The sequence below is a fragment of the Choloepus didactylus genome, chromosome 2 (assembly GCF_015220235.1).
Source record: "Choloepus didactylus isolate mChoDid1 chromosome 2, mChoDid1.pri, whole genome shotgun sequence".
Taxonomy (NCBI): Eukaryota; Metazoa; Chordata; class Mammalia; order Pilosa; family Megalonychidae; genus Choloepus; species Choloepus didactylus.
Window position 1 is genome coordinate 141,838,682 of NC_051308.1, and position 144,179 is coordinate 141,982,860.

The following is a 144,179-nucleotide window of genomic DNA, read 5'->3' on the forward strand; positions in this document are numbered from 1 at the left end:
CTCCGGGAAGGAGAAGGGAGAAGTGCAGTGGCAGCCCTTATCGGAAACTCATTGTACTGATCCAAAATCCAACCATAGATAGACTGAGACCAGACACCGGAGAATCTAAGAGCAGCCAGCCCAGCAGAGAGGAGACAGGCATAGAAAAAAAACAACACGAAAAACTCCAAAATAAAAGCGGAGGATTTTTGGAGTTCTGGTGAACATAGAAAGGGGAAGGGCCCTGAGGCGCATATGCAAATCCCGAAGAAAAGCTGACCTCTCTGCCCTGTGGACCTTTCCTTAATGGCCCTGGTTGCTTTGTCTCTTAGCATTTCAATAACCCATTAGATCTCTGAGGAGGGCCCGTTTTTTTTTTTTTTTTTAATCCTTTTTTCTTTTTCTACAACAATTACTCTAAGAAGCCAATACAGAAAGCTTCAAAGACTTACTATTTGGGCAGGTCAAGTCAAGAGCAGAACTAGGAGAGCTCTGAGACAAAACGCAATAAGCCAGTGGCTGAGAAAATTCACTAAACACCACAACTTCCCAAGAAAAGGGGGGTGTCCACTCACAGCCATCATCCTGGTGGACAGGAAACACTCCTGCCCATCGCCAGCCCCATAGCCCAGAACTGCCCCAGACAACCCAGTGTGACGGAAGTGCTTCAAATAACAGGCACACACCACAAAACTGGGCATGGACATTAGCCTTCCCTGCAACCTCAGCTGATTGTCCCAGAGTTGGGAAGGTAGAGCAGTGTGAATTAACAAAGCCCCATTCAGCCATCATTTCAGCAGACTGGGAGACTCCCTACACAGCCCAGCAGCCCAGAACTGCCCTGGGGGGGACGGCACTCACCTGTGACATAGCACAGTCATCCCTCAACAGAGGACCCAGGGTGCACGGCCTGGAAGAGGGGCCCACTTGCAAGTCTCTGGAGCCATACGCCAATACCAAGGACTTGTGGGTCAGTGGCAGAGACAAACTGTGGCAGGACTGAACTGAAGGATTAGACTATTGCAGCAGCTTTAAAACTCTAGGATCACCAGGGAGATTTGATTGTTAGAGCCACCCCCCCCCTCCCTGACTGCCCAGAAACACGCCCCATATACAGGGCAGGCAACACCAACTACACACGCAAGCTTGGTACACCAATTGGACCCCACAAGACTCACTCCCCCACTCACCAAAAAGGCTAAGCACGGGAGAACTGGCTTGTGGAGAACAGGTGGCTTGTGGACGCCACCTGCTGGTTAGTTAGAGAAAGTGTACTCCACGAAGCTGTAGATCTAATAAATTAGAGATAAGGACTTCAATTGGTCTACAAATCCTAAAAGAACCCTATCAAGTTCAGCAAATGCCACGAGGCCAAAAACAACAGAAAATTATAAAGCATATGAAAAAACCAGACGATATGGATAACCCAAGCCCAAGCACCCAAATCAAAAGACCAGAAGAGACACAGCACCTAGAGCAGCTACTCAAAGAACTAAAGATGAACAATGAGACCATAGTATGGGATATGAAGGAAATCAAGAAGACTCTAGAAGAGCATAAAGAAGACATTGCAAGACTAAATAAAAAAATGGATGATCTTATGGAAATTAAAGAAACTGTTGACCAAATTAAAAAGATTCTGGACACTCATAGTACAAGACTAGAGGAAGTTGAACAACGAATCAGTGACCTGGAAGATGACAGAATGGAAAATGAAAGCATAAAAGAAAGAATGGGGAAAACAATTGAAAAAATCGAAATGGACCTCAGGGATATGATAGATAATATGAAACGTCCAAATATAAGACTCATTGGTGTCCCAGAAGGGGAAGAAAAGGGTAAAGGTCTAGGAAGAGTATTCAAAGAAATTGTTGGGGAAAACTTCCCAAATCTTCTAAACAACATAAATACACAAATCATAAATGCTCAGCGAACTCCAAATAGAATAAATCCAAATAAACCCACTCCGAGACATATACTGATCACACTGTCAAACACAGAAGAGAAGGAGCAAGTTCTGAAAGCAGCAAGAGAAAAGCAATTCACCACATACAAAGGAAACAACATAAGACTAAGTAGTGACTACTCAGCAGCCACCATGGAGGCGAGAAGGCAATGGCACGATATATTTAAAATTCTGAGTGAGAGGAATTTCCAGCCAAGAATACTTTATCCAGAAAAGCTCTCCTTCAAATTTGAGGGAGAGCTTAAATTTTTCACAGACAAACAAATGCTGAGAGAATTTGCTAACAAGAGACCTGCCCTACTGGAGATACTAAAGGGAGCCCTACAGACAGAGAAACAAAGACAGGACAGAGAGACTTGGAGAAAGGTTCAGTACTAAAGAGATTCGGTATGGGTACAATAAAGGATATTAATAGAGAGAGGGAAAAATATGGCAAACATAAACCAAAGGATAAGATGGCCGATTCAAGAAATGCCTTCACGGTTTTAACGTTGAATGTAAATGGATTAAACTCCCCAATTAAAAGATATAGATTCACAGAATGGATCAAAAAAAATGAACCATCAATATGTTGCATACAAGAGACTCATCTTAGACACAGGGACACAAAGAAACTGAAAGTGAAAGGATGGAAAAAAATATTTCATGCAAGCTACAGCCAAAAGAAAGCAGGTGTAGCAATATTAATCTCAGATAAAATAGACTTCAAATGCAGGGATGTTTTGAGAGACAAAGAAGGCCACTACATACTAATAAAAGGGGCAATTCAGCAAGAAGAAATAACAATCGTAAATGTCTATGCACCCAATCAAGGTGCCACAAAATACATGAGAGAAACACTGGCAAAACTAAAGGAAGCAATTGATGTTTCCACAATAATTGTGGGAGACTTCAACACATCACTCTCTCCTATAGATAGATCAACCAGATAGAAGACCAATAAGGAAATTGAAAACCTAAACAATCTGATAAATGAATTAGATTTAACAGACATATACAGGACATTACATCCCAAATCACCATGATACACATACTTTTCTAGTGCTCATGGAACTTTCTCCAGAATAGATCATATGCTGGGACATAAAACAAGCCTCAATAAATTTAAAAAGATTGAAATTATTCAAAGCACATTCTCTGAGCACAATGGAACACAATTAGAAGTCAATAACCATCAGAGACTTAGAAAATTCACAAATACCTGGAGGTTAAACAACACACTCCTAAACAATCAGTGGGTTAAAGAAGAAATAGCAAGAGAAATTGCTAAATATATAGAGACGAATGAAAATGAGAACACAACATACCAAAACCTATGGGATGCAGCAAAAGCAGTGCTAAGGGGGAAATTTATAGCACTAAACGCATATATTAAAAAGGAAGAAAGAGCCAAAATCAAAGAACTAATGGATCAACTGAAGAAGCTAGAAAATCAACAGCAAACCAATCCTAAACCAAGTACAAGAAAAGAAATAACAAGGATTAAAGCAGAAATAAATGACATAGAGAACAAAAAAAACAATAGAGAGGATAAATATCACCAAAAGTTGGTTCTTTGAGAAGATCAACAAGATTGACAAGCCCCTAGCTAGACTGACAAAATCAAAAAGAGAGAAGACCCATATAAACAAAATAATGAATGAAAAAGGTGACATAACTGCAGATCCTGAAGAAATTAAAAAAATTATAAGAGGATATTATGAACAACTGTATGGCAACAAACTGGATAATGTAGAAGAAATGGACAATTTTCTGGAAACATATGAACAACCTAGACTGACCAGAGAAGAAATAGAAGACCTCAACCAACCCATCACAAGCAAAGAGATCCAATCAGTCATCAAAAATCTTCCCACAAATAAATGCCCAGGGCCAGATGGCTTCACAGGGGAATTCTACCAAACTTTCCAGAAAGAACTGACACCAATCTTACTCAAACTCTTTCAAAACATTGAAAAAAATGGAACACTACCTAACTCATTTTATGAAGCTAACATCAATCTAATACCAAAACCAGGCAAAGATGCTACAAAAAAGGAAAACTACCGGCCAATCTCCCTAATGAATATAGATGCAAAAATCCTCAACAAAATACTTGCAAATCGAATCCAAAGACACATTAAAAAAATCATACACCATGACCAAGTGGGGTTCATTCCAGGCATGCAAGGATGGTTCAACATAAGAAAAACAATCAATGTATTACAACACATTAAAAACTCGAAAGGGAAAAATCAATTGATCATCTCAATAGATGCTGAAAAAGCATTTGACAAAATCCAACATCCCTTTTTGATAAAAACACTTCAAAAGGTAGGAATTGAAGGAAACTTCCTCAACATGATAAAGAGCATATATGAAAAACCCACAGCCAGCATAGTACTCAATGGTGAGAGACTGAAAGCCTTCCCTCTAAGATCAGGAACAAGACAAGGATGCCCGCTGTCACCACTGTTATTCAACATTGTGCTGGAAGTGCTAGCCAGGGCAATCCGGCGAGACAAAGAAATAAAAGGCATCCAAATTGGAAAAGAAGAAGTAAAACTGTCATTGTTTGCAGATGATATGATCTTATATCCAGAAAACCCTAAGAAATCGATGATACACCTACTAGAGCTAATAAACAAATTTAGCAAAGTAGCGGGATACAAGATTAATGCACATAAGTCAGTAATGTTTCTATATGCTAGAAATGAACAAACTGAAGAGACACTCAAGAAAAAGATACCATTTTCAATAGCAACTAAAAAAATCAAGTACCTAGGAATCAACTTAACCAAAGATGTAAAAGACCTATACAAAGAAAACTACATAACTCTACTAAAAGAAATAGAAGGGGACCTTAAAAGATGGAAAAATATTCCATGTTCATGGATAGGAAGGCTAAATGTCATTAAGATGTCAATTCTACCCAAACTCATCTACAGATTCAATGCAATCCCAATCAAAATTCCAACAACCTACTTTGCAGACTTGGAAAAGCTAGTTATAAAATTTATTTGGAAAGGGAAGATGCCTCGAATTGCCAAAGACACTCTAAAAAAGAAAAGCGAAGTGGGAGGACTTACACTCCTTGACTTTGAAGCTTATTATAAAGCCACAGTTGCCAAAACAGCATGGTACTGGCACAAAGATAGACATATAGATCAATGGAATCGAATTGAGAATTCAGAGATAGACCCTCAGATCTATGGCCGACTGATCTTTGATAAGGCCCCCAAAGTCACTGAACTGAGCCATAATGGTCTTTTCAACAAATGGGGCTGGGAGAGTTGGATATCCATATCCAAAAGAATGAAAGAGGACCCCTACCTCACCCCCTACACAAAAATTAACTCAAAATGGACCAAAGATCTCAATATAAAAGAAAGTACCATAAAACTCCTAGAAGATAATGTAGGAAAACATCTTCAAGACCTTGTATTAGGCAGCCACTTCCTAGACTTTACACCCAAAGCACAAGCAACAAAAGAGAAAATAGATAAATGGGAATTCCTCAAGCTTAGAAGTTTCTGCACCTCAAAGGAATTTCTCAAAAAGGTAAAGAGGCAGCCAACTCAATGGGAAAAAATTTTTGGAAACCATGTATCTGACAAAAGACTGATATCTTGCATATACAAAGAAATCCTACAACTCAATGACAATAGTACAGACAGCCCAATTATAAAATGGGCAAAAGATATGAAAAGACAGTTCTCTGAAGAGGAAATACAAATGGCCAAGAAACACATGAAAAAATGTTCAGCTTCACTAGCTATTAGAGAGATGCAAATTAAGACCACAATGAGATACCATCTAACACCGGTTAGAATGGCTGCCATTAAACAAACAGGAAACTACAAATGCTGGAGGGGATGTGGAGAAATTGGAACTCTTATTCATTGTTGGTGGGACTGTATAATGGTTCAGCCACTCTGGAAGTCAGTCTGGCAGTTCCTTAGAAAACTAGATATAGAGTTACCATTCGATCCAGCGATTGCACTTCTCGGTATATACCCGGAAGATCGGAAAGCAGTGACACGAACAGATATCTGCACGCCAATGTTCATAGCAGCATTATTCACAATTGCCAAGAGATGGAAACAACCCAAATGTCCTTCAACAGATGAGTGGATAAATAAAATGTGGTATATACACACGATGGAGTACTACGCAGCAGTAAGAAGGAACGATCTCGTGAAACATATGACAACATGGATGAACCTTGAAGACATAATGCTGAGCGAAATAAGTCAGGCACAAAAAGAGAAATATTATATGCTACCACTAATGTGAACTTTGAAAAATGTAAAACAAATGGTTTATAATGTAGAATGTAGGGGAACTAGCAGTAGAGAGCAATTAAGGAAGGGGGAACAATAATCCAAGAAGAACAGATAAGCTATTTAACGTTCTGGGGATAACCAGAAATGACTATGGTCTGTTAATTTCTGATGGATATAGTAGGAACAAGTTCACAGAAATGTTGCTATATTATGTAACTTTCTTGGGGTAAAGTAGGAACATGTTGGAAGTTAAGCAGTTATCTTAGGTTAGTTGTCTTTTTCTTACTCCCTTGTTATGGTCTCTTTGAAATGTTCTTTTATTGTATGTTTGTTTTCTTTTTAACTTTTTTTTTTCATACAGTTGATTTAAAAATGAAGGGAAAGTTAAAAAAAAAAAAAAGGAAAGAAAAACAAGGAAAAAAAAAAAAGACGTAGTGCCCCCTTGAGGAGCCTGTGGAGAATGCAGGGGTATTCGCCTACCCCACCTCCATGGTTGCTAACATGACAACAGACATAGGGGACTGGTGGTTTGATGGGTTGAGCCCTCTACCATAAGTTTTACCCTTGGGAAAACGGTTGCTGCAAAGGAGAGGCTAGGCCTCCCTATATTTGTGCCTAAGAGTCTCCTCCTGAATGCCTCTTTGTTGCTCAGATGTGGCCCTCTCTCTCTGGCTAAGCCAACTTGAAAGGTGAAATCACTGCCCTCCCCCCTACGTGGGATCAGACACCCAGGGGAGTGAATCTCCCTGGCAATGTGGAATATGACTCCCAGGGAGGAATGTAGACCAGGCATCGTGGGACGGAGAACATCTTCTTGACCAAAAGGGGGATGTGAAAGGAAATGAAATAAGCTTCAGTGGCAGAGAGATTCCAACACGAGCTGAGAGATCACTCTGGTGGGCACTCTTACGCACACTTTAGACAACCCTTTTTAGGTTCTAAAGAATTGGGGTAGCTGGTGGTGGATACCTGAAACTATCAAACTACAACCCAGAACCCATGAATCTCGAAGACAGTTGTATAAAAATGTAGCTTATGAGGGGTGACAATGGGATTGGGAAAGCCATAAGGACCAAACTCCACTTTGTCTAGTTTATGGATGGATGTGTAGAAAAGTAGGGGAAGGAAACAAACAGACAAAGGTACCCAGTGTTCTTTTTTACTTCAATTGTTCTTTTTCACTCTAATTATTATTCTTGTTATTTTTGTGTGTGTGCTAATGAAGGTGTCAGGGATTGATTTAGGTGATGAATGTACAACTATGTAATGGTACTGTAAACAATCGAAAGTACAATTTGTTTTGTATGACTGCGTGGTATGTGAATATATCTCAATAAAATGATGATAAAAAAAAATATAAATGAATTAAGTGTGCTGTGACTTAGACTATGGATTTATTCCAAAATTGCCTAGTCACCATACAGTGGCCATATATTTAAATATGTATTCATATATACATAATCATTGTAATATAAAATAATGAGATGTATTATATTATTCCTAATAATAGGGATATTACTTCTAAGTGATAATGAAAGAGTAATATTATTGCTCTCCTCAATTAATGGCCCTTTAATTTTGGGGACCAGACTTTTTTTTTCCTATCATTTCCATTTAATATTCTTTTCTCCTCTCTAGAAAAGACACATGTTCTTCCTTTATTATTCTTCATAGGAGACCAAATACTGCTTCCTTGGAATGCTGTAATCTGACATTCTGAATCACAGTTACATGATATTTATGATGTATTTATACCTATAATGAAACCAGACATCACTTAAAACTTCTGAACTTCTTATTTCTTCAACTGTATCTTCGTCCACATTTAGAGGTATTCAGTTATTAGAATCTTTAGTTCAGGGAACAGAAATGCTTCGGTGATTTTAATTTTCTGTAATCAACTGGAAGAATAATTAGATCATTCTTTAGTATGTTCTGAAATATTTAAGACTGTTTCTTAAAAATTGTAATTTCGAAGGGGATTTGGTCTAAGATGATTCTCCTTGTAGCACAGAGTTTAATTTTGCTTCTTTTGTACATGTTTGAAACCAACTACTGTGGAAAATTAGAATCCATCAGAAAATTTTGCTTTATTTTTATCTGCCAATGAGTGTCTTTGAAATTTTGACTTTAGTCAAATGATTTTTAAATTAGTTTTTGTGCAAACAAAAACAGCAATCTTTTGATTTTGTATAGTCAATATTTTTGGATTACTGGTAAAAATTATTTGAAAACAAATTTCTGGGTAACAAAGGTTAGTAAGAACTTGATATGTACGGTATAATTACCATCCAGTTTAATATTTAATTGGAGTGTATGCTTGGTGTTTTTGAACTGTTAATTTTTGGGCTGCATTCCAACTGATCAAAACAATGATGGGATTGCATCTGTATAAATGCGTGCTAATTGATAATTGAAATAATTTGGCAGTGTGCAATATAGAATGCTAATAATTAAGCTATGTTTATGTTTGGATTTAAAATTTTTAAACAATTATTTATAAATGCATTGTCTTTTACTTTGAAGAATATAAAGTTATATTCATATACAAATGAACATCTTGTTTATGTTAAAAGATTTTATTCCATTGAAAAGTTTTGCTTTCAAGTGAGAAAATGTAAATCTTTTTCATGATTTCTATCAATGTGAAATAAAATTTAATTCAGAACAAAAAAGCCTATTGACTCAATCCATGAATTGGACAAGGATCTGATATCCCATAGACAGTCATAGATTAGTTCCTGTTATCACCCCAAGACATTTTGGCCAATTGATGTTACTTCTAAATTCATCTAAGTAAAAATGAAACCTGGACCTTACTTAGATTTCAAAAATTATTCACTGAAAATAAATTTTGGGATGCTTTCTTTTGCCCCCAAGCTGCTTGTGCCAGTTTGGCTGTATTATGTGCCCCCAAATGCCATTATCTTTGATGCAATCTTGTGGGGGTAGATGTATTTGTTTTGATTAGGTTGGAACCTTTGGATTAGGTTGTTTCCATGGAAATGTGACCCACCCAACTGTGGGTAAGGTCTTTGATTGGATTATTTCCATGGAGGTGTGGCCCCACTCATTCAGCATAGGTCTTGATTGGTTACTGGAGTACTTTATTTATTTATTTGTTTGTTTTTTGTTTGGTTACTGGAGTACTTTTTTTTTTTTTTTTTTTTTTTTTTAATGGAGAAGCTGAATGTTTTATTGTTATTAAAGGGTGTCTTGTTTTGCTCTAAGGCTGTTGCTTCATTGTATGAAAATAGCACCAGCAAATGTGGTATACTGGGAAGTTACGATACTACTGTTTCTCACCTGACACTGTACAACTAACAAAAACTTAAGTCTATTCCCAGTTATTTCCAGTGAATATATCATTAAGCATTTTGACCCAAATCCAGGGACTCAAGTAAGCAAGTTACAATATTATGTAAGGCTTACGATAACAATCTTAACTGAATTACATAATTTTTACAAGTAGTTTTACTTCTGACAATTTCATGGATTCTGAAAATAACAACTAGATCCTGGTCTAAATCACTGGGTGATATGAAAAAGATGCAGATTGTGTTTACCTGCTATCATTAGAAAGTTAAGGGGTATTTTCTTTCAATAGCATAGTTGGAACAAGTAGTTTCTGTTTTCCTATGGTATTGCTAAAAGTTGCTATTATAAATTTTTATCCACCAGTAATTTAAAATATTGCTGGATTATACTGTTTTAGACTAGTTTATTTAGGGGTTCCATTTTCACTCTTCAATAGATTTTATATATTTCTCATATGCTTCTTCACTCATTAGTTCATCAAGTTCTGAAGGATTACTCAGTGTCATCTTGATCAGCCAACCATCTTCATAACAAGATTTGTTGACAAGTCCTGGATTCTCTGCAAGAGCTTCATTAATTTCTGTTACTTCTCCTGACAGAGGAGAATAAAGTTCACTAGCAGCTTTCACACTTTCCAAAGCACCAAACTCCTCTTGTTTGTTCAATTTTGTCCCAACCTCGGGTAGACTACAGTAAACAACATCTCCCAAAGCTTCCTGTGCAAAATTGCTGATGCCCACTGTTCCAATACCATTTTCTGTTGTTATCCATTCATGTTTGTCTGTGAATTTCCGCACCGAGAGCAGAGCGGGGCCGGTGCGCAGCGTCCGAACAGCGCCAGTCCGCAGCCCCCAGGGCCGCCGCGGGCAGGACGTGGCGGGCGCCGAGGCCGCGCGCAGGCTGCAGACGACGATCCGCACACTCCGTGCCGCGCGCAGCGCCATGTTCGCAGGGGTGCGGAGGGTCGCGGTGCCGCAAAGCGGACACCGGGCCGACGGGGCGTACTGGAGTACTTTAAAAAGAGTCACATAGGATCTAAGATGGCAGCATAGAGAGGAATGGAAGCTAGTTAATCCCCCTAGAACAACTAATAAACAACTAGGAACAACTAGTAAATAATCTGGAATAACTGGGGGGGGCATGACTGTCCACTCATCCTACACCAACCTGAATTGGAAGGAATGCCTGAGATCACAGCATAAAATCTGTAAGTAAAAATTGCAGATCCAAGCCGGGAGCCCCCTCCCCACACAGATAACCAAGGAAACCATTATAATTGTTGAGCACCCTAGGTTTCCCTGAGTTACACAGTCCCAGTCTTTATCCTTCATCTTTTGTTCTGGTGTCCCACATGGTCCCAACCTTCCTCTTTCAACCATATTCACAGTCATCTTTGTTCAATGTACTTACGTTGCTGTGCTACTATCTCCCAAAATTGTTTTCCAAATCTCTCACTGCAGTCTTTTCCTTTCTGTCTGTAGTGCTCCCTTTCATGTTTCCTGTAGAGCAGGTATCTTGTTCACAAAATCTGTCATTGTCTCTTTGTCAGAGAATATTTTAAGCTTTCCCTCATATTTGAAGGACAGTTTTGCTGGATATAGGATTCTTGGTTGGCGGTTTTTCTCTTTCAGTATCGTAAATATATCACACCACTTCCTTCTTGCCTCCATGGTTTCTATTGAGAAATCCACACATAGACTTATCAAGCTTCCTTTGTATGTGATGGATCACTTTTCTCTGCTTTCAGGATTCTCTCTTTGTCTTTGACGTTTGACAATCTGATTATTAAGTGTCTTGGCATAGGTCAATTCAGATCTATTCTGTTTGGAGTATGCTGTGCTTCTTGGATCTGCAATTTTATGTCTTTCCTGAGAGATGGGAAATTTTTATTGATTATTTCCTTTTTTATTCCTTCTGTCCCTTTCCCTTCTCTTTTCCTTCTAGGACACCCATGGCACATACATTTATGCGCTTCATGTTGTCATTCAATTCCCCAAGTCGTTGCTCATATTTTTCCGTTCTTTTTTCTATCTGTTCTTTTGTTTATAGGCTTTCAGTTGCCTTGTTCTCCAGTTCCTGAGTGTTTTCTTCTGCCTCTTGAACTCTGCTTTTGTATGTCTCCATTGTGTTTTTCATCTCTTGTGTCGTGCCTTTCATTTCCATGGATTCTGCCAGTAGATTTTTTAAACTTTCATTTTCTACCTTATGTTTGCCCAATATTTTCTTTATATCCTTCATCTCTTTTGCTATGTCTTTTCTGAACTCATTGATTTGTTTTTTTATTTGATTTAGCATATCTTTTTTTGGAAATCTTTAATTGTTTCATTAAAGTGAAACAATATTTCCACTGTATCATGACTGAGGTGTAATTTTGTTCATTTGACTGGGCCATATCTCTGCCATTTCCATTGTAGTTTGTAGTCCTCTGTTGTGTAGGCACCTGGCTTCCCCAGTTACCCCAATCAGATTTTCCCAGACCAGAATGGGTTCAGATTCAGAATGGGGTTATATTCAGTTTCAAGTCTTCCTGAGGGTGTGTCTTAGAGGTTAAGAGACTTTCCTGTGAGGTCTCTAGCCACTGTGTTTTTCCTAACCTGCTCAGCCCCACTTCCTCTCCACTGGGAGCAATCTCAGGGTACTTTTCTGCTTGTCTCTGTTTGTAGGTTGTATTCAGCAGTCCACATTTGTTAATTAAAACCCCAGTTGGAGCTCAGCTGGGCTATATTCGCTTGCTTGGAGAGTGCTGCTTTTTCCTACAGTGAGGTTTTGCAGCTCAGCCTGCAGTGAGGGGAGGGGGCTCCTGGCACAGTTTTGCAGTTTTTACTTACAGGTTTCATGCTGCAATCTCAGCCATTCTACCCAATCCAGGTTGCTGTACGATGTGTGAACAGTCACAGTTGTCCCTCAGCAGTTGCTCCAGATCATTTACGAGTTGTTTCTCATCGCTTATTGTTTCAAGGGACTAACTAACTTCCACACATCTCTATGCTGCCATGTTAACTCCTCCTTGACCTCTTCTTTATACAATAAATTCTTCTTTATATTTATCCATATTCCTACATTTTCTGATGCTCTTCATTCTTTCATGTAGTTCTATACTTCTGTTTGGAATCATGTTTTAATCAGATTGAAGAATTTTCTTCAGAATTTCTGTATTCTGTTTTTGCTTGTCTGAAACCCTCTTTTTCACTTTGAATTTTGAAAGCTATTTTGGTTATAGATTTTAGGTGGGGTAGGTTTTTTTTTTTTTTTTTTTTTAGCAGTTTAAAGATGTCATTAAGTGAAAAAAGAAAAAGGCAAACAATATATATGTAGTATGCTACCTTAGTGTAAGAAATAAGGGGAAATAAGCATATATATTTGTTTATCTTTACAAAAAAAAAACACAAAAGGGATAAACCAAAAACGATGCTGATTACATACTGTGTGTGTGTGTGTGTGTGTGTGTGTGTGTGTGTGTGTGTGTGTGTGTATAACAGAGTGGAAGGGGTATAGGAGGGAGTGACAATTCTGAGTTTTAATCATATGGACTTTGGAAGCCTGTTAATGTTTTACATATTAGTATTTTATATGTTAATGTTTTACAAAATAATTTAAATGACCAAGGCTCTGAAGAGGGAAAAAAACTAAAACTGAAAGCATTTAACTGAAACAAATGAATCCAATCATACTTCAAATGAACATCGTAACCACACATAAGGAGGAAAATAAATAATTGAAATAATTTGAGAACACGAATGTATTCAAGTGTATACCCTATAAACTCTGAGTCTTGGGTAGGGTTGTCTGGGGGAGTGGTGTTGGAACTGTGAGCTAATCCTGAACTCTATTTAGCAGGTTTTTTTCTTTTTTAATATTGAAGCAATTCTGAAACTATATTATAGGATTGAGCAAATAAGTAAATGAATTGACAATTTTTGGAATCTCTATTTTCACAATGTGAAAAGGGACGTATTATTCAATGGGAAATGGAAAGAAAGAACATTGTAGAGAGAGGTATTAAATTGGATGTATCAATATGAATTCATGATTTCTGAAATATAAATGTATATATAAACATGTATATGTGCACATGTATATATTGTGCATGTGTATTATATGTATGTTGGTAGGTGTTTATATATGTATATATACATGAATAAATTTCCTAGCTCTGTCCACTGAAAGTGCCAAAAAAGTAAAGACAATTTAGAAACAAACAGTTCATCAAGTGCCTCAATATTAGTCTCTAACACCATTCCCCACTTAAAGGAATCAAAGATCCTTGGAAAAATGGCTGATTACAGGGCAGGGAGAGGGTAGGTACAAGGCGAGCCTGGAAAAACCAGTTATGTCAAAAAACAAATAAGTGGATAGTGATGCAAGATGGCAGCCACCATGGGTTCTGGAGTAAAAGCCCCTCGCAATTTCCGACTGTTGGAAGAACTTGAAGAAGGCCAGAAAGAAGTAGGAGACGGCACAGTTAGCTGGGGGTCTAGATGAAGACAAGACACTTACAAGATGAACAGGGATGATAACTGGGCCTCTAAGAACAATTTATGAAAACTGAATATACAGCCTTAAAATAAAATGTGGATCTAAATACCCAGAAGCAACCCCCTTTGTAAAATTTGTAACAAAAATTAATATGATTGGAGTTAATAGTTCTAATGGAGAGGTGGACCCAAGAGCCATATCAGCACTAGCAAAATGGCAGAATTCATACAGCATCAATGTTGCCCTACAAGAGCTTTGGTGCCTAATGACGTCTAAAGAAAATATGAAACTCCCTCAGCTGCCTGAAGGACAGTGTACAGCAATTAATCAGAAACGCTTCACCCCCATTCAACTTAAGCAATCTTCATTTTTCACAGTAGTAAATTTTCTAGATACATCTTGTAGACCTCAAAGTATTGTAAGGGAAGATCCCATTCAAAGGCATTTTATATTAAGATACTGTAAATGATACTAAATTTTTGTCCATTTGAAATGTATAAGTTGTGCTATAACAAATCATACTGTCAAGTGTGAGCACTGTCCACATTTTGAACTTCTGGGACCAAGAAAGTATATTTAAATTGGTTTCCATCATAACCGGTGGGGCACATCTAACTGTGAAAAGGACACATCACACAATCACCTTGTTGATTACATGGCCTGTGTCTCTGCCTTCTCCCTTTTTCCTTCCCTCTGCACTAGCCCTCCAGATTGGGGTGGCTTATTAGAATAGATGTGAAGGTTTCATGTAGCAGTCTGTAGGACTTTTGCTGGGTGTGTGTAGGTGCTTCACCTGCACCCCAGTTTCTCCCCTCCTCTCCCTTCCCCTCCGCTTTGTTTTCTTTTGTTTTAAATGACTAATCCCCTTCAAACCATCATCCTTTCTCCACTCTCCACTACCATCCTTGGCCAAAGAAAAGATTGTAAACCTCTATGCTCCCTTCTGAAATTAGCGTCTGGCAAGGAATTCTTTCAGGGCTTTCCTCATATCCCCAGCCCTGCACCCCCCCCCCATATGCCCCTTTATTGTAGGTTCCCATATTTTCCTTCCTCCTCCTGAAATCCCTTCCTGCACCATCACCATTCAACACTTTCCATGACACTTCCTTGCTTTGGCCAGAAGCCATCAGATGAGTTTGGAAAGAGTCTCTGATTTCCCTCATTTAGTTTTGGAACCACATTTCTTTACTCTTCACCAGCCTGGGAAATGAAAACTGGGCCCTCAGCCCTCCCACTCTCTGCTGTCATCATCAGCAGATGCATTTTTTTTTTTTTTTTTTTTTTTTAGCTCGGGTTTTGATACGGTGAAAAGAACAGTCACTAGGGTTATTCAGACCTGCCAGTCGTTGGTGGTTAAACTTGGAGAAAGGCCACATGAAGACACTTGTAAGCACACACAATCCCTCTGAATTTTGTTTTCCTTCTTTCTTGTAATTGCTTTTGCTTTTAAAAGTTGAAGAAGTTTTAAACAAACAAGGCTCTCATTTGGTCATCCTTGTTTATTTGGGTCTAGTTTGGAAACTGACAACTGGGACAAAAAAGAACCTTGAATTCAATGCATAGTTGGGTTTTAGTGCTGCTGCCTCTCATGATCCTCAGCAAGGATTAAGAAAGAACTTAGTGTGCACAGCAGACCCTAAAATTAGTGGGCTTGACTTCCTGAAATATTGCTGCATTTTTCAACTTTTCTCTTCAGGACCACTACATGCTAAAATGTGGATCCATACTGAAATAAAAGCAATTTATTGTGTCCTAAAAATAATAAAAGTCTGGAGTTTGTTTCCATTCATGATGGATCACAATTACAAAAGAGACAAAATATTTAAAGCAGTGGTATCAGAGGACAACAGGCAGCTCAGGACAGAGATCCCTGAATGAAGAAGGGAAACACAGGTGTACCCGATGACTGCCTCAACTTCCTGCCTGAACCCACACCAATTAGAATGGCTGCTGTTAAGCAAACAGGAAACTACTAATGCTGGAGAGGATGTGGAGAAATTGGAACTCTTATTCATTGCTGGTGGGAATGTACAATGGTTCAGCCACTTTGGAAGACAGTCTGGCAGTTCATCAGAAAACTAGGTATTGAGTTACCCTACGATCCAGCAATTTCACTTCTCGGTATTTACCCAGAGGACCTGAAAGCAGTGACACGAACAGATATTTGTACACCAATGTTCATAGTGGCATTGTTCACAATTGCCGAGAGATGGAAGCAACCTAAATGTCTTACATCAGATGAGTGGATAAATAAACTGTGGCACATACATACTATGGAATACTATGCAGCAGTGAGAAAGAATGAGGTCGTAAAGCATGTGACAACATGGATGAAACTTGAGGACATAATGTTTAGTGAAATAAGTCAGATACAAAAGGAGAGCTATTGTTTGATACCACTGTGAACTCTGTAAGAAATATAAACCAAGTGTCTTATATTGTAGAATATCGGGGACCTCGAGATAGACAGCAATTAGTGAAGGGGAAATGATAATGTAATATGAACAGATAAGATATTGATGGTAATCTTAATGATATGGGAATGCTCAGGAATGACTATGGTTCATTGATTTTCTTGGGGTATGGTTGGAGCATATTGGAGGCAATGTAGTTATTTTAGGATATTTGGTTTTCTTATTCCTATGTTTTGTTTTGTTTGAAATGTTTTATTTTTATTTTTTTGGTAAATAAAGTTAAAAAATCAAAATAAAACAAAACAAAATGCAAAAAAATCTTCCTGCCTGAGAGGGTTTCCAGGCCACAGTTCAGAAACCACAAAGGACTCTCATGGTATCACTAAATAGAGGAGCCAGAGCCAGTCAAGTAGACCATGACAGATTCAATTTGTGAGACAACATGTTGAGAGGAAGGAGCTGCAGAAAGAATGAGAGACAGACACACACAGAGAGAGATATGGGGCAGTGGGGGGTGGGGGTGGGGGAAAGACAAAGGACAGAAAGTGGGAGGATAGGAGGGAGAGAGAAAAGAGAGAGAGTATTGTGTGAGATCCAGAGATCTGTAGTAAGGTCCCATAAAGTCACTGGCTGCTTATGGATCTGGGCATATGTGAGGAAACTAACCACCAGAAGGGAGTACAGGGTAAGAGGAAGAATCCCTGGGAACTCATACGGAATATTTGATTCCCACAGTGAGAGTGAAAAGACCTCTGAATATAAGGGCTTAAGGTACTGTCTTTTTTGTAACAGGTTTATGGAGATATAATTCATATACCGTACAATTCACCCACTTAAAGTGTATAACTTAATGGTTTTTAGTATATTTAGATACGTGCAACTATCACCAGTCAATTTTTGAACATTTTAATCACTTCAAAAAGAAACCCCATTATCCTTTAGCTACTACCTCCTTATTCCCTCACCCCCATCCCTACTAGTCCTAAGTAACCACTAATCTACTTTCTCTCTCTAAAGATTTGCCTATTCTGTACATTTCATATAAATGGAATCATATAATAGGTGGTCTTTTGTGACAGAGTATTTTCATATGGCATAATGTGTCCAAGGTTCATCCACGTTGTAGCATGTTTCAGTACTTCATTCTTTTTTATGGCCATATAATATTCCATTATATGGATATACTACATTTTGTTTATCCATTCATCTGTTGACATCTGGGTTGTTATAGCTATCTTTTGGTTACTATGAGTAAAGCTGCTATAAATATTTGCATACAAGTTTTTGTGTGGAAAGATGTTCTCATTTCTGTTGGGTATATACCTAAGAGTAGAATTGCTGGGTCATATCTAACTCTAGGTTTAACTATTTCGGAACTGCCAGACTGATTTCAAGACTTAACTACAAAACTACAACCATTAAGATGGTGTCATAGTATTGCAAGGATAATCAAAGAAATCAGCAGAAGAGAATAGAGTCAATAAAATAGATCTGTATATAAATGGTCAAATGATACTTGATAAATGTGACAAGGGGGGTAAGTATTCTTTCCAATAAATAGTGTTGGAACAATTGGAAATCCACATGTTAAAAACACTGAACCTCAGCAGTAACTCCACACCACATACAAAAATTAACTAAAAATGGATCATAGACACAAATGTAAGAGCTGAAACTTTAAAACTAGGAGAAAGCATAAGAGAAAATCTTTTTTCCTTTGGGTTAGGTAAAGATTTTTAAAAACAGGACACAAAAAACATGAAGTATACAAGAAAAATCTGGTAAAGTGCATCAAAATAAAAAACTTGTACTTTTCAAAAGACTCTAAGAAAATTAAAAAGTAAGACAGACTGAGAAAATATATGCAAAATATATATCTACAATATATAAAGAACTTTTAAATTCAATAAAAAGACAAACAGCCCAATAAAAATGGGCACAAGACCCAAATGTCCATCAACCAATGAATGGATAAACAACATGTGGTATATCCATATAATGGAATATTATTCAGCCATAAAAAGGAATCGAGTCTGGTACATGCTACAAAATGGATGAACTTTCAAAACATTATGCTGTGAAAAAAGCCAGAAACAAAAGGTCACATATTGTATGATTCCATTGATATGAAATATCCAAAATAGGCAAAACTATAAAAACAAAATAAATTGGTGGTTGCCAAGAAATGAGGGGATTGTGGGGTGATAGCTGTGGGCTGCAGGGTTTCTTTTTGGAGTATTGGAAATGTTCTAAAATTGTAGTAATGGCTCCATAACTACAAATATACTAAAACCTATTGAATTGTATACTTTAAAAGGGTGACTTTTATGGCTTATGAATAATATCTCAATAAAGCTGATATTTGGAAAAAAAAATGGGCACAAGAAAATATTCACAATAGACACATCTGACACGTTCTTGTATCTAGAACATATAAATAACTCTTAAATTCAATAGTAATAATCCATTAAAAATAGGCAAAAGATTTGAAACAGTTACTTCATCAAAGAAGATATACAGAAGATCCATAAGCACATGAAAAGAGGTTTAACATTGTTAATCACTGGGATAATACAAATTAAAACTACCATGACAAACCACCAGAAACAATAAAATTAAAAAGATTGACAATACAATTGTTGTCAAGGTTGTAGAGCAACTGGAAATTTCATACATTGCTGATGGCCATGCAAAATGGTACAGCCACTCTGGAAAATAAGTTGGCAGTTAAACAAAGAAGGTTAACATAAAGTTAAACATCTTTTCATATGAACTAGCAATTCTACTCCCAGGTTTTTACCTAAGAGAAATGTCCACACTAAGACTTGTGCTTTAATGTTCATCAGGGCTTTATTCACAACAGCCAAAACCTGGAAAGAACTCCAAAGACCCATTAACTACTGAATGAATAAACATTGTCCATTTGTTCTCAGTGACACAAGGAAAATAACTATTGAACACTTCTTAGCAATACTAATGAATGCCAAGTATAGATGAATCCCCAAAAGCATTAGGCTAAGAGAAAAAAGTCTGACATTAAAGACTGCAGGATTACATTCATATGACATTCTAGAGAAGCCAAACTATGATGACAGAAAGCAGATCAGAGGTTTCCAGAGGTGGGGAGGGGATTGAATGCAGAGATATGAGGGAGGTTACTTTATATCATGGGCATGTTTTACATCATGATTTTGGTCACTTCAACAGACATATCTGCCTTTTGTAAGTTGATGAGAGTGAAATAAAAAATTCACTGTAGTGCAAAAGTTGCAAGGAATACCAGGGGAGAGTATATGTGCTAACAGATCTATTTAACCATCTCAAGTTTCTTTTCTTCCTAATTTTGATATTGGCAAATTAAATAAATTACCAAGCAGCCTAAAATACTTCCTCCTCTATCTGCCCCACACATCTTGCTTACAACTATTGACAAAGTCAAAAGGCAAGCATCTCAAATAAGCAAGCACTGAATAAATGGCACTGATCGGCATTGACAAATTAGTTAAACTGGTAAATAATGGAATGAATGCGAAACATATTCCTTTAGAAAATATTTTTATTTTCTTGGCACACAGACATAAAAACGACATTTGCCTGCTAGACAGAGCAGTTGAAGACATATCAGAAATAGACTACAATTTGTTTATGTTACGATATTCATGGATATAACAGGTTTTGTGTTTCCTCAATTAACTCTGAAAACTTATTTTATCACAGCATACTGATTAAACTGGCATATTTAAATCTCAGGTTAAAGAGGAAGACTGATTCGAATTAGTGAAGAGCCATGGAACAGAACCATTTAATTGTTGAAATGTAATATAATAGTACTGTACCCAGCATCATTCATGAATAAAGCATTCTATCTAAATGTTTTTTAATCAAGTAACATTTATCCCTTTAAAGTCTGAAACTGTTATACCACCTGTGATGCAATGTGTAACATGCTTTCTTAAACTTTAAAATAGACCATGTAGAATAGTTTTCTTTCATTAATATTCCTCTTTAAGAATATGAAGCACATAATTTTCTACTGCAACACAACATCCTCATAAATAATCCCATATGACTATGTTTCTAAAATGGTCAACTTGTTCTTTATTTATTTTGTCTCATTTAACTGTCAGCTACTACTTCTTGCTTTGGTTAAATATACTTGTTTTCTCTTATTTTTCTTACCACTGTTTAATATAGAAGTTAGAGCAGAGCAAGGTAACTACATAAAACTCTGATGAACTAACGGTTCTTCTCTCTCAAGGAAGATCATTACTTTTAACAGCACAGTTTAGAGAAAATTTTACACTTAGCAATGAAGAAGGCAGGGAAATTTGGAAACCAACATGTTTATAGAGTGCAGTCAGATTACTATATCACAACTGTCCTGGTTTAGGTTGAGAAACAAGAAAACTAAGCTAGTTAAAACTACTTCTAAAGTAGGGTCAGCTTTGAGTAAGGGTCTGTAGGTAAACTTACAATAAATTGCTGTAGCTTTCGAGTATCGATATGTGACATCTGAGGCATTAATAGATTTTTAATACCCAGGAGTTTTCATTTGCTTGTTTTTCTTCTTTATTTTTATTTCTTAGTCATCATTAAAGTAGATGGTTATGTGGCCTCTGAGGAGAGTGTTATGGTTCCAATATTTTTATTAACTATAAATATACCACTGTATAATATTAAATAGTAATGAAAGAATTTTTGCAACTATTTCCTTCAAACACCAAGTATAATGATCTAACATAATTGCTTTCTTGAGATAAGAACAGTAAATTATAATGACAGAATAAACTTATTTGTTTTTTTTCCAAGAAAAGGTTTTTCTGTTGAAGTACAAAATAAAATTAGCCCATCTGGAAAATAAGTACTCTTCAGAAATGTCAACTCATAAAAATGATAAAAAACCTTTTTCCTTTTATGACTTTTTCAGAATTAAGATATCTTAAAATAACTTAAAATGAAAAGCTTTTCAAATGATTTTATTGAATTCAAGAGAACTACTGAATTCATCTAAAAATTTTTATATTAAAATTGTTCTCATTGCTAAACTTGGTTAATAGGAAACCACTTATCTTTGATCCACCAGTAGACGTGCACATAAATTATAGTTAAATTTTAGAAAATTAATATAGCATTCTCTTTTCTTTAAAGTTCTCATAAATATGCCCAACAATTTATGGTTTGAAAATATAAACCACTTCATGATAGGAAAGTGGAACTCAAGACTGATTCTACAAAACTGTTTTTAGGAAACAAATTTAATGCTTTGTGATTTTTTTCATATATTTTATATATCATCAGCATAAGTAAATTATGTTAATTGTACTGCTGGCACTCATTATATTAAAACATTAATATATCAGTGAAAATATAATAGCACATTAATAACAAATATGTCCAATTATGAATATGTATTTAAGGTGGATAGTTTCATCATTCAACCTTCTTTTAATATTCACTGAACACAGTGTATGAGGTGCTTGGAATACTATAGTAAACAGTGAAAACAGTGATGATCCACAGCCTATTCAGTCTGTACTGTTACTGAAGAAAATAGATTCCACAGTTTGAAGATACCTATTCCATTTCTTTCATTATTAGGTTATCATAATTCATTTTCACTATGTACAAATAAAAGGTTACATGATTTTTCTTTTTCAAACTCTGGATTTCTTGACATTTAAAGAACACTTCCTGAATCTGAAATAAAAACATTCCATTGGTCATGAAAATTTTTCTTTCTGATTCAAATCAAATGCTACCTCTGTACATTTAAAACAAGAGAAAAATCAGTGCTTTGACAATCTTACCTAACTGGTATCATCATATGAACGAAGTTCTTAAAATAATTTGAGTACTTGAGGCATTTACAATATAGTATGAACTTGCATTCCATCATACATGTGACTGCATGCTTAACGAATATTCTGGAGTCAGCTATAAGTCAAAAAGTGTCTCAAGAATAGCAGCAATTGACCAGGCTTGTGTTTCACAGCTGAAAGGACAGTACTGGCCATTTTCATTGGTAAGTTCTGGAAGCCCTTTCCAAAGGGATCTTAGAGAAAGAAAAGATATTTAATGAGACATAATCAAACACACAGCTTGTTTTAAACAATTTAGGCAAGACACTAGTGATTTTTGCCTTCTAATACAGAAAGTGATGATACAGTTTTTTGCTACAAAATAAAACTAAATATCCTGAAGTATGTAGGACATATAAAGAATATAGATTAAATTCATTCTTTTGATATTCAGTCTTTCTTTGGGACTTAGGACTTTCAAATAAATTTACAAAGGAATCCCTATAGTTTTTAAAAACACAGAAGAAACCCCCATCCCAGGCAAGATATAGAGAGACAAATACTCTCTCAGGACTAATTTTATTCCTTTCTGAGTATGATATAAAATTTAAAAGAAACTCAAATTGTAAATATGTAGCTGTATTATGTTTAATATTGTTTTTTGATAAAATTGTAAAGCTACAATAAAATAATGAACACAGAAACTATGATTAGGAAAAAAACACCAATTAAAAACAACCTCAAATTCTATACTAATTTCAAATTCTATTGAATAACAATAAACTTAATATTTATTGTGGACTTATTATGTTCCAATCATTTTACTAAACGCTTTATACATACTACCTCATTTAATGCTCACAGTAACCCTGTAAAGTGGGCATCATAATTATTCCTATTTATAGAGTAAGATAAACTTAGAGTTAAAAAAAACTTGTTCCAGATCTCACTGTTAGAACACAGCATTATTAAAACATTAAATTTATTCTTAATCTCAATGTAATGCCTTAAATATAAAACAAACTTTTTTTAAAAATAAAAATACAGAATTCTAGAATGCTCTATTATTAAAATTGGGTTCTGGGTACATGTTTGTTTCATTATTAAACTTTGTAACTCACAGCTATGTTACATATACTCTTCTGTGGGTATCAGATATTTCACAATAAAAATGAAAAAATAATTTCATCTGGTAAATATGAGGATATTTTGGAAAATAAGTAATAATATCAGCTTGTTAGCATATCTTAAAAAATTTTCATAGAGAAAAGAAAAATACAAAAAACTTGTTTCCAAGTGTTCAAGCTATTTCAGAGTAAAATGCAAATTATCAAAGTTGGGTACCAAGGTACCAAAATTTAGGAACAAAACAAGGGTACAGAACCACTAATAATGCTGTTCATAATTAGATTTAGACACTATAACATGGAACATACCCATACTGGTATAAGGAAATCTCTTTCCTTTCCTTTCCTGAAAAATTTATTCCTAAGGCCATTAGGTAGGACAGTACAAGATAAGTGACCACAATTGGGGTGGAAAGGAAGGAAGGGTAGCAGAAGCAGTACAGAATGGGATGACCAAGTCCAGCGGCATAAAGAGGAAGTTCCCAAGGATGAGGTGGCCCAGAGTGAGTAATCAGAGCCCTAGTGGCATGAGGAGACCATCCATGCATAGAGGTGGCCTGGCATGGGGTATCGGAGCCAAAGCAGGGTGAGCAGAGTTCACGTGGTGGTGGTAGCTGAGTGTGGGGGGTACATTACTCACTGTTGGAGAAGAGAATTACAAACATGGAAAGGGAGGAAAACAGAATACTGAATAATGGATTGGAACCGGCAATATTGGTATGAACTTAGGTTTTCAATATATAGTGGTAGATAAAGAAATACATAGGGATGTAAATGTGTGTGGATGTATAATGTGTATATACTGTATTTTATATATGACTATATATTCCCCAGCTCTATCTATTGGGGAGGCAGAGTAACAACTGCCCCAAAGCAATAAGCAACCCCTTTCAGTAGTGCACAGGAGAAGCACAAAACCTGTAGGGAACTTGAACATTATCAACCAACTTGGACTAACTGGCATTTTACTGAACCCTCTGCTCAACAACAGCAGAAGCCACATTCTTTTCAAGTGCAAAATTATTTCCCTACATAGAACACATTCTGGGCCATAAAGCAAGTCTCAAAAAACTTAAATGGATTAAAGTCATACAAAGTATATTCCCTGATGACCATGAAATTAATTTTGGAATGAATAGAAAAATCTCTGGAAAATTCCTAAATATTTGAAAACTAAATAATATGCTTCTAAATAATCCTTGGGTCAAAGAGGAAATTCTTCTTTGACCCAAAAGGGAAATTGGAGAATGTTTTGAACCGAATGAAACTGAAAACACAACACACTAGAATTTGTGGAATGCTTCTAAAGTAATGCTTACAGAAATTTATAACACTTAACACCCACCATAGAAAAGAAGGTTTTAAATAAATGACCTCAGCTTCAACCTTAAGAAACTAGAAAAAGAACAAACTAAACCCAGACTAAGCAGAGAAAAGAGGATAATAAAGAGCAGAGCAGAAATCAATGAAATTGAAAACAGATAACCAAGAGAAAAATCAATGAAACCAAAAGTTGGTTCTCTGAGAAGACTGATAAGGGAAAAAAGAGAGAAAACACAAAAGAATGAGAGTTGTGACATCACTACAAATTCTATAGATAATTAAAAGAGTAATTCACTTCAGAAGAAATCATTTCTTGAATTGTGATAAGTATATTTTATCTGCCTTCTCATTTAACCTTGACGGCAACTAATGAGAAAATATCATTATTCTCATTTTGCAGATGAAGAAATTGATTTTCAAAGAGGTTAAGTAACTTGCTCAAGTTCATATGTACAATAAGAATCAAGGACAGAATTTGAAATACAATTTGAATCTGAAGTTTATACTCAAAGCTACTGTGCTAATAAAAGCAGCTACAATAAACAGTAGAAATAAGAATGGAGGTAAGATTATGGAGGCTAAGGAATTTCGGAAATTATTCCATAAGCAGTGGGGAATTAATGAAAATTTGTAAATATAGTGTTAAAATTGTGAGAGTTATATTTCAACGTAAGTAATCTGGTTTGGCGTAATAAGACAAAATGGATAGAGCAGAGACTGGAAATGTGGAGACTACTGCCCGCTCCAGTGAAAAGGTTGTGAGTGACAAAGCGAATTCCAAGGAAGTGACAAGAGAAAAGAAGATGGGCTATTAGAAGACAGTATAGAGCTAGAATCAAAAAGCCTCAACAGTGGAGAAAGGAATGTACTTATTAACTGTTGGTGGGGAAGTAGAATGGTGCAGCCCATCTGGAGGGCAGTGTGTTGGTTCCACAAGAAGCTAACTAATGATTGCCATAAGGTTCTGCAACCTCATTATTGGGCATATACTGGGAAGGACTGAGAGCAGGGATACAAATGAACATTTGCACACTGGTGTTTACAGCAGTAGTATTCACGATTTGCAATGGAGGGAGGTGGCCTAAGGGTACATTGACTGATGAACAGAATGGTGAATGGTGGCGTATGCATACAACAGAATATTGAGTGGCTGCAAGAAGGAATTAAGTTCTAAGACATGAAACTATGTGAATGGATCTTGAGGATGGCATTTTGAGTGAAATAAGCCAGAAAGGAAAAGATAAAACATTATAAAGTCTCATTAATATGGACTAACTATAATGTGTAAACTCTGAGAATTGAATCTTAGAGCACAGGTTATTAGGGGAACCCTTATTGTAAAGGTCCCTAGATTGTAAGCTCTTACAGCAGTCACATCTATTCCTGAGTTGTAATGGTTATCTCTAAACTCTGAGATGCTGAGCTCTGTGTATAACGTGGTCGGCCCTTGGAACTCCAAATATCTGTGTGACACCTGAGACTCAGAGATAGCGTTAAGCAGCAATGAATGTCAGTATTACCCCATATAGCAACTGTTTAAAAAGCTGAAAAGGAGTTCAGACTTCAATTAGAGATATGAATGAAGTGGATCTAAGGCAAATCAGGCCAAAAGGAAAATAATATTGACTGTGTTTTAAAACTTAAAACTTCTGTGAGAGACCAAAGGAAGAGATGTTTATTTGGTGCAAAATCTATATTTTCTGTAGCAAACTAAATAATTTAATTTGTATGGTCAGTTTATTCAAACACCATAATTACATGGAACTTTGAATAGGGAATGAGATCTAGTTGGTTTGTACAGGTTAGTGTGAAACCTCGATACATCCCAAAGTAATTTGGGAAGAGAATAAAAATGTATTTGCAAAGTCCCCCTGAGGGACTGGGGGAAAAAAGTGGAAATATTAAATCTCTCCACCTGGAGAATTACTGATATTCTTACAAGTATTGGGGACTACCAATTCAGAAGGCTGAGCCCTCAATCTTGGGTCTTACCCTTATGAAGCTTGCTACTGCAAAGCAGAGGCTATGTCCACTTATAATTGTGCCTAAGAGTCACCCCCAATAGAACCTCTTTTGTTGCTCAGATGTGGCCTCTTTCTCTAAGCCAACATGGCAGGTAGACTTGCTGCCCTCTCCCCTACATAGGACATGACTCCCTGGGGTGTAAAGCTCCCTGGCAATGTGGGACATGACTCCTGGGGATGAGTCTGGATTGAGAAAGCCTTCTTGGACCAAAAGGGGGAAGAGAAATTAACAAAATAAAGTTTCAGTGGCTGAGAGATTTCAAATAGAGTCGAGAGGTCATTCTGGATGTTATTCTTATGCATTATACAGATAACCCTTTTTAGTTATCTATCTTTTTAGTGTATTGGAATAGCTAGAAGGAAATACCTGAAAGTGCTGAACTGCAACCCAGTAGCCTTGATTCTTGAAGATGAGTGTATAACTATGTAGCTTACACACTGTGACTCTGTAATTGTGAAAATCTTGTGGTTCATATTCCCTTTATCCAGTGTTGGACAGATGAGCAGAAAAATGGGAACAAAAATTAAATGGATAATGGGGCGGGGTGGTTTGGATGTTCTTTACTTGTATTTTTATTCTTATTTTTATTTTTATTTTTTTGAAGTAATGAAAATGGTCAAAAATTGATTTTGGTGATGAATGCACAACTATATGATGGTACTGTGGACAACTGATTATACACTGTATATAACTGTAGGGTATGTGAATATGTCTCAATAAAACTGAATTGGGGGGGAAAAGCCTCACCAACCTATCTGGATGTTCTGAAGAGGTAAGGAAGTAAAGTTGAAGATTCTTTGGGAGGTCTGAGCTTAGAAAGCATGAATAATGGTAATACTATATAACAGAAATGGGAATTTTATGAAGGAATAACCCATGTGGGGAGAAGATAAGTCTGCAGAAGGACATCTAAAGTAAGAAGTTTATCAGGTAGTTGAACAGTGGAACTCAAGTTTATGAAGAGTTCAAAATTATCAGAATAAATGAAGGCATTGGACTGGATGAAATATACAAGCAACAATGTAGATAGAAAAGACAGGAAGACGAAGGATAGATCTTAGGAGAATGAACCTGTTTAGGTGCTAGGAAGAAAAGCCAGAAACACAGTGTAAAGGCAAAACAGTATAGCAGTTAAGGGCACAGCTGGAGAGTCAGACTCCCTAGATTTTAGTAAAAGCTCTACCAAATTACTTGCTGTTTGTCTTTATACAAGTTACTTAACCTTCTTAGCTTTATTTTCAAAATGGAGATAACTAATAATAACTCACACCTGAGTTAAGTAACCTGCCCATGGTCACGCAGCCAGTAGAAGAGGTAGATAAGAACAGTAATAGGAAAATAATAATAGTAGTAGCTATTTTATAGAGTTGTTTGAATTAAATGAGTAATTTTATTTAAATGCATTTAGAACAATGGTGGAACACAGTAAGTGCTCAATAATTATTATTATCATTAAAGTTGTTATTACTAAGTGAACAAGGGAATCCTAATGCTATGGATATCATAAAGTTTTTCATGAAGAGAGGTAAGCAATGATGTCAAATACTATAGCAAGGTCAGAGGGAAGACATGAAAAGAAGTCATGGGATCTGGGAACTGAATGACACCTAGGAGAGCAGCTCTCCCAGAGTGGTGAGGGCAAAAGCCAGACTGCAGGTGGTAATGAGTAAGTGGCTGGTCATAACATTAAAGGAATGAGGAGGTTATTTCTATGGGAAGTGTGCTGAAAACAAAAGAGACTGACAAGATAAGGCTTGAGATGGTAACAGCATAAAGGAACTTTATTTTAGGATGGGTGGACTTGAGCATCTTTGCAGCTTAAGAAGGAAAGATCCTGTGGAATAACAACAGAGGATAATTATTCAAGCAAGGTAATACTGGAACAAGTGGAAGAGACGGGATCATAGGAGAAAGCAGACGAATGACCCCTGTAGTGGAAGATATTCTTACTTTTCTGTGACAAAAGGGAAGAAACAGAAAATAAATAAAAATAATGAGAAACTCTATGGGGCGATTAAGAACGGAATTTAAGAACGCTCACATCATATAGACTAAGCCTCTATCTCTAAATGAGGCACACAAAGGGTGGTGTTGTTGGGTTTTTCTGTGTTCAAGCTAATGAAAACAAACTTGGAAACAACATTCACTGGGGTTGATGTAAGTCTTTCACGTTACTTTTAAGAAAGGAGATGAAATTATTTATGCTATTTCTGGATAATTATTCTGAGTAATAAGATGCAGATATGTTTAGGTATTATCTAGAATGTGGGAAATTAAGTTAGCTTTTGACTGAATTTTTACCATTTTATAAAGACAAATAAATAACTCTGACACTGTTAATTTGCTAATGAGGACAAAAGAAGGTGAGAAATGGTTGTTAGAAATAATAGTCAAAAGACTATCACTGACACTGTTCCTCTCTTCTCTCTGCAGAAGATGGCAGCACAGCTGCCCAAGTAGGTGCTGTTTGTATGTCTGGGTAACATTTGTCAACCACCCACTGCAGAAACAGTTTTCAGAAAACTTGTAACTGACCAAAATATTTCAGATAATTGGAGGATAGACAGTGTCATAACATCCACATACGAGACAGGACACTCTCCTGGTTATCAAGAGCAAAACTGCATGAAACAGCATGATAGTCCTATGAATCATGTTGCCCAGCAGGTTATCAAAGAAGACACTGCCACATTAGATTATATACTACGTATGGGTGAAAGCAATCGGAGAGATGTGAATAAAAGGTAGTGAAGTTAAAAACTGCAAAGCGAAAACAGAACTACCTGGGAGCCATGATCCACAAAAACAACTTACTATTGAAGATCCATATTATGGAAATGACTCCGACTTTGAGACTGTGTACCAGTAGAGTGTTAGGTGCTGCAAAGCATTTTTGGAGAAGTCACAGGAAAACTGCATCCACTCACTGCCGAAGGCCAACAATGATTAACATCTTTACAGTGATTTTCTAGGTTTTTCGTGGAACGTTTTGTAGCTCAAGGCCACAACTTTTTTTTTCAATTGACTTACTGTTTCTTAAAAACTAACTGTAGATGGAAATCAATGTTGTATATGGCAGAAGAATAAATAAAAATCTTTGATTCAGTTTATGGGGTACATTAAATGTTCTTAAACAGATTGGACCTCTTATCTTGCCCCAATTACAAAAACAGTGGAAAAACCATAATAGCAGAGCCACAAAACAGAATGTGTTGTGTGTGTTTGGTAACAATCATTTCTTCCCAGTGTTTAACCTTAAGGTACTAATCCAGTGACAGCTAGCATTCTAATATGCTTAATTATGATCTTAAGTAATTCAAACATCACTTTCAGGCCCAAGACAATATCTGAGCCCATTGAGACTTTTAAATAATCTACCTTTTTATTAAGTTGATATGTCTAACTTGTTGGACAAATGTCCTCTATTCACCTATACTACCTCTCTTTTTACCCAGGGCCTTTTATTGAATTAGATTCCCCTAGTCACAGGAGTTCACAATCTTGATTTAAAGGATTTAGAGTCATACGTACCCAGAGAGCACACCTTGTATGTTAGGATAGGAAAGAGAATGATTTATGGAACAAATCTTTAGCATTATTCTTAACTTTTGTTTATCTAGTTTATTTCATGAGAAAGTCAGCTTTTTGCTCTCATTTGGACCATTTTGCCTCTGAAAACTTAATTATATCCAGAAAGGACACTATATGCTGTTTCATCTTATGTTCACATTGACAAATGTGTCTGTTTTACATGCACATATAACCCAAATATCAAATGTTACATATTGGCTTAGATGGGAAAAAATAGTATAAAAAGCTGGAAAAAAGAGAACTTTATTATGGTGAAGTCTTTAAATAATATGTTAGGTGTTCTTTTATCAGTGTTTCATTTATAGGAAAATATAGGTAATTTCTGTGTACTTTGAGATAACTGTACTTTCAAAATCATTTGGGTATGTATCAGAAAATGTTTTCAAAATAAAGTGGGGAGTATAAAAATACAATTGAGATATTAAAAAAAAGACTATCTCAGCTATTTTGGCTATAATGATAGCATTTCTGAAAATTACTTTCTAATGTATCTTTAAATCAGTTAACTCAAAAGGTCCAGCCTGAGTCCCTCCAGAAATGAATTCAAAGGAAATTTGAATTTCCTCTGAAATCTATGTATCTAATAAATTAACTAAACACCAGTTATGGAAATTACATGCCCTGACAACTTACCTCTCAAGATGAACATAATGTCGGGAAAGAATGTTTTTAACTAAAAACTTAGTCTCTGCCACAGTCTCTGGACCCATCAATTTGGAAAAATATAATTTTGCACGAAGAAAATACCCAATAGGCCACAGCCACTCCTACAAAAGAAGATTCAAAAGTAAGGGGAAAAAAGAGCTATAGATACCTAAAACTATTAGAAAAATATTTTAAACTTGAAAACCCAAAAAAGAAAAATGGAATTCTTACAGGTCCTTGGTGATAATTGAAACCTTTAGCAAGATTGTAGTTGTCATTGTCTAAGGCATTATCATATATTCCACAGTAAACCATATCACTGAAAAATGAATGAAAATTCAGTTAAACAGAAGAAGATCAGATGTTACACAGGAAGCATTACAAATATTTCTCAATAGCAAAGATAAGAGAAATTGCCAAATTATTTTGTCCTCCAATCTACAGAACAAGCTCAGCATTTAGTGCATCATCCATCTAACCTTAAATTAGTATATCAAATGTTCAAAGGACTTTAATAACGTGTTAGGGAATGAATAACAAATACTTACTGGCTAATATAAAAACATATCAAATATTCAGGGATCTTACCTTCAAGTAGTTAACCTGACATTAAATACTAATTGGCTTAAAGTTAACTATTTTACTAAGCTACTAATATATTTATAATAATTAAAATATACACATAATTTGAATTAAACATTAAAGATAAGGTTTTACTAAATATTATATATTGGAAGCCTTGTTTTCTTTTAAACTTCTCTATGAAGTATTTTAAAATTAAAATTGTCACATGATCAGATTACAAATAACAACTAAATGCATATATTGCTATAGCACATTTCATTTATAATACACTTAAAAATTAAATATCAGAAACTTACAGCAAAACAATATAAGATAATGAGCTATTCTTGGGTTGTCCTTTTTTTGAAAAAAAAAAAAGGACAGAGCTTACCATTAGTGAGCTTTAAATGCGGGTTTTAGTTTCGCCCAGTGGTTCTTAACACCTCTGAAAATGTACAGAGCATCCCAGAATGCTCATAAGTACACATGTACAAAATTTTACATCTGAAGACTGAATTTTACACAGTAAAGCAGGAAAAATCTAGAAAGGTGAGAGTACTGTAGAGATGAAGCTTTTTCATTTATTAATATACAGAGCAGTTTGATGAATTTTAAAGGAAAAACAGGAAGGAAACAGATCAATAGAAACAAGGAAAAAAACCAGACGTTGAAAAGAAAAGAAACAGAATTTGTTATACACACACATAATCATAAAATAAAAACAAAGCATTTATTGATTTAAATAAAAATGGTATGATAATTACACAACAGTGATGGAGAGGGTGTGGGTGACGATAGAGTTAAATCCCCATCTATCATCATGAGAAGTCAACAAATAACACCTAATATTAAAAAATCACAAAAGAGCTGCATAGGCTCTTTTAGAAACATGGAAGAAAATACTAGGAAAAATAACTTAAAAAATAATGATTTCCTCTCAGGAGTGGAACTAGGGGTGGGGAGATGTAGCAAGGGACCAGTGTTTTTTAGAGAAGTTCTTCTAGGTGTCTGCATGTATTACTCTTATGAAAATCAAACTTTCATTCTCTTTAACCTAGTAATTCTTCTATAAATTTACCCTAAAAATTAATCCAAAATAAAGACAAGTCTTTATGCTTCCAGATATTTACAGCAGCCTTATTTATAACACTAATTTTTAGCACTAAGATAGAAACAATTTAAACATTTAAAATAGAAAATTTGACAAGAAAAACATGCAGCAGAAAAAAATGTTTTCAAACAATTTTAAATCACATAGGAAAATTTAAGTGATAAAGCATTACATTTAAAAAGTGAGACTAAATGGTTCTATGTACAGTGTGGTCCAAACTTGTACAAAAAATGCACACAGAAAACTGGGGAAATGTGTCAGATGGTAGTGATGCTTATGTCTGGATAAAGTAATCATAATAAATTTTATTTATTTTCTTTATATACTTCCTTACTTTCCAGTGTTCATAATAAGCATATAATACTTTTTTAATCAGAAAAAAAATTGGGAAATATGGATGACCTATCGGTTGTACAAACTTAAAATTCTTTAATTGATAATTGAATACAGGATAAGTGGAAGGCCATTTGAACACTGATGCTAAATGAAGATACAAAAGGGCGTTTTCAAACTCAATTTAAATGAAACTTTAAAAGATTTTATTGATAAGAAGAAAATGTTATGGTTGATATCAATGTTATTTTGATTAAATATAATATAAACAACATTCTTAATACTTATACTGAAACTTACTCAGGATCCAAAGTTTTCATGCCAAGGGGACCAAGCAATTTTTTTTCTGCAATCTCCAAAGCTTTCCAAGCCTTTTCTGCAGTAAAGAGCTCAGGGGCCTAATGCATGTCAAAAACAAATACATAAACTTCTTGAGATCATATTATGAGCAATATGGAGAGACTCTAGAATTCCTGACTAGACAGAACTAACTACAGCAGCAAAGAAAATAAGATGTGAGTTTAATCTACCCACATCAGTTTATAGTCAAGAGCTTCCCAACTAGTGTGCCGACACACTGGTCATGGCACATCAGCATTGAAAATTTGGGTACAATGGGCCAAAATATAGATACCCTCAGCTTTCAAGGCAGTGGGGCAGGGCTTAATTGACGCAGTTCAATCTGTCACAAGTAGCCTAATCCATTTAGCCCAGTGTGTTGTACAAATATCATCATATCCTATGTGTGTCACAATGTGAAAGGTGCACGGAAGCACTTCATTAGTCATCATGCACTGTTTTCTATTTGTTGATGCTGAATGTTAATAGGTTTTAGGTGATATGCATAACACTTTATTAATTAGGAAAGCACATATAAAACTAGTGAGTAAACGATAGTTTTTAGCATTTAATTAGGTTTGAATACAAATGGGAATAAAGAACTAAGTAAACATCACAACATTTTTGAAATTCAAAATAAACAAATCACTTACTACAACCATTGCTATGGTAAAATTAGGCCTGAGCTGGTAATCACACCAAGGGCTTGAAGCTCCATAACTATCTTTGTATATGCCACGTTTGTGGACCAGATTAGGATGTTTTTCATTAGGATCTGAAGCATCTTCTGAAACATGAAATAGCTTTTCAAAGTGGTCTTGTATTTTTCTGTTCCACTCATCATATGAGACTCTTACAACTTTTTCTGAAACATGATAAAAGACAGCAGTTTTAAGCATTCAAAGCAATCTACACATCTAGTTATATCCAAAGATTTATTGAGTTTGCCTGTTTTGTTTACCAGAGGGCAATAAATTATCCATTTCTTGCAAGTGGCAGAGTCCTCAAAAGGACATAAGCCTGAAACAAAGTCTCTTATATTATAAAAAAGGGTTGTGGTCTAGCAAAATGATTCCTGATATGTTTTTGTTGGTATCACTCTCACAGGTTTGATAAAGCTACCCTACTGAACACTTGAAATGTGGTCAGTCTGAACTGATCTGTGCTGAAAGTATAAAATGCACCCAATGTTTTGAAGACTTAGTACCTCCCCAAAGAATGTAAAATAGTACTGATAATTTTACATTGATTACATGTTGAAATAATATTTTTATATATTGAGTTAAAATATTATAATTATTTTCATCTTTTTCTTCTGTAATGTGGCTACAAAAAATTTTAAAATATGTATGTAGTTCACATAATATTTCTACAGGACAGCTGTGTTCTAGAAGAGGAAAAGCATAATAAGGTGAGAACTATGGTGCTTTTCTTATAGTTATAAAATCATGGTTAATAACCAGGTTTGTTGTACTTTTCATATTAGTAAATTAACGGTTTTTCTTTTTTTCTTGCCTCTTAATCTTAAGGGTTTTTAAATTTTAGTTGACTGAGTCAAATGATGATTAAGTAGGCTAAGAATACGAAAGCGCAAAGTTTTTAAAATAAATAAAATGAACAGCTTACCATGTCTTTTTACTGTGACTTCATGATAAGGAAAAATATTTTTTTTTGATAATTCCAGCAACCAACGAACAGCGGATTTACTCAAGCCCACAATTTCCACAGCGGATCCATCTCTAAAATTAAAGATTATTCTGGGAGTTAGTCTCTTAAGCACTATTTAAAGGTCATTCAATAAACAATTTTGATGAAATAACTAATGTGTCATAAAACAAGTATCTATTTAAAAAATCCCTCACTTCATAGGAATATGTATTGCATCATATAAAAAATCTCACCTCTTATTATTTTGTCATAACAAGTTCAATCTATTTTTTAAAATTGTATGAAGTAGAATGAGGACTCTGACATAATAGGAGATGGCAGATGGAGAAAAGGAAGGAGTAAGGAATCAGAGAATATTGGGACTAGGGAACCAGAGAAAACAAGCAAACATGGGATACAGGGCCAGAGAAAGCCAGGAAAGGTGAACATAATAGTCTGATACAATATTTGCAAGCTTGTTAAGAGAGCTATTAATTAGTAAATATTTTTTAGACATTCTGACCAAAGATCAAATTTAGAATAAGAAAATAATTTCTCAGGCCTGAGATGTGGATTAAGCATTTTAAATCATAAAAAGAAAATCTTCTTAACTGAAAAATGCTTGGATAGAAGATGGGAAAAATCAGGTTTAAAAAACAAACAGGTTCAGGGAGTAAAAAGAACAGGACAGTTAGTTTTTTTCCACATCTACAAAAGATTGGGCAAAATGAAATGTTAACAATGAAAGCAGTTCAAGTTAAGAAAATGTCTTAACCATTGAGATAAAGAATCTTAAAACTTTTCTTTGAAGTGCTTGTGGAGAATCAACCCAAGAGAACTTCCAGAAGAGAAGAGAACAGCTAGATTTACTTGATGACTTATGCCCAGAGGACTGTGTGTGCATATAATGGAGGAGAGGCAGGAAGGCATAGGAGAGGCAGGAGAAAGAGAAGAACAGAAGCAGGTGGAGAGAGGGGGAAAGGGGGAGGGAAGGAGGAATAAAAGGACAGGGAGAAGGACTGATTTTTTTTTTTTTAATTTTATTTTGAAATAAATTCAAACTTACAGGAACAGTTGCAAAAACAATACAAAACCCATACACAGAACTCCAGCATACCCTGAACCCCCTCCCTGATACCCCGATCCACCAACTTGAATATCCTGTCACACCACTATTTCTTTCTTTCCCTCCCTCCCTCCCTATCTGTCATCCATCATCTATTGCTCTGTCTTCTGAACATATGAGAGCAAGCTGCACACATCTTGAACAAACAATATAATTCACATATACAATTCCTATGAACAAGAACATTCTTTTATGCAATCCCATTAAGCGCAGCTAAGAAGTTTAAGAAATTCAACATTGATACAAAACTTACATTCTATATTTCCCCTTTTTTTTTTCCCTTATGTCCCCACTGTGTCCCTTTGAGTCTCCTCTCCTCCATCCTCAGATCCCATCCAGGCTCATCCTTGGCATTTAATTGTCATTGCCTATTTAGACTTTTTCTTTTTTTTTTTCTTTTTCAATTGTGGAAACATATATATGGCCTAAATCTTCCCATTCCAACCCCTCCCTAGCATTCCATTAGTGGGATTAATCACATTTAGAATGTTGTAATGCTATCACCTTCCCACTATCCATTACTAGAAATTTCCCTTCACTCCAAACAGCAACCTTACACTCATTTCTTAACTCCCCATTGCCCCTTCCCCCACTTCTCATAACCCATACTCTACTTTTCATCTCTATGGTCATATTCTCTGACAATTTCTTTGTTTTTACTGTGGGGCTTAAATTTAACCTCTTAAATCCATAACAATCTTGTTTTTCTTTGATACCAACTTAACTTCAATAGGACACGAAAACTATGTTCCTATACTCCTCCATTCCCCCAACTTCATGTAGTTCTAGTCAAAAATTACATATTTTACATTGAGTCAAAACCACTGATTTGTCATTAGAGTTTATGTACTTTATATCCTGTAGGAAGTAAATAGTGGAGCTACAAATAAAAAATTATTGACTTCTATTTGTATTCCATTGTGGTCACAGAATGTGCTTTGAATATATTCAGTTTTTTGTTTTTTTTTTTTTAAACTTATTGAGGCTTGTTTTATGTCCCAGCATATGGTCTATTCTGGAGAAAGATCTGTGATCACTAGAGAAAAATGTGTGTCCTGGTGATTTGGGATGTAATGTTCTATATATGTCTGTTAAAATTCTCTCTCTCTCTCTCTCCTTTATTTCTCTGTTGGTAGGGCTCCCTTTAGTATCTGAAGTAGGGCAGGTCTTTTATTGGCAAAATCTCTCAGCATTTGTTTGTTTGTGAGAAATTTAAGCTCTCCCTCAAATTTGAAGGAGAGTTTTTCTGGATAAAGTATTCTTGGTTGGAAATTTTTCTCTCTCAGAATTTGAAATATGTCATGCCACTGCCTTCTCGCCTCCATGGTGGCTGCTGAGTAGTCACAACTTAGTCTTATGTTGTTTCCTTTGTATGTGGTGAATTGCTTTTCTCTTGCTGCTTTCAGAACTTGCTCCTTCTCTTCAGTATTTGACAGTCTGATCAGAATATGTCTTGGAGTGGGTTTATTTGGATTTATTCTATTTGGAGTTTGCTGGGCATTTATGCTTTGTGTATTTATATTGTGTAGAAGGTTTGGGAAGTTTTCCCCAACAATTTCTTTGAATACTCTTTCTAGACCTTTACTCTTCTCTTCCTCTTCTGGGACACCAATGAGTCTTAAGTTTGGATGTTTTATTTTATCTATCGTATCTCTGAGATCCATTTCAATTTTTTCAATTTTTTTCCCCGTTCTTTCTTTTGTTCTTTCATATTCCATTCTGTGGTCATCGAGGATGCTGAGTTGTTGTTCAACTTCCTCTAATCTTGTATTATGAGTATCCAGAGTCTTTTTAATTTGGCCAACAGCTTATTTCCATAAGATCTTCTATTTTTTTATTTACTCTTGCAATTTCTTCCTTATGCTCTTCTAGGGTCTTCTTTATGTCCTTTGTATCCTGCGCCATGCTCTTCTTCATGTCCTTTTGGTCCTGTGCCATGCTGTCGTTGTGTGATTTTATGTCTTTAATTAATTGCGCCAAGTACTGTGTATCTTCTGATCTTTTGATTTGGGTGTTTGGGTTTGCGTTCTCCATATCGTCTGGTTTTATCACATGCTTTAAGATTTTCTGTTGTTTTTGGCCTCAGGCATTTGCTTTACTTGGTGTTGTTCTTTTTGGATATAAAAAAATACCGATCTCTAAACTTTCTCTAACTAGCCAGCAGAAGGCATCTGCAAGTCACCTATTCCCCTCAAGTCAGTTCTCCCCGACTTTTGTCTTTGTGGTGTGTGGGGATCTGATTCTTGCGGCGTTCAATTGATACACTAAGTTTGGGTGTGTTGTAGGAGCTGTCCGCCTTGAATGTGGGGCGTGTGTCTGGGTGGTTAGGGAGGCAGGGCAGCTTTAATAATCAAACCTCCCAGGTGTTCCTGGAGATTTAAGGCTGTTACATGAGTCTAAGCCTTCATTTCAGTCTCGCCACAGATTGTCTCTGCCACTGACCCACAAGTCCTTGGTATTGGCGTAGGGACCCTGGGTTTTCCGAGCAGGTCCCCTATCCCTGCCGTGCTCTTCCAGCACCTCTGCTGAGGGAAGGCTGTGCCACATCACAAGTGTGCACCGGCCTCCAGGGAAGCCCTGGGTCACTGAGCTGTGCAGGGGCATTCCCAGCCTGCTTTAAAGATGGTTGAATGTGCGTGTTAATTTCCCCCTTTTCACACAGCTCCGCCTTCCCAGCTGTGGGACAATTAGCTGTGGGTGCACTAAAGGCGTCCACGGCCAATACTGTGGCGTGTAGGCGGTGCTGCAGGAAAGACTCCCCATCACACTGGGCTTCTTGGCGTGGCTCTGGGTTGTGGGTCTGGCCCCAGGCGGGAGTGTCCCCAGGCCGCTGGAGAGATGTCTGCAAGGGGAGCGGTTTCTTTCTCCTTTTGGCTCCTCTCTGTCCCACTGTCCCTGAGATAATCAGCAGTGGGTGTGGGGAGGGCTATCCTCCACGCCAGACACCGAGGCATTGGCTACAGCCTGCTCTTGCAGTGCTTCATTGCGCGGTTCTCACTCCCGTATCTGCAGCCACTCCTGGGTTTTTTTTTTTTTTTTTTTTTTTTTAAAAGAACTAGTCCATCTCCAAATGCCAACCTGTGGTTTCCCCAAACTGCAGCATAGCTGCAGGACTTTCAGCCGGCTTACTCACTCATTTCAGAATGCAGACTCCCAGCCTCACCAATTCCATGCTCCCTGTGGATTTAGCAGACCTTGTCTGGCTGGTGCACTGCTGGAACTGGTGTTCTGCGTCACTTTCTGGCTTTTATCTAGTATTTTTCATGGAGGTGTTTTTTTTGCCCTGTCTCACCTAGCCGCCATCTCAGGTTCCTCTCAGGACTGATTTTTGATTGATTTAATAAGATTTCATGGTTAATAGAATAAAATACTACACAAGTATGTGGTTTTAAAAAAAGAGTATAGTTTCACAGCACTATAAAATGAACACTACCTTGGAGTGGCTGGGATTCCTCTGTTTCTAGCTCTGTCACTTTCTCCCATTTTATCCATCCAGGTGCCACAATTGAAGCGATTTCCTCCATAAACAAATCCTGTTTCATTATCAACCCCTGCAGTTATATTAAAACCTAAAAACACAAAATAAAATATTTATACTTTTCAAAGGAATATAATAAACTGGGACAAGCACTCCAGAGAGAAATTTGGTAATGGCTTGAAAGTTGAAGATGTACATATTCTATTATGCATAAATTTCATTTTTAGATACATATACTCTAAAGAAACCCTTGCTATGTGCACAAGGAGACATGTACAAGGATATTTGTAGCAACACTGCTCATATTAGCAAAAAAAGAAAAAAAGCAATTTACTACTCAGTAGAGCAATGGTTTAACACTAGTTTATTCACACAATGATACACTGTCCATAGCATGTAAAATTAATGAACTGGATTTACTGTGTCAAAATGGATAAATTCCCCCCCAAAATAATTACATGAACAAGTTGTAAAAGAATATATATAACAAGGTAGCTTTTTGTAAAAATTTAAAGCATAGATAATACTAATATATATAACTATGAATATCTAATTTATAGAAATTTGTGTGAAAATTTAAAACACAACTATATATATAGTTCATAATACATACGATTTACATGACAGTATATATAAAACATATATTTCACAATATTTGTCATATGTAATTTGCCCACACAATAAACACATAAAGTACAAAAACATACATGGAAATAGTAAATGCTGATTACAGGATATTACTTAATTCTAAGTGGGAGGAAAAGAGAAAGAGACAGACATGAAGCTTTAGCTAGAATTGCAATAGTTTGTTTATTTTCAAATCAAGTATGAAAGATCTGAAGAAAACTTGACCAAAGGTCTAATCTTAGAGCTACGTTCACAGGCATAATTTATATTATTTTCTGTATCTTGAAATGTTTCGTAACTAAAATTAAAAACTAAAAAATTCAGAGGTATCAAAAATGTTTCTTAAATAAAATCTTCTATTTCTAGTGATTCTCTTAGTCAAGGATCAAAAAGTTATCTGTGATTCTTACCAGCTAATAATTGGAAACAAGATCTGCATGTTACCACTACAACAGTAAACTAATTTAATTAAGCTTAATTAGTACTTAAAGTATAATTTAGAACATGTAAGAATGAATTTAGCTCTTCAGCCTACATTAAAATTTGCCAGTGAGTTAGTGTTACCTAGAATAGATTACTTAAAGAAATATCACTTTATGTTAAAAAAAGTTGCTTAACAAAAACTGCAAAAATTGCTTGTAATCCTATTACACTAACAAAACTACTACATTATATATTACCTTATAGTTTTTTCATATAATGGTAATATTTTCATAGATATTTCATGTTCAAATATAAACATTTCTTGTTAGAAGGATTGTTTCCTTTTTTGGTAATTATAAGAACTGTTATGATCAATATCATTATATATATGGCTTTTTGTGTATTTTAGATTATTTTGTAGATAGATTCACAGAAGTGGAATAAATGAAAATAAAAATATGAATACTTGTAGATCTCCTAAAACCTATTTCTGAATTGCTTTACAAAAGGAATGAATCAATTTATAATGCCACCAGTAATATATGAAATTCTCTCAAAACTAAAAACTTATTGCTGTTACTGTGCTTTTTGTCCTACTAATAAATAGTAGACTTATTTCACCATGTGCCATGTACTATTCTAAAAGCTAAAACACACATATTTCACTGAATCCTCCTATCAACCTTAGGAGGTAGGTGCTGTTCCTACTTCCTGTATTGTGAGCTAGGGACAGAAGTACTAGCCTCTGGATATTTGTCAAGTAATATACAAAGGCAAAGAGGCTTTTAATTTATTTAATATTAAATATATGACATTAATTGGATAATAAATATTTAGCGGTTTTACTCTCTGAGATTTAGTTACAAAGCCACAGAACATATACTAAAAAAAAGGTGCATAGGTTAAATTGTCTATGAATGAATACATTACTTCAAATGCACAAGAAAGTTCAGTAGAAAATCTAGTTTTGCAGTTCCTGCTGAGATGGCAAAGTGTCCCAGGACAATAGTTCCCTCCCCCAAAATCAACCCTGAAAAAACAACAGACATACATGTGAAGTACCGATTTGAACAATTAACATTACATATGGGAGATGGAGATGAAAACACGTGAGAGCTGAGCAATCATTGTTGGGCTTTTACCCCTTTTCCCCCTCATGACCCTAAGGCTGGTGTGTTACCACCTGAGGAGACTGCCTCCTAGCACTGTACACACACTCTCATAATCCAAGGGAACATGAGCTTACAGGGAAAAATTAATACTAGATACCAGAGGTGTATAGCCACTGTAAAAGAGACAAAGGCTGAGCAACATAATCACATAAAACATAATTATTGGAATAGATGGGCCAGAAACATAAAATAAGCAAAATAAACATTCTCAAGGAGATAAGGGAAGACATTATTAATATGAAACAGGAACAAAAAGTCATTAAAATGACCAAGTGTCAATATTATTACTGAAATTTATAACAGTTGCAAAAAAAGAAAACAATAAGAAGACTAAAGTAGTAGATGGATATGGCTGAAGAATGAATTAGTGAGACGGAAAATCAGAATGAAGAATCCTCCAGAAGCAGCAGGAATGGATAAAGAGATAGAAAACATAAGACTTAAAAGCTACAGGTGTAGAAATAAACAAGTCGAGATTCTAGATGACAGGACTCTCAGAACAAGGAAAAAGTCCAGAGGAAATATTTGAAGAAATAAAGATGATAAATATCCCAGAATTAAGAGAGGTCTCAGATTCAAAGGGCTCACAGAAACTTCTGACTTCCTGTCTGACATGTAAAGATCTTGGAAGTCATCACTCCCATCCTCACAACAAGAAAAAGCTGAAAAATTGAAGATCAAAAACCCTTCTTTAGATCCATCAGAGAATTGAGGTCACAGGACAAACTGCCACTCTGAAAACTGGAAAGGCAGGAAGATTCAGAGACTCCCAGCTAAGATATGACACCAAAAGCACAATCTTTAAAAGGAAAAAATGGATACATTGGATTGTATTTAAATTAAATACTTCTCACTGCAAAAGATCCTGTTAAGGAGATGAAAGGACAAGCCACAGACGTGGAAAAAGTATTTGCAACCTACAAAGTGACAAATCTAAAATTCGTAAGTAACTCTCAAAACTCAATAGTCAAAAAGCCCAGTAATTCAATTAGAAAACAGGCAAAAGACATGAAGAGACATTTAATCAAAGAGTAGGTATGGATGACAAATAAGCAAGCACAGGAAAAGATGTTTAACACCATTAACCATTATTAAAATCATAATGTATAGTGGTCTACACAATTATTAGAATGGCTAAAACAATGCTGGTGGGATTGTAAAATGGAAAAAACCAGCTGGAAAATACTTTGGCAGTTTCTTATAAAACAAAACATGTACTTGCCAAACAACCCCACAATCACATTCTTGGGGATTATTACAGAGAAATGAAAACCCATGTTCATGCAAAAATCCATACATAAATGTTCACAGTAGTTTTATTTGTATTAGCTAAAAACTGGAAACAGCCCAAACATCCTTCAATGGATAAATAGTTAAATAAACTCTAGTACATCCATAAAATGGAACACTACCTAGCAATAAAAAGGAACACACTATTGATACATGCCAACAACCTGGATGATCTCAAGGGCATTGTGCTTAGTTTAAAAACACAACTCAAAAGTTTACATATGTGACTTCTGGAAGATGGCAGTTAGGAGAGACAGGGCAAAAAACACCTCCATGAAAAATACTAGGTAAAAGCCAGAAAATGACCCAGAACACCAATTCCAGCGATGCACCAGCTGGATAAGATCTGCTAAATTGACAGGGACTGTGCACTTGGTGAAATCAGGAATCTGCATTCTGAAACGAGTGAGTAAGCCTGCTGAATATCCGGCAGCCATGCTGTGGTGCGGGGGAAACCATGGGTTGGCATTTGCAGTCGGAATAGTTCTTTTTTAAAAAACCCAAAAGCGGCTGTAGATATGGCAGCAAGAATCACACAGCGGAAGTGCAGCAGGAACAGGCTGTGGGTACACTTCAATATCTGGCATGGATGATAGCCTTTCATGCACCCGCTGCTCTCTCTGTGCGAGGAAGGCAGAGGTGAGCCAAAAGGGGAAAATAACCACGCCCCTTAGAGCCATCTTCCCGGCAGGCTGGGAATGCTCCTGCCTGGTGCTGCCACCACAGCACAGAGTCATGCCAAAAAACCCAGTGTGATGGGAAGTGTTTCCAGCATCATGCACACACACCACAATATCAGGTATGGACAATAGCCTTTCGTGCACCGACAGCTAATTGTCCCAGAGCTAGGAAGGTGGAGCTGTGTGAAAAGGGGGATATTCACATGCCCCATACAGCCATCCTTTCAGCAGGCTGGGAACGCCCCTATACAGCCCAGAGGCCCAGAACTTCCCTTAAGGGATGGCACACACTTGTGATGTAGCACAGCCTTCCTTCAGCAGAGGCCCTGGGAGGCACGGCTTGGAAGAGGGACCCACTCAGAAATCCCAGGGACCAGACGCCAATACCAAGGACTTGTGAGTCAGCGGCAGAGACAATCTGTGGCAAGACTGAACTGAAGGTTTAGACTCCTGCAACAACTTTAAATCTCCAGGAACACCTGGGAGGTTTGATTATTAAAGCTACCCTCCTTCCCTAACCACTCAGACACACGCCCCACATTCAGGGCAGACAGCATTGACAACATACCCCAACTTGGTGCACCAATTAGACACCCACAAGATTCAGACCCCACACACCACCAAGACAAAGTTGGGGAGAACTGGCTTGAGGGGAATAGGTGGCTAGTGGATGCCACCTGCTGGTTAGTTAGAGAAACTATACGCCACCAGCTGTAGATCTGACAATTTAGAGATTAGATTTTGAATTAGCCTACATATTCTAAAAGAACCCTATAAAGTTAGGAAAATGCCAAGAGGCCAAAAACAACAGAAAATTTTAAAGCATATGAAAAAAAACAGACGATATGGATAACCCAAACACAAACACCCAAATCAAAAGGTCAGAGGAGGCACAGTACTTGGAGCAATTAATCAAAGAACTAAAGACAAACAATGAGAGCATGGCACAGGATATAAAGGACATGAAGAAGACCCGAGAAGAGCATAAAGAAGAAACTGCAAGAGTAAATAAAAAAATAGATGACCTTATGGAAATAAAAGAAACTGTCGACCAAATTAAAAAGATTCTGGATACTCATAGTACAAGACAAGAGGAAGCTGAACAACGAATCAGCAACCTGGAGGATGACAAAATGGAAAATGAAATAACAAAAGAAAGAATGGGGAAAAAATTGAAAAAATCGAAATGGAACTCAGGGATATGATAGATAAAATAAAATGTACAAATATAAGACTCATTGGTGTCCCAGAAGGGGAAGAGAAGGGTAAAGGTCTAGAACGAGTATTCAAAGAAATTGTTGGGGAAAAACCTTCTAAACAACATAAATACACAGAGCACAAATGCCCAGCGAACTCCAAACAGAATAAATCCAAATAAACCCACTCCAAGACACATTCTGATCAGACTGTCAAATACTGCAGAGATGGAGCAAGTTCTGAAAGCTGCAAGAGAAAAGCAATACACCACATACAAAGGAAACAACATAAGACTAAGTAGTGACTACTCAGCAGCCACCATGGAGGTGAGAAGGCAGTGGTATGACATATTTAAAATTCTGAGACAGAAAAACTGCCAACCAAGAATTCTTTATCCATCAAAGCTCTCCTTCAAATTTGAGGGAGAGCTTAAATTTTTCACTGACAAACAAATGCTGAGAGATTTTGTTAAAAAAAGACCTGCCCTACTTCAGATACTAAAGGGAGCCCTACCGACAGAGGAACAAGGAAAGGAGAGAGAGATATGGAGAAAGGTCAGTAATAAAGAGATTCAACATTGGTTCATTAAAGGACAATAAGAGAGAGGGGGAAAAATATATCTGACAAACATAAACCAAAAGATAGGATGGCTGATTCAAGAAATGCCTTCACAGTAATGATGTTGAATGTAAATGGATTAAACTCCCCAATTAAAAGATATAGATGGGCAGAATGGATCAAAAAATATGAACCATCAATATGCTGCATACAAGAGACTCATCTTAGACACAGGGACACAAAGAAATTGAAAGTGAAAGGATGGAAAAAAATATTTCATGCAAGCTTCAGCCAAAAGAAAGCAGGAGTAGCAATATTAATCTCAGATAAAATTGACTTTAAATGCAAGGATGTTATGAGAGACAAAGAAGGCCACTACATACTAATAAAAGGGGCAATTCAATAAGAAGAAATAACAATCATGAATGTTTATACACCCAGTCATGGTGCCACCAAATACATGAGAGAAACACTGGCAAAACTAAAGGAAGCAATTGATGTTCCCACAATAACTGTGGGAGACTTCAACACATTACTCTATCCTATAGATAGATCAACCAGACAGAAGACCAATAAGGAAACTGAAAACCTAAACAATCTGATAAATGAATTTGATTTCACACACATACATAGAATATTAATCTCAAATCACCAGGATACACATTCTTCTCTAGTGCTCATGGAACTTTCTCCAGAATAGACCATATGCTGGGACATAAAACAAGCCTCAATAAATTTAAAAAAATTTGAAATTATTCAAAGCACATTCTCTGACCACAATGGAATACAATTAGAAGTCAATAACCATCAGAGAGTTAGAAAATTCACAAATACCTGGAGGTATTACACTGATTGTGTAAACAATAAGTGGGTTAAAGAAGAAATAGCAAGAAAAATTGCTAAGTATATAGAAATGAATGAAAATGAGAACACAACACATCAAAACCTATGGGACGTAGCAAAAGTGGTACTGAGGGGGAAGTTTGTAGCACTAAATGCATACGTCAAAAAGGAAGAAAGAGCTAAAATCACAGAACTAATAGAACAACTGAAGAAGCTAGAAAATGAACAGCAAACTAATCCTAAACTAAGTAGAAGAAAAGAAATAAGGATTAAAGCAGAAATAAATGACATAGAGAACAAAAAAACAATAGAGAGAATAAATAACACCAAAAGTTGGTTCTTTGAGAAGATCAACAAGATTGACAAGCCCCCAGCTAGACTGACAAAATCAAAAAGAGAGAAGACCCATATAAATAAAATAATGAATGAGAAAGGTGACATTACTGTGGATCCTGAAGAAGTTAAAAAAATTAGGATACTATGAACAATCGTATGCCAACAAACCGGATAAGGTAGAGGAAATGGACAATTTCCTGGAAACATATGAACAACCTAGACTGACCAGAGAAGAAAGAGAAGATCTCAACCAACCATTCACAGCAAAGAGATCCAATCAGTCATCAAAAAGCTTCCCACAAATAAATGCCCAGGGCCAGATGGCTTCACAGGGGAATTCTACCAAACTTTCCAGAAAGAACTGACACCAATCTTACTTAAACTCTTTCAAAACACTGAAGAAAATGGAATACTACCTAACACATTTTATGAAGCTAACATCAATCTAATACCAAAACCAGGCAAAGATGCTACAAAAAGGGAAAACTACAGGCCAATTTCCCTAATGAATACAGATGCAAAAATTCTCAGCAAAATACTTGCAAATCGAATCCAAAGACACGTTAAAAAAATCATGCACCACGACCAAGTGGAGTTCATTCCAGGCATGCAAGAATGGTTCAACATAAGAAAGTCAAATCAATGCAATACAACACATTAACAAATCAAAAGAGAAAAATCAAATGTTCATCTCAATAGATGCTGAAAAAGCATTCGGCAAAATCCAAAATTGCTTTTTGGTAAAAACACTTCAAAAGGTAGGAATTGAAGGAAACTTCCTCAATATGATAAAGAGCATATGAAAAACCCAACCCACAGCCAGCATAGCACTCAATGGTGAGAGACTGAAAGCTTTCCCTCTAAGATCAGGAATGAGACAAGGATGCCCACTGTCACCACTGTTATTCAACATTGTGCTAGAAGTGCTAGCCAGAGCAATCCGGCAAGACAAAGAAATAAAAGGCATCCAAATTGGAAAGGAAGAAGTAAAACTGTTATTATTTGCAGATAATATGATCTTACATCTGGAAAACCTTGAGAAATTGACGATACAGCTACTGGAGCTAATAAACAAATTTAGCAAAGTAGCAGGATACAAGATTAATGCACATAAGTCAGTAATTTTTCTATATGCTAGAAATGAAAGAAGTGAAGAGACACTCAAGAAAAAGATGCCATTTTCAATAGCAATTAAAAAAAATCAAGTACCTAGGTATAAACTTAACCAAAGATGTAAAAGACCTATAGAAAGAAAACTACATAACTCCACTAAAAGAAATAGAAAGGGACCTTAAAAGATGGAAAAATATTCCACGTTCATGGATAGGAAGGCTAAATGTCATTAAGATGTCAATTCTACCCAAACTCATCTACAGATTCAATGCAATCCCAATCAAAATTCCAACAGCCTACTTTGTAGACGTTATCAAATTCATTTGGAAAGGGAAGATGCCTCGAATTGCTAAAAACACTCAAAAAAAGAAAAACAAAGTGGGAGGACTTATACTCCCTGACTTTGAAGCTTACTATAAAGCCACAGTAGTCAAAACAGCTTGGTACTGGCACAAAGATAGATACATCGATCAATGGAATTGAATTGAGAATTTGGAGATAGACCCTCAGAACTATGGCCGACTGATCTTTGATAAGGCCCCCAAAGCCAATGAACTGGGACATAACAGTCTTTTCAACAAACGGGGCTGGGAGAATTGGATATCCATATCCAAAAGAATGAAAGAGGACCCCTACCTCACACCCTACACAAAAATTAAGTGGATCAAAGACCTCAATATAAAGGACAGTACCATAAAACTCCAAGAAGATAATGTAGGCAGACATCTTCAAGACCTTGTATTAGGAGGTCATTTCCTAAACCTTACACCCAAAGCACAAGCAACAAAGTGAAAAACAGATAAATGGGAACTCCTCAAGCTTAGAAGTTTCTATATCTCAAATGAATTTGTCAAAAAGGTGAAGAGGCAGCCAACTCAATGGGAAAAAATTTTTGGAAACCATGTATCTGACACAAGACTGATATCTTATATATATAAAGAAATACTACAATTCAATGACAATAGTACAGACAGCCCAATTATAAAATAGGCAAAAGCTATGAAGAGACAGTTCTCTGAAGGCGAAATACAAATGGCCAAGAAATACATGAAAAAATGTTTAGCTTCACTAGCTATAAGAGAGATGCAAATTAAGACCACAATGACATACCATCTCACACCAATTAGAATGGCTGCCATTAAACAAACAGGAAACTACAAATGCTGGAGAGGATGTAGAGAAATTGGAACTCTTATTCATTGTTGGTGGGACTGTATAATGGTTCAGCCACTTTGGAAGACAGTCTGGCAGTTCCTGAGAAAACTAGATATAGAATTACCCTTCGATCCAGCAATTGCACTTCTCGGTACATACCCGGAACATCTGAAAGCAGTGACGCGAACAGATATCTGCACCCGAATGTTCACAGCAGCATTATTCACAATTGCCAAGAGATGGAAACAACCCAAATGTCCTTCAACAGATGAGCAGATAAATAAAATGTGGTATATACACACAGTGGAACACTACACAGCAGTAAGAAGGAATGATGTCGTGAAACATATGACAACTTGGATGAACCCTGAAGACATAATGCTGAGTGAAATAAGCCAGGCACAAAAAGAGAAATATTATATGATACCACTAACGTGGAGGAGAATGCATGGGGTGTTGGGCTCCCCCATCTTGACGGTTCCTGATGTGCTCACAGACATTGGGGACTGGTGGTTTGATGGGCTGAGCCCTCAATCACAGGACTTGCCCTTGAGAAGACTGTTACTGCAAAGGAGAGGCTAGGCCTGCTTATAATTGTACCTAAGTGTCTCCTCCTAAATGCCTCTTTGTTGCTCAGATGTGGCCCTCTCTCTCTAGCTAAGCCAACTTGGCAGATGAAATCACTGCCCTCCCCTCTACGTGGGATCTGACACCCAAGGGTGTAAATACCCCTGGCAACGTGGAATATGACTCCCGGGGAGGAATCTGGACCTGGCATCATGGGATGGAGAACATCTTCTTGACCAAAAGGGGGATGTGAAATGGAATAAAATAAGTTTCAGTGGCTGAGAGATTCCAAAAGGAGCTGAGAGATCACTCTGGTGGGCACTCTTATGCATAATATAGATAACCCTTTTTAGGTTCTAATGACTTGGAATAGCTAGCAGTAAATACCTGAAACTATCAAACGACAACCCAGAACCCCTGAATCTTGAAGACTATTGTATAAAAATGTAGATTATGAGGGGTGACAATGTGACTAGGAAAGCCATGTAGATCACATTCCCCTTTGACCAGTGTATGGATGGATGAGTAGAAAAACGGGGGCAAAAAAAAAAAAAAGCACCCAGTGATCTTTTTTACTTTGTTCTTTTTCACTTTAATTTTTATTCTTATTACTTTGGTATGTGTGGTAATGAAAATGTTCAAAAATTAATTTTGGTGATGGATGCACAACTATATGGTGGTACTGTGAACAACTGATTTTACGCTTTGTATGACTGTGTGGTATGTGAATATATCTCAATAAAATCAAATTCTTAAAAAAACTTTACATACAGTATGATTCCATTTATATAACAGTTTCAAAATGATGAAACAATAGAGATGCAGAACAGAACAGTAGTTCCCAGGAGACAGGGCTGGGGACAGGAGGGATGCGTGTGACTATGAAAGGGGTAAGTTCCATTGTGGTGATGTAAAAGTTCTCCATCTGGACTGTCGTGGTGGTTACATGAAGCTATATGAAGGGTCAAATTGCATAGGACTACACACACATACACCCATTAAACAGAGGTGAGTTAATGTAAAAACTAAAGTCTGTATTCTAGTTAACAGTACTTTACCAATGTCAATGTCCTGATTTTGATATTGTATTAGTTATTTAAGATGTTCCCATTGGAGAAAGCTAGGTGGAGCATCCATGTTATTTTCAAATTAAAAAGTAAAAAAAAAAAAAAAAAAAATTACATGCATATAAGCATATAAAGCAATACATGTTTTATGAGATGAATAAATAAATAAATTAACAGTAACCCCTTGGAAGGGCTCTCGGAATAGGGAATAAAATGACTTACTAGGCTGGTACTGGCTAACTGTGATAAGTGTGCCACAGATGAGGAATATGATTAACTTAAAAGAGGCTAAAAAAGAATATCTATTTTAACTTTGTATATAAACAAACTTTTCATTTTAAAAAGTATTATATATATAAGAGCCTAAGCCATAGAGATAGTCAGACCAAGGATCAAATCCTAGCTCTGCCACTTAGTAGCTGTGTGACTCTGGGCAAACTACTCTATTTCATCTTCTAATTAGCAAAAATGGGGACAATATAACTCATTCCCAGTGCTTTTTTTTTTTTTTTTTTCTTTTCAGCCCTTAATTATTTGTCCCTAGTAATTTTGTGGTACTAGTATGATATTCCTATTAATTTTAGTTCCTAGTATGCAATAGGTAGATTTTTCCCATATACCATTTTGTTGTCAACTCTCTATACTAGTGTCATACCTTAGAAGTATATCATGGAAGCAACTATCTATATTTGTAGTGCTGATCTGTGGGACACTTGTCTTTAAACAACTGCTTTCGATCCTATTTGCCTTCAATACAGCTCTGATACTTATATTCCCATTAAGAAACAATCATCACCCCTATCCATTCCCATACCTTTGAATTCACCCCAGTGTTTTTGATAAGTATTAAATGGAAATAACAGAGGTAAAGAAGTTAGCACAATGCCTAGAATATAGTAAGCATTCAATTAATAGCAATTATTATTACAATTATAAACATAACCACCAAAACTTCCTTTCAAATTGGCTGACAAAAGATGTAAAGTTTCATCTCTCCTTCAGGAGCTACAAATTTAAGTGAGAACAGGAACTGTGTCAATCTATTTCACTGTTTCATATACAAATGAACATAAGTCAAATGAATGAATAATTACAAAGCTTACTTTCACCTCATCAGTAAATCTTTACTATGTAGCTAAAATTAGGTACCTTCATCCTTCATGTTTCGATCTATCTGTGGACCAGCATTCCTTTCTCGGAACTGTATGCCCTGCATGTGTCTTTGCATAGTTTCCTGTATTACTTCAAACAATGGTTGATCCTGTTTGAAACATAATGGATGTTAACTCTGTTAGAAATTGCATTTTTCTTAACTTCTCCAAAATCCTACAACTGAAGTCATATGAAAACACATATTTTCGTTAGGAGGGAGAAATGTGGTCAGGGAAGGGGGTGGGAATGAAGCAGATCCTTTACACCAAATAATGTTTGAACTTTGGCATATGAATATTTAACATTTTTGGTTTTGATTATTCATGCTAAGACAGGAAAATGAATCTTGTGAGGTTGCTACTAAAAGTGAATTTTCAGCTAATAAATGAACCTAGCTTATCATCATCCAGCATCTGAATTTTAAACTGGCACTGCTGTTCCTACTCATTTGCATATATAATAGGGATAAATTATGCATTAAAGGGGTATTCAAAACTCTATCATATAAAAATTCTAGTAATTATAAAAATGATGAAGCTTCTCTACAATGCTATGAAAATTTTTTTGACAAACTATAAGAAAACAGATAGTTATGTGTAAAATAAACACTTTCCTGATAACATGAGCCTGTATTCATGTGACTGAAATCTGTCAGTCAACAACAGAAGACAGGTAAATATTTCTCAAGTCAATTTATTTGGAAAAATGTTTGAGTACTTCTTGATATAAACACAGTGGGGACACAAATATATGCTAGCCCTGAAGTAGTTTAGAACTCCCCACAGTCATATACTAAACAGACTATAAAATAAAGGCACATCAGAAATGGTTAAAGTACAGTATCACTGTACACTCTTGGCTGAATAAAAAAAAAAACAAAATATTCCCTGAAATCTTTGGAATGGTAATCAAGGTTCTCCACAACCTGGTGCACCCTTTCCACAATCTCTCACTACTCTGCAGAGAGGACCTGTCCTGCTGGTGCCAAAACCTGAACAAGTAATGTCCTAAACTGTGCTGTAATTCATTGTGAACTTTATTATTCTTTCATTTTTAATGTCTCCCCACAGCTCCTCCCATATCTCTGCTGAAATTCTACTCACCTCCATTTGGGGGAAATTTTAGCTACTTTTGGAAGTCCTCTTCGAGACCCTCCTACTAGAACTTTTCTCTACCTTTTATGAGAAAACATAGCACTCTCTGTATACATCTTGTGCAATGTCATATTTATGTATACATCATCTCTTCTACTATGTTGCAAGGTCTTTAAACTAGAAGTCTTATCTCTGCAATCCCTTGTATTACCAGTAGATGCTACATAGATCTGATATTTGAATGATTCTTAAGATCTGGATTCTTCATTACATTTATTTTTATATTAGAAAATAAAAATCATTTTTTAGGAAAAACAATTTATTTTAAGAAATTATCTTTACCAGAGTGCCAGCAGGCAAAGGAACAGAATCATCTGTAGGATACATTCTGGAAACTGGGCACTTGAGAATGTCTATACCATCTGGAGCCATTTTACAGTAATCCTGAATACACTGTAGCCACCACCACACAGCATCCCGGCAATTGTATCTGGCATAAATTCCTTCACCAAGGAGATTAGGGATGAGACCATGTCTCAGGGTACTAGCAAATGCTAAAATAATGTTCCTAAAAAAACAAAACAAAACAGAATTACATGAACCATTTGAAATGAAAACCATCACTTAAAAGTTGAAAACAAAAAATGGTCACTTTTGGTGACTACTAATTCAGATGCATTTTCTTTCCTGGCTTTATTTCTTTATATTTAAATGTTCAAAGATCCTAAATGCACTGAATTAAAAGAAACCTTGAGTCTACCCTGGCTTTTTCCCTAACTATCTGTGTGACCTTTCTTGTACAGTTTTCATCAGTGGAGTTAAGGACTGGACTAGGTTATTTTTAAGGTTCTTCATGGCTTTAGATTCTAGATTTTGAAATGCTTGGTATTGCAAAATCTAAGTAACTTTGAAACATAGACTTCATTATTTTAAATAGCAGATACCAACAGTGAAGCAAACATGAAAGAAAATGAATGGGTAGAAGATGACCTTGAAAAACATGATTCATATTGAAAAACTAGTAGAAGATACTTTATCTTCAAAGTGTTATTCTACTATCATGTACCAAATGACAATTTAATTTTTAAGATGGCAATTGTCCTTCTAGAAAGAGTATGAAATTAAGAAATAAGAAGCCGGAGGTTTAAATCCTGGTTTTGCCATCTATATGACCTTGGGAAAGTCATTTAAAATTTCTAAGCCCATTTTTTTGCTAAACCATTCTGAAATTGTTATTAATTACATGTCTCAGTTTAATGGCCAGCTCTCAATCCCAGGTTCTCTTTCTGTCTCTGCCAGCGATTGGAGAGGACTCAGAGACCCTGGAAGACGGTAGAGCTCAAGATGGAAGAAGCCTGGATCCATGAATCACCACATGGAAGGCTGTCTAATGAACACCTATATAGGACCATGAGCAGGAAATAAATTTCATTTCTGAAAAGCCATTGAGATTTCAGAGTTTATAATTTATAGCACTAGCACTTACCTAATAAACACATTATCCTGTGGGAATCGTCTAGAGCAGGGATAGGCAAACTTTTTTTTTGCAAAGGCTTTGTTGGTCACATATGGCCTCTGCTGTATATTCTTCCTTGTTTTTTCTTACAACCCTTTAAAAAGGTGGATTAGTTATGTAGGACGGCTACAACAAATCACCATAAACTGGGTGGCTTAAAAGAATAGAAAGTCCAAAATCCAGGTGTCACCAGGGCCATGCTTCTTCCAAAGACTCTAGGGAAAAAAATTCTTCCCTGCCTTTTCCTAATTTCTAGGGATTTATAGCAGTCCTTGGTGTTCCTTTGCATGTAGCTGAGTCATGCCAATTTCTGCCTCCATCTTCACATGGCTTTCCTCCCTTTGTGTTTATCTGTGTCTCTGTGTCTTTCTGTCTAAAATTCCCTCTCCTTTTTCTTATAAAGACACCAGCGATGGGATTTAGGGTCTACCCTAATCCAGTATGACCTCATTTTAACTAGATTACATCTGCAAAGACTCTATTTCCAAATAAGGTCACATTCACAGATTCCAAGGGTTAGGACTTGAATGTAAATTTTTGGGGTTACAATTCAACCCATTACAAAAGGTTAAAAAAAAAAAAATTCTTGGCTACATGTTATACAAAACAGGTCATAGGCAATTTTTTATTGATCCCTTATCTAGAGAGTCATATGTAAAATTAAGAAGCAAAAATTTGTGATAGTGCATAGGAGTGACAATTAGAAGAACAGACAATAACAACAATAGTAATAGTAGTGGTTTAAAAAACTAACATTTATGGGATGCTTTGTATGTGGCACACACTATTCTATACACTTTAACTTCATTAGTTCATTTAACCCTCACAAAAACCCTGTAAGGTAAGTATAACCATTTACAGAGAACAAAAAGAGGGTAAGTAATTTGCAGTTGGTAGTTTGGAACCAGGATTAGAACCTGACAGTTTGGCTCCAGAACCCAAGATCTTAACTGCTATGTTATGCTGACCCCTGATGCCCCATTTCCTACTTCTTAGTAACAGTCATTTAGGAGAGCTTGAAGCAGAAGCAAAGAGCTGCCTAAATTTTCACAGTCCCATAATGATGACTTAAATCAGTAAGAAAAGATTTTATATCAGGTGAACAAAAGAATACATTTCACATGCCCACTTAGAATTTCAATTTTAAAAGGACCAAAAATAAAACTTTTGCCACTTAAGAGGCAAATCTCAGTTATTTGGAAAATTTGCCTAAGTATAATTTCCTGATGGCACCCAAAAAAGCTGTCATATAGATGCTTTCCTACTAAAATTTTTAACTCATAGAACAGGGCTTTCGAACTTTAGTCCACATGAAAATCATCTGAAGACTTTGCTAAAGCACAGATTTCTGCCCCTCTTCCCTGCCCCCAAATTTAGATTCAGGAGTCTGGTACAGGGACCAAGAACGTGTATTTCCAACAAATCCTAAGCTACTGGTGACACTAGTGGAACACACTAGTGTTCCACACTAGTGCCACACTAGTGGCAATGTTATAGAGCTTTTCATTCCTATTACTATGACATGAGAAAACACCATTTTAAGTCCAGAAAACATAAAACTAGAAGATATAAGTTGACAGAGGAAAACCTGATATTATTAATTCTTTCTACTGGACTTTGTCAAAGAGCTAACAATGCCTTTCTTGAAGAAGAACCAAAAAAAGGTTAACTTTTAAACTTTAAAAGTTCACCTGAGTTCTCATATAGAAATTTTAATGTTTAGTGAGTGATGCTAGTAATATGGTTATAAAAATTTTAGTTTTACTGATAGAAATTAGCAAAGAGAACCTGACATGTGACATGAAAAACTAGAATTTAATAACTTCAAATATATTCACTCATTTGAAATTCTATAATCCTATTAAATGAAATTACAAAATTAAATATAAAATTGAAAAAAACAAAAGAAAACATACTTTCAAATGTTGTTGAGAATAGATGGATAAGAAGGAAAATTTGAAGAGCATGTATAAAACATTTAGACATAAACTTAGATTGCATCTTTTTTAGAGGATCTCCTACCTGGCCTCTAAATAGCGTCCGGTAATCAGCAGTAGACCTCTAAGTGCAATAAAAGTATCCCTTCCCCAACAGCGGAAAATACCAGATGAAAAATGAGGTAAGCCTAACAGAAAACACAGCAAAATAATATATTAATCTTAATTAATCTTAATAATAATAATCTTAATAATACGGGCAAACAATTACCACAGAACAGGTACTCTAAACCTGGGGAACAAGGATGAGCTATAGGGAGTCTGGAAGTTCTCTAAAATTATCAGCAAAAGGTATGCTTATGCTTAAGTACTTTTTTGTGGGATGACATTCCATACTCTCATGAGACTCTTAAAGGAGGCTAAGAACCAGAGTTAGAGAGGGATGTTCATCTGAATTGATTTGAATTTAAGAGTCTTTAAACACAGATAAATTTTCTTTCAATAAATTACAATTCAAAGATTAAAATCAGAGACCAAATATTTAATACATAAAGAAATATTAATGTAATATTAACTATAAATATGAAAAAATCTACAATGAATTAATGATGCACAGTTAATTATGTTTATTAATCCATCACTGTAGTGTGAAAATTTATTACCAAATTTCCCATTAATTTAAAATAACTTAAAGTGTTACATTCTCCTAGTCAAGATTGTTTACACAGAAGAAAACAATACATGTGCCAAATCACTTGAACATTCCAGATAATTGCCACCTTTATCCATAAGATAAAAACAGGTGAGGAATGGAAATTTAAAATTTTACTTTTAGGTTGAGTTTGGTTTTTCATAAAACATTTAAAGAATACAAGTTACCTATCTGTACTACAAATAATAGGCAACAGAAAAGCAAAGGAAATTAGCATTTCCCCCAAAAAAGTTACGTTAAAAAACATAAATAAAACAAATATTTCAGGAAGGGAAAACAATATCACTTTCACCCCACAATTTGATATTTTTCTTTTGAGTTTGGAAAGTTCTAAACTTCAATGGTCTCAAATACTAAATACTTTCTACACATATGCTTGAAATTTATTTAGAAAGAAAATAAAAAGTTTTCCTTAGCCTAGTTTGCTTGTTTAGATTTGTTATTTCATTCAGGTTTTAAATCTACTTGCAGAAAACGATGCCAATTTTTTAAATATGCTTTCAAGTATTTGATTGTAATTAGACACATAATAAAAATTATTTATTTGTTTTGTGTTTTATAACTTGTAGAGGACTTTAAGATGATATAATGATAATTACAAGGTCAGGTTAATTTAAAAACAATTGGGAAGAAATCTAGTGTAGAAAAAAAGAGTTGTATAAAGTATAAAATGCCGAGAGTCTGAAAAAAACAGAAACAAGCTAAAGAAAAGGATTAACCATCCACAACAGAAAACACACATAAATGCCTGGTGCACAGTGAAACTTAAATAGTACTGTTTTTATTTTCTTTAGGGACTACCTATGAAATTTTTCTAAGCAATAACAAAAACTTGGAGAACATCATGAGCTTCTTTTCTTTTAATAATCATTTTCCCATTTGAAAAATAACTTCTACCTCTTCATATGTTATTGAGTTATATATTTGAACCTTCTACACAATATCTTACCTGCAGCTAGAGAAACACAACATTGCTCCTTTTCTTTTGTGATCTCATTTAGCCTATATGGAACATCTGTTAATGAAGGTGAAAGAAGTGGCAGAGAAGGGAATTTTCCTACTCCACACATTTGGACTGAGCCCAGTGAAAGGTGTTTCACAAAGGTTGAACCATTCTGAACAAAGCTATAACAAAAGTGATGAAATTTAAAATAGTATTTATAGAAATACAATAACTTTAACAGCATTATTTACTTGCTTTCTTCTTTTCAAATAATCTCTCTAAACAAATGTGTAACAATAGGAATATCAGTTGGAAAAAACATTCAATTTGGTTGGATTTCAGAACTGCTTTCATTTCACCCAATAGTTCAGCTTGTTTTAAGTCTAAGGCCAGTTCTAAAACAAATGGTTGAGTTGGAGTTTTGTTTTTTCTGAAATTATGCCCAAATTGATTTGGTGCCTCTTCACTTGTTTGGTTCGATCTGAAGTTTCACTTTAGGAAAAGTCAACATTAAAGGTGAATATTGCTCATAATAGAATCCTTTTTCCTTTAATTGTTGAAAGATTAGAAAAAGGCTTGTGCATTAAACTCCAATTAAGTAGATGAATAAATAGAAACACATACTATAAAATAATTTAATTTTCCAATCATGTTTTATTAGCTTTATAGAACAGATTTTAATATCTAAGTCTGTTTAGTCTATTCCAGACTAAAGGATACAAATAAATTTACTACCTACTTACAAACTTTTCAATTCTCTGATTCTATGACAAATTCTCACATTTTGTTATTTTAAGGCCGTGTATTAAATGACTTCATATAAGTTTCTACATAAACATGCTTATTTATTCAAGCTTTGTTGAATATACCTTGACATCTGCTTCCATGCTATATCCAGAAGAGTGGTGTATGCACCAATTAGTATAGCATCAAAGTAACATGGGATAAGATAACGTGGGATCTGCTTCAGGTAGAGGAATATAGCCTGGAACCATTTACCAACCTGTTATGAAAATAAAGTTAATTTGCTGAATTTACAGGCTAGGTATATTTAAGAGGAAAACCCAAACATGCAATTTCACTGTCTAGTAATCTATCAATCAGATTTCTATTTATTAGAACTGAAAAATGATGTTAAGAAGGGAAGAAAATGTTCCTGTTTAGTAAATAATGTAAATATTAATTATACTTTGGTAATATAGTTCACATTGTGTCCTTAAAAATATACTTTACTCACTTCAGCAACAATGCCTGATCGTGAAATAAGCCGGCTACTGACATAGTCAATCATCCAATCTCCAGATCTCAAATTATCACAAAAAGGATGCCCCAAGTCATTCTTTGGTCTTATTTCTGCCAATACAGACATTAATCCTGAAAATTCAGAGAAATATCATGTTACATTATTGGCAGAGGCAATTTGTTTCTATACCCTAGGATGCTGCTAGTCTCTGCTCTAATGATTTGAGGTATAAAGGTGAACACATATAGAGGCAGACACAAGGGCTACATAGTACACAAAGGCACTTGATGTGGCTGGAGATAAGCATGGCAATATTGGCTTGAAGCAGGATAAAAATTCATATTGAAAGGACCTACTATGTAGAAAGTATGTAGAGTAAGTATGAAGCTATGTAGAGCTTTCCAAGATTCATACCTTCTGGCACTGGTTTTGCTCTTTGGGATCTGAATGTGATAATATTCAAAGTCAACTGGCATGGTTTCCCTGCCCTAAGGGATCTATCTGGGGAGAGAACACTGGTAAGTCTGTGTCTTCTCATTTTGAAAAGTGGTATGGATTCATTAACATTCTGACAAGATTTAGGAAAATCATAAACTGGTTTTAGAGCAAGAGTATCTACAATGCCTGCTTTGGAAGGGTTCTTTGAAATATAACAGGTTGTACTTGGAACTAAATGAAGTGTCAATGTATATATGTATATCCTCAATTAATACTCAACAAAAAGCATTAGAATTCCTATGCATACATAGCAGATTCTATATTTCACTGACAGAACAATAGTACTTTTTTCATTACTCAATAAAGAAATTATCTGTACCTTTAAAAAATTATACTGGCTCCACCAACTTCATTATGACAAAATTCTTTAATTTATCACTATGTATATAGTATACTAGTTGTTTTGAGAAATTAAAAAAATATATATATAAATTTAAGACAGTACTTTCTCTCAAGGGGCTTACAATATTTTCTGGAAAACAGTTTAAACAAAAAAGCTAGAAAACCAGACAGTATAAAATAATGCTCTTCATATGCCTTAGCATTATCAGGGAAGGCAAATGTTGCTCAGTAAATGTGGGTTCCACTTGCTGAATAATGGAATGACATGATGAAAGGAGTGTTTCAGAAGAGAGATCTGACTGTGACCTATGGGATGCAACAATCTGTGGAAGGAGTAACAAGAGGTGGGAAAACTGGTTAGGTGGTTTTGTAAATAGGAGTTGGTCCTAGAATAGGTGATAATCACAGAAATAAAAAGATAGTGTACCAGAGAGAATATGGAAAAGGAATCCACAAGTCATAATTACTGGCCAAATACTGAGTATGAAAGGGAGAGATTCAAAGACTACAACATGACTGAATATGTAGTAATAATACAAGAAAGAAGGAAGTAGAGAAGGGGAATTTTGTTGAAGGGAGAAAAAGTCAATGAAGTAGCCAGTTTTGGCTTTAATCTGATGTTCCTATAATTAGTCTGCTGGAAATATCCTGCGAACTGTTAGAAACATTAAATTCTCAGAGGGAAAAGGGACTGGCATCAAGTAATACGACATCAAAACAAAACCAGGCAAGGGCAGCTATATTTAGAAAGGATGAGTAGAGCCATTTCATGAGAAGAATAGAGAGAGCTGATAAAGAACCTGACTTAACTTTAAGAAAGATGGTAGCCAGAAAAAGAGCTCTGAAAGGTGTAATTTTTTAAATCAAGTAGAAGTTGTTCAACAGCTAGAGCGAAATGGTGTATGTATCTGCGTAAGTCTGGTAACATATGCACTCCTTTATTATTCACTGCATAGAACATTTTGTGTTGAAAATGAGAATGTTTTAAAAAATAAAATGCCGGAAGAAAGTAATACACGAATCATTTATTGAGTACTTCTTATGTCCTGGGTTTTGTGGGAGATTTAAAAGCTAAAAAACAAGATCCACAAAAAAAAAAACAAAACCCACATTCTTTTTTATCAAGGAATTTACAATCTACTTAGTAAAGTTTTACAGATGACATTTACTGAGTACTCACTATGAATTTTGCCTTGCCTAAGTGCTTTACGTGTATTAACTCATTTAATTCTAATGGTAACCCTTTGAAGTAGGTACTATTATTTCTCCATTTTACAGATGAGGAAACTGACATGGAGAGTTTATTCTGAAGTTACACAGCTAGTCAGTATAAACCAGGGTGTTTGGTTCTAAAAACTGCTTCTTAACTACAGTGATAAATATTAACACAGACACAAAAAATATTATTCAAATTACCCAAATAAGTAAAAGGTATAGTAAATAAATGCATTGGATGTCTGAAGGACAAAGAAACTACTGTTAAAAGCAATAGTTAAGGAAGGCTTTGTGGAAGATGTAAGAATTGAATTGGTTCTTAAAGATGGGTTAGATGGACAAAAGTAAGAAGAGTTTGAAAGGGAGCCATTTTAAGTAAGAAAAGTTATGAACCAGGTAACACAGGTCTGATAAAGTAAATTTCCTAGATAAAACTGTAAGAAAATACTACAAACCAGATAGATTAACATGCAGGTTAAACATTTTGTTCCTTTTTGCTATCTTACAACTACTCTATAATATTTTACTATAAATTCTATCTAGATAAAACAAATATTCAAAAAAAAAATATTTCCAATTAGATGAAAAAGGAAGAAGAATATATTAAATTCAGAATGTAGTCTCATTTGGGGCCCAAACAAACCTACCTTGTTTCTTGTTATATAATAAACCAGGCCAAGAAACACTAATAAAGGTCAAAGTATTTAAAGAGCTATAAATGACCTTGAAGAATGAAACAGAGTTAGTAATCCTAGGTAACATTTATTGTGTGATTAACTTTGTGTCTCATCCTGTTTTTAGTGTTTTACATGATTTTTGTCGAATCCTCGCAAAGCCTTATGAATTAGATATTATTATTCATATTTTATGGATGCAAAAACTAGGCACAGAGCAGTTAAATTACTTGCCAAAGGACAATCAGCGAGTAGGCAGCAGAGCCATAATTTGAACCCAGGCTGTCAAATTATGAGCTTATGCTCTTACTTCTACAAAGAGGATACCAGGTGACGCTAAAAGAAAAACAAAAAGCTTAACTATCCTTACACTTGCTTACCTTGAAGACCTGCATATTTAAGGGGTGACCAATTTGGTATGTCATAGCACCCTCCACCATCTTCTTGTTCTTCTGATTCACATCGGTAAAGTAACTGATTTAGCTCAGCCAAAGTTAATTTAGAGGCAATACTAAGAATTAGAAAATAAAGACAACCAGCTAAATATAGCTAAGACTGAATACTATAGTATACAAATGTTATGAATATTTTCATTAATTATTTCTCCAAACATACATTTTAGTAATTTTTCGATGTGAAAGCATTTTAACATATACTTCTATAAGAGACATTCCATAAAATTTCACTTGCTGTCAATAAAAATAAAAGAAGAAAATCTGAATTATAACTATAAAATGTCTTACCAATGTATGCTTTAGAAACTCAGCATTATAATATACATTATAAATACCATACATTATAAATAACAATTAAAAGGCAAAACATGCTAAAAATTCAATTAGAAGAAATATTACTCCCAAACCAAGGAGATAATAAAGTCCCAAATTTTACTGGAATGTTACAGAATTATGCTAGAAAAATCTTTTAGTTGCTATATCCTTTACTTTATAAATTTGTTTTTTTAAATTTTTCTAGTCCAGGCTTAGTTTTTTCCCTCTTTTGTATTTTTCTATGTGAGACACCAAAAACTTTCCATGCTAGCTATCTTAAACTCAAAATACTTATCAAAGGACCAGTAAATGGATAATCAAAAGTCACAATTAATCACCTTAGAAATCATGTAGTAGTCTGCCTTTGTATTTTCCTCCCTTTCCCTTCACTCCTCTCCCCCTATCCTATGGTCGTACTATCCTTCACCTTGACTATTCAAGAAACCAGGATTTTTTCAGATGCTTCTTGATAATCATCAGGGGGAAGTGTTTAACTATTTATGGCCTTTATTTTCCCTTATTCATCTAGCAATGAGATTGTGTAACTGGCACACCTGCACACAACTGAGAACTTATTTTCCTTTCTTTTTCCACTTCCAGCTGCTCAGGTAATTTCATTTTATATAACTTCCATTTTATGTGAACATACATCCTCTTTAATGTACTTTCTTCTTGAAGCTCTTTTAGTTGTTTCAACTTAGAAAATCACTGTCAGCATGTGCCTTCTTTCCTGATTCTGACAGCCTCCCTCCTCATGGATGGGACTGACTCTTCCTTCTCTGCAGGTTTAGTTTATAAGCCACACCTGACTGAGTCAAGTTCATCAGCAGCCTCAGATCACCTCTAATTCTTGGGCAATATTTCTCAACATAGCCAGTAGACTCCTTGTGTAAGAATTACCTAGAGTAGCTTATTAAAATACAGATTCCTTGTCTTGCCCAAGAAAATGTGAATAGGTCTGAGAAGGAATGTGCATTTTATAAGCATTCCATAGAAACACAAAACTGCCTCATCACAGAATTTTTCAGAATGCAATTAATATGCAGTTGAAGTAGTAGAGCAGTAAACTGAATTAGTAACTATAGCCTCTAGTCTATCAGAAAAGTCAAATTTACATGCGAAATTATAAAAATATTTGGTGACACACAACATGATTTAATATCCTTAACTATAAGAGCTCTTATAAAACAACAAAAAATTGAATACAATAGAAAAATATGCTAAATACATAAAATGACATTACACTGAATAAATAGAAATGGCCAATGAACATAAAAAAAAATTCTGACTTAAGTAATAATTAAAGTAAATTAAAATGAGATATTATTTTAAATTATTTTATGTTTTCCACTTTGATTAGTAATAGCTAACACTTATTGATCACTTATTATATGTCAAACACTGCTCAAAGTGTTTTATATAAGTAATTTGCACAAGGTCTTATTTCTTACAGCTAATGAGTCTGAATCTGGATTCAAACCCAGGTAGTCCAGTTCCATACACCATGCTCTTAAGTAATATACTACAATAATATATACTCCATATTGGTAAGGATGTGGAGAAATGGACACTCTCATATAGAGTTAAGAGTATTAATTAATATAGCCTTTCTGGAGGGGATTTGGTAGAATGCATTAACAGTCTCAAATACATATATGTATTCTAATGCAGTAATTCCATTCATGGAAATTTATACTGATATTAATTATAGCAAGCATACATTGAGCACTTACTCTATGCCAGGCAATGTGCTAAGTAATAAATTATCTTATTTAATCCTTACAAAACCCTAAAAGGTAAGTACTATTATAAAAGCCCCATTTTACAGATGGGAAACTGAGAAGAAGAGACTCTAAACAACTTTTCCAAGATCATACAGACAGTGGGTAAGTTGAAGTTAAACCCAGGTCTAAACTTCAAATCCCATACTCTTCAGTACTATGCGGTACCACCTAGCAAGGTAATAATTAGTAAGGGAATAATTAATGATTTGTTCAAAGATGCATGTAAAAAGACATCCATAATAGGAACAATTTGAAGCAGTCTAGATGTCCAAAAATGGAGAGTGATCAAATAAATTATGGTATAACCATATAATAGAATATATTGATATTAAAAAAATTGAAGTGGTAAGGGTATGATGTATGCAATAGAGTCTTAAAAAGTTCTGAAAAAAGCATGTGTGTGTCTATATAGATAGAGAGGAAGGGAAAGAGAGCGATGTATGCATGCATATATATAGAGAGGGAATGCATGGATGTAAGAGAGCATGCATGTGTGCACAAACACAAATGATAAAGTAATGGGGCAAAATGTTACCAACTGGTGATGCTGATGCTACTGGTCCTTGGATCACACTTTGTGTAGCAGGGATACAGAAGTACACTTAAAACTGCTTACATCAGGCTATTGGTAACTTTTCAATTACAAAACTGGCAAATCTCTATGAAATAGTAAGGCATACTTACGAAGCAAAGGGAATTTTCAATATAGGATCTGAATTGTCGACAGCAAGGCTCCCAGATTTAAAGTGAGAACTAAACTGTGTCAGATGATTTCGAAGAATTCCAACAGCAACTTGTGCATGTGGATCAAGACTAACTCTGAAAATGTTAACAAAAATGGTTAACTTTTAGAAGTAATTATTCAAAATTAGCAGGATAAACAAACTAGTTTAAATAGAAGCCAAGTCAACAGTTTGAACACTAACATACCTGAATATAATAACACTTCCTGGAGACAAGTTTTCAAATTCTAGTTCTTGAATATATTCATTTGGTCCTTTTGTGGCCACTCCAGCTTGTTTAACAATTTTACTTTCATTAAGCTTGCAAAAAAAAAAAACCAAACCATTCAACAAATAACTCTAATGGTCTTAAAATGTTAAACATAGTAGTAAGGTGAGTGTCCCAAATACCTGAATATGTTCTCTAATTTCTACTGTAATATCTGGCATTCCATTGATTGAATTCTCATCCTTCTTGTAAGGTTTGGTATTTCTCTCAATAGTTCTAGCTTCAAGAACTACTTCCTCAATTTTGCCTAGGAATAAATAAATATTTTAATGAAATTTCATATTGAAACACCTGGAATTAGGAACTGCTAAAGGGTTTTTAAATCACTTACTTAAAGGTTGGAAATGAAATATCAGTTAACCTTTTAAAATAGCACAGACAAGTAAGAAAGTAGTTGAGTTTACCCAAGACAGATTTTCCACACAATGCTTTTTTTTCTTTTTTTTTAAATCGTCACTAAGTTAACAAAGCTTTATTTGAGAAGTTATCTGTGGCTTAGCTCTGGGGAACAATATCAAACCTTCCCAATTTTGAGCAAAGAGAAAGTAAATCACATGAAAGGCTTACATTTTTAAAAAACAAGGGCATATTTAAGAAATACAAAAAGTATACAAAATAATGTTTTGAAAAACCCATGTTCCATTGCCTAGTTTAAAAAAATAAAAGTTACAGATATAACTGAAGTTCCTGTGTTCTCCTTCCTCATCCTCAGAGGTAACCACTATCTTCATTTTGGTGTCCATTACACCAATGTATTTTTACTACATGTATATGTCTCCCTAAATAAGATACAGTACTACTTTTCATATTTCTGAATTTTATAAAAATGGGTTCAATTTCTTCAACTGCTTTCAGTTGGGCAACACTGTATTTTTTAGATTCATTCACATTCCTACATAAGCTCTAGTTCATTTATTTCAACTGCCAAATAGTATTCCAAAATTTATTCATTCTATTAAGGTTGTTTCTATTTTTTTCTACTATGCAATGAATATTCTTGTGCATGTCTTCTAATGCAGATGTATGAGAGTTTCTCAGATATATACCTAGGAGTGGAAACACGGAGTAAAAGGATATATACAAGATAACTGAACACAAATTTGTGAACAGTTAAAGACACCAATGAACACTTAACCTTAAAGCTATTCAGGTGGATAATTTTAAAAAACTGGAGATATGCATATTCAGCAAATTAGCAACCAATTTAGAATATGGTCATTTTAGGAATTTTCACTCACTCAACCAACAAACTTGGACCACAGCTACATGAAAAAGAACATGGTATGCTATAATACACAATATATAACAGTTAGTAAGGAAATAAACACACACACCTAGAAAAAGAGGCAAGCAATAATAAGGACATTTTATAAATATCAAATAAGTGTTAGAGAGAGACTACAATTGCTATATGTTCAGAAGACAGGATAGAGAGATAATTAAGAACTTCAGTACTTGAAAATGTAAAGAATCCATATATAGGTGGAAGTAAGACTACTTGGGAACTGTGAATATATCTATGTGGCTGAAGTAGTGGAATTATACAGTAGCAAGAAGTTAGATGAGTCTGGATTACGTAGAGCCTTAAATATTTGACTAAACTATTTGCTTTCCATTTTAGTTTAATGTATACGTGTATATGTATGTGTACCTACATTTATATACATTATACAAACACACAAATATACATATTATATTGGTCTCAGTATAAAGGAAATACATGTTCATTTTATACAAATTAGGAAATAAGGGAGCATACTAAAATACAAACAAAAATATTTCACAACTCACAAAATGTTAACATATTTCTGTTCAGACTTTGTTACATGCAGTAAAAATGTAACCAAAAATTACTAATTCTTTTTCTCAACTACTTCCACACTTGCTTTAATATAAATGATACATAATGTAAAAATTTAATATGGCATTATGATATAATTTAATATAACAATCTAATTACAATGACAAATTTTAGATTGCCTTACCAGGGATGCACATTTGAGGCACTTCCTTGCTATAAAACGAAGTCTTGGGATTCCTGAAAGCAGTTCTAGACACAGCCACAACAGACTGATGAATACTAGGTGAGTGTCTTGTTACTGCCACTATGTCTTCATCAACCTGATCTACATACACCTGAGAAAAACAAAGAAAAAACAGGTTAACACTCAATCTGGAATGACTTACTCTGAAATTGAACCTTAAGAAAGAAATGTAAAAATTTAGCTTCTTGCCTGAATAAAACCCTTGGCTCCAAGCTCCTGATGAAGTTTACTGATAGCACACCTAGCAGCAATAATTCCACTCTGGAAATTAACTTCACCTGTACTTGACGGAGATGCTCCAGGACTCCACTTAGTGTAAAACCGTTCTTCAGAAACCACTGAAATCTGGACAAAACGAAACTCAGCCATGCATACATTTCAAAATACAATAAGAGTTCTTGATAAAAATACTCAAAGTTGTTAGCCATGTGAATTTTAAAAAACAAAAAAACAAACCTGATGAGGTACTAGTTCATCATAACCTCTAGTACTTCCACTAGCACAAGAAGCCATAGAAATAATTGTCGTACTTGGAAGAGCATCATATGCTGATCTATGCTAGAAAACAACAAAAACAAAAGTTTACTTTCTTCAAATGCAAAGTGCTGTTCCACAGCATAATGAAATAAATGAATAATTACATAAATACATTCTATAAGGTATCTTAATTTGCTTTCAAACAAATTCAAACAAAACATTCAAAACCTATGTACCACAATCACTTATAAATTTAAGACACTACTTTAAAGGATGCAGGTAGTATTGGCACTAACCAACAGAGAACTAAATATCAAAAAATTTAGAAAAATAAGTAAATAAAAGAAACAGATTAGACACTTACCACAATAGGACACTCATTATCATGAGTAATATCCATAAATAGGGCATGTGCAATAGCTGGCATTAAAGGCCTCAAACAGGGCTGAACAAAGGATCCAACAGGTTCTCCTCCATATCGGTAAACTAGCCTGCCCTCTTCATGACTATCACGTGCACTCATCGCCTCTGCAAAGCATAACATTATTTTAACAGTTTCCATTATTAATGTTCAAAACAAGACTAGGTTTCTTATTATGACTGATTTTCAAAATAAAGACCACATAAACATTATCAACAACTAAACTGTTTTAAACAAATACCAATGAGTTTAAGTGACAAAAAAGGAAAGGTAGCTCCTTTTTAGGCTGTTTATTAGGAGACTGGCTATATAAAACCTATTGGGAAAAAAAATCTAAAGATTACATCAGATATCCAGGTAAAAGATGGAAATCAAAAATGTGTATTTTCAACAATGAAAAAACTGCTTTATTCATGTGTCATCAGTTCATCATACTGTTTTCAATTTAAAATGAGGTATCTTACCCCAAAGTAGAAATTTTTATGATTAAATAAACAGAATGAGTTATATTAGATAATTTGGGATAGAATATTTAAAAGAATATTAACTGGGTTAAAAATTGACAAACATTGTATAAACAGCTATTAAGTGTGTTTTAATCTACTTAAACAAAAGCTCAAGTTTTAGATAGAAAATACACTTCAACAGGCCTACCTCTTATTAATGAGCTAATGCCCAGTCTAGTAACAAAGATGTTGTCCAGGTCTTCGCTTCCTGTGAACAGTTCAGCTACCACATATAAATTGGGTTGTAATTTCCTAGCAGCATCCAACATATACTGCAAAAGCCACAGCCGCAAATGTAACAGAAAGAGAAAAGCATGATAAGACATGGAAAAGGCAAGATTAGGCATGGATTTGACATAGGAAAATATCATGTAGCAACACAGATGGAAATCCAAAATCAATCTCCAAATAAATTTAATTGTACATATGTAAGAAAACAGTGAACAAGGGAATTAATAAGGAGAATAAACAGTCAAAAAGGAAGATTATATTTTGCAGAGATACAGTGACAACGGAAAAAAGGAAGAAGAAAAATACTGTGTCACAATTTAAAAAATGTAAATCGTAACATTGCAATTCTGCCTGGCTTTTCCACTGTTATTTTGTTCATTTGTTTGCTTTTAATTCTTCCAATTAGGCCATAAATTTTCAGGTGTTTGACTAAGTCATTATCGATACATTTTCTTTTGGTAAGGCCTTTAGCTCTTGAAAAGGTTAGGTCTGACTGACCTGACTGCAGCCAGCATTTCCTTCAGATTGTAATAAACTTTAACTTTTAATTAACAAACATCTGTAGGAATTCCACTTGTGCAATTTACGTTTAACACTAGTGCTAACAATCTAGGTGAGAATCAGAAAATCCTAATCTATAAATAGAAATCAGATCAGTTCCAAAATAATTTTTAACATAATGTTTGCATGAAGCTTAATAAAATACTATCAGCTAACAAGTAGAGTTTTTAAAGGATTCTGTAATTTAAAGTGAAGCAACACTAAGCTGTCACATTACCAAAGATTTTATAAGCTGGATGAAATTATAAGTGCTTATTTATTTACAAAGCTGTATTAGGCAGAATATAATGCTATAAATGTGACATGGCTAAAAAGTTAATAAAAAGCCCAAAGAAGTATAGATAGACAACATTTATATTTACCCTTATATTTTATAAATGACTAGTGAAAACTTGAATCAATGAGGCTAAAACTAGCTTCAATATGCCTTAATGTTTAAATAATTACTATAAGGGGAACTAGTGATAGAGAGCAATTAATGAAGGGGGAACGATAACCCAATAAGAACAGATAAGCTATCGTGGGTAAATTTAACGTTCTGGGAATGCCCAGGAATGATAATAGTTTAATTTCTGATAGGTATAGTAGGAACAAGTTCACAGAAATGTTGCTATATTAGGTTATCTTCTTGGGGTAGAGTAGGAAAATGTTGGAAGTAAAGTAGTTATTTTAGGTTAGTTGTCTTTTTCTTACTCCCTTGTTAAGGTTTGTTTGAAATTTTTTTTATTTTATATCTTTAAAAAAATTTTTTTTGGATATAGTTAATTAAAAAAAAAACAATGAAAAAAATATGCAGAGCGCCCTTGAGGAGCTGGTGGAGAATGCAGGGGTGTTGGGCTTCCCCACCTCGATGGCTGCTGATGTGCTCATAGATATAGGGGACTGCTGGTTTGATGGGCTGAGCCCTCTACCACGGGACTTGCCCTCGGCAAGACTGTTGCTGCAAAGGAGAGGCTAGGCCTGCCTATAATTGTGCCTAAGAGCCTCCCCCCGAATGCCTCTTTGTTGCTCAGATGTGGCCCTCTCTCTCTAGCTAAGCCAACTTGGCAGGTGAAATCACCACTCTCCCCGCTACGTGGGATCTGACACCCAAGGGAGTAAATCTCTCTGGCAATGTGGAATATGACTCCTGGGGAGGAAGGCAGACCCAGCATTGTGAGAACATCTTCTTGACCAAAAGGGGGATGTGAAAGGAAATGAAATAAGCTTCAGTGGCATAGAGATTCCAAAAAGAGCCGAAAGGTCACTCTGGTGGGCACTCTTAGCACCAGAGACAACCCTCTCTAGGTTCTAATGAATTGGAATAGCTAGCAGTAAATACCTGAAACTATTAAACTACAACCCAGAAAGCATGAATCTTGTAGACGAGTGTATAAAAATATAGCTTATGAGGGGTGACAATGTGACTGGGAAAGCCATATGGACCACACTCCCCTTTGTCCAGTTTATGGACGATGAATAGAAAAAAGGGGGGGAAAAAAGCCACCCAGTGTTCTTTTTTACTTTAATTGTTCTTTTTCACTTTAATTTTTATTCTTATTATTGTTGTGTGTGTGGTAATGAAAATGTCAAAAATCAATTTTGGTGATGAATGCACAACTATATAATGGTACTGTAAACAACTGAATGTATGCTTTGTTTTGTATGACTGCATGGTATGTGAATATATCTCAATAAAAATGAATTAAAAAAATTCTAATTACTGTAATGTGTAATATGCTACTCAACTTCAAAGTGACTAGTAATATATTAAAGCAACCTAAAAATAAGAATAAGACATTAATAAGTATTAATAAGAATTTTATACATTATCAATAGGCAATATGGTTGTGATATATATCATAGACAAAATAAAATACTAACTTGTTAAACATTTTATAACCCAGTATTACATAATAACTGCTTCAAAAGATTGCATTACAGTTATGCAAAAGTGGTAAAATACTTCCACCAAATCAATTAACCAAACTTAAAACGTTAAGTGGTGTCCCACCAGCTAAACGAAACGTGTATTTGCAAATTCTATTTAAGGAAAGCTAGGAAAGAATACTGAGCTTCTTTTCCTTAATGTAGATGAATTATTTTTCTGTACCTCAGCTACAGGAAGAGGCGTTGAGTGGCAGTTATCAAGACGTACTCCCTGGAAATAAGTCGCAGCTATTTCAGTGTACTTTTTCATGTGTGCCCACAGATAAGGACAGTCCTCTGGTTTATTCCCATAGCGTAATTTAACACTATCTCCCCAGCAAATAAGTTCTCTCCTTAGATAAACTTCTGAACCTGTTAAGAAAGGAGCTTGCTTTCAACGGTTCAAGAAATAAAATAAAAACAATTACTTCAAGGAAATATTTGTTTTAAAATCACATTGACTATTTCTACCATGAACCATAATTAAATCTAAACTGGCATGAGATAAAACTTTTACAAGTCAATATGAATTTACATTTCCTATCCATTTTGTTTGAATTCCAGTTTATGGACTCTTCTAAAAGTGTGTACTCAATTTCAAAGTTGCTTTTTAAGGGAAAACAGTAATAGTATTATCATAGGCCTTTAAAGCTATAGTTCTATCAAAAACATTCACAGCTCCATCCCACCTTTCTACTCAATTTTGGCCATAGGTTACATTCAATCCATGGTATAAAGCAGAATGGCTTTCTTTATTTAGAATGTCTACAAAGGAGCAGGTAGAGATATTTAAACCCAAACTTATATTTAAAAAAAGTAAGATTTCTGAATTAAACAGAATATCACTAAAAGAGAGTCTTAGTTTTGAAGTGCTGAAAATAAATACATCAGTGGGCCCCATGCTAGGTTCAATAAAATAGCTGTAGAAAAATAAGATGCTGAGAGTATGGGAAAGGGAAACTGAAACAAAACAGTTTCTAGTTTAACTGCCATTCAAATATCTTAACACCCTGTTGGTCATTTTCTTATGGCAATGTATTTAAAGCAGTAAAGTCAAAATTCTTTTAAAAGATGCAAACAGAGTATTTTTTAGCCAAACAAATCTTACAAGGAACAATATATAAAATGGACACATAAGCACTTTTCTGTTTGAGGGAGACAAAGGGGTAGGAGGGAAAGGGAGAGAAAGATGAGTTCCGCCATTTTTTGTCATCCCTTTCTCTTCTCTCTCAAACTATATGCCTCCTGAGTACCTCTTTTATAAAATTGTTTGAAACCATGGGCCTAGTGGGAAAAATCAATAAAACAATTTATGTTTTGAGCTTCCCATGAACTCTTCTTTCCCTAGCCATAGAGAAGTGAACAAAATTGATTTGTACCTGGTTCAGCAAAGTTTCGAAGAGGATCATCTCCCATTACCCATCCATTATGTGCCATCAGAAAACAACTTTTATCTGGAAGATGAATCATAGATTCTTCTGTGGAAAAGGTCATTTCTTCAAATGGGAAAGTAAAATATCTATGGAGATATAATTAAATATTGATTTAATAGTTAAATAACTCCTTGGTGAAAACTGGAATTAACAATATTAAAATTGGACTTTCTTCCTAATGAACACCATAAATAAGGAAATAAAATTCAACACAGATAAACAACCTTTTGTAGACTTTTTGAGTAAATGTACTAGGATTTGAGTAACAGAGTGAACATTATAGCATATTCAGCTAGTATTTTAAAGAATATTTTAAATTTTAAAGACCTTATAAAATTATTAAGAAAATCACTGAGGGCTGATGTTATCTTGCAAAGGCCTTTTACTATGCTCTCTCCAGCTGCCAAATACATGCTGCACATATATATGCTACATGCTTGTTCAATTTGTCAATATTGAATTTATTAGTAAGTAGCTGGTCTTCCAGAAACAATGTAAATAACAGTTATAACTGGCTCATAGTTTCAACTAAAGATTTGCTTAGCAAAATTAATTAATATCAAGCCTAGTTCCCAAATAAAAACTTCTACGTAGTTAAGTTAAAGAAAACATTAGGTTAATTTGAAAAGTTAAATACAATTTTCAACTTTTAACATATAATGAGAAGAAACTGAAAATGGAATACCTGGTAACTAAAGGATGTTTTCTGGTGACAGGTCCTAGTTTAGGACCATGGCCTGCCAGTCGTTCATAGAACACATTTCCCAAAAGGCAATTAACTGCCTAGAAAACATTAAATTATGTTATTTCAACAAAAGAAAAGGAAAAAGCCAGTATTAAGACTCAAAGAGAAATGGTAGTTCAAAAAAAGATTAACACCTGTTCCTGATGATAGTTCATAAGTTGAAACTTCTCTGAATTTAATTCCTCAATTCTCTTATGGAACCAGTTACAGCATTCATCAATTGCAGCTGGCCCACTGCTAGAACAGATTGAACCATACAAACTTATTATTTGATGGACTTACAAATATATCTACATATATTTACAAAAATACAAATATTTAAAAATGTTCTAGCATGGGTCACAGAAACTTTAAATACATTCAACATAATCTTAATTATAGCTTAAGAAGTTTTCCAATTATAAGAATTTTTACATGCGTGTATAGGAACATAGACTGGCACACAGAAAAAGAAAACAAAGTTATTTGTTGAGGTAGTAGAATTATGGAGAATTATTTCATTCATTTAGTGTTAGGGGTTTTAATAAACAGTATAAAAATTATTCTAGCCATAAAAGGTTTGTACATAATATTATTCTTTATTTCATAGGAAAAATACATAACATACTCATGTGGAATGAAAGTTGCTAGTGCAATGTTCATATCTACAGTACAGCCAAACCGCCTGTATTCAGGATCTTGAATAATCTTAAGATGCTGCGTTGGATCAGACTTGGTTACTATTTTTCTACTTTCTGAAAGAAAAGATGATATCTTAAATACGAATATTCACAAAGAGATAACTGTTACTATTTGCAAGATTTCTATTCTATGTTTTATTCGCAGGAACAAAAAAAATGGTTACTTCACAAGCATTTTTCCCAACCTCCCCCTTCCCATCTTCCTGTACACCATCCAACACATACATACACATGCACACAAATATACAGAAAACAACATTATTGATGAAAAGCACAGGACTTTTATCCTTCAATCCCAGGCCTACTTTTTTTCTGCTTCAGTCAGCAATCATTTACTCTAATCTTTTTTTTTTGCCTTAGGGCATTGAAGACTTTGTGGTATGCATTTTCTTTTCCAGGGGCTACAAATACCCTAACCTCAGGAATTCTTTTTCCTTAAAAATTACTTCCTATTCTTAAGTAAATCTTACTAATAACACATAATTTTCTTTGCACATAGGTTTATTTTTGTACTTTTCCCTTTTCACCAATAAGCATAATCCTTACATAATAAAAAGCTATAAAAAATATACAGTTTTGGGGAATTTTCATTTTATTATCTTGAACTTTTTTCTAATAAATCAGGTGTTGGTGCAGGTTACTTCCACTGGGAATGATTTTACATTAATTAATTTATACCTAGGTTTCTCCAAAGAGACTCTGAAATATTTAATAGGAATGCAAATAAAATATTAAGATAAAACAAAAATTTTTAAAATCTAGTTTCTAAGGTTCACACGGAAGAGTGAATGTATGAAAGCTCCCAAGAAACGGCTGAAAAAAGAGAAAATGCTACATGATCAGTGTAAATTATAAAATAGTCTTTAGTATTGTTAGAAGAATAGACAGATAATTGGAAGAAAACAGATAACAGACCTATTTATATTTAGGATAAGATTATAGTGATACTTCAGATAAGTGTAAAAGGGTAGATTAGCAACTCAACATTGATATTTGAATAAAAATAAAGTTAAATTTCTTCATATATACACAAAAATAAATTTCAAGTAGATTAAATATTTAATTGTAAAAAAAGTTATTAGAGGAAAACAATGTTTTTATAATGTTTTCTAAGCGTGATAGGAGATCAGAAGTCATAATAGAACAGACTGACAAATTTGACTACACTGAAAAAAAATACCACCACAAATGAGTTAACAGATCAACAGCACACTAAGAAAATATTTGCTATTTATATAATAATAAATAATAAATTAATATGAAAAAGACAACTCAATAGAAAAATAGGTAAAGAACATTAACAGGAAATTCAAAGAAGAAATATAAATGCTAATTAAGATGTGAAAAGATACTTCACTAATAAAAGAAATGTAAATTAAAGTCTATTTTTGCCTGACTGACAAACATGAAAAAGATTAATGGTATCTAATGTTGCTGAGGGTGAAGTTAGTGATTACATAAATGGCTATAATCTTTGTCGAAAGGCAATTGGCCAATACCTATGATATTTTTAAAAATTTGTATTCCCTTTCACTCATCAATTCTGTGTCTAAGAATTTATCCTACAGATTTGCTCACACAAGCAAGTAAGATAACATGTGCAAGGATATATTCTCTTCAGTGCTGCTTATAAGAATCTAAATACCAAATGACATCACCAAGATGGTAGGTTACAATGCTTCAGGATTCTGTCTCCTGACAGAAGTTTTAAACAATAAGCAAAAACAAGATCCATCTTTCTCAGAGTTCCAAGAAAAAGTTAAAAGTTAGCAGTAATTGGTGAGTGCTGAATCAAGAAAGAGGCAACTTAAAAAAGGTAGAAAAAAACAGAAAATCCTTGTGGTGCCACTGTTAGACTTTCCCCCATTCCCTTAGCCTCTGGTCACTGCAGAGCCAGCCCATCCTCCCATTGTGGGTCCTTGGTCCCAGTTCTAGAAGAAGCAGAGTAACCTGTATGAACATACTAGGGTATATGTATAATTGTAGCAATCTGTCTAGTGACAGCCTGAAAGACCGAACCAGGATATTCATCATAGTCTTGTTGACCCAGAACTTGTGCAGCTACCTGAGACAAAATATAACTGGCTTTAAGACACACAATAGAGTACTCCAGACCAGGAGAAAGCCTGCAAAATTCCTAGGGAAGAGGGGCATTCAGAGTGTATCCACGTAAATGAGAGAATTCATAAGGCTATGTGCATACCCAGAACAAGATGCATGCTCAGAAAAGACCCAGAGAGGATTTCACCTCAGGCTGTTCCTTAGACTCATGTTAGGCCAAATAAGCTCTGAAGGAGAGCACTAGCACAGGTCAACTGCAAAGCCTGGGGAAAGTGTTTCCTTTTCTTTCTTTTCTTTTTTGTTAGTGCCTGACATTCAAGGAAATCTCAGTCAAAAAACAAGGTGGATACAAGCTTAAGGAACAGAGGTAACACATCGAATTATTAAACTGTCCAGTGTGCAACAAAAGATTACAAGACATGCAAAGAAACAGGAAACAATGACTCATGCAAAGGAGCAAGCAAAACTATCAAAACCATTAATGAGGAATACCAGACTTTGGGGATATCAGATTAGACTTCAAAAAAAATTTGTCTTAAATATGCTCAAAGAGCTAAAGGAAAACATGGACAAAGAACTACAGGAAATCAGAAAAATAACAAAAAGAAATTTCAACAAAGAAACAGAGATCAAAATAAAAAGAACCAAAGGGAAATACTGGAGCTGAAGCCCATAGTAGCTGAAATAAAAAAAAAAAAAATCCCCAGAGGTCTCCAACAGCAGATTGGAGCTAGCAGAAAACAAGAATCAGTTTACTTAAAGACGAGAGTATTGAAATTACTCAGTCTGAGGATAAGAAAAAAGAAATGAGCCTAAGAGACCTGTAGGACATTATCAATTCACCAATGTATGCATTATCAATCACAAAAGAAGAAGAAAGAATGGGGCAGAAAGACTATTCAATGTAAAAATGGCTAAAAATTTTCCAAATTTAATGAAAGGCATGACTATACACATCCAAGAGGCTCAAGGAATCCAAACAGGATAAATTCAAAGAGACAAAACTGAGATAGATTACAATCAAACTGTTGAATGCCAAAGACAAGGAATCCTGAAAGCCGCAAGAGAGAAGCAACACATATATATAAGAAGCATAAGATCATGTGCTGAATTCTTCTAAGAAACCATGGAGGCAAGAAGGCAGTGGGATGACAAATTTAAAGTTCTGAAAGAAAAAACTGCAAATCAAGAATTTTATATCCAGTGATGCTGCCTTTCAAAAATGAGGAAGAGATTAAGACATTCTCAGATACACGTAAGCTACAGGAGTTCATCACCACTAGACCTGCTTTACAAGCAATGTTAAAGGGAGTTCTTCAGACTGAAAGGAAAGGACACTAGACAGTGGACTGAAGTGGCATAAAGAAATAAAGACCACTACTAAAGACAACCAAATGGATAATTATAAATATTAGTATTACTGGATAGTATTTTTATAGCATGTAAACCCACTTTTTACTTCCTACAGGTTCTCATGCAAATGCAGAAAAGTGTTGATAAATGTAGTTTCAGATATAAAGTGCATAAAGATAGCATTTATAACAAGTACAGCAAAGAGGTGGGACACAGAGATATATAAGAACATAAATCGTGCATGCTACTAAAGTTAAGTTGTTACGAAATCAAATGAGATGGCTATAGATTTAGGATGTTAAATTTAAGCCCCACGGTACCACAAAGGAAATATCTGAAAAACATATATTTTCAACAAAATGAGAAGGGATTCTAGATGGTTCATTACAGAAGATCAACTAAATACAAAAGAAGGCAGTAATGGAATATTTGAGGGACAAAAAAATTCCAAGACCTACAAAAACCAAACATCAAAAAGGCAGAAGAAAGTCCTGGTTATTTTAAATGTAACTGGGTCATACTCTCCAGTCAAAAGGCAGAGACTGACAGAATGGATAAAAAAAGCATGACCCAACTACATGCTGTTTACAAGAGACTCACCTTAAATTCAAAGACTCAAGAAGGTTGAAAAGAAAAAAAAATATTGCATGCAAACAGCAACCAAAAGAGAGTGGGAATTTAGCTATACTAAAATAAAACAAAATAGACTTTAAATCAAAAACTGCCAAAATAAACAGAGAAGGACACTAAATATTGATAAAAAGGTCAACTCAACAAGAAGATATAACAATTATAAACATATATGCACCTAACAACAGAGTCCGCAAATATAAGCAGCAAATATTGACAGATTTGAAGGGAAAAATATATGGTTCTACATTATTAGTAGGAGAATTCAGTACACCACTTTCTATAATGGATAGAACATCTAAGCAGATCGATAAGAAGATAGAGGACTCAAACAATATTATAAACTAACTAGACCTAACAGACATATATAGAACACTCCATCCAACAACAGCAGAATATATATTCTTCACTAGTGAAGAATCATTCTCTAGGATAGACCACATTTTAGGTCACAAAACAGATCTCAATAAACTTAAAAAGACTGAAGTCATAAGAAATATCTCCTCCAATGACAATGGAATGAAGCTAGAAATCAGTAACAGAGGGAAAAATGGAAAATTCACAAATATGTGGAAATTAAACAATACACTCTTAACCAATGGCTCAAAGAAGAAATCACAAGGGAAACTGGGAAATATTTTGAGATGAATGAAAATGAAAATATAACAAAATTATGGAATGCAGCAAAGGCAGTGCTTGGAGGTAAATTTATAGCTGTAAATGCTTAAATTAAAAAGGAAGAAAGATCTCAAATCAGTAATCTAACCTCCTAGCTGGAGAAACTAGAAAAAAGAAGAGCAAACTAAACATAAAGTGAGCAGAACAAAGAAAATTTAATAAATATTAGTGGAGTTAAATGAACTAAAGAATAGGAAAACAACAGAGAGAATAAACAAAATGAAATGTTGATTCTTTGAAAAATTAATAAAATTGACAAACCTCTAGCTATACTGACAGAGAGAGAGAGAGACTAAGAGAGACGGGGGGGGGGGGGGACACAATAATTAAAATCAGAAGTGAAAGGGGGTACATTACTACTGACCCTACAGAAATAAAAAGGATTATAAGAGGATAATATGAACAACTGTATGCCAATAAATTAGATAACCTAGATAAAACAGACAAATTCCTAGAAACACAGAAATTACCTAAACTGATTCAAGAAGAAAGAGATTTCAACAGACCAATAACAAGAAATTGAGTCAGTAACCAAAAACCTCCCAACAAAGAAAACCCAAGGACAGAATAGCTTCACTGGTGAATTTTTCTACCAAATGTTCAAAGAAGATTTAACACCAATCTTTCCTGAACTCTTCCAAAAACTAAAGAGGAGAGAATATTTCCTAACTCATTCTATGAAGCCAACAACACCCTATGCCAAAGCCAGATAAAGATACCATAAGAAAAGAAAATTACAGATCAATATCCCTTGTGGATATAGGTGCAGAAATTCTCAACAAAACACTAGCAAACCAAATCCAGCAGAACATTCAGATTATATACCATGATCAAGTGGGATTTGTCCTGAGAAGGCAAGTGTGGTTCAACATAAGAAAATCAATCAATATAACACACCACATTAAGAGAGTGAAGGGGGAAAAAAATACCTGATCACCTACACTGGTGCAGAAAAGACATTTGACAAAATTCAGCACTCTTTCTTGATAAAAATAAAACTAGAAATACAAGAGAACTTCCTAACATGATAAAGAATATACATGAAAAACCCTACCACTAAAATACTTAGCAGTAAAAGACTGAAAGTTTCCTCCATAAGAAAAGAAAAAAAAGAGAAGGAAGCCCACTTTTGCCACTTCTTTTCAACACTATACTGGAAATTCTAGTCAGAGCAATTAGTCATGAAAAAGAAATAAAACGTATCCAAATTTGAAAGGAAGAAGTAAAACGATTCTTATTCACAGATAATATGATCCTTTATATAGAAAATCTCCAAGAATCCATGAGAAAGCTACTAGAATTAATACATGAATTCAGCAAAATGGAAAGGTACAAGACTCAATGCACAAAGGTCAGTAGTGTTTCATATATCAGCAATACACAATCCAAAAAGGGAAATCAAGAAAACTACTCCATTTACAATAGCAACTAAAATATAAAAAATCTGGGAATAAATTTAACCAAGAATATAAGGGACTTGTACACAGAAAACTACAAATCCTTGCTGAAAGCAATCAAAGACCTAAATAAATGGAAGGACATTCTATGTTCATACATTGAAAGAAAAAATATTACTAGGATGTCAATTCTTCCCAAGGCGATTTACAGATTCAATGCAATCTCCATCAAAATTATAAGAGCCTTCTTTGCAGAAATGGAAACGTTAATCATTAAATTCATAAGGAAGGACAAGGGACCCCAATTAATCAAAACCATCTTGAAAAAGAACAAAGTTGTAGGATTCACATTTCCTGATTTCAAAACTTATCACAAAACCATAGTAATCAAAACAGTGCAGTACTGGAACAAGGACAGTCATACAGACCAACGGAATCGAACTGAGAGTTCAGAAATAAACCCACACATATACGGCCAACTGATTTTCGAACAAGTGTGCCAAATCCACTCAATGAAAGAATAATGCCTTCAACAAACGGTGCTGGGAAAACTGGATATCCATACGCAAAAGAATAAATGTGGGCCCCTACCTCAAACCATATAAAAAAATTAACTCAAATGTACCAACAACCTAAATATTAGAGCTGAAATTATGCAATTCTTATAAGAAAATATAGGGAAATATCTTCAGGACCTTCTATTAGGCAATGGATTCTAGAGGTTACACTGAAAGCATGCACAACAAAAGAAAAAATAGATAAATTGGACTTCATCAAATGAAAAACTTTTGTGCATCAAAAGATTTTAAGAAAGCAAAAAGACAACCTACAGAATGGGAGAATATATTTGGAAACAGTATATCTGATAATAGTTAAATATCCAGAATATATTATGAACTCCTACAACTCAACAATAAAAAGACAATCCAATTAAAAATGGTCAAAGGACTTAAATAGACATTTCTCCAAAGAGAATATACAAATAGCCAATACGCACATGAAAAGATGCTAAATGCTGTCAGCCATTGGGAAAATGCAAATCAAAACTACAATGAGATAACACTTCACACCCAACAGAATGGCTAGTGGTGAAAATAGTGGTGGCAAGGATGTGGAGAAACAGGAATGAACCCTCCTGCATTGTTGCTGAAAATGTAAAATGGTACAGCCTCTGTGGAAACAGCTTGGTGGTTCCTCAAAAGTTAAACACAGATCTACCATATGCTCCGGTAATCCTTCTTTTACATACATATCCCAAAGAATTGAAAGCAGGGACTCATATATTTGTAAACCAATGTTCATAACAGTATTCTATAATAGCCAAAAAGTGGAAGCATCCCAAGGGCCTAGCAATACATGAATGAATAAACAAAATGTGGTATATCCATACAAAGGAATATTAGTCAGCCATAAAACAGAATGAATTTCTGATCTATGCTACAACATGGAGGCATCCTGAACACATCATTTTGAGTGAAATAAGTTAGAAACAAAAGGACACATATCATATGATTTCACTTATATGAATTAACTAGAATTAGCAAATTCATAGAAGCAAAAAGTAGAGTACAGGTTACCAGGGGTGAGAGGGAGGGGGAATGGGGAGTTAATGTGTAACAGATAAATGATTTCTGTTTGGGATGATGAAAATGTTTTGATTATGGATTTTGCTGAGGGTAGCACAACATTGTGAATGTGATTAACACAACTGAGTCAGATTTTTGGGAGTGACTGAGATGGGAAATAGTATTCTGGATACATGTAAGTACAATTTTAAAAAAGGACAGACTAAAGAGACAATGACAATTAAATGTAAAACATAATCCTGGACTAGATCAAATAATGGAACAGAAAACGCCCTAAAGGACATAATTGGGACAACTGAAGAAAATTTTAATACAGACTAAATGCTCTGTATCAATGTTATAGATCTTGAACTTGATAATTGTACTTAATGTGGTCATCTAAGTAAAATCCCTTGTTCTTAGGAAAGATACATGGAACTATTAAACAGTAAAGGAATATGATTATGCAACCTAATCTCAAATGTTTGAAGACATAGATAAAAAGAAAGAGAGAGGAGAGAGGAGAGAAGAAAGAAGAAGAAGGAGGAGGAGGAGGAAGAGGAGGAAGAGGAAGAGTAAGAGGAGGAGGAGGAAGAGGAAGAGGAGGAGGAGGAAGGAGAAAGATACATATATCAAATGTGGCAAAATATTAAGTTAATAAATCTGAGTATCTGGTAGGGGAGGGTATACTGGAGTTCTCTGTATTAATTTTCTAATTAGTTTTGCAACTCCCTGCAAGTTTGAAATTATTTCAAAATAAAAAATTAGAAAAAAAGAATAAAATATAAGTTCCTCTGTGGCTAGGACTTTGCTATGTGCTCTACTGAATTCCCAATGCCTATCAGAGTGTCTAGTACATAATGGATGTTTCAATAAATATTTATTGAATGAATGAATAATGAAAAAACTGGAAACACCTATCAAAAAGCCTAGCTAAGAAAATTAATGTACTTTAAAGTATTTCAGTGTACTGATTTAAGGAAATAAGTTGCTGTAATAAATTCATATTGTCAAGTAAAAACAAATTGTTAAACAGTGTTTACACTATAGTTTTGTGTGTGAATAAAATGTATATACGGATATACATATTAACTTTGTATTTCTTTAAAAAAGGGACTGAATAGAAATATAAGAAGCTGTTAAGTGATAGTTCCCTATAAGAAGCAGGTGAGTTTTGAGGGAAAGACAGTCAGACATTTTTATTTTATATTTTTGCACTGTTTGGCTTATTATTATCTTTTGTTACAAAGCACACATTATTGCACAAAAATAATACAGCTTATAAATATCAGAAGGAAGGGAAGATAGAGGCCCTTAAAGAAAATGAAACATTAAGGAAAGTTAATATAAAAATTCATGTATTAAAGTGTTAGCCAATTGCAAAAGCTGATATGTGAATCTGACCCTGAATGTGCTGGATCTGAAGTTATACTGACTTCTACTTCAAAGACAGTATTTTTGGGTCCTACTCTACTCCTGGTTTCTGGATAAGGAAGAGAATTCCTTATTTCAACAGCCTCCAAAGAATCTTGCAACTGAATTGTCCTTCACTATATATTCCTTATATTCCTTCCCTCTACATTTTCTCCTAAAAACTCTAATTTCTCTCATAGCATGGTTCTTCCTATCATATTTTGTTTGTGGCACATTATTTAGCTTCTTCAGGTTAGATATATCCTTAACTGAAGACCTGTTTCTTTACTTTTACTACTGGCTAATAGCTGGGTTCAGTTCTACTAGTGGTTTGGTGGCCTTACTGGTGGGCACCATCAATCTGGAGGGCTCTAGCTCAGTTAAGATCTCTACTACAGTAAGCAGAAGGCTACCATATCTCTTAGTTTCTAAGGCTGTTTCGAGCCTTTCTCCGCTAAACCAACACACTCTGCTGACCTCCCATTCACACATTCAACAAATACATTCTGAACCCTAATGAATTTTAAGCTCTGTGCTAGGGAGCCAACAAGATTCAGTCCCTAAGGGAAATAATTATTATGCTGTGCATTACTACAACATGTCCTTCAGATGTCCCTACTAACTCTCATTTGCTTCCAAAATCATAGTTTATAATATCAAAAATAACCGAAATTTTACATAACAATAACATTTAATTTAATTTAATGTTAACTAAAGGGAAAAGAGGGTTCTGATGTACATCCTTTACCTTGTGTAAGAAGTCTTCTGAATTGCTCAACTGCTTTCTGAACATCTACCTGGTAAAATTCCCAGAGCTGAGTCTTTGGAAAAACATCCTCCCAAACTATTTTTCGAATGCACTGAAAAATTTCAACAGTTAAAAGTATATATTTACAATCTTTCTACCAAATACTATTTACCATATTTATATTTACATATTTACCATATTTAAAATACAAACTCTAAATCATATTCAACCATACATTTCATTTATGCTCTAGAAATTTTGTTATTCTGTTTAAGTGTGGTACTCTTCTCTACATATACTGACATTCATATGTTGATCATTTTCAATCAAGGCAGGTACTCCTTTTTCTTTGTATTTCCCTTCTGCAACATCACAGGATAAATGCCAAAGTGCCCTATCTAAAAGCCAGGCAGGTTTCAAGTGTGGAGAATTCACGAGGTTATATGCACATTCTGGATGTTCCTGGATCCATTTACTGTTAGCAGCTTAAAGAAAATGGAAACAAAAAGGAAAATCTTGTGATTAAATTGAGTGATACTAGTATCTATGCTAATTTTAAAGATGAAACATAGTACCAACATCTAGCTCTCATTTCTTTATATATTAGTTATCAATCTATCAAAATGCTGTAAATGATACTGTAATGTGAAAAAAAAATACATTTGGAGCAGGGTTCTATATTGTCTACTTCACTATGTACTGTTAAAAAAATTCTGCTGAGATGATCTGGATCAAGAAAAATCAGCTCTCTCATAGGTGGTCTCTTCGTATTTCTAATCCTGAAAGGTTAACAATATATGTTGTTTTGATAAGACTGACTAAAGTGAGACTAGAAATTGTTAAAAGAAATATACTCAAAAACAAGGGGGTAATTTATATCGTATTAGCCATTTGTATCAGAATTAGGAGTCCAGAATTAGGAGCTCCCCAAGGTTCCAAGTATTCACAACATTAAAGATCATCTATTTTAATTTTTAAATCAACAAATTATATACATTTCATTTGATCTTTAAAATGGACTAATGCCCCTTGAATGCAGACTGATGAGCATGCTGGTCAGTGCACATGAAGTAAAAATTTCTAACAATTATTGACTACCAACAATGTGCTGCAAAATATTCTAAGCAGTAACTTATTGACTGCCCTACCATTTGTTATAGGGCATACTATTATGTTCCTTTAACAGATGAGAAACTGAGGCACAGAGAGAGAAGTAACTTAGCCAAAGTCATATAGCAAGTAATTAACTTGGATAAGTCCCTCTCTAGAACCTGCATTCTTATCTACTTTTCTCAGAGATGAATGTGTTCATGCTTCAATCACTTAGCTGACTACCATTATAACACTTACAAAGTATTATAATCATTATTATTCTTAGTTTCAGTTATCCATTTAGTAAATCATTAGTAAGTCATTTATTTATTATTTATTTATACCCATAATGGACAAAAACTTGGATAAAGACAAGATACATAGAGCAGAGTTGTTGCAATAAGTTAAATCCCTAATTCTGCAAATTTGCTTCATGATAGTTTTCATTAGATTCATCACCACATTCATCAAAATTCAAGATGTTTATTTGTTCAAGAGAGAAAAATATAGTGATAATTGTATCCAATTCTTAGGAATAAATACCACCACTACACAAATTCATTCATTCATTCATTTAGAGAAGTTGTAGGTTTATAAAAACAATCATGCAAGAAGTACAGAATTCTTATATACCCCCCTCAACATACACACATTTTTCCCTATTAACACTTTGCAACAGTGTGTACAAATTTATGTTTATTGTTACAATACTTGTGAAGAACATCCCCAAACCCTCACTCATCTCAATATTTGGAAACAGATTCAAGTGTAAAATGAAAGAATTCTAAAAATTAGGTAATGAAAGTATTTTTCTAATTTTGTATGAAATAGGAGTCAAACTCCAATCTACATTTTAACAGACACTAAAATAAAAACTAAACATGGGCTTCTGGAGTGGCAGAGTAAAGAGCTCAAAAGATCCTCTCCCCAGCAAAGCAATTTAAATGGTGAAAATTAGGAAAAACAATGAAATTGAAAGCCTTTAGAAGTTGTCACAAGGGCATACAGTACATGAAAACTCATTGAGGAAAATCCACTAAATCTACCTAAGAGTAATGAGAGTCTATGGCATATGTGCCCACCCAACCAGCTCCATCTTATGGAAGCTATTTTCCCACGTGGGCAGATAAGGGCTCCCCTCCCTCTGTACCAAGCTCCCATTCCAGGGTTGTGGTTTCACCCTGGGAGGTGAATGCTGCCTGCACTTCTCATTACCTCTGCCCATGATGCAGAAGCTCTGTTCGAGACAGATGTGGCCAAGAGATGAGGCTTCTTTCCTCCAACCAATTCCCACTCAGATAGCAGAAGTCCTACCGCAGGTGCAGCAGGTTGAGAATACTGTGCCCTAATTGTCCCCACTGCAACTTACTCACAGGGTGGAGGTTATATGCTGGGAGGGGAAAGTCAAGGAGACTGGGGCCCCAACCCCCCACCCAATACTCATTTATTAAGCTGGGATGGCACTCCAGGAAAAGTGGGCCCCTACCTTCAATTCCAGTGGGTTCTGCTAAGAGGGAAAGGTAGGCCATAAGGATGAAGGTTTCTGTTCACCTGGGAATTTACTTCCACTTCATTTAAAAAAATAATTAATTACTATTTAATTGTGGTAAAATATATGTAACATAAAAATAATTTTAACTATTTTAAGTGGATAATTCTTTGACATTAAGTACATTGACAATATGGTGTAATTTTCACCACTATCTATTTCCTGACTACTTTCATCATCCTAAACCAAAACTCATGCTCCTTTAGCAATAACCCTCCATTTCCCCTCTTCCCTCACCACTGGTAACCACTCTTTTGCTTTTTGTCTCAATTAATTTTTTAACTATTTCATATAAGAGAAATCATACATTTGTCCTTTTGTGTCTGGCTTATTTCACTCAACATGGTGTCTTCAAGGTTCATCCATGTTGTAGTATTTACTAGCATTTCACCTTTTTATGGCTGATGAATATTCCACTGCATGGATATACCACATTTTGTTTTTCCACTCATCTGTTGATGGACACTGGGTTGCTTTCACTTTTTGACTACTGTCAATAATGCTGCAATGAACATTGGTATAAAAATATCTGTCTGAGTACCTGCTTTCAATTCTTTTGGTATGTACCTAGGATGTAATTGCCAGGCCATATGGCAATTCTGTTTAACTTTTTGAGGAACTGCCAAACTGTTTCCACAGTGGCTGTGCCATTATACATGCCTACCAACATTGTATGAGAATTCTTTATTTCTCCACATCCTCTCCAATATCTTCTATTTTGTCTTTTCAATAATAGTCTTTCTATTAAGTATGCAGTGGTATCTCACTGTAGTTTTAATTTGTGTTTCTTCAATGGCTGAGATGTTGAGCATTTTTTCATATACTTATTGGCAATTTGAATATCTTCTTTGCAGAAATGTCTATTTGACTAGACCCATTTTTAAAATGGGTTGTCTTTCTGTTGTGTTGTAGGAATTTTTAAATATATATATATTTATATTAAACTCTTATCAGATATATATAGTTTCCAAGTATTTTCTCCCATTTCCTAGGTTGTCTTTTCACTTTCCTGATAACGTCCTTTGATGCACAAAAATTTTTAATTTTGATGAAGTTCATTTTATCTGTTTTATCTTTTGTTGCCTGTGCTTTTGGTATAAAATCTAAAAATCCATTGCAATTACTGCATTGCTAAGTTTTATTTTGTATTTAGTGCTTTTTGTGGTGTACTACTTTCATTCTTTTTTTCCTTTTCTCTTTTTTTTTCTTAGCTATTTTCTTAGTGATTAGCTTTGCAATAAGAACAAGCATCTTAAACTAATAACAACCTAGTTTGATTGCTACCAACCTATTTTCAGTATAATACAAACTCTCTACTCCTTTATATTTTCCCTCCCCCTTTATATTACTGTCTCAGATTGCATCCTTATACATTGTATACCTATCAATGTAGATTCCAAATGTTATTTTACACATTCAGTTATTAAACCATATGGGCGAGTGGGGAGTCACAAACCAAAAGTACAATGATACAGGATTTTATATTTACCTATAATTGCCATTACCAATGTTCTTTACTTCTTTTTATGGCTTTGAGTTGCTGTCTAGTGCCCTTTTATTTCAGCCTGAAGGCCAGGTTTTCTAGGTAATAAAGTATTTCTTTCTGGTTTTATTTATGTGTAAATGCCTTAATTTCTCCTTCATTTTTGAAAGATAACTTTGCCAGATATAGAATTCTTGACAGTTTTTTTACTTTTTATTATTTTCTTTAAGGACTTTAAATATGTCATTCTAGTGTTTTCTGACTTCCATGATTTCTGATGAGAAATCCACTGTTCATCTTACTGGAGATCCCTTGTACGTGAAAAGTCACTTCTCTCTTGCTGCTTTCAAAATCCTCTCATTAACTTTGGATTTTGACAATTTTGCTACTATATATCTTGGTGTTGATTTCTTAGTCTACTCTGCTTGGAGTTCACTGAACTTCCTGAATGTGTATATTAATGTCTATCATCAGACTCGAGAAATTTTCAGCCTTTATTTATTCAAATACCGTTTCTGACCTTTTCTCTCTCTCTTGTTCTTTGGGACTCCAATGATGAATACGTTGGTAGTTTTGATGGTGTCCCACAGGCCCCTCAAGCTCTGTTCATTTTCCTTCAAAACTTTTTTCTCTGCTCCTCACACTGGATAATTTCAATTGTCTTGTCTTCAAATTCACTGCTCCTTTCTTCTGCCCGTTCAAATATGCTGTTTGGTCTATCAAATGAGGTTTTCATTTCAACTGCTGAACTTTGCAGCATTCCTTTTCTCTTTTTTCAGAATGCATAATTACCTATTCATCTATCTTCAGATTTTCTGATTCTTTTGTGGGCTAGCTCAAATCTACTGTTAATTCTTCCTGTAGTGAATTTTCACTTTGGTTATTATACTTTTCTTCTCTGGAATTTCCATGTAAAGGTTTTTTTTTTTTTAATTTCTATCTCTACATTCTTTAATTGGTGAGACGTTTTCATTATACTGCCTTTACTTCTTTAAGCCTGGTTTCCCTTAGGTTTTCTAAACGTATTTATAATAGCTACTTGGAACTCTTTGCTAAGTATGACAGCTGGGCCCTCTCAAAGTCAGTTTTTTGTTGCCTGCTTTTTTCCTTTTGTATGGGTAACACTTTCCTATTTGCATGTTTTTGTAACTTTTTTCTGAAAACTGCTCAATTTAGGGGAAATGTAACAACTCTGGATACTTGCTTTTTTAGTTACTGGCTGGACTCTCAGTTAAGTCTCCTTTTCCTTCAGTATGCAATCTCTGGTGTTCCTCTTGAGGACGCAGGCTTAGGCATAGGCACATTCACTCTAAGAAGATCGGCTTTTTGGAGGGCTCTCTTCGGCTCTTTCCCTGATCTCTCTGTTAATCTGCCTGCCTCTGTTGAGATCACACTTAACTGTTAGGTTCCAATAATTGCTGGCCAATTGCTTTACCATTTTTGACAATGTCCTGAGGCATAAACTGCTCCACAGTCTAATCCAACTAAATATGAGCTTTTCTGCAGATAGAGTTTTTGAGGCTGAAAATCACCCAGGAGGGCTCTTCTTAGCTGTTCCCTCTACTACACTTCTGGCTGGCCTATGGTTTAGCTTGTTATTCTCTTGATGCTATCCGCCTTCCCTTGATTGCTTGACACCAAAATCTTCATTATTTTTAACTGTATCCTTAGGTTTGAACTTCACCATGCTTTGTTCCAAATAAAATCAGTTTTCTTAGGAAGAACTATGAAGCTCTCTGCTATCTGGAGCAGTGGGCAGGGACAGTCCATTTATCTCAAAGTGACAGCCACTTTTATGAGCAGGATGTTGAGTAGGGGCAATAGTCTCTGGTCTTAAGCTTGCTTCTCCAGGCATGGAACCTCTGCTGTAGTAGCAAGCTGGGGTGAGAGCAATTGGGGTTGAGTATTCTTGGCTGGCTGTGTGTGGGGTAAATCTTGTGCTCTATGAATGGGGGCTGCGTGGAAGAAGGGAGTTCTGGACTTCTTAGCCTTACTTAGCTGGAATAGGGCTTCTGTGACACAGAGCTAGTGACTAAGAAATGCTGATGGCCTGACCCTCTGAGGAGAAACCCATAGCTCTAGATTGGGAGCTAGGGAGAGAGGGAATAATGTGTCTTAGCTATACCTGACAGGAATAGAGCTTGTAGTCACTCTGAGCTGGGACACAGTGGGAGTAGAGGGTTGTGAATCAAATGCTACAAACTCTATAATTGTTCCTACCAAGATTTAGCAGATTTTTTGAATAAATAGTTTCTTCATTTGCTGAATGACATTGGGATAATTTCCAAAGATTTTAGATGATTGTTTTTTTTAAATAATTTTCATGAAGGGTCTGCAGAGCTCCCCACACTACCATTCCAGAAGCTGACTTCCCCTGGATAATAACTCTTAAAATACAAATCTGCTTCACAGAAAGTAAATTATGGTTTGCAACATTTTCCAAGTAAAGCTGAGGCAAAGTTCATGTCTTTTATATTATACAGACTGCTAACTGTGTCCAATTTTTATTTTTCCTTCTTTTAGTAATAGAACTCACAAGGTTCAGCTGGACACATCCTCACTAATTACAGACCATATTGCCAGCCTCCTTTACAGCTACATATAGCCATAGACAAAATCTTGTTTGATACAATGTGAGTAGAAGTAATACAGATATTCCAGATTATACCCTTGAAAGTCATGACATCCCTTTCCCTTTCCCCATTTCCACTGGCTAGAATGTGACAGCAGGAAGTAGGGCAACCACATTTGATTATAATATGGAAACAAAGTGTTGGAGACAGCAGAGCAACATGAGAGAAAGAATTAGTTCCCTATAACCACTGAGCTATCACACCATTCCTGGAATGATTCCTAATCTCTCACAAGAAATAAATATAATTTCAAGTTTGTTCAAGCCCTTATATTTTTCTGTCCATTTGTTTCAGTGGCCTAAGCCATACCCTGACGCATATAATTTCAACTAATACAATGCCATTATATGGTCTGGAAGGAAATTCAATGTGAATAATATTATAGATGTCAAAATCATCAATAGTATCCAATTTTCAAGTTAAGAATACTGAATTTCTTAGATATTAGGAATTTTTCACTGTATACTTTGATGCTTAGTTTTCAGGTCATGCAGAAACACATTTTAGAATGTATCTATTTCTTTACCTAAAATTGATTGCTGTCATTATTATTGGAGATTATTATCTATAATGATGCAAAAAAACTCTGAGCTCTTAAATATATTCATAGCTTCTATGGTTGCTTAGAAAACTACTTTTGATCCATCAGAAATATGTTTTCATCATTAAACTTTCTGCATCCCCCTATAATTCTTGTACCTTACATATATAGGTCAGTAGTTCCTGACCTTTACCAGACTGTGGCACACAGAGAAGATAGTATCTGCAAGGTACTCTGGATTAAACTGAAGGATGCATGGCCAGAGGCTGCTCCAGCCCAGGCCCAGCTGTCCTGGCAGGCGAGGGGAGCAACCATCTCCATGAGAATCAACAGCTGGGAAGCTCTGATATGTTTTATAGAGTTGCATATTGACAATTGGCAAGGAATCTTAGAAACCAAAAAGACCTCACTTTAATAGCTCTTTTAACATGTAAAAGATATAATTTCCAGATTTAACTTTTGAGAGTTAAGTAATAGTTTTCTCCTTAAATAAAAGTAATTCAGTTTTTCCCCTGATGTGAAACCATATATACTACTGTACCAGAGCTTCTATTATAATAGCATTGGTTAGTCTAGAAAATATTAATACTGCATATAAACTGAAATATATGATTATTCCTTTTATGACCAATCTGTTTGTAAAAGCTTCACATGCAAACTATTTATACATTGACTATTATTCTCAACCATTATTTTCTTTGAAATCAAAAAGTGATCCTATACAAAGTGATTTTTTTAAATGAAGGATACTAAAGCATCATTTGCTTTTTCAAAACTTATGTTACATAAAATAGCAAGGAAAGAAACAATCTGAATACAATATTCTCATCAGAATTAATGAGGACAGTTAATGAAGATCATACCAGTATGATTGTAGACAACATCAGTAATACAAAGAATATTCCACTCCTTTTTCAATTTTTCCACTAGTTGTCCAACATCATTCCAGGTATATTTTTTATTAGGCCTTGAAAAGTCAGGATTTAATTCTAACTGATTGGACAGGGAGTAGCATGATCTAGATCTCCCAAGAGTCTGCAATGGGGTAAAATGAATCATGTTGTAACCTGCAAAATGAGAATAACAAACAGTAAGAGGGAAAAACTATAATTAAGCAAAAAATAAATTTAAACTTTCTTATATAATTCTAAACAGTGAAGCAATTGGAAAAGGATGACCTGGGTTCCAATCCTAGCTGTACCACAAGTGACTTTAAGCAACTTTATTTAAATCCTTCAGGATATTAGTGTCTTCTGACACAAGGCAGAGATAATGAGATAGGTATGTGAAAAGTCACACACAGTGCCTAGTTTGTATTAGAGGATCAATTTTTATTTGTTGAATAGATACATTTACAGAAAATACATCCTATGCAAATGTATCAATACTTTATCTCTCTCCCACCTTTAATGTTCCACAATACTTGTACTGTTTTGTAGTTATGTCAGTGAAGTTCTCATTCCTCACTTCACACCATATTCAACTTGAAAGTAAGAACTTAATACTGCATTTACTCTTTACTTAAGGGAAAAATACAATTTAAGTTATATATTTAAGTTAAAATACAATTTAAGTTATATGCAGCAGCACATGCCTTCCACAATAAAGCAATGCTGGCTGAACTAAAATTATAGTTAACAATAATACATTTCTAACACATTTTAATAGTTTACTACTAATTTTTACATGTCAAAGTAGTCTTACAGAAGAATATGACCCCATTTTACCACGAGTTGTTAATTTACTGGGTTAAGCCATATAACTTGCCATTTGGCCAAGTATCAGCACTTTCACAAGGTTGGATCTATACATATTACCAAATACACTAAGAAACAAAATCAAAAGGAGAATCAAAGACTCTGAAATCTGTATTACAGAGGTTAATCTCATTTATTTAAAAAGAAAGAAAACTAATATTACCTGATTCTTTTGCAACCCTAAGTCTGCTTTCCCATTCATCAAAGGGACCCAAACACTTAGCTAAAAATGTCTGGAGAGTAATACAGTCCAAGGGTAACACGTGATTATCAGAACCAACACGTAATATAGGATCCACAACTATGTAACCTCCACCACTTTTCTCATTTCTAGAGGAAAAAACAATTAAAAAAAAAACCTTTTTCAATTGTTGACAGGAAAATAAAACTTCATGGAATACTAACTGGAAGGTTAATTGTCCCATTAAAAATATATTTATATACTTACGTACATTAAATAATAAAGGTTGCAATAAAACTTAATGGAAAAGTCACTTTTTTACCCTTTCCCAATCTATACATAATTACATATTACAATATAATAATATAATGTTGGTTTAATGAAAAAATAAGCATACTAAAATCTATCAGTTAACAACAAGGACAATCAAATAGATAGCATCCTATAATCAGTTTGCATGAAAAGACTCGAGTTTTTAAACTATTACTTTAAAAATGTTTACTTAATACTTTGAATTTGCAATGTAGTGGATTAAACTGCATGCCCCAATTTGGGCATATTCTTGGTCTTGGTCCACATTCTGGTGGGTGTGGCCCTATTGTAAATAAGATCTCTTCAAGATGTTATTGCAGTTAAGGTGTGGCCCAACTGAATCAAGTTTCCAGATTACTGGAGTCCTTCATAAGCAGAACGAAATTTACAGAGAAAAAGAGAAAGCCACGGGGAGAAGCAATAAATGGAAGTCAACGGAACCTAGAAGAGAAAGACGTCTTGTACATTGTCATGTGACTGAAAAGCCAGGGACTAAGGATAGCTTACAGCCAGCCCCAGAATACCACAGTTTTTGGGGAGAAAGCACTGCCTATTGATGCCTTGATTTTGGACTTCTCCTTGCCTCAAAACCGTGAGCCAATAAATTACCACTGTTTAATCCAACCCACTGTATTGTATTTGTTTTAGCAGCTGGGAAACTAAAACAATTTTGGGTACAGAAAGTGGGGTGCTGCTTTGACAAATACCTAAAAATGTGGAAACAGATTTGGAATTGGGTAATGGGTAGAGGCAGAAAGAACTGTGAGGTCCTTTGATAGAAAAAGCCTATTTTGTTTTGAAGACTGTTTTGAAGAGATTCTTCATAGAAATATGGACACTAAAGGTATTTCTGATGAGGCCTTAGTAGGAAATGATGAAGGTGTTACTGGAAATTGGAAGAAAGGCAATCCTAGTATAAAGTGAAAGAGAATTTATAAGCAATGAACTTGGATATTTTACTGAGGGGACTTCCAAGCTAAGTGTGAAAGGTACAGCCTGGCTTCTTCTTGCAATTTATAGTAAAATGTGAGAGAAAGGGGATAAACTGAGAACTGAACTCTCAAGCACAAAGAAACCAGAAACTGACAGTTTGGAAAATTCTAAGCCTATTCAGATAGTGTACTTTGAGACTAGGATCAGAAGCAACTCTTCAGAGACCTCCCAGAGCTTCCAGGAAGTGAGTCCCCAGAACAGAGAAGGCTCCATGTGAGGGTTTAACTGAACAAGCCTTTGCTAAAGATAGTGTGGCTAAACATGGATTCAACTGCCATTTCAGTGGAAGTCAGGATTGGAAAAGATCTGTGCAGGGTTCTAATGTCTGATGGTTCGGGCACCCTGGAACTGCATGCAAAGCCACGGTTTTTCAAAATTTGTATGAACAGAAACAATGCCCTAAAGGGACAGAGAAGGGACAAAATGAAGGAAGAATGATGTTAAGAGCAGAACCACAGAAGCTGAGGTCTGGACCAAAGAGAGCTCCTTGGGCCAAGAGAGTGGGCCCATTCACCCTGTGGAACACAGGGGCAGATCCACCCTTGCGATTGCAGGGGTCAGGCTCTTGGAGGGGGTGAGCCTTGCATCCTGTTGTTCAGGAAGAGGGTCACCACTCCCATGCTCAGGGAAGGTAAGGCCCTTATCCTAGTGTTCTTGGACAGCCTAGCATACCATTTCAGTGTTCAGAGAGGGCGATATCTATGTCCACACTAGCAGAGCCTGGCCACTTTGCTGATGCTGAGAGAGGGTGGGGAGTACACTCTAGTGTTCGAGAAGAGCATGGCCACTATGCAAGCCCTTGGAAGGGGTGGGGCTGCCATTCAATCAGTCCCAGATGACAAAGGATCAAACCATAGATGACTCTCAGACCCTGAAATGTAATGGAGAGTGCTCCATTCTGGAACAGGAATATTTCTCCATTCTGGAATAGGAGTATCAATCCTTTGCTTGTCCCATAATTTTATTTTGGAAGCAAACTTGTTTTCTAGGTTTCAAAGGTCCAGGGGCAGAGGGGAATTTTGCCCTAGGACAGATCACACCTATAACTGATTTTGAAGAGACTCTGTTATCAGCACTGTTCTAAAATAGCTTAAGGCTTTTGGGATGTTGTGATAGAATGAATGTTTTAAATGTAGGAAGAATGTGTTTTTGGGGTCTAGAGGGTAGGCTGTGGTAGACTGAATTGTGTTTGGACATGTTCTCGGTCTTGGACTACATTCTGGTTGATGTGGCCCCACTGTAAATACGATCACTTCAAGATGTTATTTCAGTTAAGGTACAGCTCAATTGAATTCAAGGTTGGGCTTTAACCAGATTACTGGAGTCCTTTACGAGCAGAATGAAATTCAGATAGTGAAAGAGAAAACATCACAGGGAGCAGCCAGAAGCTGGAATTCAACTGAACATGCAGGACAAAGGAGAAAAAGCTGCTATATGCACTGCCATGTGACAGAAAAGTAAAGGACCAAGGTTTGCTGGCAGCCAGCCTCAAAATGCCACTGTCTTTGGGGGGAAGCATCACCTTGCTCACATCTTGACTTGAGACTTTTTCTAGCCTCAAAACCATGCACCAATAAATTCCTGTTGCTTAAGCTAACCCATTGTATGGTATTTGTTTTAGCAGCCAAGGAACTAAAATAGTGCCATATAATTATCTTCTAGAAACATTTATTCAAAATGAAGAACCATATTCTATTTGCATGTCAATAAAATCCTGTAAAAATTGCACTGTCATGGTTACTACAGTAACTTTTTACAAAAGGTAAACTTCCAGTTTTGGAACAAATTAACATTTTTTCACATACAGAACACGTGACTTACCCTAGAAGGAAGTAATACTGAAATGATCCAGCTTGTTGAAGATTAAGTTTACAGTATTTATCAGAATCATCTTCTCTTTCTGTGGGATTTTCCCATTCCAGGGAACGGAATTTTTCTCTATTAAACGTTTCTCCAGGAAATGGGTAATTTGTATACACAGTAACTGCTTTCCCCTGTAAAGTTGGGCCTAATCGGAACTGTAGTTCAAACCCTAAACAAAAAACACATTTTAATAAACTGACCATAGGACTTAAATCATATCGAAAACAGGCATTTTATTTAAATTATTACAAAAACTATTATTTTTCAGTTATGTTTAAAATAACACCACATAACTAACACTGGGGACTTAACATTCAAATTTAGCAGAATTTTATATTTTAACAAGTACAGTAAACACCACAAAACTGTCTTCCCTGTACTGTTCCCTTCTCCTAGAAATTGACTCCTGTTCACATGGCTACTTTGGGATATGCAAGTTCTTACAAGACTCCATTTCCCATTATCCACCTCTTCCCCTTTACCCTTAAACTGGAATTGAGGGCCCAGAGGTGGGTATCTGAACAGAGACCTTCTCTAGTATTTTTCAAACTTCAACAGAAAAAGTAAGTTCTTCTATGGTGTCATAGGTAGACAGTAAGTACAGCTTGGGAGGTAATCATGGAATACAGAGAAAGGCAGTCTGCAGTGAGAGAAATCAATCTCAAAAAAGGTAGAAAACAGATTTGTAAAAAGCATTCTAGAGGCATTTGAGCCCCCAATTCCAGTTGTTCCTGATGCCCACTCAAAACTAGTGATGTTTAACAAATGGCTGGGTCCCTGATTTGTAGTGTTTGCTGAATCCTGGTATAAACAATCACACCAGGATCAATCTTAAGCTACCAATGTGCCTCCACTGAATGTCAAAACATGAAAAATGTGCACAATCAACTCCTGTGAGCCACTATAAGTAGTTCCAGCACATTAAAGCCTATATCCCTATCCTTCATGGTTTAGTTATTGAAGCCTTTTTGGAATTCTGAGAGCCAATAAATTCTCATTTTTGCCTATATAAGGTTATTTTTATTAATATATATCTGAGACTTTGGAACTGTGCCTCAAGCATTTTAGCATAAGAGGAAAAACAAAACAAAACACATTATCGTTGTAACTTAACTGTGAAAGAAAACTTTTGATTGGTTTAAAGTAGACCCCAAACCTTGATTATAATTATTAGAATGTAAAAATTCTGCCTAAAATCAAGTCTATTATAAATATAACGCATATAAATTTTAAACGTGTAACATTTCAATTAATGATAGGAAATAACTTAAGAAGGCAGGAAAGTTCAGTTCTGCTGATTATAATCTTGAATGCCCTAAGAACTTTCTGACTATAAAGAAAGTTATACTTTATACTTTTTTATAAAGTTATACTTTTTACTATAAAGTATAAAGAAACATAATTATACTTTGTTTAATGCTCGATTTATTAAATATGTATCTTCTTACAACAAAAAAATAAAAATTATGTAGAGAGCACCTACAACATAATGAGGAATATAACAGACAATAACACCTGTCCTTTTTTTTTTTTTTTTATTTTAAACTCTTTATTTTTGAAATAATTAATGATTCACAGGAAGTTGCAAACATAGTACAGAGAGGTACCCTTTACCCACTTTCCCCAAGGTTGCATAATAAATAATTACAGTAAAATATCAAACCCAGTATAAGAATTGGTACAAAGTGTGTGTATAGTTCTATAACATTTATCACAGGTGTCGATTCCTGTGACCACCACTACAGTCAAGATACAGAACTATTCCGTCACACAAAGATTGCCCTCCTGCTGCTACTTTTTATTCACACCCTCACCTTCTCCAACCCAATTAGAAACTACTAATCGGTTTTCCATCTCTATCATTCTGTCATTTCAGTAATCTTACATAAATAAAATTATTCACTCTGCACAATGTCCTTGCGATCCATCCAAGTTGTTGCATTTATTAAGAGTTCATTCCTTTTTACTGCTGAGTAGTGTTCCATGGTATGGATATACCTCAATTTGTTTAACCATTCACCTACTGAGGGACATTTTCACTGTTCCCAGTTTCAGGCTATTACAAATAAAGCTGCTTTTGAACAACTATGTACAGGTTTTTGTTTTGTTTTGTTTTTTGTGAATGGTCTAGTTCTTTGATTTTTATTGATTTCTAGTTACATTCCATTATGGTCAGAGAATATGCTTTGAATAATTTCAAATCATTTACATTTATTGACTTGTTTTGTGCCCCAGCATATGATCTATCCTGGAGAACATTCCATAAGCGCTAGGGAAGAATGTATATCCTGGTAATTTGGGATGTAACACTCTATTTGTGTATTAAGTCTAATTCATTTATTACATTGTTCAGGTTCTCAATTTCCTTATTGGTCCTCGTGCTGGTTGCACTATCTATAGAAGAGACTGGTGTATTGAAGTCACCCACTATATTTTGTAGAAACGTCTATTGCTCCCTTCAGTTTAGCCAATGTTTGTCTCATTTACGTTGGAGCACCCTGATTGGGTGTGTAAACATTTATGATTGTTATTTCTTCTTCATGCCCTTTAATTAATATAGTGTCCTTCTTTGTCTCTTATGGCACCTTTGTGTTTAAAGGCTATTTTTTCTTTTATTAGTATTGCCACCCTGGTTTCCTCTGGCTGCAGCTTAAATATATTTTTTCTATTCCTTTCACTGTTGAGCGCTTTGTGTCACTGGGTCTAAGTTGAGTCTTTTATAACTATGTACAGGTTTTTGGGCAGACTTAAGTTTTAATTTATCCAGGCTAAAAATGCCCAGGAATATAACTGCTGTGTTATATGGTAAATACTTAGTTTTAAAAGAAACTGTCAAACTGTTTTTGAGAGTGGTAATTGCCATTTTACATCACCGCCAGCATTGAGAGTTCCAGTTTCTCCAAATCCTCAGGAGCATTTGGCATTGCCACCATTTTTTATTTTAACTATTCTAATAGGTGTGAAGTGAAAATCTCATCCTGGTCTTAATTTGCATTTCTGATATGTAGAGAAGCTGAACATTTTTTTCATGTGCTTATTTTTTATTCCCATACCTTCTTCAGTCTCTTCATGTCTTTTGCCCATTTTCTAACTGGTCAGAAATGTGGTTTGGAAATGTTACTTTCCAGTTTGTAGCCTGCAAATTCATCCTCTTAACAGGGTCTTTTGCTGAGCCAAAGTTTTAAATTTAAAGAAGTCCCATTTATGCTGAGAATTCTTCATCCTTCACCAAGACTGAGGTCCCAAAGATTTCCTCCTGTTACCTTCTCAAAGTTTCAGTTGTACATTTTACATTTATATCTATGACACATTTTGAGTTATTTTTTTGTATAAGGTATGAAATCCAAGTTGAGGCTTATGTTCTTGCCTAAGGATATCTAGTTGCTCTAGCACCATTTGTTGAAAAGACTATCTTACATCTACTGAATTGATTTTAAACCTCTGTTAAAAATCATTTGGCTGTACTTATGTGGGGCTATTTCTTGGTTCTCTATTCTGTACCATGATCTGTGTCTATCCCTCGACCAGTACCACCGTCTTGATTACTACAGCTATAGAGCAAGTCTTACCTTGTTCTTTTTCAAAACTTTTTAGTTGTACTAGTTCCTTTGCCTTTCTCTATAACTTCTACAAAAATCTTGTCAATATCTACAAAAAGATTGCTGGGATTTTGATAGGAATTGCGTTAAACCTATGTATAAACTTGGGAAGAATTGACACCTTTACTATGTTGAGTCTTCGATCTATAAATATAGTATGTCTCTCCATTTATGTAGATCTTTGATAATCATTTTTGAGTTTTCAGTATAAAAGTCCTGTATATCTTTTGTTAGATTTACACATAAGGGTTTCATTTTCTAGTTGAATGGCTGTAAATGGTATTGTATTTTAAACTTCTGTTTTCATGTTTATTGCTGATACAAAAAAATAAAATAAAATACAATAAATTTTTCCATGTTTGTCTTGTATCCTGCAACCTTGCTGAACTCACGTATACACAGCATAGCATGTCATCTGCAAATAGAGGCAAACATACTTCTTTCTTCCTGATCTGTATGCCTTTGATTTCTTTTACTTAACTCAATACCTGACTAGAACTTTCAGTACTATATTGAAGTGGTGAGAGCAGACATCCTTGCCTTGTTACCAATCTGGGAGGGAAAGCATTTAGTCTTTTCACCACTAAGTATGAGATTAGTTGAAGATTTCCTTATCAAGTTGAGGAAGTTCCCTTCTTATTCCTAGTTTGCTAGAAGTTATTATCGTGAGTGAATACTGAATTTCACCAAAGTTTCTCTGTGAGCGATAACGATTACATGATTTTTATCCTTTAGCCTATTAATTTCATGGATTTCATTTGAGTTTTTAAATATTAAATCAGCCTTGCATCCCTGGAATTAATCCAATCTGATCATGATGTATATTTCTTTTTATATACTGGTGAATTCTATTTGCTAATATTTTGCTAATAATTTTTGTACCTATATTCAAGAGAAATGTCAATATGTAGCCTTCTTTCTGCACTGACGTTGTTTTGGTATCAGGATAATAATGACCTCATAAAACAAACTGGAAAATGTTCTCTCCTCTTTTATATTCTGAAAGTGTTTGTGAAGAATTGGTGTTAATTCTCCTTTAAACAACTGGTAGAATTCTCCATTAAACCAGAAGAGCCTGGAGATTTCTTTTGGGGGAGGTTTTTAATTATGAATTTAACTTCCTTAACAGTTGTAGGGCTACTGAAATTACCTATTTCATATTGGGTAAATTGTAGTAGTTTGTGTCTTTTCAAGGAAATGGTCCATTTTATCAAGTGACAAATTAATGTGCATAGAGTATTCTTTCTATACTTTTGATGTTTGTAGGGACTGTAGTGATATCCCCTGGTTCCTTCCTGGCATTGGCAATTCTGTCTTCTTTCTTCTTCATCAGTCTTACTAGAAGTTTATCAATTTATTTATCTTTTCAAAGGAAAGATCAGCTTTTTGTTTCACTGATTTCCTTACTGCTTTTCTGTTTTCAATTTCATTGGTTTCTACCTTTATCTTCATTACTTCCTTCTGCTTTTCTGCTTGCTATGAGTTTATTTTACTCTTCTTTTTCAGGTTTCTTAAGGTGGGAGCATAGATAGATAACTTATACTTCCCCCTTTTTCTAATACATGCATTTGGTGCTATAAATTTCCTTCTCAACAATGCTTTAGCTGCATCCCACAAGTTGTGATATCTTGTTTTCTCATTTATATTCAGTCCAATGTATTTTTAAAATTTCCCTTGACCCATGGATTATTTTACTTCTTTGACCCAAGGATTACTTAGACGTATGTTTAGTTTCCAAGTATTTGGATATTTTCCTGTTACCTTTTTGCTAGTGATTCTAGTTTGATTCCGTTGTGGTCAGAAAACACACCCTGAATGATACCAATTCTTTTAAATTTGTTGAGGCTTACTTTATGACTGATAACATGGTCTATTTGGGTTTATGTTCCACAAGCACTTTGAAAGAAAGCATATTTTGCTGTTGGTGGATAGTGTTCTATAAATATCAATGCAATTCTATTGGTTAATGGTATGGTTGATTTCTATAACCTTAATAATTTTCTGTCTCATTGTTTTATCACTGAGAGAGAAATGTTGAAGTATCCAACCACAGCTGGGAATTTGTCCAGTTCTCTTTTTACTTCTACCAGTTTTTGCTTCACTTATTTTGCAACTCTATCTTTTGGTACATACACATTTAAGGTTCCTCTGTCTTGGTAGATTAAACCTTTTATCATTATATAATGTCCCTTTCTGTCCCCGGTAATTTTCTTTGCTCTGAAGTCTACTTTATCTCATATTCACGTTGCTACTCCTGTTTGTATGGCATAACTTTATCCATCCTTTTTCTTTAAACCCAGCTATATCATTGTATTTGAAATGAGTTTCATGTAGCTGGGTCATACTGTTTTTAGATAATTTACATGTAATATAGTTATTCATATGTTAGAGCTTAAGTCTGACATTTTACCATTTGCTTTCTCTTTATTCTGTTTCTCCTTTCTATTTTGTTTTTCCTGCCTTTCTAAGGGTTACCTAAAAAATTTTGAGAATCCCATTTTGATTTATTTATACTTTTTTTTGAATGTATCTTTATATAGTTCTTTTAGTGGTTGCTGTACATATTACATATATATATAATATACATACATACAAATAACTATCCATCTAATGGTGTTAACATTTCAGCAACTCAAGTGAAGTATAGAAACCCTACCTCCCTTTACATCCCTCTCCCCATGCCCCCTATTTATAAAATAACTGTCTTAAGTATTCCCTCTCCATACTCTGAGAACATTTGACAGTGAAACAAAATTTAGAAAACTCAAAACTCATTCACCCATATTTTTGTTCTATCCATCACTCTTTCTTCATTCCTGTTGTTCCAAGATTCCTTCCTTTATCCTTTCTTTTCCAGTTAGAGAAACTCCTTTAGCTATTCTTTTAGAGTAGATCTGCTGGTGACAAATTCTTAGTTTTCCTTCATCTGAGAATACCTTGATTTCCCCTTTATTCCTGAAGACATTTTTGCTGTATAGAGAATAATGGATTGACAGTACTTTTTTAGAGCCCTTGAAAAAGGCTGTGCCATTTGCTCATGGCCTCCATGCTTTCATATGAGAAACTGCCTTTCATTTGAATTAGTGTTTCCTTATAACTAATGCTTCATTTCTCTCTGGTTGCTTCCAGGAATTTCCTGTGTTTAGTTTTCAAAATTTTGACTATGAAGTATCTTGGCATGGATTTCTTTCCATTTATCTTATTAGGTGTGTAACCAACTTTTATGTTTTATGTATTTTACCAAATTTGGGAAATTTTCAGTCATTATGTCTTCAAATAGTTTTTCATCCCGACCATTTTTTTCCTCTCCTTCTGGGACTCTGATGACCCGAATGTTAGACTTTTTGTTGTAATCCCACAAGTCCGTAGGGCTCTGTACTTTTTTTTTTTAGCTCCAGCCTATTTTCTCTGTTTTCGTATTATGTAGTTTCTATTGTTCTATTCATAGGTTTACTGATTCAGTCTTCTCTCTTCTTCATTCTGCTATAGCCTATACATTGAGTTTATTTCAATTACTGTATTTTTTAGATCTAAAATTTCCATTTCTTTCTTCTTTTATCTTTTATTTCTTTGCTGTAAGTTTCTATTTTTTTTTCATTTGTTTCAAGCATTCTTTTTATTGCTTGTTGAAGCATCTATTTGATAGTTGCTTTAAAATCTTTCTCAGATAATTCTAGCACCTGTTTCATCTCAGTGTTGGCATCTGTTGATTATTTTTCCTCATTCAGGTTGAGAGCTTCCTAGTTTTTAGGATGGCAAATGATTTTGACGGAGACTTGGTATTATAAGTCTGTGGATCTAACTGAAATCCTTGTGTTTCGGCAGGCTTTAGGGGGTGTCACCTCATTCCTGCCAGCTGAGGGTGACATCTAGGTGCTTCACTTGGTCTCCATTAACCCCTGGAGATGGAGGGATTCCTTCTGACTGCTAGGCAGACGCAGAGTTTGGGCTTCCCACTTAGGCCTCTGCTGATACCACCCCAGCTGTAATTTCAATGTATCGATGAATCTATCTTGGTTTCTCACTTCTTGTTCTAGTTGGAGATTATTCTGGTATTTTTCAGCTTCAGAAACTGGAGCCCCTAAACCAAAATCATGTTCTTTGGTGGTACCCTGGCGCTCCGAGCTCCTGCTCCGGCTTCGCGGCCCGCCACCCGCCCCGGAGCTCATCCCGGTGACTGCCAGACCTCGGCCTCCAACACCTGTCCTTTTGGAGCTTGAGTTCTACAAGACAAAGGAAGCCCTTAAGCAATGAACAGAATAAACACATAAAACAGTATGTTAAGGGGGGATAAATGCTAAGGGAAAAATGAAAAGGCAGCTGTGTAAGGGAAATAGGGATGTGTGTCTGAGGAGATGGTAGCTGAAGGGCTTGAGAGATGTTGAGGGAGTTAGCCACATGGCTATCCAGGGAAAGAGCTGACCTAGCAAAGGAAACATAGAGGATGCATGGGGTGGAGGCATATCCAGGGGTTCCAGGAATAACAAGAAGCTTAGTGTGGCTGGACTGGGGAAAGCTGGCAGAAGAGTAGTAGGAGACACGAAAGGTCCCAGGGGAGCCTGGTAATGCAAAGCCTCATAAGCATTTTGGCTTCTTTGACTGAAATGAGCCAGTAAACAGTTTTGAGCAGAGGCGTGGCATGAGCTAATTTATGTATAAATAATATCACTCTGAAGATGTATGTTTCTGGCTTGATGGCGTAACTAGAACTGGACTTGTTCTCTGCTGAAAAACTAGAGCTCTAGATGAAATATATGAAATACATGCTGGGTAACAGGCAGCAAAGGGCTGTGATCCCTGAGAGAAGTATAAACCCTATGAATTCTCTTGGTTTTAGACACGGGGAACTTTCTGGACTGTGACACAGGAAAAGAATAGTGGTTTCACTGAGTTCAGGAGACAGATATTAGAGTTCGGAGATGCCAGAGAGACTGCAATTTGAAGGGAAGGGTATGGCAGAGAAGGGAGCTGTGCAAAGAAAGGGGTCTAGAAATTTGCCTAGGGGTCCCCTTGAGTTAGTTTGAATACTAAACTGCCTATGAGCATGCTTCAATTCCATGAGGCTGAGCTAAAAACAACTACTGGGAACTGAGAACTAAACATTTTCCAAAGCTCACACAGGCCTGGTGTGCCAGTCTGAATGTATTATGTCCCCCAGAAAAAGCCATATTCTTTGATGTAATTTTGGGTGGGCAGACCTATCAGTGTTGATTAGATTGGAATCCTTTGGTTGTTTGCATGGAAATGTGCACCCCCAACTGTAGGTGATAACTGATGAGATATTTCCATGGAGGCGTGGCCCCACCCATTCAGGGTGGGCCTTGATCAGCGGAGCCATATAAATGGGCTGACAAGCAGAAGGAACTCAGTGCAGCCGTGAGTGACATTTTGAAGAGGCACTATAGCCAAGAGGGACACTTTGAAGAAAGCACAGGAGCTGCAGACTTGAGACAGTTTGAAAACGGCCGTTGAAAGCAGACTCTTGCTCTGGAGAAGCTAAGAGAGGACAAATATCCCAAGTGCAACTATGAGTGACATTTTTGAGGAACTGCAGCCTAGAGAGGAACGTCCTGGGAGAAAGCCATTTTGAAACCAGAACTTTGGAGCAGATGCCAGCCACGTGCCTTCCCAGCTAACAGAGGTTTTCCGGGCCCCATTGGCCATGCTCCAGTGAAGGTACCCAACTGCTGATGCATTTTCTTGGACACTTTATGGCCTTAAGATTGTAACTGTATAACCAAATAAACCCCCTCTTATAAAAGCCAATCCATCTCTGGTGTTTTGAATTCCAGCAGCATTAGCAAACTGGAACACCTGGGAAACATTTGTTTCTGACCAGCCAGAGGGAAGAGACTTTGTTGAACACCTGGAATATACAGTAAAGAACTCAGATGACTCATGCCTTAAACAGAAAGGTTAAACCACCCATAGAGTACAACCTAGGGCTACTATAAATGTATTCTATCAAGGCTTACCAACAAGCCTAAAAAGTAAATTAACTGGCTGCTAAAACAAAATTCAATACTCCTTAAAGCAAGACAACAAAATCCAGAGATACAACAACAGAATACTCAAGTGTCCAGCCTCCAACCAGAAAAAACAAACAAACAAACAAAAACTACTAAACAGAAAGAGGAAATGAAGAAGTTGACCAGACAGATATCTGGGGAAGAACAATTTACACAGAGGAAATAGGTGATACAGAGGACACAGATAGAATAACAGGGATCCTCTAAAACAAACAAACAAACAAACAAACAAAACAGATAAAATATGAGAGACAGTATTTTTCAAGACCCTGGACATAGGCAACAAAGGACAACAATCCCTGACAGAAAACAAAATGACGGGCCTATGGGTGCCCCTGCCTACTTCCTTGAGAAAGTTTCCAGGCCATGGCACAGGGAAGAGGAACCCAGGTAGAGCCCAGTAGACTCCTGAAGCTGAAGAGATGGAGCTAAGAGTTTGGGAAGATGATGGCAGATAAAGTTTGCAGGTCTGAGTAGTGAACCGGAGAAAATGGTAAAGAGAGAAGACTGCAGAGATCTGCAGGAGGTTTCCTTCAAGTATTCAGCAGAACAGTGGTCAGTATGTATGTGTTAGGGAAATAACCAAGACCAGGAAAAATACATCTGTGAGGATTAGAAAACAGTGCTTAGGGCTCACAGAGGACCATGGATAGTGCCTATTCTCACAAACAGATTGGAAAGTCTCATAATTCACAAGACTTTGGATAAAACATTCAGCAAGTTCTTGCCTCAGTAGTGGGAAATAGTGAGACCTTGCAGACTACTGTTCTAGAGAGGCTTAATAAATCATAACAGGATAGCCAAAAGGGTTAAACTGTTTCCAAATAATTTAACTCTATTCCAGAATGAAGACAGAGAAAATTTAAAAGGATTAAAAAACATCCAACACCCAAGAAGGTAAAATTAAAAATGACTGGTATCCAAAGCAGGAAAACATGGCCCATAATGAGGAGAATAATCAACCAATCGGAAACTAACCCACGAATGACAAAGATGTTAGAATTAGCAGATGCAGACATCAATTATTACATATGTATTGCATATGTTCAAAACATAGAGATATGGAAGGTATAAAAAAGACCCAAATCAAGTATCTGGAGATAAAAATTACAATGTGTAAGATGAAGATAGAATAGAATGGGAGGTTACACACAACAAAAGAAAAGATTAGTGCATTTGAAGAAATAGTAATAGAAACTATGCAAAATGAAACAAAGGGAGGAAAAGACTTGAAAAAAAGGAAAGAAAAGAAAAGAGCATTAGTAAGCTGTGAAACAACTTCAAGAGGCTAAATATATACAGGTAATTAGAATTCCTGAAAGACAGAAATGGGGGATGGAAAATTTATTTGAAGAATAATGAGTGCAATTTTTCCAAAATTGCTCAGAACAAAAACTAAAGATCCAAGAAGCTGAATAAACTCCCCCAACAAGAAACATGAAGAAACTTATACCAAAGAATACCAAAATCAGATTGTTCAAAACCAGTGATAAAGAGAATCTTGTAAACTTGTTGCAGATCAGGAGACTAAAGAGACATGATAGTTAAAAGCAACGTGGTATTCTGAATTGGATCCTGAGATAGAAAAAGGACATTATTGGAAAAACTGATGAAATCCAAATAAAATCTACAGTTTCAGTTAATAGTATTAACATATTTGGATTAGTGTACCATGGCTATGTATTTGGGTGAAGGCTAGATGGGAACTCTCTCTACTATCTTTGCAACTTGTTAGTAAATATAAATTATTCCAAAATAAAAAGTTTTTAAACCAGATGAGAAAAATAAAAACAAATAGAAAGATGACACACTTAAACCTATGTCAATAATCACATTAAATGTAAATGCTTTACAAATCACAATTAAAAGGCAGAGATTGTCAGACTGGATAAAAAAATCAAGACCCAACATTCACTGTAAATATAAAAACACAAATAGGTTAAAAGCAAAAGGGTGGAAAAACACAGGCCATGCAAACAACAGTTAAAAAAAATTGGAGTGAATCGCCACCCAAGTTAGACCCACAGAGGTGGTGTCAGACAGGAAGGTGGGGGGCAACAGCCCTTTGGCTGACCCCAGTGACAATGGCAGTGTTTCACGATAAAGTGGAGATCGAGGACTTCCAGTATGACAAGGACTCAGAGATGTATTTCTACCCCTGCCCATGTGGGGATAACTTCTTCACCAAAGAAGATCTGGAGAATGGAGAAGATGTGGCAACATGTCCTAGCTGCTCTTCCATTATAAAGCGATTTATGACAAAGATCAGTTTATGTGTGGAGAAACAATCCCAGCACCTTCCACCAACAAAGAATTAGTTAAATACTGAAGAAGGCTTTAAGAATCCAAATCTGGAACAGCTGAGGATGAACAAAGACGAAATAATCAAATGCAAAGTTACACACCTCCTCAGAAGGACAACCATTTTGTGGTTTGTTGTTCTGTTACAGAGTGTGGATTCTTTCCAACAACTGCTACGTTCACTTTCAATTAAAAGAAGCAATCCATAACATACCTGGATCTCATTCATAAAACTTTTAATTGCAAGTGTTCTTAATTTACCATCCAAATTTTTAAAAAAGATCATTTCAAATCAGTACATTTCCCCCCTCAGCATTATTTTTATATCTTAAACCTAATTACTTCAGTATCTGATAAGAGAATCATCTACCTCAAAGTTATTAGTATTCCTTGATAAAAAGGGGATTTTATTTTTTACATGGTTATTAAAATTAAAATTAGCTCTTCCTTTGAAACTTGACATAAACTTTGCTATGAAAATTGTGTCTTCTCAGTCTTGTCATTATTAGAATGTTCATACTCTGTTAAGCATGCTTTTTCTATTATGCTTCATGCATAGAGTGCTGGTTGTGGTGTTAAAGAGAAAATTACAGTGATGCCATAATTTCTCCAGAGCGAAAAGTTAGTGAATAAGAAAGAAAAGTAAAAAGTGAACTGGTCAAAGAATACTGAATTTCCTTTTCAATATTCTGTATGTTCCTTGAAAATAAGGATAAGATAAAAAGACAAGCAGCCAAGGGAAGCAAAATTGGTAACAGAATGAGAGTTGTCAAACATGTCAACTTAGTAAATGAGATGCTTGAATGATTTTGCCAGATCACAGCAAACATTTCTATATCTGGGTTTTGTATGTTTCTTCTTAGAAAAGGCTAATGAAATTGTACTCCAGATGGGGGTTAATGTCCAGTCTTTACAGCTGGAGGCAATGCTTTCAGCATGATTATCATATCATGCCACTACTGCTAAAATGGCTTCTGTCTGCTGAAGATGATCTTGAAAATTGGAGGTCTATTCTGAATAAATATGCCCATGGGGGCACATATAATGTGCCAGCACCTGCAACCAAACCAGACATGCACTCTTACTGAGATGCTTGCCCTGGAGAAAAATAAATATATAAAGATATGTCATTAGTCTTCCTTTGCTGCAGTGCCGAGAAGCGGCACAAAATTAAAATAATTTATACGGAAATTCAAAATTTCCTTTTATATATGCAACTTTCCTCCTATATGTATACCAAGTTGAAAAAATGACTGATATCTGGCAGATTGTTTGAGAAATGACTCCTACAAGAAAACTGACTTGCTAGAATTTGGATATTCTATTACTGATTGATAAAATGTGCTATACACACTCACTGGAAATTTAAATTAAAACAATAGCCTTTTGCCCACTTGCAGTATGGCTATGTGCAACCATTAGGCTGAGACAAAATAAATCACCATGGTACATCAAGTGAAGCATTACCTGGCATATTCTTGATGTGCTGAGAAGTTTCATTGCTATGTGGGATACTGACACACCTGAAGTAATCCACAACTGCTTTGCAAAAACTAGTCTCAGAACCAATGACTGTTCAAATGAACAGAGCAGTATACGTGGTAACTCTGACTGAAAGGAGCTGCCCAAACTCAAATGTTGATGGTTTTGTAGATACTGGTATCATGTTAACTCCCTCTGCTGATGTTGAATTTCAAACAAGAACAGACATCCTTGACGTAGGTCTGTTATGGGCACAGGAGAATGGGAAGAAAGTTGCCAAAGTCAAGACATCCCAGGAGAAAAGCAGCATAAACAGCCCTAGAAATCAGTGAAAAGCAATAAACCGCAATCATGGGTGTTCCAGTTTGCAAATGCTGCCACAATGCAAAACACCAGAGATGGAATGGCTTTAAAAAAGGGGGTTTTATTTGGCTATACAGTTACAGTCTTAAGGCCATAAAGTGTCCAAGGTAACATACCAGCAATCGGGTACCTTCACTGGAGGTTGGTCAACGGTGTCCGGAAAACCTCTGGGAAAACTGGGAAGGCACGTGGCTGGCATCTGCTCCAAAGTTCTGGTTTCAAAATGGCTTTCTCCCAGGACATTCCTCTCTAGGCTGCAGTTTCTCAAAAACGTCACTCTTAGTTGCACTTGGGGTATTTGTCCTCTCTCAGCTTCTCCGGAGCAAGAGTGTGCTTTCAACAGCCATCTTCAAACTGTCTCAAGTCTGCAGCTCCTGTGCTTTCTTCAAACGGTCCCTCTTGGCTGCAGCAAGCTTGCTCCTTCTGTCTGAGCTTATATAGTGCTCCAGTAATTTAATTCAGACCCACCGTGAATGGGCGGGGCCAAGCTTCCATGGAAATTATCCAATCAGAGTCATCACCCACAGTTGGGTAGGGCACATCTCCACGGAAACACTCAAAGAATTACAATCTAATTAACACTGATAGGTCTGCCCACACAAGATTACATCGAAGATAATGGCGTTTGGGGGGACATATACATTCAAACTGGCACAGTGGGAATGGCTAAATATGTTTGTGAATTTACAAAAGAACCACCAGAATTCAGTCTGATGTTAAACAAAGTAAAACCAGGGTCGTTTTAGATATGACTAGAGTTCTGAGTGATATATGTGCCTTATTTAGGCCAACAGACATTTCTGGAGACTTTCTAAGAACCAGCTTTTGTAATCTTTGACAAAGCCAGTGGATTCCTGATCTGTACAATTAGGTGATTGGATCAGATGGTTTCTGAACTGTCAGTTCTATAATGTCAGCTTTGGAAGCTTGCAAGAACGGAAATGGCATCTGAAACCTTTATAAACTCAAACTATCTAAATCATGAATTACAGAGAAAGAGGCTCTGTTCCTCAAAAACTTGATGTTACCACACTTTTGAATTTGAAAAGTATAAAGACAGCTGTTTAACTTCTACATACACTCCAGAAAGAAACATTTTCCTTAGAAAGCACCCAACATTTTTTGAGAACTGTACATGTTAATTTATTACCAGGATTAACTACTGATATGCCAAACAAAGTCAGATAATTTTTTAAAAACTTGGTGTGACTTTTAAAATATCAGATAAAGTATATATCAGAGCAAAGAATATCACCAGGAGTTAAGAAGGTTATTTAATAATGATAAAGGAGTCAATTTATCAAGAGAACATTAACAATCTAAATGTTTATGCCCTTAGTAATAGAGCTTCAAAACACATGAAGCAAGAACAGATAGAGCCACAAGGAGAAGTACACCAATCTACAATTATGGTTGGAATTTCAACATGTTCAGTCAATTAAGAAACACATCAATTTCTATTACCCATCTATATAGTAAATGAAGACAATACCTGTAAATAGGGATGGGGGCTGTTATTTAAAAATGTGTTTCTTCAGATACTCTATAGATTTAAATGGATCTTAAAAGTCACTGACTCCCAATTTAATAGATGAGCAAACTGACTTCAGAGAGATGAAACGGAAAGCTCCTACAATTGCCTCAACCAACAAGATAACAGGAACAGGAATCAGAGATATACAAAGAACCTATCTGGTTCCAGAGAGAATAGCTCTCATTTTAAAAGCAATATTTGGGCCTAATCATACATGTAATTTCATTTCTTCCCCATTATCAAGTAAAGTCAGTTTGATTCAAGCCAAATCCTGAAATGGGAACAGACAGATATGTTCCAACCATGTGTAAAGCTGCTCTTTGGTTCAAGTAAATCACTCACAGTAACTTTTGATAAGTGTTAAATTCTTTTACACTACAATATTAACACTGGGTAAAGATATTCTTTATGAACATGGGATTTGAATAAAAGACTTTAAAAGACAATGTTGTATCATGGGAAGGAGACCAACTTCTTGACCAAAAGGGGGATGTGAAATGAAATGAAATGAAGTTTCAGTGGCTGAGAGATTCCAAAAGGAGCCGAGAGGTCACTCTGGTGGGCACTCTTACACATAATATAGATAACCCTTTTTAGGTTCTAATGAATTGGAATAGCTAGCAGTAAATACCTGAAACTATCAAACTACAACCCTGAACCCTTGAATCTTGAAGGCAATTGTATAAAAATGTAGCTTATGAGGGGTGACAATGTGATTGGGAAAGCCATGTAGATCACATTCCCCTTCCTCCAGTGTATAGGTGGATGAGTAGAAAAACGGGGGCAAAAAAAAAGCACCCAGTGATCTTTTTTAATTTAATTGTTCTTTTTCACTTTAATTTTTATTCTTATTACTTTTGTGTGTGTGGTAATGAAAATGTTAAAAAATTAATTTTGGTGATAGATGCACAACTATATGGTGGTACTGTGAACAACTGATTGTACGCTTTGTATGACTTTGTGGTATGTGAATATATCTCAATAAAATTGAATTATTAAAAAAAAGACAATGTTGTATCCTAATTTATTATAACCCAGTTAAAAACTTCTAATATTTGCCTAGAGAAATATGCATGGTCTATTTTGCATACTGTAGTATGGATAGTATGAGGGAATGGAAGGTCTAGGTGTTCTTGGAAAGAAACCATATATACTATTAAGTATTAATCACATTCCTGGATTGGACTAAAATATGGACATAAATTTATTAATAGCCAATGGCTTTAGAAAGCAAAAAAAAGTGATCTAACTATGCAAAATTCCAAGGACTCACTTTAATTCTCTCATTGTAGAATGAAACTAAGAATTTGTTTTTCAAGTAGCAACATGAATAAATTTTTCTAAAATTTATTTTTTTAGGTTTATGAGGAAATAATCAGTTATGTTAATCATAGATTATGTATAAGGATGTTCATCAGTCTTATTTATTAAATTAAATAAACTGATAACCTAAATATTTAATGATAAGCAACGATTAAGTGAATTATGGTACAGTTGCAAGCTGGACTATTATAAAGCCATTATAAATTATATTATCAAAAGATATTTATTAATATGGCTATTTTTTTTCCCAATGATTTTGACGAATTTTATCAAGTGGTGCAAGCATTACCATAAACCAGTTTTAGAATGTTTCAATCCCCAATAAGATCCCTCATGCACATCTACAGTTAATCCCTATTCTATTCCCAGACCCAACAAACCACTAATTCACTTTCTGTGCACATAAATTTGCCTTTTCCATATATTTCATATAAATACAATCATACAATATGTCATTGCTTGTGTCTTTAAAAAAATTTTTTTTACTTACTATAATTTTTTTAAGTTTTACCACACACCATACAATCAATCCAAAGTGTACAGGCAATGGCTCTCAGTATGATCATACTTGTGCTTTTATCTCCATAATCAATTTTAGAACATTTTCATTGCTTCAAAAAATTAAAAATTAAAACCCCATACCTCTCATAACCTTGTATCATTGACAGTTAGCATTGGTGTGGTGTCTTTCTTACAACTGATGACAGAATATTAAAATATTACTGTTAACTCTAGTCTAATATGACCACTTTTAACTTGCTCTGTTTGTTATATTTTATGCATCTCTGTAGATATTTTGAAATCCTTTCCGGAAAAAGGTATGGTTGAAAGGTGGCAGCAAGCAGGGTGGTGTAATACACATACACTATAATACTACAAGTAGAAACAGAAAGGTTTAAAAATTGTTTAGACAGTATAATCTAATTTTGTTTTAAACAAAAAGCTAGAGAAAAAGACTTTTTATACATTTATATCATATTATAATGGGGGAACATCATTTTAAAATTGGAGTAACAATTTAAAAATGTTAAATATCTGCATCTTTACAAGAATGATTAAATTAATCATCAGAAGAAATGGTGTTGTTTCAGACAGAGCATCAGAGATTAACTACTGGAGTGTATTTAAACAACTTGTGTCCTGCTAAGTTTATACAAATATTGTTTTTATAATTACACAAGTCCTCAGAGAACTCGGAGTACAAAGGTTAAAACGCATCCTAAATATCTAAAACAGTGGTTCCATTCAGAAAAAAAAATTGACAAGCATTCTCAAAGTATGAGTTTATCTATTTGTATAATATACATGTATGGTGCTCTCACTAAAAATCAATATTAGTAATATCTGTCAGTGTGAGCAATGTGACTGAAAAAATTTCATTATTTTAAAGACTTGGTTTAATATTTTGTGATAAAGTGATTCAAGGATTCCAAGTTCTATTTGATACTCGGTTTTACTGGCCTCAGAGTTGCAAAAAATACCTCACAAAGATACCCATATCCAGATGGAAGAAGTTCTCGGTGGTTGTATTTACTAAATAATGGCATTAATTTTTCAATCCTGTTCACCAATTATGTAAAGATTTATATTGAACTGTGGCTATAAATTTGTTTTCCCTGATATCCATAAATTGTTCTTACAACTAATCAGAAGATGAGATGTTCTATATTTATATATTAAATAGACGATTTGAAAACATATTAAAACCCTTTATTTGGAAGATTTTAAACAGATTAGAAAATTCTGTTACCAACTTTTTAAAGTGGGCAGCTATTAATTTGTGTGGTAACATTCATTTAATGATGAAACCATTTATAAAAACCAATACTCAAAAAGCTATCACTGTAAGAAAGATTGGCAAATGATATCCAGCCTGCTAGTAAATAAAGTTTTACTGGAAAACAGCCATGCCCATTAACTTATGTATTGTCAGTGGCTGCTTTCACGCTACAACAGCCGACCGAGGTGAGTGTTTCCAATATAGACCATATGGTCCAGAGCCAAAAATGTTTGCTATTTACAGAAATAATTTGCCAACCGCTGCTCTACAGCATCAAATTTTTTTTTCAAAAAGCAGTTAACTTTCTCACTCATGTGGACCTCAGAGTCAAGAAGTATATATTTTTTGAAAATAACTTCTATGAATCATATTACCAAAAGCCACTTTTCATTCCTGAAAAGGGCAGGAAATCACAAAACACTTTCATAATTCATCTTTAAGTTTGATAAGCTTTATGAGGTAAAAAAGAGATGTTCATGATTATTCTCCCTCTTGTTACAGAGTATTGAAAAGACTACTATTTTAAGATACTAAAACTTACATATCTAATTAACCTGGCTTAGATACAACAGCAATTCATGCACTGCAAACAAACAAGCAAGGAGTGACTGTCAACCCCTTCTGGACCTACAACCTCCACTCTTCCTTCAGAGTACATCTTTTTTGTTCATAATTCATCTGACACACAAACCAAGAGCATCAGTGTCAACTTATGTATTAGCAAACTTTTATTACCTTATATATATCATAGAGATATTTATGTAGATAGATACAGATGTAGATAGAAAAATTCCTGTATTTTCTGTCTACCAACAGATCAGTGCACATCCCCTGGGGCACATAATCCCTCTGTAGACTGCTAATCCAAATCACTGAACTTGCAATTTTTATATACAGTAAATGAAACATGAGAATACTTAAGAGTATGTCAGATTCCATAATTAATCATTCAGTTTGGTAAAATTAGCTTAGGCTATAGCAGTGCATGGTGTGGCTATCTTATTTCTCATACTAGCACTAGGAATACTTTTCTCAGATTAGCCATATCCCTCTGGTAAGCAACTAGCAAGATGAGCGATTTAAATGATCAGTGTAAACCAAATGTTCCTATCTACCTCTCTCCACTCAATTTATATAAACTTGAGTTCCTAAGCAAGGAACCTTTATTATACATTTTCTTTAATGATAAAAATGAAAAATGTAAATCTGAACAATCTCTATAAAAGACACAAGAACTCTAGGCTTAGGGAATATTGATTTTATTCACTATTCTGCCACTATATGAGAAAGGGAATACAGGAAAAGGCTCTGGTGTGTCTAGGAATAATTATTTCAGTGCCGTACATGTCGCATTAAAAGAATCTATATCATATGGAGATATTAGCTTGAAAATCAGGAAGAATCCTTCCTTGGAGAAAAAATAAAAGGAAAGAAGAATGAAGAATGACTTGATGACCAATTAAATAGGAAAGAACCAAAAATTGCCTTTAGTTTTTCTTCTCACTTAATTGGTCACGAAATCCTATGAAGTCTCAAACGTCTTATATTCTGTCCCCTTTTTCAACTCCAATGTTGTTAAACCCTTAACCTTAACCAGATGTTTTTTAAATAGCCATTCATTGATTTTCTGTCTCCAATGTCATTTCCCTTCAATCTGTCTTTCACATTTAAAACTATCTTCTAAAATAATATAATATGAACACATCATTATTGCACAAAAAAATTTCATAAGCTCCTATTTACATCATTTGGCCAAATTTCCTGGTTTTAACTAGAGTTACAGAATCAGCCAAATTACTCTTCTTTCAAAAACCCTTAATGGGACTCTCTTCACATAGCTGAGCTGAATTTACAAATTTTGCTAGTTTTAACTGGAGTTTTAGTAATCAATCAGCAAATATTTCAAATGGTTGTGCACTGCACTAGTTTTTATAAGACTGCTCTTATCCTCACAGATCTTAAAATCTAGTTCAATCCTACAAAGCTAATAAGCTTTTAGACACTGCTACATTGTTCAGCACTTAACTGTTCTCTACTCATTGTGTAACTGGAAATTTTAAAAAAAAGGAGGTATCAGTAAAAAAATCATGGAAAGACTTCATGTAGGAGGTGGAATTTTAGGACGGTAAGCAAGACATGAAGGACAATAAAGGTATAGATATAGAAAAATATGGCAGGGAGTAGAGGTATAAGAGCAGGTATGAGGAAAGCCACTGGGGAGGGAAAGAGCAGAAAATGAAGTGTGTGTAGGGGGTTTTAAGGATGTATACCACTAATGTTGGGGAACAATGAGATACAATCTTGGCTAGGGAAGATGAAGTTCTATTATAGAATGCATTGGAAGTCAGGCAGAGGAGTTTAGATTTGACTTTATAGACACCAATTAAAAAGACGAGATTGCATATATAACTTTTTTGGAAGATGCCACAGAAGAGATAGGTAAGCAAAGATATTAAGAAATTGTAGGGCTTAAACAGAGACTGAGGTTAAAAAGAAAAAAAATCATCAAAAATCATAAGGTTTTTGGCCTGAGAAACTATGAAAACAGAAATATCATTACAGAGTTACTGGGAAATAAAGGAGGTTTGGGAATGGGAAGGAGATAAGAAACAATTACAGAGTTCTATTTTGGACACATTAGATTCAAGCATCTCCAAGTGGAGATATCCTGTAAGATAGTCTATAGCCTAACACTGGGATGAAGCCAAGAATCCAGAGGTGGATTGGATAGCATGATTTATCATGGCCTTATTTCTACTTGGGCTTTATCACTATAAAGTCATGTATTATTAATTGTTATCCTCAACAACTCAGGAAGGGAGAAAAGCAGAAATTACTATCTTCTTTTCACAAATAAAGAAATTAATGTCTAGAATTAATGTGACTTGCCCAAAGTCAAACAGTTTGTTAGGAGTAGAGCCAGGCCTGGCATCAATGTCTTCAGAATTCTGATTCTCCACTCTTGCCATTTCACTCTCAGGCTTTCAAGAAGAAAATACAGCTCAAGGTCATTTTTCAATAAAAGTCATCAGCATAGAGACAGCAGCTGAAGCCACAAGAAGGTACAATTCTTTGAGAGCATTAGAACAGAAAAAGAAAGGACTCCTGGTGGAGGCCCACAATGAACTAAAATGTAGAAGGAAAAGAGCCCAGCAAGAGAGACCCAGTTGACAGGTATACTTGACTGAGGAAGAAAGGCCTTTTAAATTGCAGTTCAAATATATTTTTAACATAACCTGATCAGTTATTTCACTTTTTATTTGGAAAAAAAAAATTTGGCTTTTACCTTCTCCATATTCAAGAAACTTTCAATAAATATAGACAGTAGTTTACTATTCTTTTTTCTGTGATCAATTTTACTAATTTAAGGGTTCAGGAAAGTAAGCATGTGAGTTATAAAAAAGCAAAACCAAAGATATATCCAAAGTAAAATTATATATTCAGTTATTTACCAAGTTTTAATAATAAACGCTATTAGAAATAGTGGTCTATTTACTGATCTTCTTGCATCTTAACTGGGAGTTAACATGCAAAGAAAAGTAAACTATTGTTTTATCCTAGTCCTAAAAAGACAACACAAACTATTTTCAACCAAAATCAACTTTCATTAGTGATATTTTTAGAATACAGCACTGTCTTTAATTGCTTGCATAAATCAAGTTTTGGAAAGGTCACTGAGAGAGATATGAAATCTATCCTAAAGTTCTTTAAAAATATTTAATAAGACAGAAAGTGAATTAAAAATTTAAAAGACACAAGCTAATCAAACAACTTGCTACTAACCTTGTTCAAGTCTGAAGAGGGTCTTTTCCAGCTTTTCCATTTCGTTCAGAAGTAAGATTCTAACCTGTTTACTGTGCTCCATTTTGGCTTTTAGAGGATTTGAAATCTTTCAGAAGAATTAAAGGAACTCCGAAATCGAATGAGTTACCCCTATGGAACAAAAAGGAATTAAGATAGAGAAAAATAACTATTACCTTAAAGTCTCCAGAGTTAGCAGCTGCACTTACATGTTCTAAATATATTTTAACCCTAGCAGAGCAGTGAGAAAAAAATGAATCTTATAGGATCAGAGAAGGCAAAATTGATAGTCGTTTCCTCCCTTCGAGCAAAATGAGTAAGACCGAGGCATAAATATTGTATCATAGATTCTTACAATAAAGCAACTAAAGCATTCTCAGAGAAAAGCAATACGTAGAGAAAGCCTGCAGTTGGGGAGGTGGGGGAAAATTCCCAACCCCAAGCCAAATGGCACTTATGCTTACAAGAGATTAGTTTGCTCAAAGATAACAGGTGGGAGATCTCCCCATTCCCAAATTCGGGTCGGGAGCCACCAATGGGAAGATGACAACAGAGGGAAGCAGTTGTTGCCCCTGGAATAGCTGTCGTAGACATAGGATGTACAGAGAGAGCTATTGATAGAAAGAACGCATTTCCCCGACAGGCCAGAGGGATTCCTTACAAACCAAGCGAGTTATACGTGCGCTTTCTGGGACACTGCTGGACCCGCGACACTGTGCTAGAGACGGGGGAGGGGAGGGACGGGGAAGGAAAGCAGAAAGGGAAAGGCAGGCTGCCCGACCACGGACGGACGCCACAGCCAGGAGGGGCGTACACTGTCAAGGGCAAAGGGAGGGGCGGCGGCAGCCGGGCGGGGGAGGAGCGGAGCCCCGGGCGAGGTGGGTGCGGGAGTGCCGGGGAGCTTCTTCTCAGCACTGCCTCGCGCCAGTCCCTGAGGAGACCCCTCGACCCCCCGAAGCCGACACCGAACAAGCCCAGACGGGAGCGGACACGAGCGTGCTCTCGCCCACTTCCGCGAGGCCCCGGACCTGCTCGCCTTGTCTGCCAGTCTCGCGAGAGCGTAGAGGCCGCAGTGTCTCTGGCTGCCGAGGAGGGGCTGCGGGCCTCGCAGGGAACTTCTGTTTCTTCTCCGTCTGCCACAAAGAAACCTCCGCGGCGGGGGAGCACCAATGCTTAAGCAGTTTGCGTGCTCGTGGTTGAACATTAAAAGCCTGTAGTGGAAGGGCTGTGAGCTAGGTCGTTTAGTGAGTGGGAAGGGTCGAGTGATGGGAGGCGACGACCTGGCTTCTGGAGACTTTTCAAGCACGATGCATTTTGGTTTGTTTTGGTAGTGTTTTGTTTTTACTTGGCCCAAGTCACCTACGTTCTCTGTTCTCTGAGCCTTGAGTTGCCCGAGCCCTGAATTCCCCGTCTCTGAAATAAGGGGCCTTCCTGGCTACAGTCTGACATTTCGTCCATCGCATGTACATCATCTTTAGTCCTTACACAGACACGCTACATCTTCCCAAATGCAGCCTTAGAAGGATTTATGTAGATGAAATGTGGCCAGTCTACAAACCATGCAATTGTGGGAACCCTGGGCCCAGGGCGTTCCCCAGGGGGCCTGAAGACTGCACACAGCAGCTTGCAACCTAGGTCAGTTAAAGTTTGACCTATTCTTGTAAAATCAGGTGCTAAATGTAATCTATACCTGAAATGACCTCCTCCCTGAGACTCCCTAAGATATTGTTATCTACAAGAAAATCTATAATCCTTCCCTCTTTGTTGATTACAATCGTTCCATATGTTGCAGGACCCCTGCTCCAGCCTTATGCTCTCATACCCATTAGAATCCTTATAACCAGCTTATTCAGCACCCCCTCAAAGTGCAGAGTATTTTCACCTGGAGCTCTGAACCGGCTGCCATTCAGAGCACCGCTCCTGAATCCATTCAGAGGGAGCTCGTGAATTCAGGGCAACGTGACTCGACTTCCCACCTTGTCAGTAAGCCCCATAATGAAGGCTCATGTCTCAGAACGTGTCCAGTGTTTTCTTTAGTCCTTTGGCTACAAAAGCCCTCTTGGGCCATGACATGAATATACCATTAGTATTTCCAAGGTCAGGTTGTGTCTAATATACAGTGGATAGACTTGCACATCATTGAGATTAAGGATCTTTATTGACTGTACTTACAGATATTATAGGTCAGAAATTTGTGCAGATGTCTAAGGAGATTTTATGACTGAGGGATAGGGAAAACTGTCTTTCAGGGCCTTTTCGGGGTTGGGGCTGGGGACACGTAATTGTCATGAGAAAATGGATTAAGGGTTTGGTTAAGCTAGTGGAGTCCGGAGAAGAACTTTGTTTCCTTTACTGTGGAAGAAGGACAGTGGGTTGAAAACAAAAAGAAATTTCTGAGAATGACTATTTGCGAATGGTCTGAAACTAAGTTTGGGAACCCACGAATCATTTATTCATTCAAAAACTATTTATTGAGCAGCAGGCATAGATGCTGGGAATGCAGCACTGAACAAAACCGTCACGTACTCAAGGAGCTCCTGTATTTTACTGGTGGGAGACAAATAAATAAATAAGTTGTATGGGATAAAAGGTTGTAAGAAATAAATTAGAAAAGGAGGAAGTGTGGAAAAGTTAAAAGAGGGAGGTATGCAATTTTAAATACAATGGTCTGGGAAGGACTCACTGGTAAGTTGACTGAGCCCAAACTGAGGGAAAGGAAGGAGAAGATATTCAGGGAAGAGGATCTCCTTGCAGAGGCACAGCCATTTCAGAGGCCACCATGTGGAAGCATAGTTGGGAAATTCAAGGAGCCCAATGTAGATGGATGAAGAGAGTAGTAAGAAATTAGGATATATAGATGGGATGGGGCTGGCAGCCAGCTCTTACTTATAAGGCTTTGTGGACCATTGCAAGGACTTGGGCTTTTATTCTGAGAAAAAAGGGAGCCATTGGAGGAATTTTTTTTTTTTTATCTTCATTTTATTGAGATATATTCACATACCACGCAGTCATACAAAACAAATCGTACTTTCGATTGTTTACAGTACCATTACATAGTGGTACATTCATCACCCAAATCAATCCCTGACACCTTCATTAGCACACACACAAAAATAACAAGAATAATAATTAGAGTGAAAAAGAGCAATTGAAGTAAAAAAGAACACTGGGTACTTTTGTCTGTTTGTTTCCTTCCCCTATTTTTCTACTCATCCATCCATAAACTAGACAAAGTGGAGTGTGGTCCTTATGGCTTTCCCAATCCCATTGTCACCCCTAATAAGCTACATTTTTATACAACTGTCTTCGAGATTCATGGGTTCTGGGTTGTAGTTTGATAGTTTCAGGTATCCACCACCAGCTACCCCAATTCTTTAGAACCTAAAAAGGGTTGTCTAAAGTGTGCATAAGAGTGCCCACCAGAGTGACCTCTCGGCTCCTTTTGGAATCTCTCTGCCACTGAAGCTTATTTCATTTCCTTTCACATCCCCCTTTTGGTCAAGAAAATGTTCTCCGTCCCACGATGCTAGGTCTACATTCCTGCCATTGGAGGAATTTGAACAGTAGATGACATAATCTGATTGACACTTAAATAGGATCACTCTGGGTGTGGCAAGGAAGGAAGCAAAGCAAAGAAACCCATTAGGAAGCTACAGTGTTTCAATTATTCAATTAAGAGATTACAGTGACCAGTGTGCCTGCGTGCGTGTTGGGAGAAAGAAGGGATAGCAGTAAAGGTGGTGAGAAGTTGTTCAATTCTGGGTATACTTTGAAGGTAGACTCTACAGGCAGAGAGAAAGAAGCCAAGGACAAGCTCAGGCTTTTGGCCTGAGCAACCAGAACAGCACTGTCCAGTAGAAATTTAATGTAAGCCACATAGGTAATTTAAAATTTTCAGGTAGCCACATGAAAAAAAGTAAAAAGAAATGGGTGAAATTAATTTTAATAATATTACACAACATTGAGATTATTATATAATTAATAATATATAATATTATATATAATAGTATTAATGGTATAAACATTATACAGTTATTTTATGATATTATAAAATATAAATAGTATTTTATTTAACCCAATGTATTCAAAGCATTATTTCAACATATAATCAATACAAAAATTATTAATGAGATATTTTACATTCTTATTTTCATACTAAGTTTTCAAAATCTGGTGTTTATTTTACACTTCTAGTACATCTCCATTACAGCAGCTACATTTCAAGGGTTCAGCAGCAACCATAGGACAGTGCTGAAAAAGTTGTCATTTACTGAGAGAGGAAGAAAAGAAAAGGAGTGGGACTGGAAGGCAAAAATCAGGAGTTTTTTGATTTGAGATGACTGTCAAGCATCAACTGATGATGTTAAGTTGGCATTTGTAGCCTCGTTCTCTAGGGCAGTGTTACTAAAATTGTGGCTCGTAGCCACAGGGTTGTAAAACATTTTTACAAATAAAATAGAAAAGATCCAAATGTATTGCATCTGGTTAAGAGTGTTATTTCTTGAAAGTTCTGTTTCTGTTATACATATTTAAATCTACTGACTGGGTCATATATTCCTACTGGGAGTCTTGGTTAAAAACAAGTTTGAAAGCCACTACTTTAGAGTGCATTCTGTATAAAACCATAATTCATTATTGTAAGATAGTGTCTAGGTTTGAATCAGAGCTGTGCCACTAACTGGCAGTTAACCTTCTGAAGGTACTTAAACTCTTTGTATTTTGTTTTTTCTAACTGTAAAATGGGGCTTAAAAAAAAAGTATCTACTATTAATTAAATGAGGGCTTAGAACTGTGTCTGATACACACTAAGTGCTTACATATGTAAAAATGTTACCAGACTGGGATCCCAACTATATTGTGAAACACAGTTCACATTTATGTTTGTCTTCAGGCCCCCCTTTCTGTACTCCCTTCCACTTTCAGTCTTTCCTGTGACAGTCTCCTAACACTGACTTCCTCCTGTTAATCACTAATGTCTAGGGCTCCCCTGTAGTCCCATGTCCAGCAAAACTCCCATTCACTTTAGTGCCTAATATTTCAGCTTAAGGAGAAAAACAGATTAATCAAATTAATTCCTTCAGTGTTGAATTATTAGCTTACGCAAAAGCTTGAATTTCAAAAGACGGTTTGTTAATCCAAATTACCTTAGTTTTGGAAATTTCAGACTATGAAAGAAAGTGAAGAATGTTAAGTAATGAAACATTATTATTTAATATGATGTGCCTCTAAGATTAATTTTACAAGCCACACCAGTGTGCTATTTGTAAAGTTTTTGTAATGCTAGTGAATTTACAGTCTCCAGGTACAGTGGTGCCATGTACAGCCTTCTTTTCAGTGAACATTTGTCATGTGCCTGTCCTGTGCATGGCAGTGATCTATATATACACAATAATCTCATGCCACAGTTGTCAGGATAAGAATCTCCTTGAGGAGTATCTGAAGATAATTTCAGCTCTTTGGCAGTGACTCAATTGTTTTCTAAAATACTGATGTTAATGTACTTGGGAATGGGGGGAGGGGCTATAGTTAGAGAGACATTGTCCAGGATTGTGTATATGTGTTTGTATTTTCTGAAAGGAAAGGAGTTATCTGGGGTATTATTTATAGTTAGGTCCTACCGGCCACTTCTGAGTCTGAGGTGGACTGGTCTGCTGTATGTGGCTACTATACTCTTCAGTATTTTCTGTGTATTTTATTTTGTAGTGGTATATACTGACATTATTAGCGATATTATTTGTAGAACTTGGAATTGTGTTTCTAAAATCCCTTCCAAGTTGAATAATTTTTTCCGTACTTCTTGAAATATCCAGATATAGCCAGTAGGAAGAATAAGGGAAGATAGGAAAGGAAATAGAGTAGCAGTAGGAGGACCTGAATATAATGATAAGGTATATGGAAAACCACAGAGAGATTTTCAGAAAGAAAAAAGTACGACATAAAGAAGTAGTCTTTGACGACAAACAGACCTTGCATTTGTTTTCATCTCTAAATTGCAGTTGATTCATCCATAAAATGGAGAAAACAATACCTCACAAGCAAGATTGGCATTAAGATTATTGATAAAATAAAGAAAGCATTTAAAGTGTCTATTATGGCACTTAGGCTTTGAATAAATGATAGCTTAGAAAAGAAGGGTGATATCTAGTTGCTAAGTCAAGGATGACAGTCAGACAAATCAGACTAAGAGAAGGCTTCCAGAGCATGGCAGAGACAAAGACATAATCAGAAGTTCTCTTACTCTGTGAAAGGAGTGTAAGAATGAATTCAGAGTGCAGAAGACAGAGTCTAAGGCTTCAGACCAAATCATAGGAAATCAGGCAAGGGCAGAGCCTAAGAACAAAGTTAGGGCTAATCGGTGTGCAGTACATATTTGTTAGAAAATGTACTGAGAAGTACAAATATAGAGGTAAATTTAGTTATGTTTCTATGTAAAAACAAAACAAAATAAAACTTGGGCTTTTGCTTGTGCAGAAAAAGTTATAACAAAAATTCCCAGGCATTCATGTAGCAATTAGCTAAAAACAGTCTCTAGAATGCTTAGAAACCATGACAAGAAGAAACTAAGGAGGGTTTCTTAATGGTGTTTTTCTTTTTACTTAGGGTAGATCTTTTGAAATGTTCCTTGGCCCCAAATTTAAAGCTAAGTCATTTTACCCCTACCTTCCTGTTTTGAGCTGCTGCAGTGGTAGCTCCAGCGTTTCCATTTGGGGGTGCTTAGGGCTGGCAATCTGGTTGAAGAAAAGGACCAAGGAAGTGGGACTTGGAGCTGATTTGTCATATTTGTCAGGGTTACTTCAATTGCATATGAGAAGACAAAACATAAGAGCAGTAGCTTATACAAGAGAGAATTTTATTTCTCTCTCACATAAAAGTCTAGAGGAAAGTGGTTCAGGACCAGTGTGGCAGCTCTATAAAGTCATCAGGAACCCAGGCTCCTTCCAGCAATCTCCCTCTTACTGTGTGGACCACATCTTCATGGTACAATGTAGCTGTCAGAGCTCCAGCTCTCATATGCAAGTTCAGGTAGCAGTATAGACAAAAAGGAAAAGAAGAGTGATTCCCCTTCTTTTTAAGGAGAATTCCTGGAAATACACACAAAATTTTTGCTTATATCTCATTAGCCAAAACTTAGTCACAAGGTATACACAAATGTAGCCTTCATCTGGACAGCAATGAGACAAGCTAAACACCAGGTTTTGTTGTTAAGGAAGGGGGGAATGAATATTGGCAGGCAACAAGTAGTCTCTACCACAGTTTGCATTTTGTCAAAGCAATACAGTTTGGAGCAGGAGGGGGAAGGCTCCAGGAGAAATGTCTCCACAGAAAAATGGAACTGATTTTTTAATGAGCTTGACCACATTGAGAGGTGCTTTAGAAGTCTGTCAGAAAGCTTGCTGGTGAATCAATGGTTGGCACACAGAAAAACTATGCAAAACAACTGTGAAAAAATAATTCCAGTTGGAGAATGCAGCTTTATAGCCGTCGGTCAAATGAGCTTGCTAAAACTAAACTCTAGAACCGGGTCAACTTATCCTCTGAGTCACAACGGGACAGTGGAAATCATGCTCACTGCATTTTCACTTCCAAAAGAAAGGACAGAGGTGAGCCAAGTTCACCCAGTTATTCTTCCCCAAATTACCAACCAGATAAACCACTCCACCTGCTCAGAAATGGAGTGATTTAAAGAGCAAAAATAAGCCTAGATTTTGCTTCGGGCAGGAACTGGGGAATACCATTCCTCCTTGGATATTATGCAAATCATTTAACTTCTTCTGTGTCCTAATTCCTAAACTGTAATCTCTCTTCCAAGGGTATGCAAAAACAAAATATGTGAAATGTTTTGAAAATTAATCCATGCCCTATAAATAGTTAATAATGGCTAATATTTATTGAGCATGTTTGAGATGCCAGGCACCGTTCTAAGCCCATTACATGTATTAACTCAATTTCCTAACAACGCTATTATTACCCTCAATTTAAAGTTAAGGAAACTGAGGTCCCGAGATTAAGTGACTTGTTTTAGCTTACACAGTGGGCAAGTGCAGGTATGTGAGTTCAATTAGAGACTGTGATTTCAGTTACATTCTTAGGGATTTTGTTAAATAAAACACTAAATCTGGGGGTAATAATACTGTCTCAAAAACCTGGTAACCAGTGAAGGTTTTATAAACTGAATTTGAATGTTGTTGACTTTATATATGACTATGTCAACAGTGGGTTTGTTTTCTTTTAGAGATATTCTTGTAAATCTAAGACTTATTCAACTCAGTCTCCTTCAGGATATCTTAAGCTCTCTTCCCCTTTCTCCCCTGGGTTTGGATAAGGTGCTCCTGGAATCTTAAAGTTCCTTGATATGCTGTATCATGTTGGATGAAAACTACCTTTTTGCTTTTCTCCCATTCCCGCTAGAGTCCTTGAGGCAGGGACTGTATTTTTCTGTCTGGATAGCAAAGTTGTAAAATTATTCACATTACACTCAGATATACTAAGATACACTTTCTTTGCTCTTAAAAGCTGTTCTGATCTTCTTTACCATGCCCCCAACTACTAGGGAGGCATGGGAAGACAAAAATAATTTTATTCTAATTTGTTTTGAAACCAAATCTGATCTAATCATTAATCTCTTTAAAACAGCCACCCCACTTCCAGCCTGCCCTGAGAAAACAGTCACCCAATCTCCAGCCTGCTCTGAGGAGACAGTTACCCACCACCAGCCTGTCTTGAGGAAAAAAATTCCAGACCCCTAATCTGCCCTGAGGAATCTGCTATCCAACTTCCACCTAAAGAGATTAACCCTTCAGTGCCTGCTAAACCTGTAACCATCTCCCCTGAGGAAACAGCCCTCACTCCCCTCTCTGGAGAGATTAATCCTTTTTCACCAGATGAAACTACATTGGAATGCCCGGAGGTAATTGGCTTGAAAGACACTTCTAATTCTTTTTATGACCCACCCCCAATACCCCTATTTTCTTCAGACCTCTAACTAGACTAACATCCCAACAGGCCCCAAAAGGTGAGGTATAAAGTGTGACCCGTAAGGAAGCACACTATACTCCAAGAGAATTGCATGTTTCCAATTTATATAGACAAAAATCAGGGGAATAGGTGTGGGAATGAATATTAAGGGTGTGGGATGATGGTGGAAGGAATATAAAGCTGGATCAGTTTGAATTTATTGACATGTGCCCACTAAGCAGAGATTCTGCATTCAATGTTGTAGCTCAAGTAGAATGGGCTGTAACCGCTTGTGTGGTTGTCTGAAACATGGATCAAAAGGTGGCTGACAACACCTGAGGTCAAAATGCCAGAACTGCCCTGGTATAATGTAGATGAAGGGATCCAAAGGCTTAGAAGATTGGAATGTTAGAGTGAATTTGTCTTGGAAGACCTGTTCACACACCCCAGGAATATCCAGAAGACACACCTTTTACCAGGAATATGAAGAATAAATTTGTGAGACTATCTCCAACATTCCTAAAGAGCTCTATAGTTGCCCTTCTCTGTAGGAAAGATATCACTGTGGGAACTAATGTCACTGAGCTGGAATCCTTAAACACAGCAGAGATGATCAGACCCCAAGTTGTCAGAAGCCATGTGGCAGCAGTTAATCGCCAAAGGCAAAGTGGGCGTGGCAACCACAATGGAGTGCAGACTCAAAGCAGCAGTCAAAAAACTGACTCTCAGAGACTTATGGTGTTGGCTAGTAGATCATGGAGTACCTATCAGTAAAATACATTGGCAATCTACTAAATTCTTGTTTGATCTCTGTAAGCAAAAGAGTTCTAGATCAAGTGAACAAGAGTCTACCTTGAATTACAGACATAGAGAGTCATGGCCCCATAATCAGTTCCCAGACTTGAAACAGTTTATAGACCCAGAGCCCCTTGAATGTGGAGAAGGCCAGGTACCCTTGGAGAAGGACACTGTTACACTGCCAAGAATCTGTAGTGTTAATATTCCTCCCAACCTTCCCCAAAGAAACCTATGGACTTTTACTGGGGTAACTGTGCATTGGGGGATGCGTAATTGAAATAGACATACTCAGCAACTAGCAGAATCCCCACATTTGTTCCATGACTTATGGAGTGAGGGCTATTATGGTAGAAAAGGCCAAGTGGAAGCCACTAGAACTACCCCTACCTAGCAAAATAGTAAATCAGAAGCAATACCAGATTCCTGGAGGGATTGCAGAGATTAATGCCATTCTTAAGGATTTGAAGGATGCAGGGGTGGTAATTCCCACCACATCCCTATTCAACTCTCCTATTTGGCCTGTGCAGTAAACAGATGAGTCTTGGAGGATGACAGTGGATTATTATAAACTTAACCAGATGGTGACTCCAATTACAGCTGCTGTTCCACTATATCAGTGCTTGAGCAAATCAACACATCTCCTGACACCTGGTATGCAGCTAGGGATCTTACAAATGATTTTTTTCTCAATAGCTGTTAGTAAGGACCACCAGAAACAGTTTGCATTCAGCTGGAAAGACCAGCAGTATACATTCACTGTGCTACCTCAGAAGTATATCAACTCTCCAGCCCTATGTCATAATCTTGTCCACAGGGGACTTGATCATTTCACCTTTCCACAAGACATGACACTGGTCCAATGTATTGATGATATATTGTTGATTAGACCAAGTGAGCAAGAAGTAGGAAGTGGTAAGGCATTTGCATGTCAGAGGATGGGAGAGAAATAATAATAATAATAAAAATACAGAGGCCTCCCACTTCAGTGAAATTTCTGGATGTCCAGTGGTGTGGGGCATGTCAAGATATCCCTTCTAAGGTGAAGGATAAGCTGTTGCATCTGGCCCCTTCTGTGACCAAAAAAGAGGTGCAACATTAGTTGGCCTCTTTGGATTTTGGAGACAGCATATTCCTCATTTGGGTATGCTACTCTGGCCCATTTACTGAGTGACCAGAAAAGGTGGCAGTTTTGAGTGGGGACCAGAACAAGAGGAGGCTCTGTGACAAGTCCAGACTGCTGTGCAAGCTGCTCTGCCACTTGGACCATATGATCCAGCTGACCCAATGGTGCTGGAAGTGTCAGCGGCAAATAGAAATGCTGACGGGGGCCTTTGGTGAGCCCCTATAGGAGAATCACAATGCAGGCCCTTAGTATTTTGGAATGAAGCTTTGCCACTCTTTGCAGATAACTACTCTCCTTTTGAGAAACAGCTTTTAGCCTGCTACTAGGCCTTTGTAGAGACAGAATGCTTCACCATGGGCCACCACGTCACCATGAGAACTGAGTTGCCTACCATGAGCTGGATATTGTCTGACACACCAAGCCATAAAGTTGGGCGTGCATTGCACAGCAGCAGCCCATCATAAAATGGAAATGGTATATACGAGATAGGGCTTGAGCAGGTCCTGAAGGCACAAATAAGTTACATGAGGAAGTGGCCCAAATGCCCATGGACCCCACTCCTTCCACCTTACCTTCTCTTTCCCAACTCAGAGCTATGGCTTCTTGGGGAATTCCCTACAGTCAGTTGACTGAAGAAGAGAAAACTCCGGCCTGGTTTATAGAGTTCTACACAATATGCAGGTACCACCCAAAAGTGGACAGGTGTAGCACTGCAGCCCCTTTCTGGTATGTCCCTGAAGGACAGTGGTGAGGTGAAATCCTCCCAGTGGGTGGAACTTTGAGCAGTGCCCCTGGTTGTTCATTTTGCTTGGAAGGAAAACTGGCTAAAGGTGTATGCATTTGTATACTGATTCACTGACTGTTGCTAATGGTTTTGCTGAATGGTCAGGGACTTGGAAGGAACATGATTGGAAAATTGGTGACAAAGAGGTCTGAGAAAGAGGTATGTGGATAGACCTTTCTGAGTGGGCAAAAAACATGAAGATATTTGTGTCCCATATGAATACTCACCAGAGAGTGACTTTAGCAGAGGAAAGTTTTAATAATCAAGTGGATCAAGTAACCCATTCTTCCTTTGCCTACTGGGGTCATGAACAAAATGGTCATGGTGGTAGGGATGGAGGTTATACGGGGCTCAGAAACATGAACTTCCACTCACCAAGGATGATCTGGCTATTGCCACTGCTGAGTGCCCAATCTACCAGTAGCAGAGACCCATACTCAGTTCCCTATATGGCGCCATTCCCCAAGGTGATCAGCCTGCTACTTGGTGGCAGGTTGATTACATTGGACCACTTCCATCATGGAAGGGACAGTGATTTGTTCTCACTGGAATAGGTACATATTCTGGATATGGGTTTGCCTTCTCTGCATGCAATGCTTCTGCCAAAACTACCATCCATGGACTTATGGAATGCCTTATCAACTGTCATAGCATTCTACACACATTGATTCTGACCAAGGAACCCACTTCACAGCAAATGAAGTGTGGCAATGGGCACATGCTCATGGAATTCTCTGGTCTTATCATGTTCCCCATCATCCAGAGGCAGCTGGATTGATAGTATGGTGGAATGACCTTTTGAAGACTCAATTACAGCACCAACTAGGTGACAATACCTTACAAGACTGGAGGAACATTCTCCAGGAGGCTGTGTACGCTCTGAATCAGTGTCTACTCTATGGTTCTGTTTCTCCCATAGCCAGGATGCAGGGGTCCAGGAATAAAGGGTAGAGATGGGAGTAGCACCACTCACTATCACTCCTAGTGATCCACTAGAAAATTTTTTGCTTTCTGTCCTTGTAACCTTAAGCTCTGTTGGTCTACTGGTCCTAGTTCCAAAAGGAGAAGTGCTCCCACCAGGAGCACAACAATGATTCTATTGAGGTGAAACTTCTGTCACCTGGACACTTTGGCTTCTCATGCCTCTGAATCAAAGGCAAAGAAAGGGATTACTCTACTGGCTGGGGTGATTGATCCTGATTATCAAGGGGAAATAGGACTGCAACTACACAGTGGAGGTAAAGAAGGGTTTTCCTGGAATACAGTAGATCCCCTAGGGCGTGTATGAGTACTACCATGCCCTTTGACTAAAGTCAATGGAAAACTGCAACAACCCAATCCAGGCAGGACTACCAATGGCCCAGAAACTTCAGGAATGAAGGTTTGCGTCACCCCACCAGGCAAAGAACCACAGCAAGCTGAAGTGTTTGCTGAGGGTGAAGGAAACATTGAATGAGTAGTGGAAGAAGGTCGTGATAATTATGAACTACATCCATGTAACCAGTTACAGAAACAGGGACTGTAATGGTATGAATACTTCTTCCTTGTTTTGTTATGTTTGTATTCATACATAAAGCAAATATCTTTGTTTTCTTCTCTGTCTTATCCCTTTTATCATTTGACATTTGTTGTATTGTTCATATTATAGTATTTAAGTCATAGGGTATCAAATTTAAGAGTGAATATTGCCCAAGGACTTGTACCTATTCTGGAGAGATTTAGTGTGTTTCTGATTGTATGCAGGGCAGGTGAGAACTGTTAGACAAAAAAAATATGTCTGTTATTGTTTTTTATTTAGAGATTAATCATGATTTAAGGTGCTGTGCATAGCTGCCAAGTTGACAAGGGTGGAGTGTAGTGGTTAGTTTCATGTGTCAGCTTGGCCAGGTGATGGTGTCTAGCTGTCTGGTCAAGCAAGCACTGGCCTATCTGTTGCTGTGAGGACATTTTGCGCACTTAAGTCATCAGTACGTTGATTGCATCTGTGGCTAATTGTGTCTGCAGTCAGCCAAGGGGAGTGTCTTCTGCAGTGAGAGACATTTAATCTAAGCAATGGAAGGCTTTTAAGGGGGGAGGTGATAGCTTCAGCAGACAGTCAGCCTCTCCTGGGGAATTCATCAAACACCTTCATGGCAGTGCCAACTCACAGCCTGCCTTATGGAATTTGGACTCGTGAATCCCTGCAGTTGCATGAGATAACTTTACAAAATCTCATACTATTTACAGATATCTCCTGTTGATTCTGTTTCCCTAGAGAACCCTGACTAACACATTATCCCTATTACATCTATATCTCCGTTGCCTAGTATAGAATCTGGCACTTGCAGGCATTCAATAACAGCTATAACAAATCAATGAGGATGGAAGGAAATGATAAGTGAATTAACTGTATTATGATATCTATACTTTTGTTTCTGGTTCAATGAATAATTTACTTAGGCTAATTCTTTTTGATATCTTAACTGTATTTTCCTTGTATTTTTTTTCTCTCTTACACAAGTAGTTGAATATCTCATGAAACAGGACTTCCAGAACTAACATGAGAGCTGCATTTCTTTATTTCTTTTTAATATGCATTCATTAGGCATATTATTAAATGCAGTAAATATGCATTTCCTTTTCATTTTTGAAATGTCACAGAAAAAGCTATGGGGCTTGAATTTGCTATATCTCATGACAATATTTACCATATTTTATTTACCTGTGGCCAGCGCAATGCTAACAAAGCTGAATTTACTGTTTTTTTTTTTTTCCCCAGGAGTAGCACTCTTCTCATTAACTTTGGTTTTTAATTTTCTCCATTAAAAATAGGAGTTGATTTGGTAGCTGATTTTTTGGGTCTTTTGCACAGATAAAGAGGTTGGAAAGCAAAGAAATCTCCCCAAACAAAGCTTTCAGATTGGAAGAATTTGTAAAAATGCATAATATATCCTGTCAATGAGTTATATGTCTGTCTCTCCTACCAGAGATGAGCTCCGAAAGGGGAGGAAATGCCTTTTTGCCCGGAATTTCTGGTGACTAGAAGAGTGCTTGGTGTACAGCCCACTTAATAAAACATCTCAGGAAGGAATTAAAGAATAACAGTGTCCTTTTTCCCTTCTCCTTTCTCCAAGAGAGACTGCATGAAACTCAGTAATTTCCATATAGTTCATTTACAGTGATGTGTAAATATGAAAGTATCCTAGTTCTGCAAATAGTGCATCAGTGAGCAATGTACTGATACATTGAAAGATTTAGAATAGGTATTAAGAGAGGACTGAACTCTTTTAGCCATGCTGTTATTGATTGCATTCTCTTTTCAAAGTTTTATAAAGTCATGCATTTTTCAATTCTCAAAAATTAAATTGATAGACCATCTGAGGGTATGGCCAAAGAGTAATATAAAGCCTGAATTTGAAAACAGAAGTACTTTGACTAACTCCTCAAAGTAGACCTTTATTTAATGAAGAGCATCACATAGAACATTGTGTGAAAATAAAATTAGACACAGTGTAAAATATATGTGATATCTGCCATATAGATTTTCATTTTGATGACCAACACTTACTCAATTTACCAGAACACTTGATGGAAATATTTTGCTGCCAATTAAATAAACTCAGAGGAAAGGTCAAGGGTATAATTACATAGGCCAATCTATTTTAATTGCCTAAGGTTTATAAAAAGCCCTGTTCTCAATTTACAGTGATCTTGGCCATCATTTTTCTACTTACATAGTTTTAAAGGGGTATGTATCATGAATGCAACATAGTGAAAAATCAGCAAAATACAAAGGTTAATTAAATTGGTCAGCACTTTTGTAAAGTTTATTCCATGAATATAGGTTACATGTCCTGTCAAGGCAAATGATTGCTTCTTTGGTTACATAGAAAATACTAATAAGCTTTCATTTTCTTTAAAAAAAAGTTTTATTGGAAAGAATTTATGTAAAGAGTCAAACATAATAAAGTTACATTTAAAAAACATATGCGATTTAAATTTGATAACAATGGTATTTTTGGAGGGCAAATATATTAAATATACACTGAATTCAGAGCAAATTTAGCCTTTGAACTGATGTTTTATGTTATGCCATATTTACTTAATGTATTTCTTAGGATCCTTCTTGATCTCTCCTTTTCCTCAAGGTCTATTGATTCTTGGATGTTTTAAAATAGATTTTATAAGTAATTAAAAATTGAGATAATTTCTAGTTCCTTTTACATCTTAATAGTAATATAAAAATAAAGATGTCAAACAACCTTTGGGCATTCATAATTCTGGTCTGTTTAGGATTGGGGTGACATAGAAGGAAGAACATAGAGTATATTCAGGAAATTTGATTGTAGACCTAGCTTAGCCATAACTAGCTGTGTGGACAAGTCACTCTCAGAGCCTTACTTTTGTATCAATAAATTGACCTCTAATCTGCAATATGTAAATAGGGGAAAATCTGCATCAGCAGTAGAATCCAGGATTAGGTACTGTCTATATTTCAGAAGTCAGAGGAATTTTTGCTAGGCACAGTGTCGATGATATTGTACTGTAGAAAGTCTTGGAGGACTTCTGAGCAACCCAGGTCAAGAAGTAGCTGCTTTCTGGGCAGTAAATCGAGGAAGCCCTTTCATGCCCTCAGGTACACGCCCTCACTCAGAGAGGAAAGGAGGCTTGGGATGTTGATGGTGAAGAGACCCTTCGGGGATGTCAAGACTCCAACCAGGTCTCTCTCTCTCTCTCTCATACAGTTTACAGGAATTTGGGGGACCCACTTGGGGCCTAACAATATAGGAAAGAGTTCTGATCCTCAGTCCACTGTTGGCATTTCATTTTCTGTTATATAATGCACTTGTTAGGAGCTGGTCTTCCACCATGGATCAGGCACTGCTCCAGGTGAATTCCAGGGTTCTCTTCACATCTGTCCTCTCCGCTATTGGAGGCTCAGCCCCAGAGACTCTGGCCATCACTCTCAAAACTATGAAGCTTAGAGTCCAGCCTCCCATGTATCCTGAATCCATCTCTCCATCTGAGGCACTGTGGGCTTAGACCAAAATCGAATTTCTCAGCAACCCTGATAAATATTTAGTGAAATAATATGATGTTTGTGTATGAATGTTGTGAAACTAATTTATACTTTTTATGTGTTTTACAAATACTCTACAATTAAACTACCTTACTCGTTTAGTCACATTTACCATAGGTTGAGTCATCTCTGGATTGACACAGAATTCTATTTTTTTAAAATAGAAACATTGGTACAAATTTTATTTTACACATTTCCACAAATGCTTATACTGACAAAGATCTTTGACACTTTAATTGTTTAGAATAAAATTTGTTGGGTGCCTATACCATGCAAGACAGTCTAATTGTCTTATCTTACAATGATCTTATTGGCTTGTAATATAAAAATGGGGAAAAAAATCTAAATTATAGAGGCAGGGAATTAGTTTTCCAACAAGTGATAAGTGAACCATAGGATGTTTTTGCAACTACAAGTTCAGTAGTCACATTTTGTTAAGCAGTATCTACAGGAGTATTTAAACCTATGCATATTAACTGCACATTATTTGCCAGCATAACTACAGATCAAGTTGTCCTCATAACCCTTGCAATTTGAGAGGCAGAAGTAATATTCACCATCACTTCATTACTCTAGCATGAAGCAGTAGCTTTTAAAAGCAGTTTAAATTAAGCCTGCAATTTTCAGTGATAATATATTACTGATACTTATTGTCTTAGTTTGCCATGGTGCTATGACAAATTCCACAGAATCGATTGGTATAAAAACAGGAATTTATTGGCTTACAGTTTGGAAGGCTAGAAGTCCAAAATCAAGGTGTCAGCAAGGCCATGCTCTCTCCTTAGAGTCTGCAGCATTCTGGTGCTGGCTTGCTGCAATCCTTGGGATTCCTTGGCTTGTATCTCTGCCTCTTGTCATGTGGTGATGTCTCCTGGTGTCTGCCCTGCTGGTTTATGCTGACTTTCATCCTCTGGCTACTCTCTTAATAAGGCCTCCAGTTGATCGTGCCCCATTCGGTTTGGCTATACCAATAATAGTCAAACTGAATAGCTTATCTGATAATATCTCATCAAAGGGTCCTATTTATAAATGAGTTTACAACCACAGGAACTCAGATTAAGATTAATAACATGTCTTTGTTTGCATGCATAATTCAATCTACCACATTTATATAGTATGTTACAGATTTTCAAAGTATGTAATTTTTATGATCTCAATCTTCACAATAATTTTTGTGAAGAAGACAAGATTATTATTACCTCCATGGCATAAATAAGAAAAATGAGACTCTAAAATGTAAAATTATTTTGGTGATATAATGTGGCTAGTAAATGGGTGAGCTGGGAATAAAAATCTGGAGTTTTTATTCTAATATTTTCCTAATTACCTTGGTTGTGACAACAAGGTATTATGGGATTATGTAGAGACAAGGGGAACAGCTTAAGCCATATAACTAATTTTTTTGTAGAATAAAAAAGCTCAATTTCTCCATGAATTCCATCAAATTTGGCATAAGTAGACAAGGATTTTATCTGATTTGATCAAACTTAGTAGCAATATACTTGATTACACTACTTTTAGTCAAATGACAGCATCACTGTTCTTGGTGTTGGAGCTGGATCACAGGTAGCAGAGACAGCTCCTAGAGAGAAAGGTTGAGAAGGGTCTATAAAAGGTAGTTGTATTATAGAAGTGATACTGTCTAGGACTCATTGCCAGTGACCAATCTTTTTTTTTTTTTTACAAGAAATACTTTACTATTTCTGCAAGACTGATTTTGCCTATTTTCTTTTTTTTAATTCAATTTTATTGAGATATATTCACATACCGTGCAGTCATACAAAGCGTACAATCAGTTGTTCACAGTACCATTATATAGTTGTGCATTCATCACCAAAATTAATTTTTGAACATTTTCATTGCCACACACAAAAAAATAATAATAATAAAAATTAAAGTGAAAAAGAACAATTAAAGTAAAATAGAACACTGGGTGCCTTTTTTTTTGCCCCCATTTTTCTACTCTTCCATCCATACACTGGACAAAGGGGAGTGTGGCCAGTGACCAATCTTAATTACAAAGTTGGAACGCATATCAGAATTGGGGCAGTTGCTCAGTCTAAAAGATTAGGGTTCTCTAGGAAAACAGAAATAACAGGAGATATATAAATACATATATGTATATATATTATGTAAAAATTATGAATTTTTTTTATAGGAATTGGCTCATGTGACTGTGGAGATAGGAAATTCCAAATTCCACGCAACAGGCTGAAAGCTGAGCACTCCGATGAACGTTTTCCTGAATTCCCCAGGAGAAGCTGGTTGGCTGAAGTGGAGATGGAAATTCTCCTTTCTGTCTGCTGAAATCATCACTTCTCCTTTTGAAGCTTTCACCTGATTGGATGAGACTTCTCTCATTGTTGAAAACTATCACCTCAGTTGATTGTAGATGTAATCAGCCAGAGATGCAACCAACTTACTGATCATTTAAATCCATGAAATATCCTCACAGTAACAATCAGGCCAGTGCTTCCTTGGCCAAACAACTGGACACAATTAACTGGCAAAATTGACAAATTAACTTAACCAGTACAGGGAAACACAATCAGAATTGGGCATGGGGTTTTGGATGAGATTGCTGCTATTTAATAGGCTAAGGAATACCACCTCAAAAGTGAAACATAGGGGAAACAGGCCAATTCTAGATCCTTTAATATATTCTAGGCATAGTTCTCATTGACAGGGCTTAATCTACTGATTACATATCTTTGGTCCTACCTGTTGGTCAGAGTGCAAGTGGGTGGTGATCAAGAAATATTACTTTACTGGCACTTGAGCACATGCTTACAGGATACATGCTTTACCTGAGACTTAATTGAGATGCTGTACTTAAGTAAGTTCATTGATTTACAACTGATATTTCCAGGTTACTTAAAGTGAAATGGGTGCCAGTACATTTTATAATAATCCTCATTTGTATTTGCATGGATTATAGCTAGGTGAACATATACTATTTTATCAATGCTTCTAAGACTATCTGAAACATAGCACAAGTATTCTCATAACAGGGTTATGCTAATAATTTTAATCACCATAAATCAAAAATTAACTCAACAACTGGTATGTAAAGCTGTGAAACTCTATCTCCATGCTACCAATTTCCTGAATGTGTGAAGGTCCATCAGTTTCTATGGCTGAATGAACATGTGGAGATTTTCTATTTGGGTTCCCTGGATGCTGAATTAAGTTGGGAGTCATCAGTACTTTGCTATTCGAGGTGTGGTCCAAGGACCAGCAGCAATGGCATCACCTGGGAGCTTGTTAGAAATGCAGAATCTCAAGCCTAGTACTAGATCTACTTAATCAGCCTGCAAATTAAGAAGATCTCCAGAAGAGATCTTGGAAGCACATTCAAGTCTGAGAGTTATGAGTCATGTCTTTGTGCCTCAAATACATGCCTTATTCAACTTCCATTGTTAGGGATCCTCTACTTCCTATCTCTCTGAAAGCTACAGGCCATCAATCCACCAGCCAATTCAGCTGGATACTTTTCTTACTCTAAAATCTATAACTTTTTGTGCCCTATCCTGTGTTTCCTTTATTTTGTTAAAGAAGGAAAACTTCTTTTCTTTTGCATTCCCCCTATTTTTCATCTCTTTCCCTTTGATGACTTGTTTTTGTAGACTAAGCATCACCTCCAGCTTTTGGAGGATATATTTTCTCTTTAGCCACATGAAGATCATTTTCCCATGGCATCTCCCTCAACAACACAGATGTACTAAGTTGTTTCTGTTTATGTTGAATTCCATAAGAAAATGTGAGTTGCCATTAATTTCAGTATTGCATATTTTTAAAGTAGCTTTAGAGTATCTTTTAAATCAAATACACCCACAAGATCATTTGGTAGCTTTTTGTGTCATGTTCAACTCTTTTCTTGTTTGATTTTCCACAACTTTATAAAAACTTTGGATCTCAGAAATTTCATATCTCCCAGCAGTAGCTATATTTTCTGTGTCTTCACCATAGGTCTTCTGTTATTTTATTTTAGAATTCTGACGGGGATTGAAGCATGACCCCTATGAAAGGCGTGCCCTATTTGTAAATAGTACCTTTGAAGGTGTTATTAGCTAAGGTGTGCACAAAATGAATAAAGCTGGGCCTTAATCCTGCGTGGCTGAAGTCCTTAAAAACAAAGGAAATTGGGCACAGAAAAGAGAAACTACAGGGAGCAGCCAGAAGCTAGAAGTGAATAAGAAAAAGAAGATGCTACCACATGCATTGCCATGTGAGGGAAAAGCCAAGGAACCCCAAAGACTGCTGGCCAGTCAGAAGACACCTACCCGGCTGGAAGCAAGCCTCTGCTTCTGAAACTGAGGGCCAGTAAATTACTGTTGTTAGGCCAACCCATTGTATGATATTTGTTTTAGGAGCTAGGAAACTGAAACGAACTCTAAACAATTAATGGAAAAATCTTTATTGAACTTTTCCTTCTCTTTGTTCTCTAAGCTTTCTTTCTATTTTTTTTTTTCCATCTTTGTTAGAAAAAAAGAAAAAGCCTCATGGAACAGGTTAGTTAGCATTTTGAAATTAAGTTTATTTATGTATATACTATTTTTGTTTCTGTACTAGAAGTCACATTTTAAGTTACACTTAAACTTCTTTAGTTGATAAGTGCCCACATTATGGTTTGTTTCATAATAACTCTTTTCACTGTGAAACCATATCCTCTGTTTCTTCCTTTTCTCTAAAACCAAACAGGATGATGAAGAAATAAAGTGAGCAAAGTTGACTGAAATATGCTTCAACAAACTATTCTAAATGTCATTTATTGAATGATACAGAGAATTTCCTGGCATGAGGAGCAGGGCTGTCTGAAAGTGACCCTGGGAGCTCACTCTTGGTTTCCTGAATGTTCAGTGGACCATCTGGGGGCAGAGGCCACCAGTGAGAGAAGCTGCATCTGAATTTGTCTTTCTCTAAGACTGATGGTATTATCCCATCCTCTTGCAGGAGCTATAGCTTTCTATGGTCCCTTGTCCTTAGGTGCTAGGTTTTCCAGTCACCTTCTCTAAATAACCAGCATGCAAATCCAGATTGCCTAACCTTTAAGTTGTCTGATTATCTCTGCTGATAAGGTTGCCGTCAGGCTTGTCCAACAACACTAGGGTGGATCTCTTCCCTGGAATACTGCACTGAGTGTCCATCAGATGGCCCTGGTTCCTGCCTACCTCTTCATGGGAACAATGGGAGAATCAAAGCATCTGTGCCTTTCTTGTTGTTGACCGCTTGAATTTCCCCAATAAAGCCTATTTATTAGTCCTTACAGTGTGATATTGTGAAATTCCCCCTAAGCCCTGGTGAGCCTCAGGTGGCCACCACAAAGGGGCCCATCTTGCACAACATATTTGTTAATGACAATCAACGCTTTGTTCTAGGTACCTTGTCATAATTTGCTTTGGGTTGGTGTATTTAACTGCTCTGTATCTCAGTTTGCATATTTATAACATGGATGAAGTCACTGGCCATATTACATTGAACCTTGAATATGTCCTCCTATATATGTCTGTTTACTCATACATTTTCTTCCAGTCCATCTGTTTCCCTTCTTCACATAACCAGCTAAGAGTCTATGATATTGTTCAATAATACTTTTGCCAATACCCTAAACTCCCTACCACTTCTGTCTTTTTTTGTGACATCTGCTAAGTACTCAAACCAATGTATAAATCAAACTATCAGCTTTCTCTGCATCTGTACCCAAGCAACCAAGAACTGTTGGAGAGAGTTACACAGTGGGGTATGTTAGTTTTATGAAAAATTAATTAAAATAACTTTAAATGGATCTTTCGCAGTGTATAGCAATCCCATAATGATTTTCATTAACTTTTCTTCTGCTTTTCACAATGATCACTTCAAGCCTCTTCAAAACTTTTGCCTCTCCTCCCCTGCAATACTCAGAAGGTAATCTTGACTCCTATTTTATAGAGAAAATAGAAGCCATTAAATGGGAACTCCAGAATCTGTCCTGTTTCCAACATACAACCATAACCGTATCTCTGTCTATATACTATTGTACTTCCCTTCCGTTATAAATATGGTTATTTCTCTTAAGGCTAAGTCCTCCTCTAGGGTTTTATTTTATCACCTCCTTCCTTCTCAGGGACCTTTTCTTTTCTCTAATCTGTAATTCTCTAATTCAAACTCTTCCTCAGTTGGAGCTTTTTAAAACAGACTCAAGTTTTTCCCAATTGAAAGAAAGAAAGAAAGAAAGAAAGAAAGAAAGGAAAGAAAGGATAACACTTAATTCTCTCATTCCCTTCTAGCTAATGCCTTATTTCCTCCTATTTATAGACAAAATTTTCAAGAGTTGCCTATACTTACTGTTTCTATTTCTTCCCCCTTACTTATTATTAAACACCCTTTAACCTAACTTCTATATACATTACTCTATCTCCAGGTTTCTCAACCTCAGCACTATTGATGTTTTGGGTTAGGTAATTCTTTCTTTTGTGTGTGGGGGGGATACTGTCCCGTGCATTGTAGGATGTTTAGCAGTATCCCTGGCCTTTCTCCACTAGATGCCAGTAACAGCACCCTCCCCCACCACTTGTGCTAACCAAAAATGTCTTCAGGAATTGCCAAATGACTCCAGTGGGGCAAAATTGCCCCTGGTTGTGAAGCACTGCTCTATGTCCTTGGTTCCTCCTAATGTTACCTTCATGATGCTAAATCTTGCTTCTCATCCTACTTGATATCTCACTGGCATCATTGTTAAACATTCCCTTCCTGAAACAGTCTTCTTTTGGCTCCAGTGACTCAACAATCTCTTGATTTCCCTTCTAACTCTTGGATTTTTTGTTTTTTCTTTCCTTTTTTCCCTTTTTCCCTCCCTCCTTCTCTCTTTTTCTTAAAAATCTCCTTTGCAGTCTCATCCTCTACCAACTGGCAATACATGTTGGTGTTCCCTTCTTGTCCTGTTCTCTTTCTTGCCCACATCCAGGGTTTTAAATTTCAACTTTATAATCTGCTTCCAGCCATGCTGAACTAGTTCAGAGTGGTGAAGAAACTGACCCTCCCACCCAGAGCAACAATAAAAATTGGATAAAGTAGTTTATCCATACCTTGTGAATCTTTATCTCATGTAATGGTCCCCTCCTTTAGAGGATTAAAAATCTGCTTCTCACTCTGAATTTGAAGTAGAAAATTAGTTCTTATTCAGATTAATTTAGATAAAGATGAAGACAATATTCTTCAGCTTGGCCTAGAAGAGCCTAGATGATCCTCCCTTCCGATTTCTCACATCTCTTTATTCACTTCAACTTTATCCTGCACCACGATCTCCTCCTATTCCTACTCCATGCAACTAGCCTTTGTTCAGCCCTTTGTCCTCACCCTCTTCCACCACAGGGCTTTTTCACTAGCTGTTCCGTCTGCCAAGAATGTGCCTCTCACCCATCTATGCCTACTTAGCTCATCTTTCAGATTCCAGCTCAAGTAAACATCCTCAGGGAAGCCTTCCCTGGCCTTCCTGACCAGTCCAATCCCCCATTATGGAGGCCTTTAAACTCCTTCATATATGGCATAGTAACAGTGTTACATTAACATGTGTGATTAGACATGTTCCAGTTTGCTAATGCTGCCATTATGCAAAATACAAGAAATAGATGGGCTTTTATAATGGGGGTTTATTTGGTTACAAATTTGCAGTCTGAAGGCCATGAAAATGTCCAAATTAAGGCATCAACACGAGTATACCTTCACTGAAGGAAGGCCAATGGCATCTCAAAAACCTCTGTTAGTTGGGAAGGCATGTGGCTGGCATCTGCTGATCCTGGGTTGTGTTCCAGCTTCTCTCTCAGCTCCTGTACAGTCTTCAAAATGTTGCACTTGTGGTGTTTAGTCCTCTCTTAGCTTCTCCAGGGCAAACTCTGGGCTACTATCTCCAAACCGTCAGCAAAAGTCTGCTTTCAATGGCCATCTCCAAAATGTCTCTCTAAGTTGCAGCAGCAAGCTTCTTCTGTCTGAGCTCTTATATAGGACTCCAGTGATTAAATCAAAGACCCATACTGAATGAGCAGGGCCACACCTCCATGGAAATAATCCAATCAAATGTATTACCCACAGTTAGGTGGGTCACATCTCCATGGAAACAACCGGATCCAAAGATTCCAACCTAATCGACACTAATACATCTGCCCCTACAAGATTGCATCAAAGAACATGTCAGTTTAGGGACACAATACATCCAAACCAGCAGAAGACAGTCTGTAAAGTAAGGCTGGGTAATTAAGAGCAGGGATTTAGGAATTGAGATCGCTTGTCTTGGAATCCTGTCTCTTAACTTCTCAGTGCCTCAGTTTCTTCATCTTAAAAATGGGGATGGTAATAGTTGTGCATCTTAAATGATTTAGTGTCTATACAATGCTTGGAACAGTGCCTGGAACATAGGAAGCTGTAATTTTAAAAAAATTAATTATCATCTTCTTTCCCACTACTTTAGCTCGTCATTTTATTCTTGGTGTCAACACAGTGCCTGATAATAGTAGGCATGTTTTAAGTGTTTTAAATGGGGCAAATTTTAAATAAATGCAAGGCACATTTAAAA

General features: G+C 36.0%; 2 protein-coding genes and 2 pseudogenes across 9 annotated transcripts; 2 read left to right on the forward strand and 2 right to left on the reverse strand.

Moving 5' to 3' along the window:
* Window positions 1-9,390: 9,390 nt before the first annotated feature.
* On the reverse strand, window positions 9,391-10,472 carry LOC119518488 (glycine cleavage system H protein, mitochondrial-like). Its single transcript, XM_037815666.1, has one exon. The coding sequence runs from the start codon at window positions 10,470-10,472 to the stop codon at window positions 9,951-9,953; it is 522 nt and encodes a 173-aa protein (XP_037671594.1). The 3' UTR covers window positions 9,391-9,950.
* A 3,421-nt stretch (window positions 10,473-13,893) lies between these two features.
* On the forward strand, window positions 13,894-14,473 carry LOC119513497 (annotated as a pseudogene).
* A 5,483-nt stretch (window positions 14,474-19,956) lies between these two features.
* On the reverse strand, window positions 19,957-120,049 carry AGL (amylo-alpha-1, 6-glucosidase, 4-alpha-glucanotransferase). Of its 8 annotated transcripts, none has more exons than XR_005215293.1 (34): window positions 118,895-119,934; window positions 96,659-96,869; window positions 93,515-93,681; window positions 92,458-92,661; window positions 84,600-84,781; window positions 84,297-84,408; window positions 74,379-74,505; window positions 73,906-74,008; window positions 73,712-73,809; window positions 72,973-73,112; window positions 71,778-71,965; window positions 69,042-69,165; window positions 68,331-68,494; window positions 67,946-68,047; window positions 67,679-67,834; window positions 67,430-67,580; window positions 65,567-65,691; window positions 65,364-65,476; window positions 65,118-65,252; window positions 62,260-62,390; window positions 59,145-59,281; window positions 58,777-58,910; window positions 57,914-58,089; window positions 56,338-56,440; window positions 53,142-53,367; window positions 51,703-51,814; window positions 39,481-39,616; window positions 34,901-35,013; window positions 33,928-34,139; window positions 33,236-33,333; window positions 31,159-31,246; window positions 30,916-31,049; window positions 22,226-22,470; window positions 19,957-22,115 (listed from the first exon to the last, which is right to left on the reverse strand). XR_005215293.1 is itself a non-coding variant. In XM_037826558.1 (34 exons), exons 2-34 carry the CDS (start codon window positions 118,974-118,976, stop codon window positions 22,353-22,355), a joined length of 4,602 nt encoding a protein of 1,533 aa, XP_037682486.1. In that variant the 5' UTR covers window positions 118,977-119,044; window positions 119,941-120,049; the 3' UTR covers window positions 19,957-22,352. The 8 variants fall into 8 exon arrangements, 7 of the variants coding, with proteins under 7 accessions (XP_037682486.1, XP_037682485.1, XP_037682484.1 ...); XM_037826558.1 differs by adding an exon at window positions 119,941-120,049 and having other exon boundaries at window positions 19,957-22,470; window positions 118,895-119,044; XM_037826557.1 differs by having other exon boundaries at window positions 19,957-22,470; window positions 118,895-119,044; window positions 119,727-119,934.
* On the forward strand, window positions 108,413-108,657 carry LOC119528155 (annotated as a pseudogene).
* Window positions 120,050-144,179: the final 24,130 nt, after the last annotated feature.

Coding starts and splice junctions, on each gene's coding strand:
- AGL (XM_037826558.1), bottom strand. CDS start 118,976: ATGGAGCACAGTAAACAGGTTAGAATCTTACTTCTGAACGAAATGGAA. Junction 84,782..92,457: donor TGTTGTCTACAATCATACTG/GTATGATCTTCA, acceptor ATTTTCTTTAAG/CTGCTAACAGTAAATGGATC. Junction 65,692..67,429: donor GCCTCAAATGTGCATCCCTG/GTAAGGCAATCT, acceptor ATTTATTCCTAG/GCAAAATTGAGGAAGTAGTT.
- LOC119518488 (XM_037815666.1), bottom strand. CDS start 10,472: ATGGCGCTGCGCGCGGCACGGAGTGTGCGGATCGTCGTCTGCAGCCTG.